The sequence below is a fragment of the Mesocricetus auratus genome, unplaced genomic scaffold (assembly GCF_017639785.1).
Source record: "Mesocricetus auratus isolate SY011 unplaced genomic scaffold, BCM_Maur_2.0 Super-Scaffold_100676, whole genome shotgun sequence".
Classification (NCBI taxonomy): Eukaryota; Metazoa; Chordata; class Mammalia; order Rodentia; family Cricetidae; genus Mesocricetus; species Mesocricetus auratus.
In genome coordinates, this window is record NW_024429266.1 from 58,091,763 (window position 1) to 58,232,019 (window position 140,257).

Here is a 140,257-nt window from a genome sequence, read left to right on the forward strand (position 1 = left end):
CAGGGCTGCTCCTCCTGGCCTGCCGTGTGAAGCCAAGCAGGGCCTCTAGCTGTCATCTTAGTCAGGTGAATCTGTCAGCCAACGAGCTCCGGGCCTGTCTTGCCTCTCCTCTCCTGTAGTGGGGTGGGGCTGGCAGAGGAAATCACCAGGTGTGGCCGGGGGAAAGTCCCACCAACATTCTAGAGAAACATGGAATTTCCTGGTTTTAACCACGTATCCAGCTACCTCCTCAGAGCTGACCAGAGCAACACGGACCCCTTCCCACTTCCCAGGATATTTGGGGCACTGGGCTATGCCTGAGAAGGTGGCAAATCATGGGCAAATTACTAAAGATGTGTAGGACTTGATGCCATCAAATGTGGCCTGAATGCCATTCTCCAGTCTCCCCGAGTTTACCAGATAATACGTTCCCTGCTGTCCATGTAGCCTAAAGCCCACCTTCAGGCTGTGGTCAGAAAGCTGCCCGGGGGGGGGGGGGGGTTTGGACAGGCTTTGCTGTAAGGCCAGTCAAAGCAGAGACTGTGACCTGGGTGTATGCTTGTTCTTGCAGTTTCTAAGGAAGGCCAGTCCTGTCCAGGTTCTGGGAGAGGCCAAGCACAGGTCCTGGGACTTTATAGGCAGTTTTCAACTTGGCTAACTTGTTCAACCTCTTTAGTTGACCTCAAACAGAGCCCTGAATTTCCATGCCAGAGATGTCAGCACAGCACTCAGTGGCCTGTCACAGAGGCCCCAGTCTCAGTCCCTGCTTCTTTGTGGCTCAGATGATGGTCCTAACAGCATCCTCCTTCCCTTTTCTGATGCGGGGTGGAGGCCTGTGTGGCAGCGGCTGAGCTGCCTGTCTCTTTAAGAGAGAGAGAGGAAGGGAGGGGAAGAGGTGGGGAGAGGGAGAGAAGTCAATCAGGAAGTGTGACTTAACTGAGAGCCTGAGCTCTGCTGTCCTGGGTACCCACTGCTCTGAGAGAGGCAAGAAAGAAACCTCAGGCCCAGGGCTAGCTTTGCTGCATGTGGATGCTGGAGGCCCATGACTACCAGGATGTTCTAGGCACTGCCCACGATTGACTTCAAGGCCTGAAATCCCTGGGGATGCCACCCAGTCCCACAAGTCTGCATTCCCCTGCAGCTGAGCTAGGAGATGGGGTGAGTGCACCGCAGCCAGCGGCTGAAGAGGAGCATGGCATGGGGGGGGGTCAGGTGGACAGCTTCAAGGAAACAGCTGAATCCCCCCTCCCTATGTCTTTCTTGTGTCTACCGGGAACCTGGTGATGTCCTGCACTCCCTCTGAAATAAACACTCTCAGAGGCCAGGCCAGGGGCAGGGAGGATTATGGCCCTGGGGAGAGCCACCATTGGCCAACAAGGTTCCCCCCTTGGGTTCTGCTTCCCAACATGCTGACACAAAGCTGGGGTTCAGCTTTGGGTGCCCCTACTGACCTCTGCTTGGGATCTCTTCCCTGAGACCCAAAATAGTGAGGAGAGGCTTCCAGAACATCTGGAAAGCAGCCGTAGGGAAGGTGACAACGGAAAGGGCTTAAAAGGCTGAGACTGGTGGCCTTTGATGGGGCTGAGAATCAAACGGCACCAAGGGGGCCTCTCATCCGCCCACCCTTCTCTTCCGGTGTAGCTCAGCTCCTGAACTTGCCCCAGACAGAAAGCATAACACACACTCGCCAGGGAGAGTCTGCCTGATTCTGGGCCACTCTGAGTGCAAGTAAGTAAGTACGTCTGCCACAGAAGAGCCCCAAGGAGGATGGGAGTCTGTGAGCAGGCTGGTGTTGACTCACTACACATTCTGGGAGACAAGAATGCAGAGGTGATCCAGATGTGCCAGAGTCCAGAACTGTGTGGCCCACCTGGAACTCTCTTCTGTGCGTCTCGCTGCCCATCTGCCCGATTTCACCTGTGCTTTGCCCTAACACCAGGGTTTGGTTGAGAACCAGCCTAGGTAGAGTTATGAAGGTGATACAGTCCGGTGCTCCCAGCTCCCAAGGCTAGGACCTTGACCTCCATTTCAGTACACCTTGCCTGAGCCTCACATTAGGCTGACTCCACCACATGGAGAACCGTGGGCAACTCATTCCCTTTGCCTTCAGAAGGTCTCGCCTTACTTTTGCATAATGCCAACGTGAGTGTGTTGTCTGACACTCGGGTGTGACTACTGATCTCTTCCAGTGGCTTCTGGCTCAAAAGCTCATGTTCTCCAGAGTTTGCATCTTTAAATCAGACTCCCAGCTGGGACCTAGCTCACTCAGTCTGTAGAGTGCTTGCCCTAGCACGCATGAAGCTGTGGGTTCGATCCCGGGACAGCACCTACCTAGTTTAACAGGGAATGACGGTACACAAGTACAATTCAAGCATTTGGGAGGTAGATGCAGAAGTTCAAGACCCTCTTCAGTACCACTGAAGGTACCTGGGCTGGCTACTCTGTCTTTAAAAAAAAATAGAGAGAGAGTGGGCTCAAAATTGAGCCATCTGGTTTGAGACCCAGTGAGATGCTGGAGCAGGAAGAGGCCCTGCCTAAAGCAACTTTATTTCAAAACATTGAAGGGGTGGTGGCCTTTCTTGTGCTCCTGCCCCTGGGCATCCCAAAAGGCTGGCTCTGGCCCTATTTTGCACATAGACAGTGAATGTAACTTCTCAGGCTATACCAGTTGCGGCTATACTTTGTGGAACCAGTTGCTTTAGAGGAACCAAGTTTTTGGAGGGAACAGGATGAGAGCAAAGATGGGGAGCAGAGCTGTGGACAGTTTCAGATCTTCCCCAGACCTCTTGAGGCTGTGTGTGTGTGTGTGTGTGTGTGTGTGTGTGTGTGTGTGTGTGTGTGTGTGTGTGTGTGTGTGTGTATGTGTGTGTGATGGTCTTAAATCCTCCATCACTTACTCCTCCCTTCTCTCCCTCTGATCCTTTCTCCTTGGCTGTCTCTCCTTCTGGAAAAGCACTGGCCAAGGTCTGGCTGCCTACTGGGCAGCTATTAGCTCCCAGCAGTAGGAAGTTAGGGGCCATACAAGCAGAGGAGGGGTGGCGGTAGGGGCTCCGGGCTCGTGTTGCAATCCTGGAGATTTGTGGCAGTGTGACTGGCTCTGCCTGACCCTGGCTGACCCAGGGCCCTTCCTCCCGCACTGTGTCTGCTTCCTGGGACAATCCCAGGCCTGGATGCCAAAACTCTGAGTCCCCAGTTCCCAGAAGAGGTGATACAGAAAGGTTTGTCCCCCTAGACTGGCCTACCTCTGAAGGGTGCTGGAAGGGATCTGGGGCACAGGGCAGAAAGAAGTCCCCATGGGTATAACAGATGCAAGCTTGGGACCCAGTCTTGTTTCTTTGGAAGGAAGTTACCTAACCTTCGTTTACCACCATTTCCCCAGCTCCCTTGCCTATGCCATGGCCACATGGAGTCAGGCACAGGACCTTGGGGCCCCCACACGGTTGGTTGTTTTGTTTTCCCAGGTGGGAAGTAGCCAAGCCTGGGAGATGCAGAGTACAGCTAATTACCTATGGCACACTGATGACCTGCTAGGGCAGGGGGCCACTGCCAGTGTGTACAAGGCCCGAAACAAGGTAATAGCCCTAGAACTAGCCCTCCATTGGGCATTAAGACGCTATGTAGCTGTGTACGGGCCCCAGGGCTCTGTTCTGTCTACCCTGATGAGAAAGGGCTCATAGGTTTGGGCTGATGTGTGGGCTGCTGGAAAAAAAATGCCTTGGAATGGCACCTCTGTCCGAGACATGTTGGGACTAGAGGACAAGGCAAAGGGAAGGTGACAGTGAGTGGGATCTAGGAACAGCAGGGCTGGGAGGCCGGGCCTGTCTGGGTTTGTCCTACAGTGGCTGCTGTGTCACAGTACACTCCGTGCTCAGGAACTCAAGGCGGGGTAGTCCTTACCTATGGCAGAATGAGCAGTACCAAGTCAACCCTTGTGGGATATCAAGTGTGTTACCTCCAAGGGCTTCTCCAGCACCCTGAGTAGGGGAAGGGGTTGCAGCTGTGAACCCATCCAGCCACCCCCTACCCCCACGCCCCATCTCCGTCCACCCCCATCTCCTCTGGGGCTGGGAAGAGGCTAAAGAGAGGGGAAGGTGGCAGGTCCCTGGCAGGGGTGGGACCACTGTGGTCCCTGTGTTGATCCCACACCCTGTGCCCACACACACACCAGAAATCTGGGGAGGTGGTTGCTGTAAAGGTCTTCAACTCAGCCAGCTACCGGCGGCCCCCCGAGGTGCAAGTGAGGGAGTTTGAGGTGCTGCGGAAGCTGGATCACCAGAATGTCGTCAAGCTGTTCGCTGTGGAGGAAACGGTGGGTCCTCAGCTTGGTCAGCAAAGGATGCTCTTGATCTTGGCCTTCGTGGTCTAGGGATGGGCAAGTCAGGCTCATTGGCGGTCCAGAGACACGGGTGTGTGTGGAGGGGCTTGATAAGGGAGCCCAAGGGTGTGGAATCAGTGCCTCATCAGGGAGGGTTTCTCTGGAAAGGTAGCCTTGGGTTCCTGTGTCTGGGATGGGTTTGACGAACAGCAAGCAGGCCAGGCAAGAAGCTGCACCTAATGAATGAGGGCACTAGGAAAGCAACCTCCCGCCCGGGCGGAAGTGGGAAGTACCCTCCTCCCCACGCTTCCTTCTGTCCCGTGCACAGGGAGGCGGCCGGCAGAAGGTGATAGTGATGGAGTACTGCTCCAGCGGGAGCCTGCTGAGTGTGCTGGAAGACCCTGAGAACACATTCGGGCTCCCTGAGGAGGAGTTCCTGGTGGTCCTACGCTGTGTGGGTGAGCCATACCCCGCCCCCAGGCCTAGGCCCTCCACACCACCAGCAAAGTCCAGGATGAGTGTGGTGTTCTGAAACAGGCAGCCCAGTGGGCCTGAGGCAAAGGGATGGGCCAGAAGGACCCACGGGACTGATTCAGCTCCAAGCTGTAGGAAGAGAATTCTAAAAAGATTGTTTGCCGGTGTTGAAGGTAGCATCATTTGCAATAGTCAACAGACAAGACAGCCTATCAGAGTTAGGTACCTGCAGGCGGTGGAGTATGCTATACAGGGCAGGGAATTCTAACTCTCAAGGCAGTGTGGATGGAACTGAAGAGCACTGTGCTTGGGGATCAGCCAGCCATGCAAAGGCAACACCACACTTCAGACTAGGGCACAGCTCCCTGGGGGAGTCGAGCTGCGGGAGACAGAGGCAGATGCCGTGCAGGGCTGCAAATGTCCAGCAGGGAATGCAGTTAGATAGGTGTGGACTCCCCTGGGGAGGGGGAGAAGGTGATGTTTGCATGACCATGTCAAAGTGCTTAAAGCCACCAAGCTGTGTGCTTAAAAACAGTTCAATTGAAGGGCCTGGTTGGTTACTCCCTGCACCGGGGAAGCTGAGGCAGGCTGATCAGGAATTCCAGGGTAGCCTGGGCTACGCAGTGAAACATATCCAAAACCAAAAATTTTCAACGATAAACTTTGTGAGGTATATTCTACCACAAATACATAATAAGATGGAGAAGGTGTGCCCTGGGCTCTCCACAAAGTCCAAATGAGTTATATTATGATGTCTTTGGGACCCCTTCCTTTTATTTATTCAAGGAAAATAGATTAATGTGTATGCGTGTTTTGCCTACGTGAACGTGTGTGCACCGTGTGCGTGCCTGGTACCCTCGGAGGTCAGAAGAGGGTTTCAGATCTCCTGGACCTGGAGCTACAGATGCTGTGAGGCACACAGTGTGGGCGCTGGGAACTGAGCTCGGGTCCTCAGGAGAGTGGCAAGTTCTCTTAGCTGAGCCTTCTCTCTACCCCACTTAAAAGGGATTACATGAGTTTTCCTTTATGTGTATGCGTGTTTTGCCCGCACATGTCTGTGCATCGCATGTGTGACTGGTGCCTGCAGAGGCCAGAGGAGGGTGTTGGATCTCCTGGAGCTGGAGTTCTAGTTGTGTGCTGGGAATTGAACCAGGGTCATCTGAAAGACCAGTCAGTGCTCTTAACCGATGATGCATTTCTCCAGCCCCTTCTCAGTCCTGTGGGCCTCTCTGTTCTGCGGTTTTCCCTGTGCCCCTGAGTTCCCGGTGTGTGGCAGCTCCCTGCCTATTTAGATGCAAGCACAGACTCATCATCAGGACAAACCTCAGACGTTAGACTGAGCGGTCCCTAGCTGAGCCAAGCTAGTAGAGCTCTGTGTGTCTGCAGTGGCTGGCATGAACCACCTGCGGGAGAACGGCATCGTCCACCGGGACATCAAGCCTGGGAACATCATGCGCCTGGTCGGGGAGGAGGGGCAGAGCATCTATAAGCTGTCTGACTTCGGGGCCGCTCGGAAGCTGGACGATGAGGAGAAGTTTGTCTCTGTCTATGGCACAGAGGAATACCTGGTAAGTGACGTGCTGGGGACCCTCTGCCCCAAGCTGATGGCCCCTTGCTTGGTGTCTCCCTAAGAGTCCCCTACTCTCTGCCTTTCTCCCACAGCACCCTGACATGTATGAGCGGGCCGTGCTTCGCAAACCCCAGCAAAAGGCGTTTGGGGTGACTGTGGATCTCTGGAGTATTGGGGTGACCCTGTACCATGCAGCCACCGGTAGTCTGCCCTTCATCCCCTTTGGTGGGCCCCGGCGCAACAAGGAGATCATGTACGGTGGGCTATGGGGCAGGGAATGAAGGGGACAGGCCCTGGATTCTTCCTGGCAGATAACTGGCCCTTCCCCCACTGGGTCCTTGACTCTTCCGAGCCACTGCTAATCAGACTAGAAGTGCAGCCTTGCTCGCCTGGCTTGGTAGAGAACACCCATACCCCTTCATGTTAGTTCAGCGTTCCCTCTAACCCTGGCCCGTTCATACCCCACCACATCTCCACGAAGGCTCCAGGAGGCTTACAACGTTACAGAGCCTGCTGGGGTGAAGTTGGGGCTGGTACCCAGGCCCAGGGTCTTCCTAGTGTCTCTCACTGACTGATAGGCGGAGCTCAAAGCAGGGACTGCCAGGATGTACTGCCCACAACAAAGGAGACGTAGTTGCGTCAAACCACCGAAATGAGGGGCCCCGCAATACAAGGATGTTACTGATGCTGTGTAGGAAAAAAGGACAAGTCTTGGGACAAGTTCCCAAGGTTCTAGCTAGAGGGCAGTTGGGGAAACATCTGCTGGACCTAGTGTCAAGGGTTCATTACACATAAATACTGGGAAAGAAAAGCAGAAGTTTACATTGCTGTAGGTAGTGGGCAGTTGAGAGGAGAGGGCTTTGGGGTTGCAGGGAAGCCCAGCAGAAGGGATTGTGACAGCGCTGGTGGCAGCTCATGGTCTGCAGAGGTATAGAGAAGCCGAGCTCGAAAGGCCTTGGAGGTCAGAGGTGCTGGGGTCTGAGTCACGCCTCAGCATATGCTCAGGGATATGAAATGGTTCTTGGTTGGTTTCCTCGGAGCTTCTCTTCCTTTCTCCAAGATCTTGTAATGCATGGAAGACATCTCAGAGTGTTTCTCTTATCAGTGTGTCATCGGGAAGGTTGGTGCTTGTACCCTTGGTCCTGGGGCAAGCTGTATAGAACCAACGTGAGGGTTAGGGACAAGGGGGATGTGCTGTAAGGGAAGGATAGACTGGGGGAGGAGTCAAAAGAGCGAGGAGACCATGTTTGACACCGTGCTCAGCATGGCACAGATGTGGAGGTGGCCGGACTTGGTATAGCCATGGTGGCAGTGAGGGGGCCTCCGCTACAGCAAGCAGCTTGACTGGGCAGAGGTGAGCTCACAGGTAGAGCCAGGATGCCCCAATTTCACCTTCCAGCCTGCCTCACATGGCTGGGTGACACGGCCTGTGCTGTGTGCGGAGTTTGTTGTGTCTGAACGTGTGGCGGATGAGAGGGAAAGTGTGACAGATGGGCGGCGGGGAGGTGTGGTTCTAGTGGCCTGATTCTCCCCCACTGCAGGTACAGAATCACCACAGAGAAGCCAAGCGGGGCCATTTCAGGGACTCAGAGGCAGGAAAACGGGCCCCTGGAGTGGAGCTATAGCCTCCCCATCACCTGCAGACTGTCCATGTAAGTGAGAAGGGCAGACTCTGGAATCTAAGCGGGGCTCACGTCTCTCTGTTAAGTCAGGACTTCCAGGCTATCTATGAACAGAGCACCGGGGCCCTCCACTTCTCTGTAGCCTGGGAAGTTCCATTCGGATGCTGGGCCCTAGCTCTGACAGTTTTCGTGTTTTGCGTGTGTGTAGGGGGCTGCAGAACCAGTTGGTGCCCATCCTGGCCAACATCCTGGAGGCAGAGCAGGCTAAGTGCTGGGGCTTCGACCAGTTCTTTGCAGAGACCAGCGACATCCTGCAGCGAATTGTCATCCATGTCTTCTCCCTGCCCCAGGCGGTCCTGCACCATGTCTACATCCATGCCCACAACACGTGAGTGCCAACAGCAGAGAAAGGGACTAAGACCACCCCCACCCCCGCCTGTCTAAGCAGCAGTGTGGGTCCAGGGAAGCCTCTCCCAAAACACATTTGGAAAAAGGACTATTTCCACCAAGTTCAAGTCAAGCAGACCTCCCTTTTGCGTCCTACATTCCGTACTCTTTATGGTGCTATCCCGGCTTACCAGTCTCAGGGGTGGGCACTGCATTTCCTGGGTTCAGGACTTGTTTTTCACAGAACCCTGCCACTCACTGAATTCTGGGTCTTTGCTGTTGGAGACAGGACCTTCTGTGTGGCCCAGCTGACCTCTAGCTCTATGCTCGCTCCTCATCCCTCCAAGAGCTGGGATTGCTGGCATGTGCCCCAAACACCAGGGTCACTGTATGGGATCAGGAGAATTGCAATGAGGGTACAGCTGGATTGGACACAGAGGCAGAGGCTTAGGCGTCGGAACCTCTGGGTCCACTTCGCATTCTGCATGAGCTCTGCCTTTGGCCTCTCTGATGAAAAAGCTACCCCCGCCCCCGAGCCCTACCCCCCCAAAGCTGAGCCCTCCCCACGGTGCGTCCCGACACCTCCCTCCTCCCGTGTGTCTAGGATTGCCATCTTCTTGGAGGCTGTGTATGAGCAGACCAACGTGCCCCCGAAACACCAGGAGTACCTCTTTGAGGGCCACCCTTGTGTCCTTGAGTCGAGCCTCTCAGTGCAGCACATCGCCCCCACAACTGCCAGCAGCCCCCTGGTTCTGTTCAGCATGGCCAGCGACACCCCCAAGGGCCTGACCTTCAGGGACCGTGAGTAGGGCCATCTGGGCCGAATCTTTTATACCTGAGACACTCGCCTCCAGAACGCTTAGATTTACAACCCAGGGCATGGCCCGTTTTCTTAGTAAGTGTTTCCCTGTCCCACACGGTAGAAGCGAATCGAGCTGTCATGTGACTTGAGCTGGTGACTAGACTTTCCTGGCTTTCCCCAGGTCCTCCAACAGAGATGGGGCACTTGGAGCCCTTATGGCCTCAACAGTCTTTGTGATTGGTGGGGATACTTTGGGTAGCTGGGACTGCTGGAGAGAAGGGCAGGTGGGCCAAGACCCATAGCTTTTTTCTTTCATTAATTTCTAGAAATATTCCCTCTCGTTTGGATTATGCTTAGTCCTCCTATGAGTGAGGGAGGGGGCTTTAAACTTGCAAGAGAATAGAGTCTAGTAGCGGGTCTACTGGCTGGAGAGGCAGGGCCTTGAGCTCTAGGGTGTAGTTCTCAAAGATGACCACACGATGGCAGTAAAGACCCGGGATGTCGAAGACCCGCTGGGTCAAAAGGCCACCGAAAGAGTTGGGAAGCTTTAGATGGGAGAATAGCAGTGAGGGGTGACTGGGAGCTGGGAACGAGGAAAGATGGCCTCAGGGCTGACCCAGTCCATAGAAGCAGACCCCTCAGACAGGATCTTTGTCTGCAGCTGCTCTGGACGTCCCAAAGTTCGTCCCCAAGGTGGACCTACAGTCAGATTACAACACCGCTAAGGTGAGGGGCAGCCCGCAGGCGGCAGGCGGGGGTTTGACACAGGGGAAGGCCAGGCCTGGCCTGCCCATCTGTGTGTTTCAGGGCGTGCTGGGCGCTGGCTACCAGGCCCTGTGGCTGGCGCGGGTCCTGCTGGATGGGCAAGCCTTGATGCTCCGAGGGTTACACTGGGTCCTGTGAGTACTGTGGTGGGTGGAGGGGGCCAGAGCACACCCGTCCCGACCCCCTCTGTCCCTGCCTAAGGCCATGCGCCCTGGTCACGGTGTCTCACACAGGGAGATACTTCACAGCATGTGCCAGCAGACCCTGGAGGTCACGCAGACAGCCCTCCTCTTCCTCAGCAGTGGCCTGGGCATTGAAAGGTGGGTGTTCCACCTAGGCCAGCTGTGGCCCCTCAGCTGCCCTCTCTGCTCCTCACCCCTGCGATGAGTCGGCCTTCCCCCAGCCAGAGTTCCCACCTCCTGTGGCCTTCGCGCTCTCATCCCGGCCTTGGACGCCTAGCTTCCCAGTTAGTGCCCAGCCTCCTCGGCTTAGTCCTTCCTCCTTCTGGGAGAGACCCTCGTGGGCTGCAGGGCAGTCCCTTACCTCGGGAAGGGCAGCCTCTGACCCCCAAAAGGGTAGTATCTTCTCGTGCCCCAGGAAGAGCAGCCCCCCTACACCAGGTAGGGCCGGAACTCACCAGGGCTTTGAATGATTGAAACACTCATTCTATGCCAAGCCCCAGTGACGGAAATCCAGACTGCCTCAGCCTCCACAGCTTCACTCCTGTTTCCCCAGGGTCTCCCACTCTGGGGCTTCTGAGGAGGAAAAGGTCCGGGAGGGAAGGAGGAAGCTACGCTAGTGAAGGGGGGTGGAGAGAGAGAAAACAAAGGCAGCCCCGCCGGCCAGCGTGCTGTTGAGAAGCACACATAGCCTGAACCCCGAAAGGTGGAGGACAAGGTGCCGGGAGATGGGCAGCCCAGGGAAGCCTTGCCACCGAGCGGTGACAACGTTTCTGAAGCCCCCCCCCCCACGCCCAGCCGCAATAACCTGAGCCTTTCCCTTGGAAGTGCAGGGAGTTTCCCAGGGTGGGCTGGATCTCTGTATGAGCCCAGGGCCAGCAGAGACTGGTGACCGATGGCAGGGTGGGGGCTGGGGATAAAGAGAAGAAGGGTGTTTCCAGATGACGGGACTGGAGCCCATTGTGGCTGAGTCCCTTTGGATGGTGACTCAGGGTGGAAGCCCTCGGAGCATTCCTGTTGGACGTCCTCTGGCTAGTCTCCTGCAGGGCACAAAGTGGGATCTAAGGGTGGGTGCAGCCTCTGCCCCACAGAAGGACCTGCGATGCCCTGGTGCAGTCCGTCCTTCCTTGGCACATGCCAACGGCTCTCCCGGGATAGGGAGCCAAGGCACCAAGGTTTGGGGCTCAGAAAACCTAAGTTGGTGGGAATGGAAGGGAGTGAAGTCCGGGAGAGAGGTGGACAGGGAAGGCATGGAGGCCCGGAAGGTCCCTTTAGAGAAACGTTGGTACCAAGAAGACGGACCACAGTGACCATTTGTGGGTTCTCAGTCTGGGCAGAGATGTATGCAGGAAGGTGTCGGGCATCTGTCTGCCCCTTGCCCTAGACTGATAGGTTGTAGGTGACAGGTGTTGGCTAACCAGATTTTCCACTCTGGCTCCAAAGTTCTTTGACCAGGAGCGTCAGGTGTGTGTTGGAGAGCGGAGAGCAGAGGGGCCCACATAGAGCCAGAGGCCAGGTGTGATCTCTTTCCTGACTTGCAGGGGACCACAGGCCATCAGTACCTTTCCCTTCCCGGGCCTCTGCCAATATCTGAAGCCTCCCAGTCGAGCGCTTTGCAATCCCGGACATGCTCAGACCTGCAGGTTCTGTTAAGGGCTGGTAGCAGAGTATTAGCTCCTTCCCCCCTGCCCATCCTGTGCTTCCTTGGCAAGGCGGCCTTCCTGGCTTTTGTCCTGAAGGTCTCTGGCTGGAGGAATAGCTAGACATCAGGACATCAGCTGAGGTTTCCCCCCTCCCCAGTCCCTAACAATATACATTTACTCCTCGACAAGTCAGCGGTCACACACGGGATAACTGCTGTGTACTGAATGAACCCTGCAGGGCCCTGGAGCTCTCTAGTGGGTAAAGCATACAGCACCCCCCCACCCCCGCCGCCCGCCTTCGTGGGGCCTTGGTTGACTCCTGAGACTCTCTGGTCACCTCCTCCAACCTTCCGTGACTCATTCTGCGACCCATGCAAAAAGATGCAGCCTGCTCTCTTCATTGTTAGCATGTAAAGACTAATACAGCTGACCATGGTGGCATATGTCTTTAATCCCAGCACTTAGGAGACAGAGGCAGCAGCATCTCTGTGAGTTCGAGGTCAGCTTGGTCTATATAACAGACAAGTTCCAGGACAGCCAGGACTTCGTAGAAAGACCCTACCGAGAGAGAGAGAGACAGAGAGAGAGACAGAGAGAGAGAGAGACAGAGAGAGAGAGACAGAGAGAGAGACAGAAAGACAGAGAGACAGAGAGACAGACAGAGACAGAGAGACACAGAGAGAGAGAGAATATGCTAATGTCTGTAATGTCTGAGAAAAGGGAAGTAGACACTAGGTCCCACCCCTAGCCAAAAGCTCTTTGCGATTGATACCTGCCAGCAAAGCGAAAATCGGTTTTCTGCAATGGAGTAGCACCGGGTACAGCCACCACTCCCCAGCGGGCTCCAAATAGTTGGTCAACACGAAATGACCTCTATGGTTGTTGTCTTTGTGTTATGGGGGGATATGACTATTTTTCACTTTGTTTTAACATTTGTCTTATTGGTTGTTTGTTTGTTTTTTTTTGTTTGTTTCTGTGTTGTTGTCTTTTAAGAGGGAAAAAGAACATGGAGTTGAATGGGTAGGGCTATAGGGAAGATCTGATTTGGGGGAGGGGACAAATATGATTAAATATGTTGTATGAGAAAAATTTAAAAAGAGTATTGCTGGTAGGAGAAAGTCAGTCGCTGGTCACCACACTGCACGTCTGTGTCCCTCCACCATTCTCTGAGACTGTAACTGTCACCAGCAGGCTGTTCTCAGTTGGTGGGTCCCCTGCCATCACCGTATTCCCACCCTCTGTACCCATCGTCATAACTGTCCTTCGGTTTCTTTTTACAGCTTGTTTTGTCCAAACTGGGAACCAGGCCAGGGCCACATTTTGTTTCTGGTAGTTTTGTTCCTTGAGGCTTTTGTTTTGTTTTGTTTTTTTTTTAGTTCTTCTCCTCCTTTGCTTTCCTGCCACTGGCTTATTGGAGGCTCTGGGTCATTGTCCCACCCACAGGCTCATAGAACTTGTTCTCGTTGTCATTTGACGTCTTCTTCCTCCCAGGCATCTTTGGTACGTTAGGGGTTCCTCGGACTGTTGGAGTCAAGTTAAACATTTTGTGTTAGGACACACCACAGACCGTGTGTGATACTATCTGTGCACACACCACAGGTAGTGGTCCTGTGATTCCTTTACTATGTAGGTGCATTTTTCCTGCAAAAGAACCAGGGCAGCGCAACTTTGTCACTTTGCAAATGTCCACCTTTTGATCATTCTTAGTGGAGTTCAGTGTCAATCACTTCACTGGGATGCTAATATCCCAAGTCCTGGACTACTATGGGACGGTGCCCTCACATTAATGTGCTATTGGTTCTCAAGAAATACAATTTCTACTTGGAAGAATTTCATTCTATTTAGTTGTAGAACTTTCTAGCAAGGAGTCTACAAATAGCTACCTTTGCACTGTAGACTTGTGCGTTGAGGGAGTTTCAGTCTATTTCGACTTTTATTCTTTGCAGTGTCCAACAGTAACATCACAACCTTGGTGTGCTGGGTAGGGCCCACGTCAGTTGGTTCCCTCTGTCTCAAACTCTAAACTCCCTCTGAAAGCCAACAAGACTTTCACAAAGAGGCTGTGCCCAGTGTGTGGGTTCAGAGCCCTCTGTCCCTTCACCTGCCTCCTGAGCCCTATCATGGCCTTACCCTCACTTCCCTCTAGGCTCAGCAGTGGGGCTGGGATGCCCGACTTCCAGGAACTAAAGGAGGCCATGGAGCTGAGGTCCAGGCTGCAGACTGTGAGTGAGCCAGGGGCAGAGCTTTATAGGAATAAGAGGTGGGGTTTGGGGGTCCTGCAGCTTGCCCAGCATAGCCCTGAGTTCAGGACCCCACAGAAGTCTCTCTTTTGGCCCCACAGTTTTCAGAGGTCCTCTCTAGATGTTCCCATAATGTCACAGAAATCCAAGTGAGCCTGAGCTGCCTGGGCAGAGAGTTTCTGAAGAACCAGAATCAGATCCACGATGACAGCCGAAGGTCTGTGGGATTTCCTCCGTCTGTGTGATGAGGCTGGGGTCGAGGGTGGGGACTGCAAGTCGGCCCAAAGGCTCAGAAGCTTTCTCGGAGTCAGCCTGATTGCTGCTCTCTTCTGGGGAATCCAGGGAAGAGCCAGGCCCTCCCTGAGACCAGCCCCAGGAGTGAGGCCCTGGGTCCAGCCCTGACTGGGAGCTTGAATAACAAGGGTGGGGCCACAGCAGGTGCGGGAGATCTCAGCTTCATTTCTGGGTGTGTCTGTTCTCCATCAAACACCAGTGCCGCTGATGCCTGTCGTGATGGGAGGGCTCACTCTGTGAGGTTCCTTTCCTAAGTCACAACCCATAAATGACAGGTGGGCTTCAGATCAGAGTCACCCGCCTCCAAAGCTTACAACTGAAAGGAGTCTACAGCCTGGGGTGTATCATGGTGGCAGAACACTCCAGGTTCAACTTCCAGCACCACATGATAGATAGATAGGTAGATAGATAGATAGATAGATAGATAGATAGATAGATAGATAGATAGATAGATAGATGATAGATAAATCATATAGGCTTAAAACCTGTGGGGGGAAAGCCAGGCAGTGGTGGCACACACCTTTAATTCTAGCACCTGGGAGGCAGAGGCAAGAGAATCTCTGTGAGATGGAGGCCGGCCTGGTCTACAGGAGAGTTCCAGAACAGTCAGGACTAGAGAAACCCTGCTTCCAAAAATTTATTATTTTGTGTGTATGGGTTTTGTTGCATGAGCACGACATACATGCAGTGCCACCTGAGGCCAGAAGAGGGCATCAGTTCACCTGGGACTGGAGCTGTAGATGGTTGTGAGTCATGGGTCGGGTGCAGGAATCAAACCCAGGTCCTGTGTGAGAGCAAGTACTCTGAACCACTCACCGGTCTTTCCAGCTCCCAGGCTGCAGCTTTTAAAGAATCCTATTACTGTTTTCACAAACTTAAAAATGCCGGCCCGCACCTGCAGAATGCAGAGCCTCCCTTGTTCCTCTGCGACCATGGCAGATGCGGTCTCTACAGATCCCGTGTCCCATGTCCTCAATTCTGATTCAAACAGTTTTGAAAATGGCAGGCCTTTCTTAGCTGGTTCCTCACGGAACCTAGTCTAAAATGAATAAAGCTTGCGTGCTGTCTCATCTATGGTGAAGTTTTTTTTCTGAGACAAGGTCTCGCTGTGTAACTGCGGCTGGCCTGGAACTTACTGTGGAGACGTACAGAGACTCACCTGCCTCTGTTTCATGAGTATGTGAGATTGAAGGTGTGCCCAGCTCTCTGGGTGGATTCCACAAACCCTCCGTGTGCACTGAGGTTTCTGGATTCACAAGGAATTCCAAGCTCACAAACGTGAAGCCAGGGCTCTAGACGCCTCTCAGTCAATCTCCTCCCCTCAGGCTGCCCAAGCCCTGGCAAGGAGCTCAGAAGTACCTGAGGTGGTGGTCAGCTAGAAACCTCTGGGAAGGAAGTGGAGCCGAACAGGCCTGAGGGAGAGGAAGCAGGTCCCTGAAGGAAGCAGCTGTATCCAAACCCCAGGTTGACAAGGACCCTTGAAAGGACTCCTCCCATCCCATCCCCCTGCCTCAGGGGGACCACGGGCTCATTACTGCTTTAGGTAGAACTGTTGACTCATTAAGTTCCTCCAACAGAACAGCTATATAAGAATATGGAGAAGGGAAGGAGGGAGAGACAGGGAGAGAGACAGGTCTGGGATAGAGAAGGGGGAGCTTGATCCAAATAAGCTTAAATACGGGCTGGGTTCCCGCGCTCCCAGATCACACCCCACCCTGCTCTGTGGCAGGGAGACGGCTCCCTCCTACCCTACCACTGTGATGTTTGAGTCTTCCTGCTTCCTGCCCACAGCATCCAGAAGATTCAGTGTTGTTTGGACAAGATGCACTTCATCTACAAACAGTTCAAGAAATCTAGGATGAGGCCAGGTGAGCTTTGGAGAGAGCCGACTGCCAGGAGCCCTCCTTCCCGTCTCCCTTCCATCTCCCCAGCTTGGCTGGAGGCTCACTGAGTGTATAATGCTACCCGGAGCCAGGGGGCAGCTGCCTTCAGGCAGGAGAGTCCCTGCCTGCATGTTGCCTGTAGGCTACTGAGAGGCATTGTGCTGTTATGAGAAGATTTTAGCTGTCGTGGATGCAGGATACAGTGAGCAGGAGCTTGGGCAATGTGGAAAGGGGCCTGGGGAAGAACCCCTTACCTTGTCAGGGCACTCTAAGAAGTGTTTTCCCCGTCTGCTGTGTCTTTCGTGTGTGTGTGTGTGTGTGTGTGTGTGTGTGTGTGTGTGATTGCGAGCTCATCTTCTGCATGCATGTATCTTTTTTTCTTTTTTCTTTTTTCTTTTTTTTTTTTTTTTTTTTTGGTTTTTACAAGACAGGGTTTCTCTGTATTGTTTTGGAGGCTGTTGGTCCAGCCTGGCCTCTGCCTACCGAGTGCTGGGATTAAAGGCATATACCACCACCGCCCGGCCAGCATGCATGTATCTTGTGTATGTATGTTTACCTGTTGTAGAGGTCAGACATTCAGGCATTGATACTAAACAGCATCTTCTTCTTCTTCTTCTTCTTCTTCTTCTTCTTCTTCTTCTTCTTCTTCTTCTTCTTCTTCTCCTTCTTCCATTTGCTCTGCACTTTATATTTTGAGGTAGGGTCTCGTATTGAACTTGGAGCTCACCAATTTGTCTAATGTAGCTAACCAGCTTGCTCTGGGAGTCACCTGTCTCCACCTGCCTAGCACTGGGGTCACAAGTGGCCACTGTGCCTGCCCAGAGTTTCCGTGGGCGCTGAGGATCTGAACTCTAGTTTCCGCACTGCACAGTAGCACTTCACTCACAGGCCCATGGCCCCAGCCCCTCCACCGTGTCTTTGGACCACCCAAGGACCCAGTTTGTCTGAGAATGGCGGACCAAAAGAAATTCCCATTAGAGTTCCTGGACTGGGCGATTTTTCATATTATCTTCAAATGCCCACAAAAGACCTTCTGGGTGGAGACAGTGCTTCACAAGGTTGTCTGAATTGGATGAGGGTGGAGTAGGCTTGAACCTGGGGAGGGGTGGGAATGGAGTTAATTGGGGAAGCCTGGGAATAAAAGCCCCAGTTAGCTAGGGAGCTAACATGCCAGAGCTCACTCTCTGACCCCACCCTATCCTGCAAATATTCCCATATCTGCCTCATTGCCTAGTGCTCTTCTGGCCCCAGGATAATCTGTAACACGTATAACACACTATTAGGAGAGCCATAACATCTAGCCATATGTGTAATTTAAGTTTTCTCACAGTCAAATTAAAAAGAAAACACAGGTGAAATTAATTTAGTATATTTTATCTTATTCAATATATCCTAAAGTCATTTTGGCATATACTCAATATAAAACAAACCACTAAAGAGATGTTTTATGCTCCCTTTCAAAATCCCATGTGTATTTTATACTTTATATCTGTCTAGAAGACAAGTGTTCAATAAGTGTGGTAAGTCTTAACAAAATTGTAAAGTTGTTTTTAGCAGGAAAAAAGAGCATTTCACCCTGCTTCAGTTTTAAATTTTACATTTAGTACATTCCATTAAAAATCCAGTCACCTTGGCCACATGTCAGGTGCTCTTTAGCCATCTGTATTCGGTGGTCATCAATGAGGACTTGGGGATCTACAGAATGCGGGCTCTCTCCTTTGGGGCCTTCATCTTCCTCAGAGGGGATGGGGAAGGCAAGCCTTCCTGTCCCTGGGGACAGTGGGACCTGGGGCTCAGCCAAGGTCTGGTACCCAGCTGGCCACTGCTGTGGTTTCAGGAGAGGCAGGAAGGTTGTCTACCTCCATGTCTGGGACTCCGCCAGCCTAACAGCAAAGCTTTAAAGTGGTGCCTTGACATTAGACCAACCCAAGGACTCCATTGTCTTCCGGTTATTTAGTGCTCATAAAACTATGCATGACCAAGTGTGGTGGTGCATGCCTTTGATCCCAGCCTCAAAAGGCTGAGACAGGTAGATATCTGTGAGTTTGAAAACAGTCTGGTGTACACAGTGAGTTCCAGGCCAGCCAGGGCTGTGTAGAGAGACCCTGTCTTAAACACAAAGAAGCAGACAAGCAACAGCAACTCTCCGTTCATCTCAGCTTTCCTTATTTCCTTATTGGGAAACTGAGGCACAGAAAGGCTCACTAGCTCAATTATTCTGGGTCCAGCTTCTTTAACCACCCATTTCACAGCCTCAAGAGTCCCATATTTACTGTATTTTCAGAGTACGTTATTATGAATAGAACAGCTGCCGGCATGATGGAGGGTCGCAGGATGCCATTCTGGAAGACTGCTTGGCACTCTTCAGACACTCTCTGTGACCCACATAGGCTTCCCTGTGTGTACATGAGACACACAACTACCTCTGAAGCAAGTCACTTGTACACAGCTGCCTGCTAGAAGGAGGAAGCGCTGGGATGTGTCAAGTGTCCTGGTCTCCACAAGTGCAGGCTCCTTTACTGGGGTGATGGGATGGGAAAGTGGAAGGGCAAACCCGCATCTTGGGGCTCCCACTGCTCTGGAGACCCATCCCCTCAAAGTCTCGCCTCAGTTCATCAGCTTTCCGGTCTTTGGGTGGTAGCCTAGGTTCAGGCAAGGACACATCTACCAAAGTTGTTTCCTCTGAAAAAAGTTGCTGGGCAGAGAGGAAGAGCTATGAGGTGGTGGCCTACCTGTGAGTAACCCAGGGATGGAGCCAATCAGCTGCCCCCTAGAAAGCATTGTGGCTGCAGGACCGCGGCGGCATCCCATGAGGACCATTCACCCAGCATTCCCACCTGCAGCATTTCCCAGCTCCCAATGTGTACACACACACACACACACACACACACACACACACACACACACTAGACACATGCACACACATGTAGACAAACACAGACACATACACACATGCACGCAACACATGCACACATATACACACATGCAGACACACGCAGACACATACACACATGCACATTCACACACGCGCACACACACATGTGCACACATACACACATGCATGCAACACATGCACACACATATACACATACACACATGCACATTCACATGTATTCACACTTGCGTGTACACACATGCATGCACACGCATGTGCACACATACACACACACACACACATGCCCACCCAGCAGGTCTGCCTTTCTCTGGAGCCCCATAGCATTTCTCCTCAGCTCCTTTGTCCCTAAATCATAGTCATCCAGTCACTATAATGATGTTGTCATAGTTACGTGATACTCCACTTCCTCAGCCCCTCCTGGCTCCCCTAGGCTTGAGATCCCATAAAATAGCCACCACCCTAGGCTGTCTTCATGTGTTTCATTTGCTTTGTTGACTAGTTGAGTGATGACATCATCCCCATCTGTTTCCTTCAGGACTCAGCTACAATGAGGAGCAGATCCACAAGCTGGATAAGTGAGTGGGCTGTTCCCTGGCAGGCAGGTGGGCAGGAGGGCCAGGTCATGGGGTAGAGCAAGTCTTCATTCCAGGCGGGACATACTGCAGCGCTTTGACCCTTGGCTGTGGCGGGGCAAAGGGGATAAAGATCCAAGTCAGGGTGTATATATATGGTCAGGGGAGGGACACGAACAGTTGAGTCAGGCTTCATACAGTCAACCTTGATGTAACTAACTGGCTTTCCTCCCGTTGTGAACAAGTTTGTAGGATTTTCTCTTGAATTATTCTCGCTGACCGACTTCTTTCTGCTCACTGCTTTTGAGCTTGGCCTGGGCCTGCCTGGCTTCTCATCAACACCTTTCCTGGACACCCGCATCTTCCACCAGGCCCCCTGCTCTGGTGGATGGTGGGGGATTTTTCTTTTTTTTACCCCAGATCTATAGTACCTCTGACTCCTGCACTCACACACACGCACACTCACACACGTGCACACTCACATGCACACACGTGCACACACATGCACACTCACCCACACATGCATGCACACACGTACACTCACGCACACGCATACATGCACACTCACCCACACATGCATGCACACTCACCCACACACACACTCACAAGCTTTCCGTAACTGTACATCCTTCCTTCTCCAGGGATCAAGTTGAGAGGGTATGCATTCATGGACCACAATATCGGCCTCCCCTGTCTCCTTATTGGAACATGTGGCTTCCCTGGCCTCTGAGCTCTATGATCTGAGTGTGTGGCCATCCTCTCTTCCCGACAAGCTTCCTTGCTGAGGGCTGAGGGGCTGGTGTTTGTGACAGGTAGTGGTGGAGGGACTCTGTCTGCGTGCAGGTGGCTCTGGCTGCTCACCTCTAGGGCATGGGCTCTCTGTCCTTCCAGGGTGAATTTTAGCCATGTAGCCAAGAGGCTGCTGCAGGTGTTCCAGGAGGAGTGCGTGCAGAAGTATCAGACGTCTCTGGTCACACATGGCAAGCGGATAAGGTAAGCAGCCTGGCCCTTCCTTCCTCCGAGCTCATGGAGCCGGGACTGGGCCAGCCCTTCCAGACCTCAGAGGACCCCCGTCTCTGTGGGACCTGAGTAGGAAAGGTGCTCGTGAGAAGTGAAAAAAGGTGTGGGCCAGGAGGTTTGCTGGGTGACTTCACAAATGTGCCTGCTTGGTTCCACAGCGTTTACACAGCAAATATCACCACCTTTCAGATGAGGTGACCGAGGCTCCAAGAGCTGGTCTCTTCCTAATGCCACACAGCTAATAAATAGCAGACTGGGGACTAGAGCGTGGGTAGCGGTGCCCCTAAAATCTGGGTTTTACGTGCTGTCCCTGTCTGGTGTGGTAGACTCTCCTCTCTAGGGAGAACAGCAGCTTCCCTAGGGAGAAGGAGAAACAGGTGGACTTCAACGGCAGGGAGGCAGGGCCAGGCATCGCCCGCTAGCATGCCCTCTATCACACTATTCTGGAGTTTGGGGCTCCTTTTTCAAGCCCCCATGTTCCCCAGCTGCGTGTTCCTGGGGCCCCTGAGAAGAAAGGACCACTTTCTGTGTGCTGTGAGGCCTTGTCTTGCATTCCTCCCGCCCTCGCATTAGCATACGAAGGCTGGGAGGCCCCAGCACACTGATATGAAGGGCCAGGCAGGTCTTAGATATTGGTTTAAGGCCATTCCTGATGACCCTAGTGTGTATTCTGAACCGAGAACCAGCTGTTGGTTTAATGGGCCTGGGACTCTGTGCAATGGGGAATGTCCCCGCGTGCCCTCTGATTAGAGATTAGAATTTGCAAGTCTTGCCCTTACTTTGTTACGGAAATGGAAGCACATAAATGCTCTAGTGTGGGCTGCTATTCCTCACAGAAGTGTGCCAGCCTGGGCTGTCATCTGTCTCTCATGCCTTACCTGGCTCTATGCTGGCCATAACCACTTAAGTGATCCAGCTACATCCGCATGAGTGTTGATACTGATCCCTGCCCCTGCTCTATTGGGATCCTCTCAGCACAGCAGGTGAGAGACCCCCAGAAGGACAGAGTCACAGGGGGAGCTCGATGCTTAGGACCCCTGGTGAGCTGACACCAACTGGAGAGTCCCAGCAGTGGAGAGCATGGCCCGCTCTGATCTCCATTTCTCTTAAGGCAGGTGCAGAAGGCTCAGAACCACCTACACCTCATTGGCCGATCGGTGACTGCCTGTAGCACAGAAGCCCGGGAAGCCCAAGACAACCTGAGCAAGGTGTGGGCGCTTTGGGGGCACTGGGGGCTGCCGAGGGGAGCAGGCATTTGGATCACTACTGCCAATGGGCAGAGCAGCCTTGGCCAACTCAGAGATGCCCATGAGGGTTGGAGGTCTCTGACCTACAGATGTGCCCTGAGATAAGAACATTGCTAGGGATTTCAGACTGAAAGCCGCGGTGAGCGAGGGCTCCGGCTGCTGGGACATCTCCCGCCGGTTTTGTGCAGCCTGCAGGACCTAGGCTGCTCCTGGGAGGTTGTGTGAGCTCTCCTTGGCCTTCTGAGTCACTTTCGGCCAAGCAGCTGCCCAGCTGTCCACTAGGAATACAGAGTGGGCCCATCTAGGAGAGAGAGCTGCACGTGGATCCCAGCATGTCATGTGGGCAACCTCGGAGACTGTCCAGGAGTGGACTCTATCCCAAATTGTGGCTCAGATTGTGTCATGAGAGGTTTAGGTTAGAGCCAAAGGGGAGCTTGGTGGGCTGAATTATTCAGTTGAGTACAAATGAGGGAAGGCAGTGTCACCAGTAGGACACTCCCAGATGGGAAGGAACTACATGTTGACAATGCTGGATAGTTCCAGGGCCTCTAGGGAGACTGTGGGGGCAGGTGTGTCACCCTTCCTCAGCACGCCCCCTACCCAGCCATGCGTGAGCTGACAGCTCCTTCCTGACTAACGCATGGCTTGCCTTCAGATCCTTGATCGGCTTCTTCTGGACAGAGCACCAGAGCCTCAGACCTCACCACACCCTGTGGCTCCCCATCCAAGTTCTGACCCGGAGGACCTGGTCTGCCAGTGAGTGCTGGAGAGCTGGGGAGGAGGGTGCTGAGGTGAACACTGCGGTCTTCATCTCATGCCGGGCCAGGCCAAAGGCCGCTCCATGGCCTCTGCAAGGGGGGGCTCTGGGACAAGTGACTGGGCCTCAGCCACCCCTTCTTCTTCCCGGGACAGCATGCAGGAACTTTGTGACGATATGAAGCTGTTGGCCTTTGATCTCCAGGAAAACAACCGCCTCATCGAGCGGTGAGCATCTCCTATGTCTGAAGAAGGCTGTGTCCTTCCTGCTGCCAAGGCTTTGAGGGTGGCGGGGGGGGGGGGGAGCATGTGTGCGGCATGCAGGATCCAAGGCACTTGCTGATTCTCTGAACAACCACACAGGAGTGTAAGGCCTCATCCGCAAGTGGGGCGTCGTCTTGAGGAGGTATAGCCTTTGCCTATAGGCTTTGAAGCTAGCTTCAGTACATCAGAATGGGGCTTGGGGCCTGGGCCAAGTTCTGCACTGAATATGGGCACTGTGCCTAAGGCTTCCTTACTTGCCTAAGGAACCTTCCAGGTGTCCTTGGAGTGGATGCCACTGCATGTCTCACCCTGAAACCACAGCACAGACAAACTGACATTTTTGTCCAAAGCCTATGTGTCCCGCCCCATGGGCTCCATCCTTCCCACCTTCTCTCACAGTGCCCAGGCACGTCTCTAGCTAGCACCCCCTCCTGGACGCGTGGGGACCAGCAGCAGGGCCCAGGCACTGGGATGCTAGGCACGATTAAGGCGCACGCCTTTAATCCCAGCACTCGGGAGGCAGAGGCAGGCGGATCTCTGTGAGTTCGAGGCCAGCCTGGACTACCAAGCGAGTTCCAGGACAGCCTCCAAAGCTACAGAGAAACCCTGTCTCGAAAAACCAAAAAAAAAAAAAAAAAAAAAAAAAAGAGTCACAAAGGAAATGTGGGGTGGACATGCGCACCAGGATTGCCGACTGCTCGGATAACTCAGAGCACATTCACAGAGCAGCTCTGCTCTGTAGCAGTCCCGCTTTAGAAAGCATGCTGTTGTTTGCTTGTTTCTTTGTTTGAGACAGGGTCTCTTTATGTAGCCCTGGCTGTTCGGGAACTTGCTCGCTATGTAGGCCCCGCTGGTCTCACACTCACAGAGATCTGCCTGCCTCTGCCTCCCGAATGCTGGGATTAAAGACATGCACTACTATGCCTGGTTTGGTGTGGGGTTTTTGAAACCTCAAAGCCCACCCCCAGTGACACACCTCCTCCGACAAGGCCACACCGTCTAGTCCTCGGATAGTTTCAGCCACTGGAGACTGAGCAAGCGTTCAGACATACGGGCTTCTGGAGCTTTCTCTTTCAGACCACGGCAGCGTGCTCCTGTGGGGTCAGGAAGTAGGGCAACTGGGAGCAGAGCCTGTGGCTTGTCCTTGGGGCTCTGGAGGGTTCCTGGATGGGGGAGGCATCCGCTCCCAGTTCTGCTCCAGCTGGAGGAGACTCCAACCCCCCATCCCGCAGCTTCCATCCTCTTTAGCAGGAAGTTCTAATCTTTAGTGCCCACATAAATCTTTCTTGGGGTGATTTACAGTCTATTTACAAATATCTCAGAACTGTGTTGGAGTGAATTTGCACTTCCTCATTCAGACCTGCAGCCAAAGAGCCCAGGGAACCAATCTGAGCCTCCAAGAGCATCTTCATGTGGCAACAGTGGCGCTTCTAAAAGTACAGGGTCTGGGGATTGCTCCAGAGACCCTGAATGAGGCCTGGGAGAGGGGCCTTTTAAGTTTTTCAGGTGATCCCAACATGCACAGATAAAAACCAGAAAGTGGTATCTGGGGACAAGGGTACCACAGGGGGACAACTGAGGACCTGATGGCTGAGTGTTCCTGAACATTGATGGCCCTGGGGCACCATCTGCAGGCTTCTTCAACAGGTGGGCCAAGTTGACCTGTGCTTTTTCTTACAGGTTACAGAGACTTCCATCAGCGCCAGATGTCTGAGCTCCATGGGGGGCCATTAGCATCAGTCATACAGTACCCCTGCACCATGAGACAGAATACAGGGCAAGGTCTGGCCCCATCTCACCAGCCTACCTCCATCAAGGCCACTGGCCAAAAAGCTAGCATTACTTTGGCTGCCTGTCCTCTTGGGAAGCAGTTGGGACAGGGCTTCCTAGCCATCCTGGAGAGTACGCATAGGAGAACATGCAGCTACCACTGCCTCATCCAGAACTGTTCCTCGTTACCCAGGCCTGGAGGTCTGAACTCAGGAGGGCCTTGGGAAGGGGCTGAGCCCTCCCACTGCTCTGAACTCCCGGGGATCAGCAGGCTCTCAGGGGGTTCTCTGGGGTGCTGGAGTAGAGAACTTAATCGGCAAGACTTCCCATTGCCTGCTACTTCCTGAGTGTCCCCATCCCTGCTCCCAGGCAACCCACAAACTGCCCCTTTGTGCTTTATCTGGAGGAAACTGCGGTTGAGAAGGTGGGTGGTTAAGGCCAGCTGCTGGCGCTTTGGGGACCCTTGGTGCTGAGAAACAGCTGGTCAGTATCTACAACAGGCAGCCGTGCCATCTGGACAGATGGAAAGCAGAGTCCTAAGGAGACAGCAGGCCTACACCTTCGGAAATGGAATAAATGGACCACCTTTTCTCTTTCCCCGATATCATGGAAGGGATGGGAACGCTCCCTCCCAGGTCTGGGTGGGGACCTCTCAGGAGATGCATTGGGAAATGGAACAGAGAGCTCATTTCCTGGTCCCTGCCTTTCCTTCAGCCGGCTCTGGCTTTAGGAATGGATTCAGAGAAGATGGCCTCTCCCTAAGAGATCTCCATTTCCTTCCCCGGTCATTTAGTGGCCACATAAGGAGCCTGGACCTGGGAGAGAAAGTTTGGCTTTTCTTTTCTAAGGCGCCCACCATCTACGCACTTGCCATTCCCCCAATCCTTACCACTGTCCACAATCTACAGTGTCTAAGATGTTTGAGGACCACCATAGGGCTTTCCTTTACTTAGCCTAGAAACTAGAGGGGCACCTGGGTAAAACACTCCAATTTGTGCAAAGTGCTTACAAACTCAGTCTCTCTTGTCCAGCTTTCCTTAAGCCAGTAGGGCAAGGAGAGGCAGGTGGATAGGAAGCCCCACTGTGCACTTTGGAGCATGGAGACAGTCAGTGAAAGTCTCCCCATCCGTGGAGGGTGCTCTCCCTAAATGACCCAGCAGGGCCAGAAGTGGGGAAGGCAGAGTCCTAGATGTGATGTCTGCAGTAAGAGCCACCCAGGGAGAGAAGCCAGAGCCTAACTGCTTAGATCAGTTCTGTTCTGCATGTATGCTCTCTGAGCTGCAGCACCAGGCCACTTGTAGCATGCTCTCCAGGGGTGAATTCAGGCCAGCTTCTGCTCACCAGTGCCCCAACAGGGAAGTCCCACAGTGAGGTTTTTCCTGGCAGCTCAGAACCCACTGTTTGGTGGAGTTCAGTAAAAGAGCCAGGGGATCCCTCAGGGCCAAATGCAGATGTGTGGGAGGTACCAGCCCAGAGTCTGATCTGAGCATGCCCACAAGCTGAGGAACAGCCCCAGAGGCTTCACTCCATGATGGCTGCTGATGTGGTTTCTAGTTCCATTTCAGAAGAGTGTAAGTGGCCACAGCCCAGTTCATCGGGTGGGGTGTGAGAATGCCAGGCTCCTGCCAGGTACTGGAGCTACCAGGGTGACAAGGACACTCTGACTGGCACTAAGGAGCTGGGCTCTGGGGAAGGCAGGCAGATGGCAGAATTTCATCGTCCTTCAGCAGGTGTTGTCATGGGAATGCACAGCTCAGGTGTAGCAGGAGTCACCCTCCTCGCAGGGCAGGGTGGCTAGAGCAGGCTGGGGGCATGTCACTTGGGAGTGGGCGACCCCAAAGTGGAGCCCTCGTGAGCAGGCGAGGGGCTCGGGATGTGTGGGGCAGAGGAAAGCACAGGCCTGTATTTCTGCGTTCCTGAGCAATAGGCTCAAGTAGGAAGTTTGGAAAGGGAGGAGCCAGCCCCAAAGGTCAGAACTGGGCCACGGGCTTTGTTTTAAGGAGCCAGACAGGTTTTTAAGTCAAGTCCAACTGGTATTAAAAGGTACCATTCTTAGTGCCAGCGTGGAGGGCAGAAAGTTGTGGTACAAGTAGACTGGAGATTTCCATAAAGCGTGAGTGTTCCCTGAACTCCCTCAAGTCCTACCCCGATGGCTCTGAGGTCCCTGTGACAGTGGCCACAGGTCTCAGGGGGACTGAGGGGCTCAGATCCTTGCAGACATCTGGGAAGAGGCCCTATTCCATTGAGAAGTATCTGGGCATCCTCTGAGAATGGGCTTGCTCAAGTTATGGTCCTCACTGGGAGAGTGCCGGGCAGTCCCAGTTCCTCAGACTAGAGCCCAGGCAGCCGAGGCTGGGGAGAGGTGGGCCAGAGCTTCCTTCCATGCCTTGGTGCTGTAGGGCTCTGTAGCAAGTCTTCAGATGCCACAGTTTGCTCTTGGAGACTGGTACCTGGGCCCCACCCAGCATCTGGATCCGAGCGGTGGGCGTGGCCCGGGAATCTGCATTGCTGGTGTGCTTCCCCGATGATGACCTGGGAATAGCCCCTGGACTGGACCCCTCACCCTGTTTCTAGGACAGCTGGATCTAGGAGAGCCAGTGTAAGGCAGGATGAACCTCCCTGAAGGCCCGGCCACCCTCCTTCAGTATCTGCCTTTGGCTTTCACATGGCGGCCCCTCTCTTCGGCATGGGCGCATTAGTGGAGAGTCCTTCTGAGACACTTCAGCAACGTCCTTCCTGCTTTAAAGTTAAGCGTTTTGTTGTTTTGAGATGGAGTCTGTACAGCCTGGATCAGACTGAAACTGTGTCGCCAGGCTGTGACAAGACACCATGACCACAGCAACTCTTAAAGGAAAGAACTTAATTCGGGGATTCGGGGGCTTGCTTGCCGGTTCAGAAAGTTAGTCCATTATCATCATCACGGCGGGGAGCGCAGTGGCAAGCACTGTGCTGGTTTACAGCCTTATTCACGGCGGGGGGGGAGCTTTTGAAACCTCCAAGCCTACCCCCAGTGACACACTTCCTCTAACAAGGCCACGCCTCCTCTTACTGGGCCACACCTCCTAATCCTTCACAGTAAACATGTGAGCCTATGGGGGCTGTTCTCACTCAAACCACCATGGTGAGCAACCCTAGTGGGAGAGGTTATAGTCTGTGCCATGGCGACCCAAAGGCACTTTCTGTTCCTAGGCTGACCACGCAGAATAACCGCCATTTAAAGTCCTAGCTTTCCATACCTCCCTCACCAGAGAGAGGGAGGGGAGGCAGGAGAGATGGGGGGGGAGAGAATGAAGGGAGAAGCCGGGATGAAGAGGGAAGGGAGTGGCAAGAAAGGAGAAAGGAAAAGACGCTGGGGGGAGCAGAAACGAGGGCAACAGAGAAACGGAAGGAGGAGACAGTGGTGGGGAGAGTGGGGCTGACCCATGAAGTCACCCAAGTCACTCTGCTTGGTAATCTGCCCTAACCCAGGCTGAGGCTCGCTGCCACCACACCAGGCCCAGGATCTGGCCTAGCCCTGGAATATAAGTGCTGTGGCCTGCAGCCTCGCCTTTGGCTGATGACAAATCTGGAACATCTGAGGTTTTCCAGTGCAGGGGAAAAGCATGTGCGTGCACACAAGCCAGCCTTATCACAAGTTTGGCAGTGCTGTGGGGTGGAAAAACTGCACGTTTGACATGCAGATGTCGTGAAAGTGGTGTCCCAGCCTAGTGGCAACACTTTTCAGGAGCACCCCTACACACACCCTTTGCCTCTAAGCACTTTCAAGGTCAGAGAAAACTCCCTTTCGAGCACTAGCATTTGATGACATGTTTGGTAGAAAGTCAGAACCCCCTATGCACCCCCTGCAAACTGTCCTCTGAGCTCTGCTCACACACAAAATAAGCAAATAATTTTTTTAAAGTCATGCCGGAGAATGGACATGGTGCTTGTCCAGTCCGCAGCCCTGGTCAATCAGAAACGTTGAACACAGCAAATTCACTGCAGTGCCCACCACCTTGGCTGATAATACTGTTTCCCCCATCCCCAAAGGTGTTAGGATGCCTCCACACTTCTTAGAACATCTGTCCACACTCTTCATTTCTACCTAGCTATATTCTGTCTGGCCATTGTCAAAACAGCTTTATTCATCAACCAATGAAAGCAACACATTTGCAGCACACAGAAGGACATCCATTACCACCAATGGTCAGATGGGCCTGGGAACGTTTGGACAAATTCGTATTCACAGAGTTCGCGATGAATGTTTAGGGGTTTGTGTCTGCTGCCCCCTTAGCCTGAAACATTGTTCTTCCTAGACACAGGTTTTTCTCCATTTAGTTAGGTTTAAGTGAATCAAGGAAAGGGCCTTTCTGTCGAACCTAGTGGTTCTCAACCTGTGGGTCACAACCCCCAAAGACTATTGCAAAACCCATATATTTACATTGCATTTCATAACAGTGCAAAATTACAGTTATGAAGTAGCAACAAAATGAGTTTTTTGTTTGTCAAAGCAGAGTTTCTCTGTGTAGGCCTGGCTGTCCTGGAACTTGCTCTGTAGACCAGGCTGGCCTCGAATTCAGAGATCCACCTGCCTCTGCCTTCCGAGTGCTTGGATTAAAGGCGTCTATCACCACCACCAGATACAATGGAAATCATTTTATGGTTGGGAAAACCTCCTCACCTTCTGTCTCCTAAAAGTGCTGTGTTTGTTTTCAAAGCACTAAAGACCCGATATATATTTTGCGCCTGTGTGGGTTTATTGTGTGCCTCTCCCACTAAAACGCAAGCTTGATGAATGTGTGTCTCTCAGTGTCAGTGCCTAGACAAGCACCCAATACACAGCGGAGCTTAGAGGACTATGTGGTGGAAGAGTCTGATTATTGCTGTGTGTCCTTGAGGATCGCAGTGGTTACCAGTGATGGTTGCCCACTACCTCTAGCTCTTTTCCAATGCTGAGTTCACGGCAAGCTTGCACTACTGGCTCTCCTGAATAGGGTGGTCTGTGACTTGTAAATGGATGTGACCAAGACTTTTAAATGCCATTGAGGATCATCAAGGTTTTCTTGATTTCTTTCTAGCACAGGGACTGACCATATTAGATATGGTGTCTGGGATCTGCATGAGTTCCTGTGTGACTCTTGTGCAAGGGCCCTGTCATTCCACATGGGACATGTGGTATGAGCGAGAAAGAAGTCTCCATTGCTTAAATGCAGTGAAATATGGGGCTTATTTGTTACTGCAACATAATGTAACTTGTCCTGACTGGCATACTAATCCTTTGCACATCTGCCAATACCCCCAAAGTTCCCTAAAACCTTCAGAGATTTGGAGCAACATCAAATGCCTCAAAGCCAGACAGAACCAAAGTAACCTCTTCAGAAAACCAGGCCATGCCTGCCCTTTCCTCTTTCTTTCCTGCTAGGGGACTGGAGGGGGGATTGGGAGATAGTCTTGAAATAACTCACTGAAGAGGGGAAACAGAATGTTTTGGGACCACCTCTGAAGTGGCCTCATGTAGGGAGAGATCTTACATACCTGTAGCGCTGGGCATGGTCAGTGCTACAGTACATAAGATCTCTCCCTACAGCCTCACAGACTGTACTCACATTCACCACAATTCCTCCCCTTGGTCAAAAATGAAAAGCAGCATGTTTTCTCTGTTGGAGTGAGTCACAGCTGGGAAAAGCGACCAGCTCTAAGCCAAGATGACCTACTAAGGACAAAAAACCTCCCAGTATATGTTTCAGCAGATGTGGTGAACCTTGCAGCAGTGACCAAGGACATAATAAAAAAAATGCTGCTGCTCAGGCATCCAACACCCAGGTGATGTCCCTCCACAGGAACTAGAGGGGTGTTTTGTCTTCTTCACTTCTTCCCTGGAGAAGGAAGGGAAGGAGGGAGGGAGGGAGGGTAGGAGGGTGGGTGAGTGAAGATGCTCTTTCAGGGTAGGAGGGGACTCGATTGGGAAAGATTGGGGAGGTGAATCCCACACCTACTGAGGTTGGGGGACAGCCACCGCCCTACCCTGACCTCAATGTTTAGTCTCAGGGAGATGAATCTTAAGATAAACTACTTGATAAAGGTTTGGGTGGGTCACATGAAGTTATACTATCTCCACTTCATCTGGCTCCATTCCATTTCCCCATCAGCGCTGGAAGCAGGCACCATTACTCCACCAAATCAGAGCCTCCAGAAAACATAACCAGAGCATCTTCTGGGTAGCCCAACAGCTGGGATGCCTGTACACTGACTGTCCCAGCTGGAAGGCTGCACACCCTACTGTCCCAGCTGAGACCCTACTGTCCCAACCAGCCTCAGTCACACACAGACAACACTGATGCCCACCCACAGGAGCCTTCCCCGTCAGGTCAACCCTAAATGGCACTTGGAAGACCTGGGTGTGGGGAGGACAGAGATGATGGTCGCTGGCAATTATTCATAAATGGTGTTCAGAACTGGCCTAATGCTGCACTTTCTACCAGAACCATGTTACTTACACCACTGTCACCCCGTACTCAAGATGGGTCTCCGTCCTGGCTCTCACCTGGAGCGTAGCACCCGTGAGATGGACAAGTTGCAAACTTTGTGGAGATGGATGCATGACACAGGGTGGAAACAAACAAATATTACACGCAATGCAGGGTTTTACAAGAATCCTGGGAGGTACGTGCAGAAACACTGGAGAGAAGGAATGAGGCTGCAAAGGCAGGTTGTACTTCCCTTTCACACATGCAGAGAAAGTGTCAAGGAACACCCCTGCTGGGTTCTCTCGGTTCCAACCAACCCAACCCAACCCAAAGATCCTGGGGTATGGAACAGAGAAATCCACTTCCTAGAGCAGTAGTTCTGAGTAGACCATCAGAACCTACACTACATGGGAACTTGCTAGAAACACAAAGGTCTCATATCCTAGCCCAGACCCTACTGACACTAGAACTTGGGGTTCAGCCGGCAAACTGTCATTTAACAAGTTCCCTGGGGGTGGCTGGCCTCCAGTCTGAAGCACTGCTGTAGGGAGAGCAGGAGGCAGGTGGAGTAGGAGAGCACTGTGTCCTGCTCGCCGCTGTCCCCACTTTGTAGTACTTCTGTCACTTTTCCCCACTACCCAGGGACCAGTGAATGGAGTGAGGGCCAGAGACCAGGAATTTGCCCTCTGCTACCAACTAGGAAGGGAGGGGACTCTGATTACCACCACCCTGGGGGAGAGGCCTTGGAGCAAGGAAGGCTGGGAATTCCCTGGCCACTGGACTTTTAGGAATTGCCTAAAATTACCTTCAAGGGGAAAAGCGAAAGGGAGGATTCCCCAGCCAGACACTAGGGGGAGACCCATCTCTGGCCTGGAAAGAACCCTGAGGATTAAGGTGTAGATGGATTTATGGACAATTCCAGGTCTGGTTTCAGAATCAACACCCACTGCATACACACACCATACTCCAACCTGAGGATGCTCGGCTCTTTTATAAAGTAGCTGAGTGTGTACAGAGAACCTATGCATTTTCAGTCATGTCTATTTCCCTTGTGACACCGGGTAGCGTATAAGTGTATATAGATCATTGCTATCCGTTATTATTTAATGAATGATACCAAGAAAAAGTGTGTACATGTTCAGTACAGGCATGGTTTTCCCCCAAATATTTCTATCAGTGATTTGTTGAAACTCAAAATGCAGAGTTTTTGGATATGATGTTCTGAGTCTATCCCCAAAGTTGTTTGCTGGTGACTACTATTAATTAAAACAAATCTGTGATTTAAGGGGGAAAGTGTGAGCCCTAAGTCAGAACGACCCCAACTGGAAAGAGCAATGGCGCCTGCATCTACAAAAATAGATTGTAGAGGGCCCCGGGGCCGTTGCCAGCATACGACAGGACACGGGTTCAAAAACCCAAGAGGCCTACAGGCCCACCTGTTCTCTCTCCCTTGAGATGGGGCTGTGGACAGAACCGCTAGTCATTACCACTACTTAATTTTCAAGACCTAGTGCATAAAAAGAATACGCCTGCTCGTTTGTTCAGGAATTAGGTCTTTCAAGATGGTGGCGGCAGAACCTTAAGGAACCTATGGCGCACCCTTGTTGCTGGTGGGAAGCGGACTTCTCCACTCCACTCCCCACCCCCCCACTCAGGTGAACCTTCCACAGCAGGAATAAAGCAGGTGTTTAGGGGATCTGCGTTTCCGCAGCGATTACACCGCAGCTAAGGGGAGGTTTAATTAGGAAGGAAAGCCCCTGCCCTTCCATAGGGCACAGAGAGGTCTCACGATCAACCATCACCAGGGATCACCCAGGATCACCCATCACCCTAACCCCGCTCTTGGGGGGTAGTCAGCCTACGTCGCAGGGGTGCGAAGGGAGAGCCAATCTAGCCCGCTTCCCACGGCCAGCCGGCAGCGTCCGCAGTGCGCCTTCCTGACCCACGCTGGGCTGGGGGGCGGGGAGGGGGCGGCGGCTGAGAGCGGCGGGCCAGCTCCCGCCCCCGGGGCCGCTCCAGGGTTCCCAAGCCCTCCCCTCCCACCTGCGCACCGCCCGGCCGAGGTTTGGGTGACGCCCGGAGGGAACCGGGCAGGGCTAGAGGCGGGGACCCAGAAGTCAGAGCCCACCGCGCCTCGCAAAGCCTCTCTGGCGCCCCGATCTTCACTGCCCAGGTCGCGGGGTCGCCCCTAAAAGCACGCGGCTCAGGCCCGCAGCCACGCGTGTTGCCCTTCCGGCCTCTCCGAGGACCCCGCCCCGCCCCGCCCCGCCCGCGGGCTGCGGGCCCTTTAAAGGCGCGCTCGGCCGGAGCCGCCCCTTCTGTCGGCCAAGCTCCAGAGCTGCGGCCGCCAGCGGGCCTCGACCATGGCGTCCCCGGCCATCGGACAGCGTCCCTACCCGCTTCTCTTAGACCCCGAGCCGCCACGGTATCTGCAGAGCCTGGGTGGCATGGAACCACCGCCGCCCAGCCGGCCACGCCGCTGCATCCCCGCGGCCCTGGTCCCCGCGTCCGGGGCGTCAGAGGGACGCGGCGGCCGGAGGGCTGCCCGGGGAGACCCCGAGCCCACGCCCCGGGACTACCGACCCGCTCGCCCTGTCCGGCCCGGTCTGCAGCAGAGACTGCGGCGGCGGCCCGGGTCGCATCGACCCCGCGACGTGCGGAGCATCTTCGAGCAACCGCAGGATCCCCGCGTCCTAGCCGAGAGAGGCGAGGGGCACCGTTTCGAGGAACTGGCACTGCGGGGCGGCCCGGGCTGGTGTGACCTGTGCGGACGAGAGGTGCTGCGGCAGGCGCTGCGCTGCGCTAGTGAGTGAGGGCAGGGCGGGGCGGGGGAGGCGCGCCGGGTGAGGAAGGGCTGTGAGCCTGGGAGAGGAGACCATAGCCTTTTGTGCCCAACGCGAACTTTAAGAAGGTAACCTTTGGAGACAGCTGCTGTCCATTGCCTGGTAGCCCTGAGTGGCTGCCAGCTAAGCAGGTGTGGTTATGCTCTAAGGTTATGCACCTTCAGACGGTTCCAGCCTTTTCCCCGAAGCATGCAGGCAAGCTTGTTTGCAGGTTGAGATCGATGGTTCGCCACAAGGTCATTCAGTTGTCTTCCACACACCCTCTTCTTCCTTTAGTTGTACATTTTGAGGACTGGGTGGTGATACTGATAGCGAAGTGAGTATTTGACCCGTACTTATTAGAGTTAATGGGGAAGTGGCTTGTTGGTCACCTCTGGCAAAAGCTCAAGCTTTTCCTCTTAGGGGAGCTGTTGGCACGGGAAGCCTGGCTAGGTTTTGAATGGAAACAGGCTGTGAGGTTGGAAGATGCCAAGGTCACCTGCACCTGAGGCCCCTTCTGTCTTCCACACCTGGCTCCCCAGCCCCTTATTCTCTGCTCTACTTCAGTGTTTGGCAGAGTCCTGCCCATTCCTTCTCTTCCCCACCCCCACCCCCGTCGCACCAATCTTCTAGCTCCAAATTACTAAACTCCCTGCTTGGGCATCTCCAGTTGCCAGCCAGGCTTCTCTCAATCCTGACTGAAACACTGGGCACCAGTGTAGAGAGTTTCCGACCGAGGCTGCACTCGAGGCTTACATTACCTCTCTCCAATGGTGAGAATGTGTGTGTTCCTTTACTCTCTGTCCTCCTCAGTAACCCATGCATCTGCTGTCGCGGAGGATGCTCATGTGTTTATGCAGCCACTTTAAACATGTGAAACGCCCAGCACAATGCCAGTCTCCAGCAGTCGTCTGCAAATGGGTTGTGGTCCTAGTCAGATCTTTTGGTAGAACTCCTCCACAGCAGCCTCCCCCGTACTGCATTGCTGGACAGCAGCAGCTAGCCCTGCCACTGTGGCTCTCTCTCAGCTGCTGCCGGGTCTGAGTGGAAGGGGGAGTGGGTACTGTTCTTCCACAGTGAGCACTCCCCGTTCAGGTGTCTGTTCAGGAGAGAGCTGAGCGTTTAGAGTCCTGTGCCTGTGCCGGCTGCTGCACCTTGTAAATGCTTCTAACCTGCTGAAAATCTAGTGCATTACCTTCGGACATGCCGCTGGCGTTTTCTCCCTCCATGTTCCTGGCTGCCTTGCACATGCCACTAACCCTGTACACAGGGAAAGAGGAGGTGCCTTCACTCTCTTGGGTTTACTTATGCTCAAATTCCAGAAGCTGTCTGTGGAAAATATACTTGCTGTAATTCTTGCTTGCATTCAGACTTTGAGGGACCATCCACTCTACACCAAGTTTGTGGTATTCTTCTGGTTAGCATTAATCGTGTGCTGGTGGGCTTCTGTGTGGGGATCTGTGCAGCACTCCATGGCTAAACAAGCAGCTCCGAACCACATTAGAATTGCTTCCCTTGCTCAGTCCCTAAATAGTTTCCAGCAGTTGGAAAGTGGAGAGAGACCACAGGCAAGGCCTCTGAGCTGCAGATTGTTGAGGTTCTTTCGCTTTCTTGGGCTCCTGTGGCCTCGGCATGGCTGGCTTTAAACCAGCCAGAGATGTCTGACCACTACAAAGGCAGGAGAACCAGAGTCAAGAAGCCACCGAAAAGATTCTCTGTTTGTTGTTTTTAATATTTAACTAACTGTGAGTGTTCGGCTGACCAGGAACAAGTTGAGAAATTGTTGGTGTTCAGGCAGACTCAGGCATCTGGTGTCAAGCTGAGGTCGCTCTGGGTCCCCGAGAGAGTTGGTTTGCTTGATTCTCATTTTGAAAAGCCCAGGTCAGAAAAGGAACTTCTAAAAGGTAATCCTGGAACTGGGGAAGTTGGCAAAGCAAGCATGAGGGCCTGAACTTGATCCCCAGAACCCATGTGAAAAAAATAAAGGCAGGCAGGTTTGGTGGCCGGCATGTGCTTGTAATCTCAGTGCTGGGCAGGGGGTGGGAACAGGCAGATTCCTGGGCCTTGCTGGCCAGCCAATCTACCCTACTGCATACACACACACACACACTTCAAATTGGAGCCAAAGTCCTGCCTTTGAATCCCAACTACCACTTAGTCTCTGTGTGACCCCATGAATCCAAGTTGCATTCATTTGTCTTTTAAAAAGTGGGGGTAGTGATCTTATCTACTGCATTATGTTAATGTGAGGGTTCAATGTATTAATCATATACATGTAAGTTAATTATAAAAGTGGTTGGCAGGATACACAATGGACATCTAATTAGATATAATTGTTACTATTGTCTCCTACCACTTCACCCATCTTAATGGTTAGCTGGGGCTCACTGTACCTCCTAAGCCTTGAATACAGTTTTCAAGCTTAGCTTGGCTGTTGAGCTGAAAAGGAGAAGTGGAGAGAAGTCCAGGTATGAAGAGTCCTTCAGAAATGACATCCCTGCCTGGCATCTCAGATGGAAGTCAGCTGTGAGTAAACCACAGTCCCGTGGCTGAGGCTGGTGTACCTGCCTTAGGGGTCTCTTTCCGAGTAGCACTTTCCACCAGCAGAGTGCCATGCCTGGTTTCTGTAAGTGGTGGTTGGAAATGGACGCTTGTCTACACTCTTAAGTCTCAGGGGGCTGTGGGGCTGTGGTCAACATCTTCCTGTTCAGGATGCTGATGCTGGGTGGGAGCCTGGTTGGCAAATGGGCTTTCAATAAGGGAAGCGTTAGAGAATTGCCTTGGCTATCTTAAGTTTAGTCCCATTTCAAGATCTGTAGCAGCGCTGGTTAACACTGGGTTTGCCAAGAGGAGAGTTCAGAGCTAATGCTGACTGTCAGGATTAAGTCTGAGGGCTGCCAAGACTGCTCCTGTGATAAAGTGCTTGTCATGCAAGCCTAAGGACGTGAGTTCAGTCCCCCAGCACTCACATAAAAAGCCTGGCCCTACAGTGCTCACTTGTAGGGGACAAGGGGTAGCTTGCCAACCAGTCAGTCTAGCTGTATTGATAAACTCCAGGCTCAATGAGGGACCCCATCTAAAAAATATGACCTCTGGCTTCCAAACACACCCACAACAAATGTGTAACACAGGCTTACACAAAATCAAATTTGTCAGACGGAGAAGGAAGTCCAATGGGCTTGTTGCAAATACACACAGAGGATAACAGTGGAAGTTGAGAGGTGTCTGGACCCCATTGCTTTGTTGTTTTTGGTGAGGTGGTAATGGTTAGGCACTAGCTCCAGCACTCCCAGAGAAGTCAGCAGCAAATTACCCGGGAATTTCTCCAGCTGCCTCTTGCCCTTTCTTGTGTAGAAGGTACGCACATAAAGATGGCCCTCTGCCATTGTCTCGTTTGAGTGGGTGTGTGAACCATCCTGGGCCAGGGAATGGCCTGGCAGTTGGGGAAACCAAGTCTAATTGTCAGCCAGGGAGGAGAGACTTGGGTGGAAGCTGTTGACACATGGGTGCCCAGGTTGGCTCCAGGAAAGGGTCTCTTGGAAAGGTTAGTTGTTCAGAGCCGTGAGTATAAGGTGATTAAAATGATGGGCTTGGAAAAAAAAAAGGGTCTCCCGGGCTTAGCCCCCTCCCTAATCTCCTCCTCCAGTGGTAGACTCTGATTACAGAGTGAGGACCTCATGTTTGCTGCCAGATGCCTAGGGAGGGGCTCCGTGACATTACTCATGAGAGCTGTGAGGGTGCTTGTGTGGTTTCTCTAGTTACTGTTGCTGTATTAATGGCTCGGTTTAATTCTACCCTCTATGGGATTGGAGCCGCCCAGGCGGCGTCTCACTGATTCTACTAGGGGCTCTTTGCAACAAGACTAGGACCCTGACCTTGGCCACCAACCCCTAGGACCCTGACCTTGGCCACCAACCCCATCCCCACCCCGCTGTGACAGACAAGGTCCCCATAGGAAGCATCCTGGCAAGTGCCCTTTGTTGTGCTGGTGGTCCCTGTGCTTACTCTGGGCACTGGGGGGCTGTTTGTGCTGGGATTTATAGCTTGTGTTTTCCTTAGTTTGGACCCATATTTTGTTTAGGAAGCTGGGAGAATTGGGCACGAAAAATGATGTTTTTGTTGTTAAAGATGACCAGGAAACACCCAGTTTTCTCTCCCGGCTCTGATTAAAGTCTTAGGAAAGGCCTTTTTGGCGTGTGTGTTAAAAGACAGGGAAGGGGCAGCAGTGGTACTCTGTGCCCTGCAGTCTCACATCCCTAGTTTTCCTTTCTTCTCTTCCCATTTTCTCAAAGGATGAAAGTGAAGGGATTAAATGTGGGCCAATTCCAGCCCCCATCCATCAGAGCATGGGATTTTATGATTATGGAGTATGGGGGCTTGAATTCCAGGTATAGTCAAAAATGATTAATGCCACTTGTCTACAGCCTAATTAGACTTGGTAATGAATGTGTGCGTGTGTTTGTCTGCCGAAGCTGCGAGTTATTAGATGGCAGGGAATTGATGAGGTCTGGGGCTGGGATCTTTCCCTTTCTCCAAGCTCACTCTTGACTCAGCCAGTGCCAAGCTTGGCAGGAAAGCCCTGAGTGGCAAGGAAAACAGCCTCAGCCAGCCCGAAGGATTGTGCCTGGCTGGTAGAGTGAATCCCATCCCAGGGAGTCTGCCCTGGTCAGGCTCGGGTCGGGCCAGCGGAGGTCTGGGAACGCACGCAGGACAGTTCACATGCCACACTGAAGAGCCTCATTTCCAGGCTTGCTGCCACACTCACCCCAAAATAACCTCATGAGACTGGAATGCGGGGTGTTTCTGCCATGCATTCACCTGCCTGGGGCTTTCTTGGCCAACCTGCTTACAGGGACCTCTCAGCTAGAGCTCATTGTGACAGGCCCTCAAGGCTTTGAGGTCATCTTAGGCCCTCAACCATGTTTCCCCACTTTGGACCCAGTGCCCAGCACCGCTGTCATATGCAGGCACCAGGCATGGCAAGGGGGCATGTGTGTCCTACCCCCTCCCAGGGGTCTCTCTGGTTCTCCGTACTCACCCCTCAGTTTCCCATAGAGGGCGGCTGCTTGCTTCTCTTGCCCTGCCTGGGGTATTATTAAGGCTGGTGATGGACCTGTAAACCCTTCCTGTTCGCATTCCAGAGATGGCGGGGCCAGTGTTCCTTGGAGGGTGAGTAGTTGTGGATGTGCAAGGCGTGTAAACACCCTGGCCCTTCTGTTCTTGTTCCTGGATTTAGTCAGTGCCAGGTGCCTCTTCCCAGCTGACAGATCCTGGTCTGTGTGACTGCAGGCTGCCTCTGCCCTCCCTGAGGTCTGAGCCTCCCGCAGGGGTCTGTTTCAGCCACTGGGTCAGGAAGTGCTGGCGGCAGCTGACTCTGCAAAGGCTAGCCCTGGCTGAGGAGATGGTTTTGTATTTAGTCATATTCGGGTTTTTTCCAGGCTTGCTGGCAAGCTTCTCTCCCCATGTTCTCATTAGGAGCTCAAGGTTGAGAGGGGAGCACAGCCAGACTTGGGACTTTGGGGAGAAGAGGAAGAGGCGAGGCGATGATGTTTGGTTCGGTGCAGGCTACTTTTCCTGGGGGCACTGGGTTAGTGGAATAAAGTCTGTGCTGGGAGTAGTCCTGTGAACCTCACCCCAAGGTCAAGGATTTCTTACACAGAACCCTACCAGCCTATGATAGGTGGATCTTCTCTGACACACACACTATGCTGAGGAGACATGGGCAGGACCTGGTGAACCTCAAGACCCTCTTTGTGGTGTGTTCACTGGCTGAAGTGGCCAACATGTCTGTGCTGGGCCTGTTCTAGCCTGCTGTGGTTCCTGAAGTAGAGGAAGTTCATGAGACACTTCCACTGGGAAATCTGAAGTTGTATCTTCTTACACTTTAGTGAGGGGGAAGAAGAGAGTGCATTGAGGTGCCTCTCGGGACCATGGCACATACTCGGTGTGGAATTATGGATTGTGACTGAGGGATCTGGGTGACCACGTGTTCTCTTCAGGATGTTCCTGCCTGTATCCATGCCTTGACTCAGGAAGAGCACAAGGTGGCATTGCACGGAGGGCTTGTCAGAGGGTGGTGATCAGTATTTAGACGATGCCTTCCTATGTGTCATTGGACAGGTGTATGGTGGCTAAGTATGACACTCGCCTGTGATCTTAAGAGGCTAGGTCATATTTTCTCTTTGGCAGAAGACCTCTGTGCCATTTTCTGCCACCCCAGACTCCGTTTTCTGAATAGATGCATTTCCAGGTCTTCATGACTGTTGGCTGGAGAAAAATGAAAGCTTGGGGCTGGAGAGATGACTCAGTATGTAAAGTACATGCTCTGCTAGCATGATCAGAGTGAATCCCTAGAGCCACATAAAAAGCTGGGCATGGGGGCACACATTTGTGAAGAAAAGGGAATGAAAACTGATCTTACAGGGAGAGACCTTGATAAAACAGGCTCATAAAAGGCAGGTCTAAAAGTAGAACTCTGTTGTTTGTGGTTTTTCAAAAAGTCTTTCAAAGGGTTGGGGAGACAAGACCTTGAATTAGATGGATCCTTACCACTGAGACAGTGACACTGCCATGCACACCCAGAAGTCAAGAGCCCTGTGAAAGGACAGCTTAGATCTTTTCAGGGTTGTCTGCTGCATGCTGGCCCTGGGACAATGTCATCACTGAATTTGCTGAACTGTGATGTATGTTGTTCTGTGAACCCGTGAAAATGGAAATAAATACTCACCTGTCATAGAGACAGTGGCTGAGAAGTTCAGAACGGAGAGGACTTGAACCGCACTTGGCTATGTCTGAAGCGTTTTTGTGTTCAGCCTGCATTGGGCCCTGCATTCTGTTGTGAGGTGGACAGGACTGAGACCTAACTGTGGCGGTCACAGATGAAGAGTGGATTCTATAGGATGATCCAGAATCTAACTCTGCCTTCTGAACAAGCATCATTGGCCACATAGTTTATTAAGTTTCCCTAAGTCTTTTTGTCAGTGAATGCTCAAGTGTCCAAAACACTATTACTAGCAATAGCTACAGGGGGTTAAAAAAAAGGAGGGTGAACCATGTGCAAGCTGCAGTTCCCATCAGTGCCTGGCAGTTGAGTTGGCTGTACACAGCCTGCCTTCCCTTTCAGTTTCTAAGCTGGTCTTTATCAAGTGCAAATCCTAAGATCTGTAAATCCCGGAGTAGAAGAAATGTGTGTCTTTCCACTCTCAGCACACCTGTGGAGATAGGTGTGTTCATGGAGTGCATGTGAACATACATAGACATGTGTGTGTGGGGTGGGTATGAACACACATAGACATGTGTGTGGGGTGGGTATGAACACACATAGACATGTGTGTGGGGTGGGTATGAACACACATAGACATGTGTGTGGGGTGAGTATGAACACACATAGACATGTGTGTGGGGTGGATATGAACACACATAGACATGGGCATGGGGTGAGTATGAACACACATAGACATGGGCATGGGGTGAGTATGAACACACATAGACATGGGCGTGGGGTGAGTATGAACACACATAGACATGTGTGTGGGGTGGGTATGAACACACATAGACATGTGTGTGGGGTGGGTATGAACACACATAGACATGTATGTGGAGGTGGGTATAGACACACATAGGCACGTGTGTGGGATAGATATTGACATGCAGCCACATTTTTGGTGTGTTGTAACTGTCAGAGTTCATGACACAGACCAGCCAACACCAAAGTGAGATTAAGCAAACAGAATCCTAGGGGAGACAGCCGAGGCAGAGGAGGGCTGGATAAAGACTGGAAAGTCAACCAGGTCTGCGATGCAGACTTCTGGCTTGAACCCCAGGCAGCGGGTCTGCTGCCTGCTTTCCTCATTCACTTAGACATGTTTTCCATCCAAGAAGAGGCTGGAGGTTTGGTGGTTTCTGTTGTAATAATTATGTCCTCTCTCCAACAGTGGAAAGTATTAAAAAGTCAGAAAGTTTAGCCACAGATCCCTGCTGTAACTGGAGAGCTCAGGGTGCTCCCATGGAATGTCCGCACTAGTGAGGAGTGTTTTGAAAGCAATGACTTTTTATGTAAGTAGGTGTTTGAGGGGTGGCTGTCTCCTACCCCAAACCGTAAGACAGCGAAGGCTGTTGCTTCAGTTCTGCTCACCCTTGGCTGGACTGTCTTTTCAGCACTGAGAGATCCTCAGCCCAAGCCTGGACATCAAGGGCAGCAAGCGGTCGTCATGGACAACCCCCTGCTACAGGTGGTGTACCTCCGGGCTGTAGAGTCCCATCCCAAAGGATCAGAGATGAAGATTCTAGAGTGCACCACTTGTGTGGGCCCCAGATTTCATCCTGAACACCGAAACCAGTAAAACAAAACCCTCAGACAAAACAAAACTCTGTGCTGAGAAAAGAGAAGTGAAGCCGGCCCATCCTAGCGCCAAGTGGGAAGGACGGCCCCTGTTATGCATATTAAAACTTTCCCAGCCTCGGGTGCCCTTCTTTCCTAGGGCAGTCTTGGGAATGCTGTCCTCACCTCTGCTGGTCTAAGCCAGTTCCTAGACGCTCTGGGCAGGGGCTCAGAGCACCAGAGGGCCTCAGCACCACCTCTTACTTGACAGTTCCAAGTGTCATCTCAGAGCTTGGACTCACAGTCCTTTTCTGGTACAGAGGCTGCTTGATGAGCTAACAGGCCACGAACACAGACTAGGGAAACCCCAGTCTTCCTGAGGAAATGTATGAGAGAAAAGGTCAGCATCCAGGCCTGAGGAAGATGGCCCTCCACGTGTCATATTAGAGGAAGTCTTAGTACACACCATCCCAATACTGGCTCTGGCTAAACTCCCCAGTTGTTTCCAAGATAGCTCTTAAAACAGTTTCCCAAACATCACCAAGAGTCACCTCTCTTTTCAGCTGTATAGAATGATTTTTGCCCACACGTGACGGATATATTTAGCCCCTTCCACATATCTGTGTACAGCAGCACTCGATGGTATCTCAGGACAGCAAAAGGGCGGCCCTTCCCCACAAGCTGAAGCCCTGACAGGCGCTGGATTTAAGGAGCCCCAACTGAAGGGGTGCTTATTGCATGCTGTGCTTTCCTTTTAAGGATGGAGGAAGACACATTGTCCTGAAAATATATAAAATTGTTGAATTTTGTGCGTTCTTCCTCAAGTCATACAAAAATGACAAAAGAACAGAATGAGGCAGGCTTCAGGAGAGAGAACACAGACTCCCAGACCAAAACACAAAATGAGCATAAGACCATGAGGAGACATAAGACAAGGATTGTTTGTTTGTTCTAGCCAACTAGCTCAAAATCTGTGAAACAAAAATTCTTGGAGTTAATAAAGATTAACTTCAGAACCCATGAATGCTCCTCAAATATTCTACTGCTGAGCCACACTCCTCCTGGCCCCTGTGAGACAGGATCTTGCTTAATCGCCCAGGCTGGCCTTCAACTTGGGTCCTCCTGCCCCAGCCCTGAGTAGCTGGGATTACAGGCATGCGGCATCGTGTTTCTCTGTTAAATGACGATTTGCAACTACGTGCTGCCATCACTTCTGTACCAAGTATGGAGACACCAGGACATGAGGGTTGGACTTCCGTGAGGAAGGTAGGTTCACAGTCAATGTTTCTCCTTTGAGTGGGTCAGAGATATGGCCTTTGGCCTATGGTATTCTGTTTGACTTTGGGGGAGTTAGAGCACAAAGAGGTTGAGCAGGACTTGATGGCTGCTTGGAACTCTGTAGGGGACATCTGGAGTCCAGTGCCTGCCACCAGGACTAGCACAAGGTGACCACAACGATTCTACCAGTTTTCTGAAGTTCGTGTTCTCTGACTGTCTGACAAGTCCTCTTTCACTGGATCCAGCTGGGGAGGCCTGAGGGTGGGTCCGGTGGCCTTCCCAGAAGGCTGCTGCCACCCTGCTACCAGCTCCTGGCTTGGCCTGGACAGCAAGCAGGGTCTTCAGACACTCTTCCGTGAGGCTGGCTACTTTGGGGTCAGAGTCAGGGATAGCCTGTCAACCCCATTTTTAGGCCAAGGAGACATTTCTATCCTTAAATGGGAGACCATTATTTTCTCCTTTGTTCCCCACCCCCTGTAGCCCACAGGATCACATCTTTCTGCCTGTCTTCCCAGGTCTCTGGTCTAAGATAAATGGTCTGACCTCCTCAAAGCCGCATGGCTCTCTCACAGCCCCCTCGCCGCTCTGCTGAGTGATATGAATTCAGCAATATGAATTAGCTTTGGGTTGTCCCTCAGGAGCCCGATATTCAGCTGGTAAAGCATTATTAACCCACCACCCCCAAAGCAATCCATTAATGAGCTCCCAGGCTGGGCACGTGGTGTGAGGTAACGGATGACTTTGGTCGTTGGTTGGAACTTTGAAGACATTGATTTTTCAGACTCACAGGCATGAGTGAGAAGTGAGGCTGGAGCAGACTTTCCTGCAGCCTGTTTGGTGGGGGCACTTTTATCTTATCTAGCTAAAAGCCCAGGAATAGAAAGTTTTCCATTGGAGGAGGTGGCAGGGACAGGATCTCGGCAGAGGAGGAGGAGGAGACATCCATGAGGTCTCAGGTACCTATTCTGGTCACAGGAAGCCTAGAGCTCTCCACAGGGCCAGTGACTCCCTCTCTTGGCGCCGTCCCTTGACGCCAGACCTAGAGAAGAGCTATTGATCGGCAGACATCTTAGAATGAGGGAGGGCCCAGACGAGGAGGTGGTGGCTGCCTGCTTCAGCACAGTGGCTGTGTGTCTCCAGCGGCTCTTCCAAAGGCTCCCGAGGAGCCCGGAGCTGTCAGAAAAGCTCCATACCCCACAGAGGCTCTGCGGCAAAGCCCTGGCTCATGGTAGGTCTTTGCCCCCATGTCTGGAGATGCTCCAGTCCAGAGGGAAATGGCTATTCGGGTTCCCAGGTCTCTACCCAGTGGCTTTTCTCATGGGAAAGGAATGTGGTACCTCCGAGGGCTTCTGTCTTCCATTCTGCCTATCTTGTAGCTTGTAGGGCACCAGACTTAGTGAAGCCCAGTGAAGACCTGGTAGTAACAGTGGTTCCTGGGCAGAGCTCCCCACCAGGAGCACAGTTAGTGAAAGTACCAGTGGCGTGCAGGGCTGGAAGCTGCCCAGGGGAACCTTCTGGGAGAAGCCTTCCCTCAGGCAGTGACTGGTCCCTACTTTCCTTCCCTGATCACAAATTAGTTGAGAATAGTCCTTAGCTGGGAAACGACAGCGGGCAGAGGGAGGAGTGGATGGCAGAGGAGCAGGAGAGACAATAGCAATGACCCTGTTATCACTGCCCCTTTGCTCATCCTCTCCTATTTCCTGGGGCCAGCGAAGGCTCTGGTAGTGGTGGCACAGGGACTGGGGAGGATCTGAGGCATTGCGTTCTAGCCAGGCTCTTTCCACTGGATGGTGGTTTTCTCCAGCTCTTAAACTGTCCTGGTATTGTCTGCAGAAAAACAAAAACATTTGTATCTAGTTTTACTATCTTTCACTCGCTCCAGACCCCTGTATGGAGGGAATGCAGAAGAATTAGTCTTTTGCCGACAGACCAGAGAAGGAAGGAAGGACCTTGTCAAAGGCCCTTGTAGCCAGGGCTGGAACCCTCTGCCTCTGGATTCTGAGCATTTCAGTGGCTTAACTGTTTCTTTCGGTGGTTGGAAGGCAGTGGAGTGCATTGTCTTTCCCCGGGGCTCCGTGCCCCATCTCTCTGTATTTCCCAATACATTCAGAAATAAGTAGAGATCCCATGTAGTTATAACACATCTTAGAGATGTAACTAAAATCAAGTGTCATATCTGAACCAAAATTTTAGAATCAAAATTTTTAAATGATCTTGACCATGACAGATAATTTTTCTGGTTAAGCTTTTACCTTTTGAGAAATGGGAAATTTATCCTTGTCAACAGCCAAATATATACTCTGTACTAAGAAAAAAAATGACTACTGGGTTTTTTGATTTCATTGAGCATGCTCTCTCTTTATCTCTCTTATACACACACACACACACACACATACACACTTCCTCGTTCCTTTGCTATTCAGTCTAGTGGATTATTGACTGAATAAAAATCATGCAGGTCTATGATGGCAGCATGAAGTTCAGGGCCAATGCTACACCCACAGCACACTGGCTTGTCAGGATTTCCACTAGACTTGCAAGAGGAGGGGAGCAGGAGGGGTGCCTAACAATGTGGGAGTTGTGGACTTGTGGGCTATCTCTGCCTTCTTCACGGGACTTCACAGGCAACTGGGCTGTGGCGTTAAAGAAAGCAGCTAAGGACTCAGGTGGACTTGAACTTCCTGGCTGGCAGGCCTTTCTGTCTCAAGTGACTTTCCCGAGCTTCCGTTTTTCCAGGCGAGGCCCCTCCTTTGACACTTCTGTCTCTGGTGCACTCTGGTGCTCTCAGACAGGCACTCCAGATCAGCCTCCAACATGGCTGCCTGCTCTCCTTCGCACACAGGCCAGAGTGGACGTCCGTGTGGGAAGGCTCAGCATTTGAAGGTTGCCCGGGTAGTAGAGGGACACAAAACAGAGCATCTTCTCTAGAAACATCTCTGTCCCTGAGTTAACCACACCAGCAAACCAACAGGCAGAGCTGGGCAGGCCCATGGTGCAGCTCCAGGAGCTGAGCAAGCATGTCACCGTGCAGCAAATCTGTCGTTTGAATGACTACGGGGTGGGTGGGACCAGAGAGGAGCAGGCCTGGTGTCTGCAGAAGCTTCTGGCTACAGTGATGCGGCTTGCAAGGGAGCTTTTGCAAGGGAGACATCATTTATTTACTTTGCTTTTTACTGCAGAAGCCTGCTGTGCCCTCTGGCAATCTGTGCTTTGGGTGTCTGAAAGGAACATAAAAGCAGGCATGGAGAAAACAGTTGGCTATAGTAGCTTGGTTGTCCCACAAAGGCCTGGCTCTGGCTGCTTCTGGCCACCAGCGACCCTCTGGCTCTCGGGCCAGGCGTACAAGTGCACATGTGTCTCTGTGTACACTCATACCTGCACATCTGTACCTGTTTCCTTTGGCATCCTGCAGTCTACGCAGACAAGACAAGATTCCTTTCGAATCAAGCTGACTTGGCTGAGGTCATTGGGTCACTACCAAAAACGTACTCCAGGTTACCAGGGGGCTGGCCTCTCTTTGTTCCCTCTCAGAAATAGTGTCTGCTCTAGATGAGAAGACAAAGCAGAACAAAATGGCTTCTCCCCCTTTTCTGTCCATGCCCCTCACTCCTGAGCCCATGTGCTTCTCTCTCAGCTCCCTGGGTGACCCCTCTGACTTCCTGTGGGGCACAGGGATGGTGGTGAGGGTCCAGAACTAGGTGAGCCTCTGCTCTTTGTCTCACACCTGGAGTAGAGTGACACATGCTAGACAGAGCAGGGGAGGCCCTGGGAGGGGCCGGGGCTGAGAGAGCATCTAGGGCAGAGGTTCTCAACCTTCCTAATGCTGTGACCCTTTAATACAGTTCCTCATGTTGCGGTGCCTCCAATCTAAAGTATTCTCATTGCTACTTCATAACTGTAATTTTACTACTGTTAGGAATCATAATGGAAATATCTGTTTTCTGATGGTCTTAGGCGACCCCTATGAAATGGTCATTCGACTCCCAGGTTGGAGCCCAGTTTGCCACCAACTGGTTGAGAACCACTCAAGTGACTCCACGCTGGCTTTAGAGTCCATACACTCGTCCCTTTTTGCTCAGGTCTTTAAACTTGTCTACTGTAGTTCAAAATATTTTCTTTTCAAGGTGCTCTGGTAACTGGATCTCTCCTCTTTGTGTGACAATCCAAGCAGGATGTGTCTGTATTGAATTCTTTCTTTTGTTCTCTCTCTCTATGAGACCTTTTCATACGCTTCTTCCTGTTACACAGGATCTTTGGATGTCACCGGTCGCCTCCTGCAACAGTCTTGGTCTGTAGGAGGCTGTCGGTAAATACATGCATGCATACGGAGGAAGGACGGTTAGAAGGTAGGCAGATTGGAAACACAGAGACAGAACTGCATAGAAGGGTTTACTATTCCTTCTGAGCACGTGTGTCCTGATGGCTGCACTCTGAAACTGCCTTGTTCAGAAACCATCCTGTGTCGTTGCCCTTTTCTCTGCGTGACCACACTATAAACACAAGGCGGACCTTCAGGCGTGGTGTGGTATCCTGATGACCAGTCTCCATCTTCATGAGTGCATGATAAATAAGATCCATTCGTCTTGCTCACCAAGACACTGCCCCACCCCGCCTCCATGGACATGGTCTCTTCCCTCCCAGAACCCACTGCTTCTTACCATGCAGCGGGGCCTGCAAACTCCCTTGCTTGTCCGCACTCCATCACCACGTCTAATCCCCTCTGTCAGCTACAGTGTACTTGACGAGGTCATGGTGCCTCAACATAAAGAGGCCAGGGAGTAGGGGCTTGTCTTTTTAAGGTGCACAATGTACCATTAGGAAACATTGCATGTGAGAAATATAAGTACACTCCGCACTTACAGTCAATTAAGAGATTAAGTAAAGTTGAAAGTAGTTTAGCAACTGTGAGAGGACTGACTCGATTATGAATTGATTTACCTGCCCTACTTTAGTCTGTGAATTGAGCCCAGGAAGCTACCACTGAGCCAAAGCTAAACCTAACTTTAGACAACTTGTGAGCATTATAGTTGAATCTGTGTAAATGTTAGAAATGTTGAAATTGCCCAAAAAATACAGAAAAATACAGAAGACTATCAGGGGATGGGAGAGAGAGTGTTAGCATTTTCCTAATAGTTAGAGCTGTCTGCAGTAGAAGCCCGAGCCACTGAAAAATTATTCTACTCTACTAAATTTGCTTATAATTGCACACACAGAAGACAGGAGGCATGCTTCGGGGTAGAACACTCTCAAATAGCAAAGGCGCATAGAACTGGAATGTGGACAAGGTGACCTGTGGTCCCTCTGTCCCGAGTCACTGACACATGGATGCCCCTGAGTCCCTCCTCCTTTCTGCACCCTCTGTCTCAACTGTGAGCTGAGTGGTGTCCCCTTTAACCCACCCTAACCACCCCCCTCTCCGGCCTGGCCTGATGTTGTGCCTGTCCTCGGTTGGTGGTGTCAGTCTGGGGACATGTAGTTAGGGTGGTGACAGTTGATGAATGTGCGGGCTGAGGGGCACGCCCACCCACACCCGTTCACCCACAAGCACTCACACCCACCCACATGGGGCGAGACCATGCCTCTACATGCCTGCCTGGGAAGCCAGCTTCTGCCAGGTCAACAATGTGTATCTGGGACAAAGGTACGGGAGACACATCCGCATGCCTGGGAATGTGACAGAGGTTCACCGTGGGGAGTTAGTGCCTGAGATGTCAAATGTAGAGGCCAGTGTCCCAGGGAATACTGGTATCTGTTTTTTTTATATTTTTTTGAGGCAAGGCCTTGCTATATAGCCAAGGCTGGATGGATCACCATGTAGCCCAGGGCTGGCCTCCACTCATCGCCCTCCTGCCAAGTGCTGGATTATAGGCTTACACCACCACAGTTGGCCCAGATATCTGTTTTAATATCTGCTGAGCAACATCTCAGGACATCTTTCACCTTTTTTCATGCAAAAAGGTTCCTTAAGAAAGAGTACATGCCAACCTTACCCAGCTCCACCCTAGCAAAATGGGGTCACTGGCAGACAGTGGTGACCGTAGTCTTAGAGAGTAGGCCTTGTGCCCCAGTTCTCACAGGCTCCCTGACTGTACCCCACTTCCCCAGCACATTCGCTCCTGAAGCTTCACCTACAAAACCTGCTTCCACAAAGTCCAGCACCGTTTTTCACAGCGACTGAGCAGCAGAGTCAGACAGGGGCATGCTCAGGTGCAGTATCTCTCAGAGACAGCTGTTCTTCAGTCCGCTGCTTCACTATAGTACCAGTCTTTTCTGTTACTTCCTGACCCCCGACATGTGTGTGTATGCATGTATGTATGTATGTATGTGTGGAGTGTGTGTATGTGTACATGTGTGTGCACACATGCGTGTGTGTGTGTGTGTGTGTGTGTGTGTGTGTGTATGTGTGTGTGTGTGTGTGTGTTCCTCTCCCGTGTTTGGGGTGTACAATGGACTTGTTGGGGGGTGGTGTGCCTTCTGTACACAGAAGGCTAGGGCCTCAGGCGCCTCCTGGAAAGGCTGAAAGGCAGGTGCCCCAAACTGGCTGTCTGACCTGGGAGTAGGAAGCTTCCATTCCATCCTTCTGTTGCTGGTCTCTTCAGGATTTTAACCAGGAGGCCGTGTTGGGTTTTGGCTGTGGCTGCAGACCCCCAGGCCTAGTCACTGCAGGGCATCTGCCGCCCCACTCATCCGGAAGACGGGTTCTTCCATCCATCTGCCCCGCTCCTTCGGACCAGCCACAGGCAGAAGTGGCAGTTAGTGTACCCTAAATGAGTGGCAGACTTATTGAATGGCTCTGACCTCAATTCAGCAGAAGAGGACCTGAAAATCAAGAAACCTTGGCTAGAGCTGGGCATGGTAATGCATGCCTGTGGTGTCAGCCCTAGGAGGCTGCAGCAGGAGGACTGTGTATGTGAGTTCAGGCCCAGCATGGACTACTTACAGGAATATATAGAGCTCTTGACTAGAGTTAATTGCATACTGGATCAACAAAAATCTGGATATACAGCTTTCCACCAAGCTGAAAACATCTGCTGCTTATTGGGCACCTACTAAGTGTTAGGTGCCATTGGATGCTTTATCTAAACTTTCTCTAATTTTTCAGAAAATTTTCCCACAAGAAAGCTATTATTCCAATTTTCAGACAAAGAAATTAAGACTAAATGAACTCTAAATTTAACTAAGAGGAGCTGTTCAGACATCTCAGATCCAGGCAGGCTCCAAGTTCAAATTCTGACCCAAAATGATGCCAGTTATATCCACTTCCTAGCACCAAGGGCCTCCGGCTGATCCTTGGCTGACGAGTGGTTGCACTGGTGTCACTCTGTAAGGTAGCTGGTGCTAGGAGCCCCCCTCCATCCTGATGCCACCAGGAGCAGAGTGCAGAGGGTACTTCCTGCTCCAGCAGAAGAAAAGCACTCCTGACCTTCAACACTGTAACCCTCCCCCGGCCCCCGCCCTCCCCATTCAGGACAAGTCCTTCCCTTGGCCTCCAGGAGGAGGGGATAAGGACAGAGTGGGAATGCTGCTCTGAGGTGCAGGTTATTGCATGACCTTCAGGACCAATGCAAAGCAGCCGTGCATGATGGAGCTCCACGCTCCAGCCGCTGCCTGCGGGCAGTGAGGCTGCCAGCTGGAGTAGAGAATGAGCAAAGGAACTGAAAACCATGCCTGCACAAAATCCTGCACATAGATACATGTGCAGCTTTACTTAGAATTCTTAAAACTTGGAGGCAACCAAGATGTTCTCCAGCAGGTGGAAAACAAGCATGGCCCATCCAGACAATGGGGGGCTAATTAAGCGATGGACTTGCCATACCATGAAACCAGAGGACATGCATCTCACTCGGTGGAAAGGCCAATCTGATAGGGCTACGTATTATATGATACCCAATTTTGTGATATTCTGACAACGACATGAGTGTTAAAAAGATTAGGGGATGGGTAAATAAATAGTCGGAGCACAGAATTTTAGGACAGGGAGAGTACTTGGCTATAATCATGAATGCACATTCAGATCCGCAGAATTAACAGCACTGAGTGAATCCAATGTAAGCCATGGCGAGAAGAGCAAATGTACGTTCATTGGCTGTAACAAGTGCACCCTGTGGTGGGGGTGTTCATAATAAGGAGGCTATGCCTATGCAGGGGAGGGGTCACAAAGAAACCATACTCCCCACTTCGTTTTTACCACAAACCTACAACTGCTCCAAGACAACCTACTTTTGAAAATATGCATTGAAGGATATATTGTACAGGCACAGTATGGACTGTGTAAGATTGTATAGAAGTACTATCTGGAAGCATATAGTGGTACCAACCATTATCACAATGTGGCCACCGGATTTTCCCTTTTTCACAGCGTCCTAGTTAGGGTTACTTTTGTGGGGGTCTCTGCAAACGCCACAGCCAGCACAGTAACAATTCACATGAGGCAAGAAGATCCAGTTCAACACGACTCAGTAGCTGGTTCAAACTTCTAGAGTCTGACCCCAGGCAGTATAGTGTAGGCATAGTCAAGTATAGCACAATTTGAAAAAAAAGTTTCCTGGTGCAACAATACCCTGTGCACTATGAGGCGTAATTACATCAAAACTCTTCTCAAAGTACGTGCCATTTCTTCCCTGGAGATGGGTTCTAGAGACAGGCTACCTGTGTTATCCTGACAGCCTAGTGGGAGGATCCTGTGTGGTCTCAGTCATACAGTTAGCATAGAGGTCATTTGGGTTCTTGACTGCTTTCAGTCCTGGTTGTGGGAACTGGGGGAAGCCCCTGGCCACACAGGTAATACAGAGGCCACCTGAACTATTAGGTGTCTCTAGTCCTGGTTATGGGAGCTTAGTAAAGCCTGGCCCTCCAGATAGCACAAATCACCAGGCTATTAGCCATCTCCATTCACAGCCTTCTGGGAGGAAAATCAATTAATATGTCTTTTCCCTCGAAAAGACAACCCTGCGTGTTAAACATTCCTGGTTTCCCTGGTGCTTTCTGTGGGCACAAGGGCCTTGATGCTCCTAGCAACGGTTGCTATGATAAAACACCATGACCAAAAGTAAAGCGGGGAGGAAGAGGTTTATTGGTATACTTCTGTATCATTGTCCATCACTGAAGGAAGTCAGGACAGGAACTCAAACAGGGCAGGAACCTAGAGGCAGGAGCTGATGGAGAGGCCACGGAGGGGAGCTGTTTACAGGCTTGCTCTCCTTGGCCTGCTCAGTCTGCTTTCTTATAGAACCCAGGACCAGGGCACCATCCATGATCGGTCAACAAAAACAAAAATTCCCTACAGGCCTGCCTATAGCCCAATCTTGTAGAGGCAGTCTCTTAATTGAGGCTCCCTCCTCTCTCCTAGCTTGTATCAAGTTGACATAAAACTAGTCAGCACACACTGTCTAGTTCCCATTAGTAAAAACTATATATCCATTGCAAACAACACAAACAACTTAAGACACTCTAAAGAGAGGACAGACACCTGGAATCCCATCCCTTAGGCCTTCCTTGCAGACACATCTCTGCATGTACAGAAGTATGCATGCAATTTATATAATTAGGGTCATGAAACATGACCTGTTCCTCTTTTGTTGACCAGTGTTGAGCTGCAACGTAAATGACAGCCACGTTGCAGTCCACGTAGAAGTAGGTCACGACCATGGTGAGTCAGCTGCAGATGGATGTCTCTGGCATTTTGTGGTGATAAAGAGCCACGTGATGAACATCTTAGATCTATGTAGGTAGTCCCACCCCTAGGAGGAATCCCCGAAGGGAGCTGGTATCTCACATACCAATAGAATGCTCCTTCACATTTCTACACCTGTTTTGTGAAATACATTTCCTGGGGAGACGCAACATAGTCTACTCACTCCAGAAAGGGAACCCATGACAGGCCAAAGTGACGATGACACCAGAGGCCAGCTTGGTGACCATTGAGTTTTTATTTGCTAGTAAGAATATGGGTGAGGGGTCACTTTAACAGGACCAGGGATGATTCAAAGGTAGCTGCTCCACTGAAAAGCCTACCCAGGACAGGTGACAACTTAGGAAAGCTGTGTCCTTAAGCTCTGTACAGGCTCAGCTTGCCGGCAGCTGGACAGATGGGAGACTCTCCTGTCTGCCACAGAGGTTGCTCAGCCTCCTGCCCTGGAAGTGACCTGCATCTATAACCCTGGGGAAGGGAGTCCTGCTAAATCTTGCAAGTTTCAGCTTTCCCAGACATGCGTCCCCGAGTCTCATGGGCACCCCAGCCGCCCGCCTGGAGGGAGAGTTTGAGTTAGAAGGAAACTACCACACAACCACGCCATCCCTGCAATCGGGAATATGATCGACTTTCTTTTCCAAACCTAGAGCAGAATTTTAGAAAATCAAGTGTTGGGGGGTGAGAGATTAAAAAAGAAGGGAAGTCCCAGGGAAGCAGAGGTACCTCATCTGTTGTCTCCCCTCTGAGTAGCTGAGACCTGGGCATCTTGCCTAGACTGGGGGTGGGGGACCAGCAGGGACTCTGAGGAGGCGTCAGGACCTGTTGCTTCAGGCCTCAGTAGAGGTCTGGAGGTTGGCAACACTGATGGGATGTGTACAGACAGGCTTTGCGATGCTAGATGCCATGGTCGCTGGCCAGACTGCACTTGAGCTTTAGCTTGCTAATGAGAATAGCTAGTATTTCTCAAGCGTCAGTGTGTGTCAGCGGTGCACTAGTCGCATCCGGTCTCACTGAATTCAGCCACACTAAGAGGCAGGGACTACCACCACTTCTATTTAACAGGTTCGGAGGCTGAGGCATGCAGGAGTCAGCATGCTAAGCCTAGGGTCTTAATCAGCACAATACTTCAGGCTCTCCACTGTGGCTAAAAGCCAGGTACCACTCCTCCCTCTGCTGGCACAACCAGTTTATGTAAGACTCTTTTGAAGTGTTCTGGTGAATGGGCTTTACCAGTGTCAGGAGGCGATTTTGGAGTGCAGCCCTGAGGACTTACAGGGGAGAGGGCTGTAGCCACAGAGCGAGCATTCCTGTCTGTTACAGGGCTGAAGGAGCGTGGGTAGTTGAACAAGGTAGAGACTATGGGTGAGGTCAGGGGCTGGCTGCAGTGATGGAAGGGGCCTGGGCTAGGTGGGGAGCAGAGTGTTTTGGGGTCTGCCTGGTCTGAGAACTGTCATAGCTGGTTCAGCCCAGAGGTTCCAGCACAAAGAAACCAAGTGAAAGACTGAAAACAGATTGTCTGAAAGGCCCAGATAGCCACCCCGACTCATCCTAAGAACTGGAACAACCCTCACTCCATGGAGATCTGTAAACTGCAGTTCCCAGTGCCCATTATCTCTTCCTCTTTCCCTGTAGAGCCTGATACAGTATTTTACAACTAAATGTCCCTTGCATGTCTGTCTCGAAAGTAGCTGGCAGATTGTTGGTAAGGCTAGATTGCTCACCCACACTTTGGTAGGGTGGAAAGGAAGCCCACACTGCAGAGTGGAGGAAAGAGTAGCAGGGGAGGGATTAGAACTCCCATCTAATCCTCAGGATGGCTCCGGGAACTGCCTATTGTGATTCCCACTTTATAGTTGGGACTGCTGTGCAGACAAGTTCAGCAGCTCAGGCACTATCACAGAGCTAGCGGAGGAGAGACTAGTGACCAGGCCATCCACAGAGTCTCTTCTGTCCCCACTGGGCCACAGTATAAGCCAGGGCGGGCTTGTCCTGAAAAAGCAGAGGAGGAAGTAGGGGGCAGTGCTGTTGACCTTGCAGAAGGCCGAGGATGCCTGAATGTTGGCAGTGGCTCACCATTGACTGGGGACTACGAGGAGCCAGTGGGTCCTGTGACCTTAGGGGCCTGCCTGTCCCTCACTCCATGTCTCTGTCTGGGCAGGAGGAGCTGAGGGTTAAAGAGGGAATGCTGTATTGCTTGGGTATCTTAAAGATGGCTCCTTTGCTAAAGGAATTCTTCTCAATGCAACACATCTAATTCAGAAAACTGAGGCACTGGGGTTTCGCCATTACACAGCAGAATGCGTGTAAGCCTTGTGTGTGTAAACGCTTTGCATATTTGTATTTGAGAACTGGGGTGGGGCACAAACTAACTTCGGCAGCCGTGGGGATTAAGAGGACACTCGGCAGCTTCTGCGTTTTGGGATAATTGTCTCTTGGCATACAATTCCCACTGCTGGTTTTCCCTCCTCGAGGTTCAATTCGTAGATGGAATGCTATTGCTACACACAGGTTGTCATGGCATCTGAGCCTGACTATTGTTTGATATGGAAACTGTGGGTCAAAGCTAAGAGCAGGGCCACTGCTCTTGGGGTAAATAGGTAACCCCAGCCTCAGCCCAGTCCTCCATGGCCCCTGGACTTCCAGTCAGCTGCTGATCTCTGGAGCTGGTATCCATGGGAACCTCCATCTGTTTGGACTCAAGTGTCTGTTTTCCAGTGTGACCTGGGGTCTGTATCAGGGTTGATCTGTACTTTCTGCCAAATGGCCTGACTTCCAGGACCTCCGAATGGGGCCCTCTGTGGAAACAGGGCCATTGTAGATATAATTAGTTAGGACGAGGTCCTCCTGGAGTAGGGTGGGTATCAAGGGCCAGCAGAGTCCAGCAGCAAGTGGGCCCCTGATTCAGTCTGGCCAGGATTCTTTTAAAGAAGACAGAATCACAAGGAGAAGGTCCTGAGAAGATACCGTTGGAGGTGTACAGAGAGAAGCCACCAAATGTGTGACTGTTTCTGAAACCCCAGAAGCTTAGAAAAGGCCGGGAAAATCGCTGTTCAGACTTCAGCAGGAACCAGCCCCTGTGAACTATTGAGGAGTCCCATCAACTCCTGTTGTAGGCAGTGGTGAGCATGCAGAGATGAGAGAGAACCTTGAGTCCAGGCTCTTCCTTCTACTGCCTGGGTTCTGGGAATGGCATTCAGGTCGTCAAGCCAGTGCCTTCTGCCCACTGAGCCATCTTTCTAGCCAGGAGGATTACTCTTGCATAGATGGCAATACTAATATCAAGAAATTCCAGAAATGGGGCTGGAGAGATGGCTCAGCAGTTAAGAGCATTGTCTGCTCTTCCAGGGGACCAATTCCCAGAGGTTCAGTTCCCAGCACCCACATGGCTGCTCACAACTATCTGTAACTCCAGTTCCAGGAGGTCTGACACCTTCACACCAATGTACATAAAATAAAGTTAAATTATTTTCAAAAGGTCAAAAAGAAAAGAAGTGTGAGCACATCCGTGTTTATTGCTGCTCTGTTCACAGTAGCCAGGTAATGGGATGGACCCAGATGCTCATCAACAGATGGTGGGGGTAATCTGCACACAAGGGGTTATTCAGCTTTAAGGATGAACAAAATGATGCCATTTATAAGAAAATGGATGGTGCGCACGCCTTTAGTCCCACCACTTGGGAGGCAAAGGCAGGCAGATCTCTGAGTTCTGAGTTTGAGGCCAGCCTGGCCTACAGAGTGAGTTCCAGGACAGCCAGGGCCACATAGAGAAACCCTGCCTGGAAAAACAAACAAACAAACAAAAAGATGGAATGGAAATCATGCCAAGTGAAGAAAGTCACTTAAACAAATGTCATGTTTTCTCTTGTGGTGGAATTCAGATCTCAGAGACAGGGAGGAAAGAAGTGAGATTCTCTAGAGGGGCAAGAAGACAGAGCATGATGTGCATGTGTGAAAATGCTACAATAAAACCAAATGTGTACAATCCATATAGCCTAATTAGCATGCCATAAACTCTTGCTAGGCCTGGGGAATGTCGCTCCCTAATCTTTTGTTGCCTCTTGGTGGTGAGCTATTCAGTGATGGCAGGCCCCAGCCCCTGTGTTCCCTGTAAGGTGGGCATCTGAGCTGACTGCACTCTCCTTTCTTTCCATGCCTTGTGGGTTTCTTTGTGCCAAGCTTGCCTTAGCTTCCCTAGCTTACAGGTCCAAATCAGCTTCTTAGATCTGTGCAGAGAGGGCCCTGGCTTTCAGCTGTCTTGTGAATTATTATCCTCACTGCCCCCTGGTTCCTGAGAGTCATGTCTTTTTGTTTATCTGCTTCAAAACAAGGTTTCTCTGTGTAGCCCTAGCTGTCCTAGAACTTGCTCTATAGACTAGGCTGGCCTCAAATTCATAACTCAGAGATCCACCTGCCTCTGCCTCCCAAGTGCTGGAATCAAAGGTATGTGGCACCACATCTAGCTGAGAGTCCTATCTGACTTTTACTTCAAGTACAGAGTTTGTGTCAGTCTGGGACTTGCACATGAATGCCTCAACAGAGATGGTGGCATCTACATGGCCCAGTTACACCCAGGATCTGTCTTCCCGTGTCCAAAATGAACACCAGATGAAGGTTTTAGAATATAGCCTTAGAGGACTGACTTTATGCATTATAACTTCTGTTGTGTTTGTTTTTTGCTTGTTTTGCTTTTTCCCCCAACTTGACAAAAAGCCCAGGTGATTTGGGAAGAATGAACTTCAACTGAGAAAAATTCCTCCATCAGATTGGCTGGTGGACAACTCTGTAGACCACCAAGGCCAGGGACTGGGTAGCAGTGGTGAGCTGCCTTGAGAGAGGAGATCTGTGGAGTTGACTCCAGGTGTCCCCTGGGACATGGCCCAGGTTTGAGGACATGGAGCATTGTCCCGCTCAAGACCCACCCCAACCCTGCAGGACATTGTTTCTATGTGTGCTGGTGGCAGAGGGACTCAGATGTCATCAGTGTCTGGAAGCCCTGGGCTTGGCATTCCCAGGGGCTGGGAAGTATGAAGATGTAGTCCAGGCTACAGTCATGACTACAAGAAAGTCATTAATGGTCATGTGCATTTCTCGTTTTTCTTTTGTTGTTGTTTTGTTGTGACAGGGCCTTCCATGTGACTGGTTGGTCTGGAACCCGCTATATGGACCACGCTGGCCTTAAACTCTGCTCTCTGAGTGCCAGGATCAAAGGTGTGTGCCACCACACACTTTTCTAAAACTAAAACCTGCTCTTGGAGTCTTCCATCCCAACCTTGTCTAGTTCAGTGTCAGAACTATAAAAAAGACCTTTCTGAGGTTTTGGGGTGTGTATGTCAAAGAAGAGAGCCCTGGAAGTCAAGAGACCAACACAGGTGCATGGACAGAAGGAATGTGGTAACTATGCCAGGCACTTCAACGGGAAGAGAGGAAACCCTGAGCTCTCTGGAGGCCTTCCGCCTGTGGAGGTGGTGGCTCTCGCCTGCCTTGGAGCTGGCCAAGCTTCTAGCCCACCCTCCTCTTTGTGTGCCCTAAACAGTCCCAACTTCATGGGCTCTGCTCTCAATGTTACATTATCAGAAAGTCCTGGCCTTTCTGGATGCTGTGGGTGAACTTGGCCCACATGGCCTTCTATGCCCTTTACCTACTGAGTGTGAGCTGTCTCCAGTGAGCTGGGTGTCAGCCACTGAAGCCCCATCACACCTGTGGGACCCTAAAGGTACATGGTTTTAGCTTAGAGGACTGACCTTACCCGTTATAACTTCTGTTGTGTTTTGGGTTTTTGTTTGTTTTGCTTTCTTCCTCCAACTTGGAAAAAAAGCCCAGGTCATTTGGGAAGAATGAACTTCAACTGAGAAAAATGCCTCCATCAGATTGGCTGGTGGGCAACTCAGTTTTCTTGATGGATAATTGATGTGGGAGAGCCTAGCCCGTTATGAGTGGTGCCACCTCAGGGCAGGTGGGCCTGGGTTGTATCGGAACGCAAGCCAAGTAAGCCATGGAGAGTGTCTTAGTTAGTGTTCTGTTGAGTAAGCCATGGAGAGTGTCTTAGTTAGTGTTCTGTTGAGTAAGCCATGGAGAGTGTCTTAGTTAGTGTTCTGTTGAGTAAGCCATGGAGAGTGTCTTAGTTAGTGTTCTGTTGAGTAAGCCATGGAGAGTGTCTTAGTTAGTGTTCTGTTGAGTAAGCCATGGAGAGTGTCTTAGTTAGTGTTCTGTTGAGTAAGCCATGGAGAGTGTCTTAGTTAGTGTTCTGTTGAGTAAGCCATGGAGAGTGTCTTAGTTAGTGTTCTGTTGAGTAAGCCATGGAGAGTGTCTTAGTTAGTGTTCTGTTGAGTAAGCCATGGAGAGTGTCTTAGTTAGTGTTCTGTTGCTGTGAAGAGTCACCATGACCAAGACAACTCTTGTAAAGGAAACCATTTAACTGGGAGCTTGCTTACAGATGCAGAGGGTGAGTCCATGATCATCATGGCAGGAAGTATGGCGGCATGCTGGCTGGCGTGGTGGTAGCTGAGAGCTCTACATCCTGATCCACAGGCAGCAGGCAGAGAGAGGGACACTGGGCCAAGTATGGGCTTTTGAAACCTCAAAGACCACTCCCAGTGACACACCTCCTCCGAGGCCACGCCCTCTAATCCTGGCAAATAGTTCACCACCTGGAGACTGAGCACACAAATGTGCGCGTTTATGGGGGCCATTCTCATTCATTCATGCAGGTAGCAAGCGGGTAGGCCGTGCTCCTCTGTGACTTCTGCTCCAGTTCCTGCCTCCAGGTTCCTGCTCTGACTTTAAGCTGTAAACTAAAACAAACTCTTTCCTCCCCAAGTTGCTTTCCGTGTTGGTGTTTAATCACATCGGTAGAAAACAAACAAGGTGACTCAAGGCTGAAGAAGGGGCTGCTGGGGGCTTTACCTCATGGCTGAAGGATATGAACACGGATGGCCTCTAACTGCCACCCCAGAAAGATGGATGGGGAGTTAGACCAGGGAGGAAAGAGGATGGAGAGTTCTGGAATCTCTGTGTCCCTGTGTCTGTCAGGGTCCTTGAACAAGGACTGGTGTCTGGAAGGACTGGTGTCTGGGAAGACTTAAGGAGGCAGCTGGGAATCACGTTCAGGAACTCCTCAGCGGAGTGGAAAGAAACCAGCTGCCTCTGGACCCCAAGATAGGGCGTGCCGCTTGGCAGCTTAGAGAAAAAGAGACCAAACATGACAAATTTTGAAGTTTGTTACCTGGAAGGGCTTCTCAAGGTTCCTGAGCCATTGTCAACCAAAAGTGGTCTTCTAACTTCCAGATTATCCATGCAAGCCCAGGCATTGAAGTCCCTGCTGCTCTGGCTTACCTCAGGCACAGTCAGGGAAGCCAGCACATGGAAGGCTATGCTCTGACTGAGCGGCGGCACCTCCAGGACAAGGAAGGGACCACAGCTGACCCAGCAGTCACCTGTGAAAGCCATGATGCCTACTGAGCACTGGCGTTCGTTTCTTCTGTTTCTTACCCTTTCTTCCCCAGCCCCTCCCCTGCTGTCCTTTTCCCCTCTTATCCCCTGACTGAATCTTTTCGTCTCCTGGCCCCTTTGACTTCCCTTCCCTTTTGCCAAGGAGACTCCAGACGAAGACCCTGAGAAACAGCAGCCTATGGTCTGCCACTCATGATCTGTATCCAGGTGACTCACTTTCAGCCTCTGGGAGTCCCCTGGCTTTAAGGGAGTCCTAGGTGAAAGTCTAAATGTTCTCTTCGCTTCTGGACATTAAGTCTCCATTTCCATGGCAGAGAGCCACCTCTGGAGTGTGCTTCTCTGGCAGTTTGGGATATCATCAGCAGACTGTTCTAATGGGCTTAAGTGAACCAAGCCAGCACTGCTGATCTAGACAGGGCTAGAGAGAGATGCTTGCGATGATTCTGCCTTTGGAAGACTTTAATTCTTCCTGACATGCCTTCTTACGCCTGTGTAAACATCTTTACATCACAGGCCGGGGGAGAAACCTGTGTTTTATATACTGACAAATTGAGGCCCTCCCCAGGACATGTGGCCTCTGATTAGCGATATGACTGGGAAGAATGGGGGGTACCAGTTTATAGCTAGATGGTCTGACTGAGGAAATCGCTGAAGACTCCGGTCACACCAGATAATGCAGGTGGGAGCAGTTTGCACAGGTGTGAAGCGCTTGCTGTCTCTCTTCCCTATATCACAGAGCTCAGGCATCACCCTCACACAGTCCCCCCGTCCCCCGCTCCTCTGTTTCACCGCTCTTCCCATCAGAGCCGAGCAGCGTCTAGTTTCCCTAGGTGGAGGGTAACTCCCGTCCACTGATGTCGAGCTGACCCCTGGTCCCTTTGGTTCTCTCCTTCAGACTGTAAATTCACCTGCCACCCAGAGTGCCGCAGCCTGATCCAGCTGGACTGCAGACAGAAGGAGGGCCCTGCCCTGGATAGACGCTCTCCAGAAAGCACTCTTACCCCGACCTTCAACCAGGTAAGCAGGGGCGCCCACGGGCCAGGCTGGAGAGCAGCCCCTGGGGGTGGCATGATTCCATATATACAGGCTGTTCTCTGTCCAGACGGAGCCTCAGACACACCCTTCCACGGGGGTCTGGGGAAAGAGACTGGGAGAAGTCTGCTCTGCAGCTTTCTCCATGCAGTCTGTTTGGCCCAGGGCTCTGATCCAGGTATGGGTGGGAGCAAGGTGAGTCCATGAGAAGTTTCTAGAAGATCTGAATGGCCCTGATGGGCCTGAAGTCCTACACATCATCTTGCCTTTAAATCGTAGATCATTCCAAAGTCTCAGACCAACCTTCAAAGGTTCTGGGCAAGTGTTCTTTCTCTGCCTGAAGCAACGGGAGCATGGTGTCCTCAGCGGCTCAGGATTCTGAGTTCTGCAAAGCACATGAACGGCAGTGCATCTGGACTGTAATGTTTGGGGTTCGGGGTGCAGACAGAGGACAACGTGTATTGGTTATTGTGTTAAACATTTATGGATTATCTAATATGTACCAAGTGCTGCTAAGGGTGGGCATAATAAATGGTAACATCAAAGCGTCCCCAGAGAGCTTACATTCTGGTTGGGGATTGTAATGGACTGACTAGTGTATTCCAGGACATGTCTGTAGTATCAGTCTGGTGTTTTGGGCACACAGTGTAATTGTTCCTGCTAAGAGAAAAAAAATTAAGGAAGGCTTCCCCAAGGAAGTGACATTTGACATGGGCCTTTTCCTGCAGGTTAAAGAAGTGTGTCCTAGGATATTGCCCATTTATTACTTTAATAAGGTTTTAAGTGTCCAATATACCCCAGGTGCAGGAACATGGGGGACTTAGTGATACAGTTAAGAAAAATGAGCCGGGCGGTGGTGGCACACGCCTTTAATCCCAGCACTCGGGAGGCAGAGGCAGGCGGATCTCTGTGATTCGAGGCTGGGCTGGACCAACAGCCTCAAAAACAATACAGAGAAACCCTGTCTCATAAAAACCAAAAAAAAAAGAAAGAAAGAAAGAAAGAAAGAAAGAAAGAAAGAAAGAAAGAAAGAAAACAAGTGTGATATGTACTTTTACAAGGATAATATCAAACTGGCCCTAAATTGTGCATTGAAAAATTTGACACCCCCTCTTCAGTCTTTGGAATCATGGCTGCTCTAGAGTAACCTACAACCAGGTCTCTGAGCACAGCCTGGCCCACCCATGACTCGGGAAGCCCCGATGAGCGATGTTTCTGTCTTGTGTTTTTCTTTGCTGGCAGTGGAACCTGTAGCCTGCGAGCCCAGTGCTTTGAGTGAGCTCCACCCTAGGCAGCCAGTTAATGAACACACTCTTAAAAGACTGGGGGGTCAGATAGCACACATCCCTGGAAGCATATCTGACCGTCTGTTTTGTCCAGTTTCCCTTTCTCTGTGGGACTGGCTGGCCTCTTCTTGCTCCCAACCCTACCTACACACTCCACCCTGGAGCCCCGTTCCCCACTACTGGATCTGCTTCTTGGGGTCTCTCCATGCCTCCCTCTAGAGCAGCAGGCTGCAGAAGGAAGTGACTTGTCCCCTCCCCCAAGACATCTGGCCGTATCTGGAGTTGGTTTGGGTTGTCGGCTGGGCGGTGCTCCTGGGACCCAGTGCATAGAGGCCAGGGGTTCTGCTAAGGACTCTGCATGTTGCAGTATGACCAACAGCTGCTTCCAAATGTCAGCGGCTCTGAGGTGGCAAAGCCTTTAGGCTGTGGACAGAGGCTCGGAAAGGCACTGGCGTGTTGCACACAGTCTCTTTCTTAGAATGCTGGCACGTCAGACAACAGAGCTCTGCCCTCCTTGCCTCCTCTCAGGAAGAGGCATCCTAGAGCCCTCTGGCTAACTGAATCAGAGCTGTCTGTCACAGAAACAGGCCTGCAACATCACAGAGCTGTAAGAAAGCCGCACAGTGCTAGTGGCCCCAGGCAGCAAACAGCTGGTGTGGGTCCAGGTTGCTGGAGTGTTGCGGCATGTACCTTGGACAGGCTTGACCCTAGTAGCCTTCAGTAGAGTACCCCACCAAAGTGGGGAAAGCCAGGCCCTGATCCGGGTGTCTGCCCGCCCCCCCCCCCCCCCCCACACACATACCAGGAAGCCTGTTCATGCTGGTTTCTGGCTTGGCTTGGATTCTGTTACATTGGAAGACGGTGTGGCTTTCCTTCCTTCACCTGGCTGTTGTTGCCTGGCTGAACTAACCTCTTTCCATCTTCCTGGGGATTTATTGAGGCAGAGATCTGGGCCTGAGGTGAGGGCCCATGTCTATTGTGAGGTCTTACCCTGGTGACACTCTCCTTTTTGCTGTTTAAGGGAAAGAAGAGCATAGATTTTCAAGGGAAGTAGTCTTATATGAATGTTCATGTATCCTCTTTGTATAAGCATTTGTACTGTGTGTGTGTGTGTGTGTGTGTGTGTGGCACTGGGGATCGAACCTGGAGCCTTGTGCTCTCACGTGAGGCATTCACGATCCACCACTGAGCTGCAACCCCCCCAGCCCTTCTTGCATTTTTCAAAATGAGTGAGATCATCCTAAATATAGGATTTGACCTTCACCTTGAAAACAATAATGGCCAATTTCTGGCTGTCTCAGCAGAGCAAGGAAGAAAAGTAGGCAAATGTGGGAGGGGCAGGATGGCTCAGAGCCTGGGCTGCAAACTGGGTCCCGAGGCCATGGAGTCCCTACCCCCCCCCGAGGAAGGCGCTGATAGCTGCTTGCTTTTGCTAGCCAGAAGACCAGTGGTTGCGCCTCCTTCCTCGGCCATCCTGAGGCCTGATGCTTTCCCTCGGGTACCCTCCCTGGGTTCAGACACGCCTCCTGCAGGCCTACCCAGGTCCTGGCTTCAGCTTCAGCCTGTTTGCCAGCGAATGCCGTGGCTGTTAGCCGAGGGGCAGCACAAAAGGCTGGGACAGCTGTGGTTCTTTCCTTTGGGGGCATCCCGAGGTTGTTTATATTTCCGGTGGCTTTAAAAGTGCTCTCACGATGTCACCCCCAGTGGCTCCCCAGTGAAGGAGCCCAGCCCCTCATTCTTCTGTGAAAGCCCAGCTCAAGAGCTGACGCTGCGCTTGGCTACCCTCTGATTTTCATTCTACTGTGCTCTCTGGGACCAGACAGCTCTGGCCCTCCGGCTGCTGACACACTTTTCTTGACTGTGGAATGTGCAGATTATAAGAGAGGAGCCAAAGCAGCCCCCTGTCACTCAAACTCCATTCCCCAGAGCCCGTATTTCCTTCCACCCAATAGACTTCCGAGTCTCCTGCTAAGGCCAGCCCCTCCCGTGGCAGTTCCTGGTGCTCTCTCGGCATGACCACGCTTGGGGTCACCCTAGCCTTATTCCACAGGGCTTCTGATTCAGTTCTCTTTGTATTCAAGCATTCTAAACATTCATTTCTATCATTGCGGGGTGCACACACGCATCACGGACACATATGTGCACACGTGGAACCCAGGGATCAACTTTGGGTGTTGTTTTCAGCTGTCTGTCTGTTTTTTGAGACCGTCTTTCCCTGGAACCTGAAGCTCACCGATTACTCCAGGCTGGCAGTGAGCTCCAAGGTTCCACATCCCTAGTGCTGAGATCACCACGGCACCCAGCTTTACACATGGTTTTGGGGATCAACCCTTTGCAGTGGGTGAAAGTCCGCTCACCCATCTGACAATCAAAACGACGTCCCCATACGGCCAGATGTCCTAAGACAGGGGACAGATGACTTCATTCTGAGACCTGCTGCTCTAGAGGAAGGTATAGAGAGAACCTGAGCAGTGGACCCAAGATGGAAGCCACAACTCAGGTCCCCATGCTCGTGCGGCCATTGCCATTGTTTATGGCATTCATACCAACTGAGCCACCTCTCCACGAGCACATGGATTCATCTTATTGACCCTGAGGTCTCAGTCATTGTGCCTCTGTGTAAGTGACCCTGTCCCATTCACCCATCAGACAAAAGACTTTCAATGCTCCAGAGTGGGTGGACCTGGCCTTTCAAGCCAGAAGGTCTGTTTCCTTCCTACCCACATCCCCACTGACAGATACCCCACCATTGTCAGTCCTCGGTTAAGCTCCACAGCAGCTGAGAACTGACTCCATTTAAGAAGTTCTGGATCTCCTGACTCCTAGCCTTGAACTACCGCCCACAGCACACTGTCTCCGGTCCAGAAAGTACCACTGTCTGTGTTGAACCTAGAACCACCACACGGGGGAGCCAGAGAGGTGAAGAAAAGCGTCTGAAAGAACAAAGGCTAATTTTTGCTTTATTTGGTTTTTGAAGTTATGTTTTAGACTTTTCATATACTATATTTTCATTATATTCTTTGGCCTCCTCCAAGCTTAACAAGTGCATGTACCGCATAAGGCCCTGGCTCCATTACAAAGAATCCGAGTGGATTTGCTCATTTCAGTTCAGAGTTCCACATTCCTGGGGTTTGACACAGCGCTGGTGATGAGCCTAGGGTCTTCAGCATGCTAGACAAGGGCTCTGTCACTGAGCTATATGCCAAGCCCTTGGTTTAATTGTTTGTTTATGAGACAGGGTCTCGATATGGAGTTCCATTAACCAGGAACTCATAAGCCTCCTGCCTCAGCCTCCCCAGTCCTGGAATTACCAGCTGTGGTATCTTACCCAGCTGTATGTCTGTTTTGAAGCTCCATTGTTGGTGTATACAGTTTTAGGATTATATGTCCTTATAATCAGCCCCCTTATCACTGTGAAGTAGCTGTCTATATCCCTGGTAACATTCTATGGGCTGATATTAGCATAGTTACTGACTTTTTTTTGTTTTTTGAGGTGCTGGGAATTGAACTTAGGGCCTCACACATAGCAGGCAAAGTGCTTTACCACTGAGCTAATATTCCCAGCCTTGTACTTTCATTGAATTACTATAAGCTCACTATGTCTTTTCCTTTTCTTTTTAGCTATTTACCTTTTGTGCGTGCGTGCTTGCGTGTGTCTGTGAGGTTTGTGTGTGTGGTACATGAGCTTGAGTGTCTGGGTCCACACTCGTGTGTGGAGGCCAGAGCAGGGTGTTAGGCAGCGCCCTCTATCACTCTCTACCTGGTCGATGAGAGACCTTGTCTGTCTCTGAACCTGGCTGGCCAGGCAGTTCTCGGATACGCCCGTCTCCTCCCTTTAATGTTGGCTTACAGGTATGCACATGCCTGGCTTTCTATGATCCTCCCGGGGAGTCAGCCTCCCTTCCTCGTGCTTCCAGGGCAAGTGTCCTTACCCACCAAGCCCTCTGTTCAACACTTGCATTGTTCAGCAATAGGGACGTGGGCTGAGAAAAGGGATTTGTTGGTTTGTAAGGGTCAGGGCTGTGCCGACACAGGCTTTGATGGTATAGTTTGCTAACATTCCTGGCTTGCATGGTGTGTTCGATGAGTTCGTTCCTTCAGCTCCCATGTCTGAAAAAGTCCTTGTTTCCCCTGTGCTTTTTAGCTCATCCCTGAGTTGGAAGGCTTTCCCTTTTGTTACTTTAGCAGCCCAATGCTCCTGTGTTCTCTTGCGTGGTTTCCAAGTGTGTCCAGGGGCATCTGTATATGACACATCCTCCCCCACGCTGTGCGCAGTTCTCGTTATTGTGCCTGATAATCTGAGTACAGCGATCCTTTTGTCGATGCTTGTTTTTGCTTGTGCTTTCATCCACTTTCTTGGCTGTGTGGACCAATTCTCTCTACCCCACTCTGTCTGCATTTGGCATACCCTGTGCCGTGGCTTCTTTGTTGATTCACTACTACTTCTAGAACCAAAAAGTGCTACCCAATGTGGTGATATATTATTTATGATTATTGAAACTTGCCTGAGGTTTCAGAGAGCAAAGTCAGCCTCAAGCTATAGAGATCAGGCAGTGGTGATACACACTTTTAATCCCAGCAGCTAGGAGGTGGTGGTACACACCTTTAATCCTAGGACTCAGGATTTAAGAGATCTCTGTGAGTCCAAGGCCACCCAGATCTATACAAGATTGATCCATTCATAAAGAGAAACGGCTCACACAAAGATGATCTCAGCAGCTGGGATCACGCGCCTTTAATCCCAGCACTAGAGGGGTATGAAAGATAGGAGCAGGGTCTTCAGTAGTCAGCTCATTCTCCAGCCACAGTGAGGACGGGAAGACATTGAAGACTCAGGATTCTCCAGCCACACTGAGGAGAGGCTTCAGTCTGGGGTTTGGTGGAGCCAGGATCACCTTTCAGTCTGAGGTAGAGTAAGAGCTAGTGACCAACCAGCTGCTTTGCTTTTCTGATCTTCAGCTTGTAGCTTGAACCCCAGTTATCTGTCTCTGGGTCTTTTATTTATTGTGCAACAACTTAATCTGTCAACAATTCACCTGCACCAGAGAACCTCCCTGCATGGGAGCTTCCCAAAGCTGATTTGTCGTGCACAGGGTGAGCTCATTTCTGCTATGGCAGAGCCTGATACCCCCAAAACAGGGAAGTGCCCAGGAGCCTGCCTCGAAAGGACAGAACTCCAGTTCTAGTTCCCTGAAAGCTGGGGAGCCCTGGAGGTGTTCCTCTGTGCTCCTCGCAGCCCAGTGAACAATGGGCTTCTTAGGGGCACAACATTCCTGAAGCTCTGACCTTCCTTTCTATCGGTGGTACCATGAGAGTTGTCATCTCACCGTAGAAGGTCGTCTCACCCCAGATGCTGGAAGATTAGCCTTGTACCTGAGGGGCACCTGAGGGAGAAGGCCACCGAATAGAAATACCTACATTCTTTAGTTTCCCAAAAGGACAACAGAAAGCACAGACCCTAGACCTGACCCCAACCTGATCGAGTTTTGTAGGGTGTCTGCTTCCTGGTGTGGGTAACAGAGTTAATTCAACTCCACTCAGTGTCTATAGGCATCCAGACCCTGTCAGAAATGTTAGCCTGGCAGCCAAGCAAGAGAAGTGTGGTGTGGGCTAGTGTCTCCGAGAAAGTGAATCTCTCATGAGTCTAACCTAAATGGTATACAGATGCTTATCTTGTAAGACAGGAAGTCATCTGTGGAAAAATTGAGCTCTCTGCTTTACACGGCCATGTCTTGCTCAGAAATGCCACCCTAGGGATGGTAGAGACTGACCTTCAGATTCAACCTAAATAAGCCGTCTGGGAAAGGATACTCTGAGGAAGGTGTGGGAGGTGTGGTCATCACTGGGGGACAGGAAGCAGAGGACAGAGGATGTGTGCGCGTACGCACGTGTGTGCATGTGTATGTGAATTACACAGATGTATGCATGCATGTGGTGGCCAGAGGACAACCTCAAGGAGCATCCCTCAAGAGTGCTATCTCCCTTGTTTCTGTGTGTTGGGGTGGTATATGTAGGAGCTTTTGTGGGGAACTCATGCATGCATGTGCATGTGAAGGCCTAGGGTGGGCGTCACATCTCATCCTTGGCCATTTGCTACCCTCATTTCGACAGGAACTCCCACTGATTCAGCTGGACTGACTGACTGACCATCAAGCCCCAGGGATCATCCTGTTTCTGTCTCCCCAGCTCAGGAATCATAGGTGCATGGCATCATCGCTGGCCTCTTATATGGATGTTGGAGATTAAGCGTGGGTCCTTGTGCTTGTGTGCCAAGCCCTTTATTGACTGAGCTATCTCCCCAGCCCCAAGATTTTTAAACAGAGAAAATAACGAAAGTGAAACCACGAGGGGGAAGCAATGGCGTTGGGGAATGCAAACCAAATTTTGCACAGCTGTAATGAGAGCACTTGGTTGTGACTACAAATAACTTGCTGGCCAGGCATGCAATGGAGGGCCTTGAAGGACCTACTCTCGAGTTTTGACTATTATGCCATCAGTGGAGGGAAGATAGTAACGGTAAAGGGGGGTTACCGGGTTTGAAGTCTAAGCCTCAGTTTATGCATCTTTAAGATGGTTTCCTGCAAGGCAGCAAGGATTAAGTGACACCACAAGATGTGTAAGAGCTCAGCAGCTTTGACATGACACATAGCTCATATCGCTCTCCCTAGATGCTACCACAAGAAGCAGGACTCGTCTTTTATGTCCAACCTTTATGTCCAAACTCGATCACCCAGTTATGTAGAAATGGCTGTTAAATGAATGAATGAAAGCACCAGGTGTTGATGTCTGCACGGAAGGTTTTATGATGGAGGGCTTGCTGTGGTTAGAGCTGGGTGTTAGGAGAGTGACTTTGACGATAAGGAGGCAGGGAGTGTGGAGCAGGAAGGGACAGGAACAACGGGAGCTCTCAGAAGGCTGGGTGGTCATTCATGGCCGAAGAACCGAGCAGGTGGAGGGTAGAGCAAGAATGAGCTCGGTTTCAGGCTGGGTAAGAGCGGGGCCACAGTGGTGGCTGGTTCCCTGTCAGCTTGACACAAATCAGAGTCACCGGAGAAGAGGAAACCTCAACTGAGAAAATGCCTCCTTCGGGTTTGCCTACAGGTTAAGCCCGAGGGTCGTTTCCTTCAATAATGACTGCTATGGGAGAGCCCAGCCCACTGTGGGTGGTGCCGCCCCCTGGGCAGGTGGTCCTGGGTTTTATAAAAGGCTGAGCAAAGGGTTGCGGGCAAGCCATTAAGTAGTGTTCCTCCATGATCTATGCTTCAGTTCCTGCTTCTGGGTTCTGTTCTGACTTCTCTCAGCAATGGACTGTAATCTATAAGGCAAAACAAACCCTGTCCTCCCCAAGTTGCTTCTGGCCGTGGTGCTTTATCACAACAGAAGAAAGCCAACTAAGATAAGCGGGCGGGCTGTGTATGCAGAAGGTTGCTGCTTGGGACAAGCAATGTGTCTGTCAAAGGGGATTGAAAACATCGGCATAGATGGGACACTAATGCCTTCCCCAACACACACTGGGAGAGAAGGGACGACTGAAGAAAAACAGTGGAAGGGAAGACAGGAGCCCAGGCAGATGCGGAGAGTGGCTCTAACTTGTCTATGAGGGGGTACAGTTCCAGGCAGTGCCGTAATTATGATAGCAATCATGGGGCTAGCCCACAAGGATACAGAGTGTAGGGTTGGAGGACAGAGTCTGGAGTCAAACCCCACAGGGTTGATTCATCTCCACTATTAACTGGCATGTGTGATGAAATGGCAAGTTATTAAACTGCCTGATTCTCCTCCTCTTCGTAAGACAGATAATGACAGAGTTTCTTCATGTGCTTGTTGGAGGGATGAAGTGAAAAGATGCTCATCGAGTTGTTGCAATATTAGCCAATGTTCATTTCAAAATGTGTATTCGGGGTGGGGTAGCAATCATCCTGGTTTCCCTTAAATAGATCTTCATCCCTGAGACCCCTCAACTGTGCAGAATCTGAGGTCCACAGTTGTTCAAGATGCTTAATCAAGCAGAGTTGGGAATAGGGCAAAAATTCCCTGAGATAGCTCAGAGGTTACTGGCTTCCCTTTCAGAAGATTTCCAGCACCCAAATGGCAGTTCACAGCCATTTCTAATTCCAGTTCCAAAACATCTGAAGCAGTCACCTGACCTCTGCGGGCACCAGGCTCGCAGGTGGTACACAGACACATGCAGGCAAACATGCCAATCCCTGCCTCACAGCATCCCGGCTTTTCTAGAACATGCAGAACCTGTGCGGGATCTGATAAGGGCTCTGGCCTCCTGTCGGGATTCCATGTGAGAAAGGAGAAAAGCTTGAAAGCAAGTCTCTGTCATCTGACACTGAGTCAGGGAAGTGGGCCATTCACCACTCCACCTAGGCTTCCACAACCTGCACAGTGCAGTTAAGGACCTGCACAGCACACGTTGGGTCCAGGCCCTGTTCCTGGCCCCATGGGCAAGACCAGACAGTTCCCATGCTTTGTGGCTTACCCCCTTAGAAGTTTAAAACCTGCCACCCAAGCTCCTCTACGCCCCCTCCCTTCCCAGGGCCAATTGATGTCACCATTTGTTATTCAATGCCATGGTTCCAACTAGATGCTCAAGGCAGCTGGGCTTCCTCCTTTTGAGACGCTAGGCGTCAGTCAGGACTTTTGCCTGCAGAGGCTGCCCAGTTGCTCTGTTGGGTATGATCTTGCAGATTTCTTTGTATCCCCCTGGACTCTGCCTGCCGTCTCTGCTTTGCTAATCCTTACCCCTGGCTTCTTTCTGACTGCTGGCTTCATTCCAAGCCTAGAACCACTCGTAGGTAGGGGTATATGTGAAAGATGATAGTGTGACCAGGAGTCAGGAGGCTGTGAAAGCAATGAGCTGTGATGGAACAAGTTACTTCCATCCTTTTTTTTATTCTTCCCCTGTAAAGTAGGCACAATACCTGCTCCCAAGATCATAGGATGGCCTAAGTGAAGTATGGATATCAAAGGTGCTCTGCAAAGCCCTATTCAGCATCCGTTTCCACGGTGTTTGGAATACCATGGAGCAATACTCCAAGCACACAGCGTCCCTGAGGGAGCCTTCTTCCTCATCTCTGGCATCCCATGTGCTGTGCACAAGAAGGAACTTATGCTCCTTCCTGGGAGGCTCGATCCTGGTGTTGGAAAAGTTATTAGCTATGCTTGAGATCATGCATTTTGAATGCTGTACCGTCATGGTGGCATTGCTGAGCACTGTGGGTGACCCCAAGGAATAGCATGGTCACAGGGGCCTGTGTTTCCTGAGTGTTGGACTGCTCCAATGAACCTGGAGGTTGACTTTATTAAAAACCACAAGGTTTTCTAGCTGGACAAAGAAGGTGGCATGCTCTGATGGCCTGTGGGTTACCAAGAGGCTGCTCTGAGCGTTTGTGTCACCAACATCAGACATGGAAGCTGATACCAGCCTCCTCGGCTTGAACGACTGTCTTGAGAAAACCTTCCTGATTGCTGTGGGCAGAGCCAAGCCCAACCTTCAGTTGCACCCTGGAGAGATCCCTACAACTCCTAGCAAAGTCTCCCCACCCCAATCCCTAGCCTGCTGTCTGCCTTTACTTATCTTCCTTCTAGGAAGGGGGAGCTAGTAGTATTGAAGGTTCTGGGTTGAGGGCACCAGCTGTTATCTACGGGTTTCTCTTTGGGAGGATGGAATGCAGCTAGGCTGTGGCTTTAAAGCCCCCAGACACAGGCAGATTTGGCAAAGGAGAGGGAAGAAGGTTCCTCACAAAGTACCCACCGCTTAAAATGGAGTCTGCAGCTCCATCACTGAGGTGGGGGCCTCTAACCCTTTGCCAGCCTGAGCTCGCCGAGCACTGGACTGTCGCAAACTGTGAGAACAGCCACAGAGACTTGGGTCCCAGCCTCCTCAGCCCCTCTCCAGGCCACCCCTGGGGTCCACAACCATCAGACTCTGTAAACTCGGTTGAGGCTTTTCAAAGTATCAGCATCTGAGGACTGTGCATTCATTTCCGGGGGCTCCAGCTTTGTCTGCATTTAAAGATGGCAGAACGCCCACCAAACAAGCTCATGGTAGCTAATGGATGGTATGTCACAGTGACTCGGAGCAAAGACCCTAGGGTCACAGATCTATTCGCATGACCCTAAGCCTTGGCTTCCTCGACCATGAAATGGAATTACTGGTCCCTATTTAATGGCCTACTGGCTGCCATCACCCAGCACATGCAGTTGTTGCTCAAACAACAGTAGCCCAAACTGCTGTCAGAGCAGCGAGGTCTGCAAGTGGCAGAGGGGTTCATCCTCTGATGACTTGCAAGGATCCAGTCCCAGATAAGAATAGTGTTCCTTCTAGCCCGCCGAGTCATGGGAGAACTAAGTATAGGAATGACCAGATTTGGCAAGGAGCCTCCTTCACCAGACTGTCAGTCTGCTGGCTCTTTGAAGGTGAAGTTCTAAAGATGGAAGGGTGGGTCTGCTCCACCCTGCATCACCTCGCTTGGGACTTGCAAGTGCTTATTAGACCCCTTTTCAAGTGAAAATGTTGCTTCTTCTCCAGGCAGGCCAGTGCTTCTCTAACCACTGACTGACCTAGCTCCTGGGAAGGGGGAAGAAGGGCGGGGTGGAGAGATGGAGCAGATAGGAGAGTAGTCAGGTCGTGGAGGGGTGCACCTTTACTTCAAAGCTGTCACCGTAGCAAGTGAGAACGGCGGCTTCCAGAAGGAGGTGGGAAAGGCAGAGGGAATTGTCTCCCTCTGGTCCATCCTGGCTGGTCCCTATCCCCCCACCCCCACCCCTGCATTTCCCACCAGGGGTCCCTGGCACTCAGCTGGGGGTGGGTTGGGGTGGGGTGAATGACAACCAGCAGGGTTTTGGGGAACCTTGCAAGAGGAAGTGGCTTTAGCACTGCAGAGAGCAGTACAGGAAAGGCTCTGGGAGAGGGAGGTGTGGGGAGGCTCGTCAGCACACAGGGGGCGGGGAGCCAGCGGGCGGGCACAGCGCTCAGGACCACAGATGCGGCAGCGGGAGAGAGAGGCGCACGGAACCCGAGCACCAGGCTGTGCCAGCTCCCAGAGCCCCAACGAAGGAAACCCAGGCTGCCCGGCCTGGCCCTCCTGGTAACGGTTGCCTATTAGCACCAGCACCAGAGCACAGAACCTGAGGGGCCCCTCCCACAGACCGATGAGCTCTCAGACGCGGGCGGGGCCCAATGACCGTGGACAGCAGCATGAGCAGTGGGTACTGCAGCCTGGACGAGGAACTGGAAGATTGCTTCTTTACTGCTAAGACCACCTTTTTCAGGAATGTTCAGAGCAAACAGCCTTCAAAGGTAAACCTGATGATTGCAAGCGCCTTCAAGGGAGGAAATAAGTTCCATGGTCTACACAGGAAACCAGCATCCTCTCTCCTCCAGGCAGAGCCATGTGCTAGCAGAGTGGCTTCGGGGGCCTGCACTATTCTGGTTAGCCCTCCTCTCAGGATTTCCTACCCAGGGGCCTTTCAGAATGGCTCCCTAGGATTTGGGGACCTCGCTGGTTCCTGGATGGCTGCATGCTCACCGGTGTCTGAATGGTTAACAGCACCTTCTCTATCTGGTTTCCCTCCTAATTTGAGCTTCCAGCTTGTCTGTGAGCCCAGGCCCTCGGCAGATAAATACAAGTTGAGACTTCCGTGGTGTGTGTGGCTAGAAACCATTTTAAAACCTAGTCTAGCAACTTTGCAGAAGTCCAGAATGCTTTTAGAAAACAGACTAGGCTGCCGTCATCGTACAGTTTTAGCTCCTGAGTAGGCTTGGGTAATCTAAAGGGGCTGTATGTTTTTTAAACATGCTGGCCTTTGGATACCCTGCAAGCTGATCCTCTGGCTATACTCTCCTGGGTGCCACAGAGCCACACTACCGGCCACATGTGTTGGCAGGGGCAAAGTGTGAAATGTGTTGGGCTACTTAGGTAACCAGTTCCCCGGGACAGCAGAGAGGCTACCTCCCAGGTTGGATATTGAAGACGGATGTGAAGGGTTAAGTTTCACAGGTGTGTGGCAAGGTCATCATTAATCCAGTGGTCCTTCACCAATTAGAGTTACCCCCAAATCTTCCCTAAACCCAACCTGGTGCCTCCTCCGTGAATAGTTCATCTTGCTGGCAGGCCCTGAGTTCTAACTTGAGGCAGTGCACTGAGCCATTCCTTGATGAGATGACACCCCAGAACCCAAAGATGGCTTGTGATTTTATGTCAAAGAAAGCAACTAAAACAGATCCATGGGACCAAGTACCTGATTTGGGGGGTGGGAGACAGTAGTTCCTTCTGTGGCTAGGTAGGCCTCAAGCAGAAAAACATCATTGCAGAGGGGAAGTGTCCCACCCTCTCTTGGGGTTCCTGCTTCATTGCGATCCCCTCCCCCAGTCTGGAGCAGTGGCTCACAACTGTGACTACAAGCAGAATTGTGAGAATTGTAGAAAATACTGACAGGGCCTGGGAACCATGAAAAGCTTCCTAGGTCGTTCTGATATGCAACTGATCGTTTATTGCTTTAACAAGTTTTGTTGCTTCCTGGGAAGAAAACGGTTCCTGTTTTTAAAACAGAGTTGAGCTGTTGCCTGGCTTCTCACTACCAGGCTGGTCCCAGAGGGTGAAAGTTTTGCATAACTGGGGTGAGGAAGGGGCATGGCAAAAGCGTCTTTCCACTTGGCCATCGAAAAAGGCAGTTGTCTCTGGTATTCTTGGGGAGAAAAGGAAATATCCTTACAAGAAAATAGCTGGGATGGGACTAAGAAGGAGGGGAATGGCTCTCTTTCTCCATTCTCCCATCTCTCCCTGTGGAGATGGCTCGCTCCGAGCTCAGACATCTTCTCTCTCCATCCCCCCCCCCCCCCCCGCTACTTCCCAGCATTGCTCCAGAAGTGGCTGTCCTTCACTTTGTATCTTGAGTCCATTGCCTCTTGGGTCCTTTGTGTATTTCTCTAGCCTTTTGCTAGTGTCTGTACTCGCAATAAAGACAGGCTCCCCCTCTAAGAAACTCATTTTCTGGAAAACAAGATGCCAGACAGGACAAATAAGGGGTAAGTACTCCAGGGAAGGAAGGGGAGGTGTCCTGACCCAGCTTAGCCTTGAACATTCAGGACTGTAGTCAGGGACAGAGAGCTTTCCTCAGCGTAGGCTAGCCTTTGGCACCCAGATCACCCAGGGCTGGGGTGGAGCAGGGTGCCCTGGCTCTAACGTAGCCCCACTGGCTCTGCAGAGGTGTGTGGGGTGCACTTCCAGCTCAGGGTGTGCCCTCTTAATGGTTACGATCTTTTTCTTGTTGCTGGTGTTTTATCCTGTTCTATTTGTTGTTGTTGTTAGTAAATTTCCCAGCTCCACCTTCTCTCTTGGAGTCACTCTGGAAAAAAATTTCGAGGTAAACTGCCATATCTTGACCCCATTGTGACCCCTAAGCAAATCTTTCTGTCCTGCTCAAAGAGAAATTACATTTGAGCTCGTAGGAGAAATTTTTTCTTGTCTCAAAGAGAAGGAGTGTGCGTGTGTTTCCTTGTCACTCAGAGACTTAGGTCCCCTTGGGAAAGGCCAAGATTCTTCTATAAATAGTCCTGTCAGAACAACCTGTGTCAGCCGCTCAGGGTGCCTGGTATTGTCCCCTGGGACTTGTCCCCAGCTAATCTCAAAGCAGTCCCTCAGGCCTCCCTCCAGCCCCCTTTGATGGGAGACATGAGGGAGCTTCCCCTCTTTACACAGAGAAGGCCTGGAGATAGCAAGGAACGGGCCAGCCCCGGGGCCCACCTGCTCTTTCCTCTGCAGAGATGGCAGCTTCCTGGGGCAATGTGTTATATTTGAATCAGGCTGGGGACCTTTTGAGTCTTGCTAGTCAGTTTCAGAATGCTGAACTGGTACTCTCTGGATAGCTCCCCCTTGACTGTGCACAGTTTGTTTTCTGGGTCATGTGTATCAAATGGGGCTTCTGATGATCTGATGGAAACCCAGCCTGTCTGCAATGTCTGCACACGTTACCCCAGCTAAGATGGTGGAATATCTGCGCATTAACAGATCTAAGGCCCCAGGACTCTGGGACCCCAGCAGGGCATCAAGGTGGGTGCTCTGGGTGGACACAGAGCCTCTTCTTGAACAGTGCCAGATGGGGAGGATGAGGTGAGAGCCGCAGGAAGTCTTCACCAGGCCTTACACCTGTGGCTGGTAAGGTGGATCTTGGACTAATGACCTCAGCCTCCATTTCAAGTCCTCTTCCTGCTCAGTGGCTGACCAGGCCACAGGCTTTGTCTTCTCTGGAAGGACCTAGACAGTCATAAGCTGGATAAGGCATTATAGGCCCTTGTCATTACCTCCGAGGCACCCAGCCGGGGGACCTTAACTCTATGTACAGTGGTAGGTCACTGTAACGTATTGGTTGTTTAACACCGTTTTCAGTGTTTATCCTAAAATGGAAAGACTTTACTAGCTGAAGACCTCCCCTGGTGTTTTCTCTGTGAGTGTAGAGAGCAAGGCTGACTCTATGTGTGAATACGATTATATTTGAGCACACTCTGCTCCCCAACACTGGGCTTTCTTTGGACTGCCTTGAAACCCTTGGATCCTTTTTATTAAGGAAAACACCAGAAGGAAACAGGTTGCAGGGTACTATACAACTCCTGGTTTTATCCCTTCTTTCTTCCATTGCTCCTTGCCTATGACATGGCCTGTGGTGCCCTGGGAATAGCAGGTGGCCCAGAGACCAGTCAGAGAAATGCGCATCTCCCTGCCATGAGCAGCACACACAAGCCTCAGGCACAGTTTCTGCCCCTGACCACCTTGGCATTTGAGAAAACACTAAAAATAAGCTAGCTCCAAACTTGGAGCAATAAAAACAAGATAGGACTCTCAGACGGACCTCTCCCAGAGCTCACACTGCCTAGGACTAACCACAAGTGATCCTTGGTCCTGGTATTTAGGGATGTGGTCTCTGTTCCATCCCTTCAATTTGTTGGCTTTGACCTGTGCCAGCTGTGCTTTTCCCTGAGAAGATGCCAGTCCTGTGAGAGCAGGAATTGTACCCTTCAGGCCACGGCAGCAGCGTGGACTTGGTTACGAAGGTACACTACCTGTTAGCTGTCACCTTTAGTTGCTACATCTTTCATCTTGTGCAATCAGGATGGATTAGGTCTTGTGACAAACTACCCCTGGTTTTTCGTCACTGAGTATAAATAAGTTTATTTCCCTCTACAGAGAATTAAACTGGTAGCAGTCAGGGAACTAGGAGCTCAGGATAACAATGGGAGGCTTTTGTGAACCAGGGATGACAGTGTTTTATTTTTTAAAAAAATAATTTAATACATGAGTACTGTATTTATATAATTTTCATCCCTCCCCATCCCTACTCCAACCCCTCCTGTGATCCCCGTCCCCTCTCAAATTCATGACATCATCTTTGTTGTCACACACACACACATACATACATACATACATACATACATACATACACACACACACACATATGTATGTATGAAACACAGCCTGCTGAGTTAATTTGTGTTCATATGTGTATTTGTTTAGGACTGACCACTTGGGATTGAATAGCCTATGGGGCACTTGTCTGAAGAGGACAGTTTTTCTTTCTCTTAACAACCATTAATTGACTTCTTGCAGGGATGGAGCCTTGTAAGATTTCCCCCATCCCCTTGGCATATCAGTTGGTGTTATAATTGTACAGGTCTTGTTTAGGCAAAACATAATTTTGAGACTTCATGAATGCAACTTCCATGTCACATATACAAGACAATCTCACAGCAAAGGCCTTGGTCTTCTGTTCTTACAGTCTTTCTACCCCTTCTTATGACACTCTCCATCCCTGTTCACAGACATCCTGTCCCTGTCACAGGCTCCTCCTTACTCTCATCACAGCGTACTGTGCTTATTTCAAGACTATGGGGACCTTGTGGCAGTTCTTTGAGACCTTTCTTAGCATCTGAGGTGACAGGATGGTGGGCAGAACAGTCAACTGAGTCCTGCTTCTCACTCCCGGTCACTGACTGAGGCAGCAGCCAAGTCACTCAGCCTCAGGCACAAGCCCTACATCTGTCTAGTCCTTCCCAGCATGCACATCTGTGATGTAAATCAGCCTTCCTTTTGTTTCTGGGAAAGCCTCACCTCTGTTTGTATGGGAATAGCCCCTTCTTACCTCCTGGGCCTGAGAGGGAACCTAGATAGTGAGCCCCCAAGTGTTTCAGTGGTAAGGATTCTGCTAAGGAGAGAGAGGACCTGGATGCTGGGGCGGGGTCCTTTCTTCCAGGACCGCCTTAGCCATCCTGTCTACTCCCGGGCCACTCTTGCTCTGTGTGCGGGCACTTCTCTCCTGGATCTCTCTCTCTGTAAGGTTAGGCTGCTTGTGTTGATTGAGGTGGATGTTTACCAGTTTCTGTTTGTAGAAGTGTAACATCTACCTCCCCATACAGTTTAGGAAGAAAGACTCTGAGCCCTTGTTTCTTCCTGTCAGGTAAAGGGGAGACACTTTTCAGGCCGAGCCAGGGAGGCTACATTCTCCCCTCTTCTCTCAACTTTCCAGGTAACCCAGATCTGTATACGATGTGGCACTGGGAGCCTCCTGTGTGGAAAACCCAAACCTGCCTTCATCTGGGGTCTTGTTTCCTCTTCCTCATGGCTCCGGTTACCCTTATGAGAGCCTGGGGACCTAGTCTGACAGCCCTCAGCCCACAGGCTGAAGAAAGAAGCGGGCAGCCAAGTGCCGTGTGTCCCCGCAGCTGTTCAAGGCCCACGCTGTTCCTCTCCTAGCAAGTGTGAGCATGCTGGGTTGGGACTGGCTTGCCGCTGGAGTCCCTTTGCCTCTGGCCACCTTGGAATATCTGATCTATGTCCTGTTGAGAGCCACAACCCAAGCAGAAGCCTGGTCAAAGGAAAGGAGGCGAATCTGGAGGGCTCAGCATGGGGCTGAGCTATGGGGCTCTGCTTGCTTAGGAGCTAGATTGAAGTATAGAATGAAGAGAAGCTCACAACTTTATGAAAACAATGTAAACCCAGTTAATAGCCTCCAGACTTCCGTGCTCTTGGAATAGTTTTTACTTTCCATTATTTATTTTGCAGTGTGGAGCAAACCTAGGGCGTGTAAGTACTAGGCAGACCCTCTACCAGAACTGACACTTGTGGTTTGATGGTGAAACACACATAAAATTTACCATTTCATCCATTACTAAATGTGCATATAGTTCTGGAGCACAGCATAAGAGATTCACACTGTTGTCCAATTTTCACAGCATTCATTTCTAGAACTTTAGGGGGCTGAACCTAGGACCTTGTGCATGATAAGCAGGTGCCTTACTGCTGGGTCTCCGGCCCCAATCTCCAGAATTTTTTCATTTTCCCAACGGGAACTCCTTACTCTGTAATTACTCTGGGAACTGAGGAGGAGTGACTCTACTCTCTCTTCTTGGGCCCAGCTTATCCCACTAAGCATATATTAACATATATTGCACTGTAGGTATGGTCCACATTTTACACATTTACTCTCCTATCAGCAGACCCTTAGGTTGCTTTTTCCTGTGTGTGGCACTGCTTTCATATGCCAAGTCCCAGTCAAGTCAAGGTCAATGTTTGGACAAATCACCATACTGTCTCCACGGTTCTTTCACCAACTTACATTTACCGTTGAGGTGACTGATCTTGGTTAACCTGGCACGCCTGGAACCCTCACTCAGTTAAGGCTTTGCCTCCATCAGATTGGCCTGTAGACATGGCTGTGGGGCATTTTCTTGATGGCTAATTAATGTTGCCCCCGGAGCAGTGCCATCTCTAGACAGGTGGGTCTGGGCTGATTAAAAAGGCAAACACTAGTCTAGAAGCAAGCCATTGAGCAGTGCCCCTGCCTTGGTTCCCTCAATGATCAATTGTTGCCTGTAAGTCAAAATAAACTCCTTCCTCCCCAGTTGGTTTGGTCAGTGTTTTATCACAGCAACAGACAATAAACTAGGCCAGCTATTTAATACTGGGCATATGCCACATCCAACAGTACATATCTCAGAAACAGCCAATGGGAATTCAATGGAGTTTTGTTGTGATTTTGATGTTTTTCCCTTAATACTTAGTGATACTAGGCATCCTTTCATGTGCTTAATGAACCTTCATGTTTTCCTGAAGAAATGCCTATTCAAGCCCTTTCCATTTTGGGCAGATAGTTCACATTTGTTGAGTTGGAGTTCTTTATATATCTGTGTACCAACCTTCTACCAGTCATTTGCAGTGGATTCTTATGATTTATTTTGCTATGGGGTCTTGCCAACATGAATGAATGGCTCAACGTGGGTGTGTGTACATGTATGCACATGTATACATGCAAATGTGTATGGGGGTGGAGGTCAGGTCAATGGCAGGTGTCTCTCTTGGTTTCTGGCTGGCCAGTGAGAGCTCCAAGGATCACCTGTCTCCACAAGTGCTACAGTTGCATATGGCCTTATATGGGTGCTGGGGATCTGAACTTGGGTCTTCAGGCTCGCACAGTAGGCAAGTTCTAACAGAAGATATTAACATAGTTGTTAGGCTGATAAGATCACAAATTGTAGCTGTCAACGGATTTCTTTGGAAGATAAGACCTGTGACAAAAGTACTTAGGACAGTGAAGCCTGTTAGGGGTCCAGGTTAAATCAAAGAAAGCTCCCCACTGGCCCAGCTTTCTTTTGTCTTGCCAGACAGTAATCACTGCTGTAGCTGGTCCTGTGGCCACAGACTAGCTGAAGTCTGTCAGTTTTCACCTTACTTACAACAAGTGAGGCACTTCGAAGCATGTCTTCTCAATTACTCTGCACAACAAATGGCATGTACAAACTACATTGACACTGACTTTCTGATATTTGCAGAATTGAAAGCAAAGGCCAATCTGTGACATAACATGGTCAGTGTGATCCAGTGGCAAAGTGCAGGTGTTCTGGGTATAGCACCTGTATCACTTGACTCGAGTTATTTTGAGGGGTCAATAATGCCATGAAGCCCCAGAGCAGTGTCTGGAGCTAGGGTTCCCCAGGCCTTCTAGTCATGAACAAGTCAGGTGAGTTGCTCCTGCAGGCGAGAGAGAGAGAGAGAGAGAGAGAGAGAGCGAGAGAGAGCGAGAGAGGAGAGCGAGAGAGAGCGAGAGAGAGAGAGAGAGAGAGAGAGAGAGAGAGAGAGAGAGAGAGAGAGAGAGAGAGAGAGAGGGAGAGGGAGAGGGAGAGAGGAGGGGGGACTGGGACATGCTGGTCCTCTGGGGTCTTCACCAAGATAGCATGATACTGATTAGGGCTGTCTGAAAGTCAGTCATTGATGCCCAGTTGTTCTGAGTCTGTTTGTGTCATAGTATGTGTATTTCTGCCTTCCTTCCTCTGGTGACCTGTGGGTTCTCAGGGATGGGGCCACTCTAGGCTGTATCATCTCCCAAGGTCCCTTTCACAGTCTTCAGCCCAGAGGCATCCCCGTCAGTTCCTGTTGGTGACTACCGCCATTAATCATCTGCTCTGCATTTTTGTCTCAGGGGACTTCGTTCTCTTTCTAGTCTCTCACCCACTTCCTTTATCCTGTGTCTCCACTACCCACTCTAGAGTCACTTGGGTCTCACATGTCTCTGTTTAGACATGGCTGTATGATAGAGTCCCTTCCCATTCTGCTGCAGATGACCTATTGGAGAACACAGTCTAGGAATTTCAGTCCTTTTATTTTGGGAACCATGGGCAGGCAGGTAACAAACATACAGGAATGGATCCTTTTATTGCCATGGGTAGGACAGAGGAACCCCCAGAACATGGGCATTTGGAACTAGGAAGAGACCAATTTTGGAACTAGGAAGGGACGGGACAGTGTGTCTCTCTGGAGAATCCTCTTTGGATCTGGTTGAGGCGATCACAAAGGGACCTGTAGTCTTTACTGTGCTTGTATATTGGTCCTGGCATTTAAACCCAGTCTAGACAGATGGGTGTCTGTCCTTCCCCATCCCCAGGTTCCCATTTAGGGCAAGCGCAACAGAAACCCCAGAGGTTGGGCCTGGAGAGCCTCTGCATGACCTTTTGGTCACAGTACATGCCTGCATCTCTCTCCCTGGCTTGGGCTCGGAGGTTTCCACTCAGGGGCCTGACAGCTGCTGCTGACAGACATGCTGAGAGAGGAAATGGAGACCTGTTTGAGCTTGGCTGAGGCGAGGTCTGGCTGACACAAAGAGAAAGCAGGTGGTGAGCACTGAGGAGCCGAGCAGCAGAGGGGAGGAGGGAGAGCTCTGCTCCCTTTGGACCACGGTTCCTGATGCAAGTCGGATGGACCCAGCTGTCCTCCAGGTCTTCAGCCCCACACCCAGTTCTCTGAAGGAGAGGAGGAAGTAGTGACGAAAACCCTCCCTATCTTGTGTCCAACCTTAGCCTTGTGGTGGGCCTTAGAGTTTGTTTGGTGTCACTTCATGATTCGGCAGATGAGGAAACTGAGACTTTCTGGAGGGGAAGTGGCTTGTCATAGGTCACAGGTCATTTGATGGTATTGTATGCATTCTTATCATCAAGCTGACAAGAAGTAGGCCAGCCCAAGTCTGAAGCCCACATGCTCTTGGCAGTGAACCCTTACGGTGCGGGGAGGAGTGAGGTGCTCTTGGGCTTGGCTGTGTGGGCTCCATGGACAGTGGGCTCTATGCTGGGACTCTTCTCCAGCTGCCTTACCCTCCTGACACCTAATCAGCAGGTATTTTTCTCTGCTACCTCCTTGGAGGGCAACTACATGTTAGCTGAGCCCAGCAGCAGGGAGGGGTACACCTTGAATCCTAGACCCAGGAGGCAGAAGCAGGTGGATTTCTGTGAGTTTGAGGTCAACCTGGCCTACGTAGGGAGTTCCGGGCCAACCAGGACTACCCTGTTTCGATGATGATGATGATGATGACGATGATGATAGAGACAGCAAGCTGAGCACTGGCGAGTGAGTGTGCATTCATCGCTCTGTCCTGATTGCGGATGCAGAACACTCAAACACTCACTGTCTCTCAGGCCCCTGCCACCGTGCATCCCCGCTATGATGGACTATGGCCTTCCCTTTCTTCCTTACATTGCTTTTGTCAGGCTGTTCTATTACAGCATCAGGAAGAAACCACTAAAGCACACACACAGGAAGTACGACTCGGACAGACTGGGTAGAAGTGCATATGCTTCCCTTCACTTGAGAGTTAAAATGCCACATATCTGATACATTCAGGGCCCAGAGGATGGGAGCCTACCATGGGCTGGAATTTTACTAGGCACCATATAAGGAGGAGATGGAAACATGGGAAGAGAGGCGTGTGTATTCTAGGGAGGGAAATTGCACAAGCACCTCTGTGAAGCAAACTACTACCCTTGGGCACATTGCACAAAGCAAGCTTCACTGCTCATAAGTACATTGCACAAAGCAAGTTTTCTTGGGTCACAGCTACCCTCGTTGTCTGGCTGCCTCTGTGTTATAAGGGTGGCCATAAGTCAATGCAACAGACTATGGCCTCCAAAGCCTGTGTTAAGAAAGGAACGAATGAACTATAATGATGTATGGCTAATCTAGAATCAGTGATCAAGGATGGTGAGAAATAAAATTGGTTTAGAGGGAAGGGCTTGGTTTTCCTGGAATGAAAATGATAGCACAGCCCCTGGTTGGGTTTGATGACTTCTAAAACACCTTTGAGCCCACTGTCTCACTTCCCTTGACTTTTACATCAGTCCTGAGTAATAAAGGATTTCGATCCCAAATTTATAGAAGCAGACAAGATTTACAGGTTCTCTGATTCTCTCAAAATTGGGAATGGGGCCGGGCGTTGGTGGCACACGCCTTTAATCCCAGCACTCGGGAGGCAGAGGCAGGCGGATCTCTGTGAGTTCGAGGCCAGGCTGGACCGACAGCCTCCAAAACAGAGAAACCCTGTCTCGTAAAACCAAAAAAAAAAAAAAAAAAATTGGGACTGGGGAGTCAAAAGCCAATACTCGCTGTCCATCCCTGGCTGTTTACCCCGCCCTACGATGTGCTGAGCAGGAACAAGGCTCTGGGATACCACGATGGACAAGACAGGCAATGGTCACTAAACTTGCAGAATGCAGACTACGTTTAAGTTCAAGGCCCACCACAGCTCCTTAGAGAAGTGGGGAGCCCAGTCCCCTGCAGTCAGGGAGGGCCCAGCGAGGGCCCTTGAGCAAGTGTTCATTGTTTTCTCTGTGCCCAGTGCTGATGGGCACAGAAGAAATGAAATCATATGGCCTGGTTGAGAAGGAGCTTCCATCCAGGAGAGGGGGAGGCGGCACTGCTAGGTTCCTGGAGGTGGGTGGAAGCAGGATTGGAGATAAAGTCCAGAAGGCATGGCTCTCCATGAGCTTAGCTGTAGTCTGGCTGTAGGTGGGTGCAGTGATGGTAACTGTCTTCATGAGCTTAGCTGTAGTCTGGCTGTAGGTGGGTGCAGTGATGGTAACTGTCTTCATGACCTTGCTGTGGAGGAGCGCATCCACGCAGAGACAGCACATGGCGGTTGTGATGAGGGAGCGTCACTCGGGCAGCAGTGGTTAGGGAAGCCTTGCCAGGCAAGGGTTAGGGTGAGGGTCAAGGGTTAGGAGCACATGCTGACACATTTCAAAAGAGGGGGAGTGCAGTTTTAGCAGGCCTGAGGTCTGTGTGGTTTTAATCGAGGCAATGCAAGCACTGAGAGTGGACACACACTCCTCTGCCCACTTGTCACTCCGGGAGCTTCCCTGGAGATCTCCTGGGCTGTCCAGGACCTATCTGGGGGTTAAAAGCTGCAGGCCCCGCTCAGCACTGTCCTCTGTAGAGTGGAATAACAAACTGAGGACTTCCTGCTTGTCACTGACTACAAGGTAGAACTGGCCAGTGTGGTGGTGCTTCCTTGAAGATAAATTACAGTCAGGTTTGACTTAGGATAAATCTATTCTGTGCTGGGCTTGTCGAAGGTATTCACTTTATTTGGTTTTGAGATAGAGTTTTGGTAGCTCACTACCAGACCAGGCTGGCCTTGAATGTGCGGTGCTCCTCTGGCCTCGACCTCGGCCTCTCAAGTGCTGGGATTAGAGGTGCACGCCACCACTCCCAGCCCATTGAGGGTATTTTAATAGAGATGGTAGGGAACCATCTGGGGACAGGCACCTGCGCCTCCTCTTAGCACACAGCCTCTTCCTTGGTTGTCATGATCCCCCCACCATGACTTTGAGTTTAGAGTGGTTCCAGCCTTTTGCATGGTTTAGGACAGGAGACAGGCCAGATTTTCAGCAGTCCTCTCTCGACAGGCTCAGTAACTGGAAAAATTACTGAGTTGTTGACTTGTTCACAGTGGATACTGCCTTTAAGTATGGGGGTAACATTCATCTTTTTGCCCCAAAATATTAGCTCTGTAGTGGGATGGAATTGTTTGTTGGGAGGGTCTCTCACAGCTTCTAGACCCTGAAACATATTGAAATCACCTGAGAGATTTCTAAAATCCTTGTTCCTGGGCTACATCCCAGAACATGAAATTAGTACTCTCTGGAGAGAAAGTTCAGGAAACCATATTTCTAGAAAATCCCCAGTGACTCCAATGTGTTCCGAAGTTTTAGAACCCAGAGTCTAGAATCTATGGTGTTTCCCGGGCTGGTGGTGGATTTTGAGCTCTTGGACAGGGCTCACTGATTGGCCTACTTTAAGTGATTCATTCCATCTGTAGGTTAGATCTCGCCTGGCAGGTTCAGTGTGGGCAGCAGCCAGCCTGAACTAGGTGCTGACATTTGATGATGACATTCTATGGGAGCATGGTTCACAGTGTTGCCCACACACAGACTGCTGGCACTGCTAGGTAGATGGAGCTCACCTACACACCTGGAAGGCCAGACCTTCCGATGCCGAGTCAATGGATGCTGTCTTCTGCCTGTCTGGAAGGTACCCATGGTACACACTTGCATCATTTCCCAGGCTTGTGGGAAGGGAAGAGAATAGATGGGTTGATGTAATGAATAAAAGTAGAACAGGAAGAAGAAACCTAAGGCCAAGGCAGCGGTGACTCACTGCGGTCCACAGTGAGGTGTGGAAGCAGGCCTTTGGCAGCCACGACACAGCTGCTTCTTCAGCAAGGAAATGGCTGGAGCTTGACTGAAAACTGAGACCTTCCAAGGGGCTTCTGGAGTTTTATATCGCTTAACGTTTCTTTTGTAGATGAACATGAGAATGTGCTAGGAATAAGTCTGCCCACCTTAGAGACGGCTAGAATGAAGTATAAGACAGTAGCCATAGAGCAGCTTATTCCTAGTGGAAATGGCTGGAGACAAGGCGGAGCCACAGCCAGGTCCACCTGGCCTGTAGCTATGTGCCCAGCTTACAGAGACTGAAAATGGAGAGTCCCAGAAGTGAAAACAAATGAGAGGCTCTAGTCTGAAAGTCCCCAGATTAATGAGTCAACAGTAAATGAAGGCAGCCTGTGAGGCTCACGTGCCTTATTCATCACAAGCAAACAGGAGATGTCCCAGCAACTGTTTCCCTTGGACACTCTTCAAGGCCTAATTCAGAGAGCTGAGGCCATCCTGGCAGCCCCTACATCTTACCACCTGTCTCCCACTTCATATGTAGAAGTCCCTCCTTGCCAGCTTCCCAGATGATGAAGAGCCACTGGGATCCCTAGAGCTGGCCATACCGATCAGGCCAGCTTAGATGCGTGTTCTACAGGTTGGGTCTGGGTTTACCAGCTGTCCATCCCAAGCCTGCAGTGTTAAAATCCAGTGACCATTACTGGTGTGGTGGGGAGCTGAGCCCTGCAGCACAAAGACTGCCCTAGAGTGACCACGTGGCCACTTGAGAACTCCAGGCTTAGAGGGACTTCATTCTCATTTGCATTTGGCCACTCACTAGCAGAGTGGGACACAGGCACGTGGGGGTGGGGAGAGAATAACGCAGGTGGTATGTCAGAGAAGGCATCGGAAGCAGCTGACACACTGATGCTGCCTTCAGGGGCTCTGGGTGAATAGGGAGCAGACTATGGAAAGAGCCTGCGATGAAGAGTGTTGCCTTATCTCTGTGGAGAGCTGGGAAGGTGGCGCCCTCCAGACCCAGCAGTGCTCACTCCTCTTGGCAGTTTCCTGTGCTCTGTGGGCTTGGAGAGTGGGAGGGTGCATTGGCATGCTGGCAGTGCGATGAAACCCTGCAAATGGGTGTGTTGAAGGGGAAGGTAACGGGCGAGCTCTGGTGGTGGTGGTGGCAGTGTGATGTGGGACCCGTTGTAAAATTCCCCAAACCAAACCCAAGAGCAGGTGTCAGATGATGTCAAAGCCATCTCTCTCTGGGTACCAGAGGTGACTAAACTGGTCCTAAGTCTGCTGGTTTTCTAAGATCAGGATAATTTGGGGAGAATTTTCACCAACCAGCTCCTATAATCAAAGGGCAGCATGAAGAAAAACTGGGAAGTGACAAAGAACATGAGAGACATCCAGAGAACTGACTGAAAAAGAGCTGTGTAGACCTCAGAATCCACCATGTACCATACTGAGGGATATGGACTTCCATTCTAACTTTGTTCGTCTGTGTTCCTAGGTCGGGAAGGGGAAATCCCGGGACTATAGGAGGAAAAGAACAAAACATGGTGATGCAGGGAGAACATAGCAGGACACATGTGGGATTTCTGGTTTGTTCTGCACATGTGGATAAGGGTGTTAGGCAAGTTGGTAAATGCCTTAGTCTAGGTGTTCTCACCTGGAAACTGGGTGTAACGAATCATCATGCAAGGAGATGCTGAGTATTTAGTGTAGTACTTAGGTGCCCAGTAAACGCTGACCATCCCTAGTAGAGGGACTACAGCCCCCTGTCCCTGCCACTCATTCACTTGACAAACGTATCTTCACCTGCTATGAGCAAAGCTCGTGAGCTCTGAACTGGAGGGCAGTGTCCTTGCTTTCTGGTTCTAAGCCATCATCTTCTGCTGACATGTATTCCCACTGCTGCAGCTTTATCATGACTTCTCTGAGACAAATAGGCCATGGCCATGGCTTTGTATCTTTCCATCCATGAGCATCTTTTCCATAGCAAACCACGATCATATGACATTCTACCTACTCAGCAAGTTCATAGCCACTGCTCAAATGTGGGGCACACTGACACTGGTTTCCCAGCCAGTCTGGGGGAGGTATGAGTCCCATTTCAAAGGCGGTGAAGCCTGAGGCTGACATTTGAATAGCTGGCCTCTTGCTGCTCTTAGGCTGGCACTTATTTCTTCTCTGGGGAGGCATTTGGGAGGTATGCTTACTGCCCTTCGTATCCTGAGAGCCGGTGTACACACTGCCCTTCTCTGTCTGCTCCAGAGTGTCTGTAAGGCGGTGGAGGAGACACAGCACCCACCCACACTCCAGGAGATCAGGCAGAAGATTGACAGCTACAACAGCAGGGAGAAGCATTGCCTGGGCATGAAGTTGGTAAGCAGGGCCTGTGCACCCCTATCCAGCACCCCGCCTGTCCCCCACCCCCACCTCTCTGCCTGGCTGTCCACTCTGCCTGGGCATGAAGGTGGTAAGCAAGGCCTGTCCCTCCCTATCCAGAATCGCTTCTGTCCCCTCTCCCCACAGAAGATTCTCTTCTTTGTCCAGGCCCAGCTTTCTGTGGCCTCCGGGACCCTGAGAAATAGATTAGGTTTTAGAATAGACTCCAGATACAATCTCTGTTCCATTCACGCTCTGGCCACTTTGGGAAAGTTTAACCTCCCCTTACGTCAGTGTAAGAGATCTTCAGGGGATTAAAGACAGTGATGAAGGCTTTGGGGCTTGGTCCCCAGGAAGCCCTTTGCCAGGGGAATTTTCCAAGAGTAGTGGAGTGTGTACTGGCAAGCACCCTGACTTGCACAGGGTCAGAAAGATTATCTCTAAGGGGCGATGTTATAAGAACCCCGCCCCCTGCTGGAGACTGGCAGCAACTGGCTCTTTGGGGCTTTCAAAAGTTACACCAGAGCCACAGAAAAGGTCAACTTTAGTCTGGAGTTTGTTGGGCTAGACTCTACCTCTAAGGACCTCAATGCCCTTTCCTAGTTCTGAGGTAGAGAGATGCCTGCAAACTCTGCCTGTTAGAGTCTGTTAGAGTGTAAAGGCAATTGGCACCTGTCTGGTAGAGGGTTTGGACCAGCCAGCCTAAACTTCCTGTGAAGGAAGTCACAGCAGCCCCACCAATCCTCTCTGGTAACTGGGCTCCAGCCCTCCAGCCCTTGAGGAGAGGGGAGCATCCTACCTCCAGCACCTCTGGTTGGCAGACTCAGGAGGGAACTCCACCTGCTGGCTGGAATGGCCCCATCAGGGCTTCCGTAGCTCACAAGCTTGAGTGGCAGGTAGAATCACACAAGATGTCCTTCCCACTTGTAGAGTGAAGATGGCACCTACACGGGTTTCATCAAAGTGCATTTGAAACTGCGGCGGCCAGTGACGGTACCTGCTGGGATCCGGCCCCAGTCTATCTACGATGCCATTAAGGAGGTGAACCCCGCCGCCACCACAGATAAGCGGACATCCTTCTACCTGCCACTTGATGCCATCAAGCAGCTGCATATCAGCAGCACCACCACTGTCAGCGAGGTCATTCAGGGACTGCTCAAGAAATTCATGGTTGTGGACAACCCACAGAAGTTTGCACTCTTTAAGAGGATACACCAAGATGGACAAGGTATGACGAGCATTCCCAACCTCTCCCCAGTCTGCCAGTGCCCACACTGTTATTAAACCCACTGTGAGCCCTGGATGGGGTGTGTGGGCTTCCAGGCAGCGGGGCTACAGCCATCTACATGGTGTTAGGATCCATGGGAGAGCCAAGCATGGGATCTGGGCAGGAAAACAAGCAGAGAGCCTCATCAGGCAGCTCACGCCTACCACTGTCCATCTCCGTGCTCAGAAAAGACATGGTCTGGGTTCTGGGCTCCTCATCTTTATGAGGAGTCTGCCCATTGCCCCGCTTGCTTTGGAAGATGATATAAATGGAGGCAGGGCCTCGTGAATGCCAGGCAGGAATGGAAGGCCCTGCCTCTGAGCTACCAGTCTTGGCAGGTTCACACCCATTCCTGTTATCTGCCCCAACCTGGGCATTTCCAAGCCCAGGCCCGCCCTTTTCCTCTCTGTTGAGAGGGACACCCGAGCCTTCACTCTGTTTGCAGTGCTCTTCCAGAAACTCTCCATTGCTGACTGCCCTCTCTACCTGCGTCTGCTCGCTGGACCGGACACTGACATACTCAGCTTTGTGCTTAAGGAGAATGAAACCGGAGAGGTAGAGGTACGTCTGGACCCTTTGCAAAAACCAGCCCTAGGTGGGGAAAGATGAGTGCTGCTGTCCTACCTGCTAGAGAGCCGTGGTGAGGGCTGGGCCACACGCAGTGTTAACCCAGGATTCTCAGTGGAGCACAGCAAGTTATAACCTGCGTGCTGCAATGCCTGTACAAAGGATTTTACTCACTTCGCTTGCGAAAATGGGACTGGGGGTGTGTACTGGGGGGGGGCGTTACATGCTGAGAAACTGTATTTGGACCCAGGCTGGTCTTGACTCAGGATAGTCTAAGGCCCAGCAATTTCCAACTGGGTTTTACTCGGCATAGACAGTTTTGAACCATTCTCTCTCCTAAAATGACTTCCTTTCTACAAGGGAGGACTAACAAATGTCGGTCCCCTGGCAAAAACGGGGTAAAAATCAGGCAGTAATCTTCCAAGCCCAGGATACTTGGGATGTGCTCTTCATGGAGTGACAGAGAGGAGGGTCTAAGTATTTATCACATTGTTCAGTGGAGGTTGAACATGAACAGGATTGTTTTTTGAGGTGTGTGTGTGGGGGGGGGTGAGTCAATAGAGATCTGGAGGCTCTGCCCTCATTTCAACCAGAGCAACTCAGTGTGGGAGTCTACAGCTGAGCCTGTTAGAAGGGAGCCGGGGAAGCCTGTGAGCTCTGCTGGCCTGTGTGCTAGGGAGAGCTGGCATCCAGCTCTGTCCACACTGCTGCTACTGGCTCCAGTGTGGTTTCCTTACCTTCTCTCCATGGAGTATGGGGATTAAAGCAGACATACCATAAATGCTGCCTTGTACGCAGAGCTTGGAGTTTCATCCCTTTCTCGCCTGGCCAGCTAGAGCCGACTGAGAGGTGTCAGGGCACACATGGAACACTGGTTCACGAGGAGCTGGGCAACAGGGTGGAGTTTGGTGCCTGACATCCACAGCTAGTGAGGTCATCCTGCCTCTGGAGGCCACAGCCAGCACCAAAGTGAGGAAGACCTCAGTTGCTGCTGACTTTTCTGTAGAAGTGGCGGATGCAGGGCCAGCATTTGGCTGTTTGTGGCTGATGTGGCCACCATACATAGTACAGGTGCCATCCATGGCACCTGCATGTCCAAACCGTGTGGGGCTGGCTCACTGATGTAGACTGGAGACAACGCAGGGCCCTTGGGTCATGTCAACTTCCAACCATTTCCCCTTGTTTCTTCCTCCTCCTCCCTGCCTCACAGTGGGATGCCTTTTCCATTCCTGAACTCCAGAACTTCTTAACTATCCTGGAAAAAGAGGAGCAGGACAAAATCCACCAAGTGCAGAAGAAGTACACCACATTCCGGCAGAAACTGGAGGCGGCGCTGCGGGAGTCCCAAGGGAAGCCTGGGTAGCCGCCTCCTTCCCGTCCTCTCAGTGCCCTCGGTCATTTATTATTTTGCAACAGACATTCTCAAGATGCCTCTGGGTCCACCTGTGCCTGCCCAGCAACTAACAGATGTGGCACAAAGTCTCTTCCACAAAGTGTCTGTGCAGGGCTCGATTCCTGCCAACCCACCGCGCCATGACTCTGGAGATTCCACCTGGATCAGAACTTGTGGGATGAACAGTGTTTCCCCTGCTCAATCTGCTGGCCTTTCACAAACCAAATAGTTGCCTCTGGGCACCAAACTCCAATCAATCACACCGGCCGGCAAAGAGGGAGGAAAGGTTTTAGAGCCCCGTCTTCTTTCTCTGGATTTAATTTTTCAGTTCTCCTTTGCCACCCATAGTATCTTTATTTGTGGGTCCAATGTGGCATACTCATTCAGCTAAGTCCTTGAAAGCAGAAATGCTTATGAAAGGACTGTCCTCCTTGCCCCCAGGTGCCTCCTCTTCGCTAGGACTAGACACTCGGGTTAGCCTGAGATTTCCAGAGGCTACAGCCCGACCAGGCCCTGTCTCTGTCACCCCAGGGGCCGAGCACATGCAAACCCAAAGGCATATACTTACAGTTACGTGGTATTTCAGCATGTCTTTGTCCTGTTTGTTATGTCAAAATTTGAATTTGATATTGTCATCCTCATGGGTTTCTACCAGCCACTTAACAATTTTAGTTTCCTGCCGAGTGGCCAGAAAGTATTGCAGAGAAGCTCATCCAAGCTGTCTACAACCTGCCTGCCACTAGGAAGTGGTGGTGCCTGGACCACTCAGCCTACCTCGGCATCTATCCACTCCAGCTGTTGCCTGAGTAGTAGCCTTGATCACTGACAGTGGTGGGGTCCTTTCTGTTGCAAAGCATGCTCTGTGACCTGGCCTGCCCGGTGACTCCAGTGCCTTTTTGTTCTCAGAGAGAAGAGCAGGGCATGTTTGTGGAAAGCTCTCCTGCTGGCTTGCCGCTGGCAGGAAGCCGACAATGATGTAGACGATGGTGTAGAGAGAAGGACAGGGGACTCCTCAGAGCACAGGGCGACGATCACACACCTCTTTGCCATCAAGCTTCCTGATCAGACACTGACTTGAAGATGTGATATTATTAGGCCACAATGACAGCATCAAATTATAACTCCAGCTCTGACTAGTTCAGACTGAACATAAATTAGCCAGGACTGCAAAGACACTCAATGGAGAGGGATTAGAACCTGTCTTTTCAAAGAAGGCCAGTGTTCCAATCTAGCCTCAGAAGAGACCACTTGCTTGTTACCCCTGCCCCTCCACACCCCTCGGGTTGTTTCAGGCCCAAGCTTCTTCATGTAGCCTCCAAAGCTCCCTCCCCAGCTCAGGCTAGTCCACACTGCTCCTGTCCCAGAGGAATGCCATTCAGTCTTCAGAGCTGCCAAAGCTACACGAGCTAGCAACTCTGAGGCTGTGCATGCCAGCGACCCTGGCTGTCCGCCACCTCACGCTCGGTCTCATCACTTCCTTCCCTCCTGCGGATACAGGGACAGCGGAAGTCATCCCTTCACCCTGCATGTCTGTAGCACTAGGAGAAGGCATGGCTCCTGCTGCAAACACTGTGAATGCTGCTGAGAACCTCCCTCCATGGATGGCTGTTTTATTTTTAAGAAAAAAAAGTCATGTATATATACAAATACATATATATATGTGTGTGTATTCACATAGAGGCATATAGCTATATATAAAGAAAAGGTGTTTATTCAGAAAATTATGGTAAAATTCAGACTTTAAGCACAGTTGGACTCAGGACCTCTACTGAAGTTGAGCTTCTGGGAAGGGTCAAGTTCCTTCAGTCCCAGAGCTGGGTGTAACTGCTGGTAGTGCCTTCTATGGTTGTATTGTTCTGTGGGTGTTGTTTTGAGAATATTTTCTTTGTAAATGTCTTTCTTATATGTTTTTTAATGAGTAATAAAATCTTACTGCAAAAACAATTCACTGGAAACATCGTCACTGAACTTCACATCTTATGAGAACTGAGCTGGTGCGTGGTACTGAGCAGCAGTAGGGACATTTCTTGGCAGAGTCCAGTTTTCTTCTGTTAAGCTGGGAATAACGGCTACTATCCAGATGCTTGAGAACACTGTCCAAACACAGAGCACTGCCTCTGCTGCATCTCCCTAGTTCTGGGGAGGGGAGGGACTAACAGCAGCACACATGTCAAGTTGGAAATGAGCAGGGGTTTTCTGGCTACAAAGGTAAGCAATAACTCTGTTTGTTCTGGAATTACTTAAAACTAAGATGCTAATGTGTTACTGATTATTTTAGCCACAAGAGGGCTGAACTGGTACCAGGCAGCCCTCATTTTGGCACCCTCTGATTTCTAGCAAAGAAGTGTCTTTGAATTGACGGAAGAAGGCACATAAGGTAACTAGAGAAACTACCGCCTTCCACTGTTGCTCATGCATGGAGTCTTCAGGCTGCAGGGGCTCCACCACGCTCCACCACGCTCCACCAGTCAATCACAGGCCTGATGAGATGGCTAGTGGATAAAGATGCTTGCTGCTAAGCCTGTCCACCCAATCAGAAGAAAACAGACTCTTGAAGATTTTCTTCTTACCTCTACATGTGTGCTGTGACAAAAGTGCCCCACATTCTCTATGTAGCCTCTGGCTGTCCTGGAACTCACTATGTAGATCAGGCTGCCCTCAGACTCAGATTCACCTGCCTCTGCCTCCTATGTCCTGGGATTAAAGGTATCTGCCACTACACCTACTTACAATAAAACATGTTAAAGTATTAGCTGACAGCCAACCTCTCTGATCATGCATATCTTACACTAGGGTCCGGGCCAGGTGGGTCTGCCTAGTCCCCTACTCCAGACACCATGGCCAGTCCTATCCAGCACACCAGCCTAGTCTGGTCATCCCTGCCACAGACTGCAACCTGCAGGCTACGGCCAGGACACACACATGGCCCACCCACCCAGACTACCTCCTACCACCTGCACAAAAACCAAGTCCAAATGGATCAAAGCCCTAAATGTGAGACCTGAAACCGCTAGAAGAGATACATGCAGTATCCTGCAAAATATAGGTGTAGGAAGGACTTCCTGAATAAGGATTCTATTTGCCCAGAAATTCAGGAAGCCAATCAAGGGAAGAGGATGCCCACAAGATGGGAAGAATCTTTGCCAGATACACATCTGACAAAGCATTAAAATCCAGAATATAAAAAGAATTCACAAAGTCAAAAAAAGCAAACAACCCATTCAGAAAATGGACTAAGGAACCAAAAAGCGATTTCTCAAATAAAAAATGGCTAAGAAATATTTCAAGATATGCTCATTATCCCTAGCATTTAGGGAAATACAAATCAGTATTTATATTTTTTGCCAGTCAAGCTGGCAACAAATACTGGAAAGAATGTGAGGATTGCAAACTGATGCAGCCACTCTGGAAATGCATGTGGAGAACCTTCAAAAGTCCAAACATAAATTAACATGTTGTCCAGCTACACCACTCCCTGGCATATCGCCCAAAAGACTCGACATCCTACTACACAGATACACGCTCAGCCACATTCACTGGTGTTCTGTTCACAACATCTAGGAAATGGAAACAACCTAAGTGTCCTTCGACTGATGGATGGATAAGGAAAACGAGGTCATACACTCTAACACACTACGGAATATAGTTGTAACTATGGAATTAGCTGTAAAGAAAAGTGAAACCATGAAATCTTCAGGTAAATGGACGAACTAGAAAAGATCATAATAATAAGTAGTAACCACACCCAGAAAGACAAACATCACATGTTCTCTCTCACCTGTGGTTCCTAGCTCCAAGTCCTCGGAAGTGAAAACATAACCTGGAGTAACTGCAGAAACCAAAAACCATGAAAGTAAAACTGGACAGGTTGGGAGGCTATTCAAGCTCGACAGGTTGGGAGGCTATTCAAGCTCTACCCAGTTGTGACACCTTTGACCCATAACAACCAGCACAGCAAAATATCCCTAAGGGTATAATAGTGGCACTCTTATCTTGGTGGTAACCCCTGTTTAATATGACTTAAGGCCCACTCAACAAGAGAGAAATCATGTCTGGTACTGAAAACTAGTCAACATGAATGGGGGATCTCATGGGGCCCCACAGCTAGACAAAGAACTATATTAACTAAGGAATGTTTAGAGCAGGAGAACCGTCTTCCACAGGGATGAGCCCGGTAACTGGCTATCCAATACCTGGTGTCAACCCTGAGATCAGACATTCAAGTAGCAGTAAACAAGTAGAGCAGGCTGAATTTATGTATTTGTTATAATACGTATATAGCGCGCGCGCACGCACGCACACACACACACACACACACACACACACACACACACTCACACACGGAAAAAGGGGCCATGAATTTGAGAGGGAGGAAGGGGAGACATAAGAGGAGTTAGAAGAGAAAGATAGGATGCCGGGCATTGGTGGCGCACGCCTTTAATCCCAGCACTCGGGAGGCAGAGGCAGGCGGATCTCTGTGAGTTCGAGGCCAGCCTGGTCTACAAAGTGAGTTCCAGGACAGCCTCCAAAGCTACAGAGAAACCCTGTCTCAAAAAACCAAAAAAAAAAAAAAAAAAAAGAAGAGAAAGATAGGACATAAGTGCCCCCACCATCACCAAAAACAAAAAATTAAGAAAACTCAGCGAATCACTATGTAAATCTGTATCATCTGTCCACCCACGGCATGGGAATGAAGCAGTTTCTGTTTTTCACTGGACTCATTTCACTGTAGCATTAATAATTAATAAATTCAAAGCTCAGAGTCTGACCTTGGTACAGATTATTTGGCTTAGCATATAGAGAGAGACTCCATTCCATGGTCTGACTCTGCTCCACCCTTTTCCACATCTCCATGCCATTCATAAGGGAGACAGGAAGATGATTCAGTGCAAAGGTATCACTATTCCTGGAAAACACACCCCAGCACAGGCCTGGACAGCAAGCACACCACCACAGCAGAGCGCAGGCTGAACCACAATGAAGTACAGATCCTTATAAGCTTTGTGCCTTTGGCAGGGAAGTCATCAATTTCTACGGCACTACCTTCCAAGAGCATGCCAAACAGATGAGCCTGTGAGAATGCAGGACAGTGCTGCATGTCATCTGTATGCATGCAAGGGACATTTGTCTGCTCTGCACATATTCCACGCTTCGTCGTAATAGGATCCTGCTCGAGTTGGCTTCTAGAAGGCACATCCATGTTCAGTACATGTATGCTGACAGAGAGAGGATTAGTGAGATTAAGTAGTTTACTGCCCAGGGAAAAGGCCTGTTCTTGGTTTCACAGCAAGAAGTGGGAGTTGTCACATACATTTTTACACCCACCCCTTTCTTTCCAGGTCTAAAACAGGTGATTTGGTGGACAACAGATGAACAAGTCTCTTTCATCTCAGTTTTTAAAAGGATGAGAAAGGGGAAAAAAGGCAATTCTTTAATGGTAAAAATCCAAGAACTCGCCAGGCGGTGGTGGCGCACGCCTTTAATCCCAGCACTCGGGAGGCAGAGGCAGGCGGATCTCTGTGAGTTCGAGGCCAGCCTGGTCTACAGAGTGAGTTCCAGGACAGCCTCCAAAACAATACAGAGAAACCCTGTCTCAAAAAAAAAAAAAAATCCAAGAACTCTTAAGGAGTTTATAATTGCACAGCTCTTATTCCTACTTACACAGCGAGCCGTAGATACAGACAGGACCTGCACAAACCAAGGTGGAACCATTCCTGGCATCCAGTGACTCCTGTGTAATCAGACGAACACAGATCCTCTTCCTGAGATCTCGGAAGACTGACTGAAGAGCCCTTCCGACAACCCAAGCTTCCAACAAGCAGCTGGGGCCAAAGAAGGCCCTTGTTGTCCTAGGCATCACTATATCACAGCTATCAAACTCAGCCATTAGTGGTAGCATGCTGCTCCAGCTGGGGAAGAAACATGGTCACATAGGAACCCACCATCTGTTCTCATTGTTCTTATCTCTACTGGCCTAAATGCTGCTGCTGCTGCTGCTCTGCTTAGAGTTCATTCCTCTTGTTGCTGTGACTGAGGGCACAGGAGAACCAGGCTGTTTGTATGGAACATGAAGGGGCTGGCAGGCCTAGGAGGTTAACTGGGTCACAGGAGCACTAAGTGGGAAGCTGGGGTCTGTCTACCTGGTAGACGGGCTTTAGAAGCAGGAAGGCCCTGCCTGCTGCGCTTCGGATGGGCTGCCCTGCTCTTACACAGGGCATGAACGGAATCACAGAAACCATGTGGACATTCTCACTAAGTGAAGGACACGGGCATTCAGATTTAGATTAGAATAAAAGCTTTCAGTAAAGAATCACAGTTTTTATTTGTAAAAGTTGAAAATACTCGTATCAATTACCAGCTTAGAACCTGGGTTCCCAGGGGATCCACTGCATAAAATGAGTCTGTCACTTCTTGCCAGGTTTGGGGGCCTTTTCTAGGCCTTGGATGTATTTTCCAGGGAGCCGATACTCTTCTACAATCCAAAAAGAAAATCTTCAGCCAAGCCTGGTCTCAAGTCTCTACTGCCCCTCCCTGTATTCCACGTCCCTTAGGCCCTGTAACCTCCAGCCCCTCCCTATCCACTAAGCTTCCAGTGTGCTCATCCCTGCTGTCAAGGATCTGTTTCAATAATTTCCAACGCATGACCCACCTTCTACATCCTACTCAAGCTCACCGGCGTCTGGTGACACCTAGGATGCACCATTTGCCGCACACAGTAGTTGAATGGTGTGTTCTGGTCATTTATACCCTGCTAGCTACCATCTAGATCAGTGGTTCTCAAACTTCCTAAAGCTGTGACCCTTTAATACAATTCCTCAGCCAGGCAGTGGTGGTGCACACCTTTAATCCTGGCACATGGGAGGCAGAGGCAGGCAGATATAAGTTTGAGGTTAGCCTGGTCTACAGAGCAAGTTCCGGGACAGCTTAGGCTACACAGAGAAACCTTGTCTTGAAAAACCAAAATAAAAACAAAAGAATAAAGTTCCTCATGTTGTGGTGATTCCTAACCATAAAATTATTTCCATTGCTATTTCATAACTGTAATTTTGCTAGCTATAAATTGTAATGTAAATCTGTGTTTTCCGATAGTCTTAGGCAACCCCTGTGAAAGGGTCGTTCTCCCCCACGTGGCCGCAGTTTTGGAAGTTAATTGCTGTGAATTGTCACAGACCATGAGTTAACTCTACTTACTGAGCACGTGCAATGTGCCAGTCTTTTGAGTGTGACACAGGCATGGGAAAAGCAAGATCTACTTCAAGTTCTAGTTTGCAGAGGGTTCAGCAGACATTAGAGAAAAAAATTAGCCAAGCTCCAGACACTAACCAGACACATCGACACAGTTGAGAAGCACTAATGCTAGTAGTTTTTACCATGGTCAAAGGGAAATGGGCATTCCCCCCGAGCTGTACCAGTGAACCGGTACAGACCAGGGATACAGGAAGGCACACAAGACAAGGGACAGCCAGGTAAAGCAGGCAGATGTCAAGTTCCCAGTGTGTGGGGGAACAGGAGGAAACCGGCGGGGGTGGTGGAATCAGTATGGCAGGGAGCGAGGGAGAGGCTGCAGGACAAACGGGCAGGCTAGGAAGGGCTTATTCCTGAAGGCATGGATGAGACAAAAGACCTTCTAGGGGAATGATGGGATTGTTTAGAAAGGTAAGCCAGGCAGAATGTGCGGGAGGGCTTAAGTGAAGGACAAAGAGAGGCTAGAGACCCAGAGAGAATCAAAGCAACTTGGCTCTAAAGAATTAAAGATTCAGAGCCCAGCTACAGTACTCAGAGTCAGGTGAACTCCCGGCAAAGTACTGAGTCTCTCTGTTCCCCATCTGCAAAACAGGCGGCAACAGTCCTGCGGCAGTTATAGCCAAGGAGACACCCTCCCACAGCCCAGCTGCACGCCAGGCACAGCTGGGCACTCACAAAAGGATTTCTAGAAAGGGTACTCAAGAGGAAAAGCTAGCAGTATGTACGATGGAGAGAGCAGTGAGCCTGGAAAGGGCCTAAGGTCAGGTTCAAACTCTGGCTCCATCTCCTGCTTACTGCTATAGACTGAAGCATGTGTACATGAGAACACACAGACTTGCTCCTTGACGGGGTTATGTCCCCTTATATTAGGAGTCGAAAATGTGCTAAACTGAGGGGCTGGAGAGATAGCTTGGCAGTTAGAATGTTTGCCAGAGGATCCAGTTTTCAATTCCCAGAATCCACATGGCAGCTCACAACCACAGCTCACACCTACAACTCTAGTTTCAGAGGATCTGATGCCCTCTTCTGAGGGCACCAGAACACACATAGTGCACAGACATACATGCAGGCAGAAACACCCATATCCATATAATTCTTTTAATTATTAAAAGAGAGAGAAAATATGGGAAGTTGAAAAGGCTAACATGGAGAACACCTTGGCTATGTCCTTCTGGTTGTGCCCCACCTTGGTTCACGTGACTGACGGGGAGGAGCTCTTGCTACTACTTAGCATCTCAACAGACTGTCTAGCCAACGCTAGTTCTGGAAGAGTTCATACTTCAAAATGTGCAGTACATTTTCTCTGGGATGTACCATCTCTGCACCACTGTAGACAGTGTAGACACAGGTATGATAACTAGACTCCAGTGAGTCAGCGGCAAGACCTTCGCCAAGTCAGCCCAAAGGGTTTTCTCAGAAGGGATACTCACCAAGCAATAGCTGGCCAAGGTGGTGGATCTGGTTTCCCTGGATCTGCACCTGTAGACTGTCTTTGGCCCCAGGGGCAGGAAAGACGATGGTGCTGGCCTGGCATCGCAGCTGGAGAGTAGCAGCCACTGAGCATGGGTCGAGACCATAGGTCTCCAAGTTCCGGACCAAAGTCACCTGCAGACGGGAGTGATGGTGGGTGTTCATTCACGGCGTGCTCTCTCCTCTGAAGGGCCTTTCGGCAGACACCTCACCCATGTTCCCTGACAGTTCTCTATCGCTATAACCCTGACGTCTCTCTGCCCATTCCATCCATGTTCATAGATACTCCATCCTCTATAACATTTAACTTAAGGGTTTTTAGCCATGGAGAATTTAAAACATAAATAAAAGTGCAATAACATGGTGCCAAACATGGTGATATACACCTTTAATCCTAGCACTCAGGAGGTAGAGGCAGATGAATCTCTGTGAGCTAGAGTTGAGGTCAACCTGGTCTACATATAGCAAACTCTTGGTCAGCCACGGCTACATAATGAGACCCAGTCTCAAAACAAAACACCAAAAAAGCACAAGAGTGTAATGGACTCCTACATATCCAATTTCAATAGCTGTCAATTTACAGGCCATCTGGGTTTATGGCTCCTAGATTACTTTTCAGCAAATCCTTGTACTTCAGATCATTTCATATATAAATATTACAGTATTTGTCTCCAAAGATTAAGGACTCTGTTTTCTTTTCTTTAAGACAGGGTCTCAACTATGTCTCTCTGGTTGGCTTCAAACTCTCTAGGTAGACCAAGCTGGCCTCTAACTCACAGAGATCCGCCTGCCTCTGTTTCCTGAATGCTGGGATTAGAGGCGTGCGCCACCAGGCCCTGCCAGATAAGGACTGTCTTAAACCTAACAGCAGAAGCAGCAGGGGGCATGGCTCAGTGGGCAAAGGGGCTTGCTGCTCAACCCTGCCAGCTGGAGTTCAGTGCCTGCGACCACAAAAGGCAGATGGAGAACCAACGCCACAAGGTTGACCCCTGAGCTCCATACATGCACTGTAGCATGCATGCCCCCCAACCCCAATGATGACGAAGGTAATGATAATAAAATACTTTGTACCTGACAACAGTTCTTTAAATCACACAGCTAGTCAAAAGCATGGCACTTTTCCATTATTAGCAACAAAAATGAAAAGAATGTGACTTCAGGACAAAAAGGAAAGCGTTAAAGCTTTGTTTTTTTTTTTAAATCACAATCAGGGCTGGAGATGGCTCAATGGTTAACAGCACTTGCTGCTCTTTCAAAGAAGCTTAAGTTTAATTTCCTGTACCTACAGGACAGCTCAAAACCCTCTAGCTCCAATTCCCTGGGAAATCTAACGCCCTCTTCTAGACTCTATGGGAACTGCATAATGTGATATCCAGTCATACATGCAGATGAAAACCTAATACACACGAAACAGAAATAAATAAATCCCTTTTTAAAGTTATAGAAATCACAATCCAGGGCTGGAGAGATGGCTCAGTGGTTAAGAATATTGACTGTTCCTCCAGAGGACTCAGGTTCAGCTCCTAACACCTATATGGCAGCTCCCAACTGTCTTGTAACTCCACTCTTAGGGGATCTGACGCCCTCTTCTGGCATCCACAAGCACCATACATGACACACAGATGTGCATGAGGCAAAACACCCACAACACACAAAATTAGAAATAAGCATGTAAGCCGGGCGTTGGTGGCGCACGCCTTTAATCCCAGCACTCGGGAGGCAGAGGCAGGCGGATCTCTGTGAGTTCGAGACCAGCCTGGACTACCAAGCGAGTTCCAGGACAGCCTCCAAAGCCACAGAGAAACCCTGTCTCGAAAAACCAAAAAAAAAAAAAAAAAAAAAAGAAATAAACATGTAAAATTACAGTCCTCCTCTTGTTGCTCTTCAACAACTACTCTAGTTCACAACTACAGATGATGAAGGACCACTGTCATGTGGCCTGGAGGGACTGCTCTCCACAGTGCCTTTAAAAAACCTCTATGCTCACAAGGACTGCAGACACAGTCTCATACTCAGTGAGGCTCTAGAGGTCACATTACGAAGTCAGTTTCCTCCCTGAGACCCTGGTTGTATCTCCCCACAAGAGGTCACAAAAATCTTTGCTTGCACACCTCCAGGAAATAACTCATTTCAGGCAACACCTACTTCACCTTTGGATGGTCTATTACTAATAACAGATTTGTGCTTAATATACACAAAAGGGTTTGGTATACTATCTGGCATGGAACTGTTGCTGAGTAAGGTTACCGTGACTGGTTCTCATTTAGGCACTGCTAGTCCCATTTGGTCACTGAGGTTCAGGGCAGGTATTACCTCCATTCCTCACAGAAGGAAACTGAGGCACTAGGAAGTTCAGTAGGTGCGCAAGGTCATGAGATGAGAAAGGGCCGCACCAAACCCTGGGCCCAGAACCACACACTCTGCACAGCTCTGCCTTGAGCCCATGCCTGTGTGTTCTCATGGCTTCTCCCAGTCTTTCTCCTCACACATGCAGAACAAGGCCACTCCTTTCCCAGAGAACAGTGTTCTATAAATTTGAAGGCAGTTATAATTTGTTCCCTACGACTTTGTGTTGCCAAGCTAAATAGCTCCTTCAGCAAATTTTTACAAGTTATTTTTCATTGACCAAGGCCCAAGAGGTAGATTGTGTAAGCGATGAAGGTCTTTAAAGTAGTACCAAGGAAAAAGTCAAACTAAAATATTCTTCACTTCTGAAACAAGTTCTAGCAAGTTTCTTAGTACAAAATGCCAGAGGGCAGGCGGGAGGGAGTGCTTAATGATACCCCACACCCAGGGCCAGTGCAGGCACACAGCATGGGCCATCCAATCCAAAAGCTTCCCATCACAGCAGGAAACTAGAACTTAGCAGGGAAACTAAGAGACCATCCCCAAACACTGGGTCTTTTTTGGGTGGTGGAAGGGATGGAGCCCAGGGCCTTAGCACAGGCAAAGCAAATGCTCTGCCCTGAGTCACAGTCAATGCTCCTGTATTTTTAAGTTACCTTTTTATTATGAGCCTTCTTTGCAAGGGTGATGTCAATTGGACAGAGTTTCCCTTTCTTCAGAATGGGTTCCTGTCCAGGAAACGTCACTTGGTAGGCAGGCTGCATATTTTGCAAACACCTAAAATGAGAGTTCCAGTTATAAGCAGATCTCTCTGCACCCTGCTACCATGAGCAATGAGTGAGAGTTTTTTGAGGCCCTTATTTGTAATCGGGCTGCAGTTAGAAGAACTGAGATCACCTGGGGAGCTGAACCACACGCAATGAACTCAGTGCCTCAAAGATCCCCAAAGTATAGCCAAGGTTGACACCCACTGATTCAGAGAAGGGAACAGTGATTGAGTGCCTGGAAATTCTCCACTTGCTAGGCTTCCTGGGAGTCTGCTGCCTGCCTTGTGGAGGTTACTGCCTGACTTAAAATACCCCTTACCAGTTTCCTGCCTCCAAGAGCTGTGTCACGTGGCTCACATGTTCCAGTAATGCACTTTTTACTTGGTCTTTTTTGTGCATGAAGTGACTGCATGCATGTTTGTGTGTGCTCGTGTGGATGGGTGCAGGCACCTGCAGGGCGTGTGAGGTGTGGCGAAGTCGAAGAACAGCCTCGGGAGGCTCTTCAGCCCCCGCCCTCTCTGAACACGACCCCTTTGTTGTTAACCGCCGCACACAAGCTTATCTGACCCACGAGCTTCCAGGGATTCTTGTGTCGTCTCCATCCCCTCAGAGGATGACTGCAGGTGTGCCTGGGTCACCTGGCTTCCGAGGACTCAGACTCAGGCACTCAGGCTTGTAAGATAAAGGCGGCAGTGCAGGAAAGCTGGAAGTGATCGTCAGTCCCTATTACCTGGTCAGGAGACAGTCCCATGGCAGCTTCATGACCACGTGCTGTTCGTTTTTCTCTAAGATGCAGTCACATAAGATAGGATCCAGTTTCACCACACTAAAGGGAAAAAAGAAGCATTAAGGCAACGTAAGACTCAACCTTTCCAAAGTGACAGCGTCCATCACCTGTGCACTCTATGACACCCAGGATTGTTGGGCAGTAAAGTCCACTGATAGGAGGGCACAGAGGAGACGCAAATGGTGGGAGAAGTGCGGGAAGGAGCAACCAGGATTCTTGGCTCAGTTCCGCTATGTGACCATATCTTTCAAGGCTTAATTTCAGTCGGAAGGCCAGCAAGGAAGGAAGGATATAAACACTAAACGATACAGTCATTATAACGTGTACTCGGACTAAGCTGTTACATATAATTAAAGTGGAACTCAGGGCTGGAGGTGGGGTGGTAGAGTGTACACCCAGCTTTCTAGAAGCCACAATAAATAATAATTAAAATAAATAAACAAAACCTTTTTAAAAAGTGGAGCACTATATTCGTGTGTAGGTCACTGATCATGAGGATGTCTAGGAAAGGAAAACATTAGTGCAACTCTTATCTGTTAGCATGCCACCTGTGCCCATTTATAAGAAAAATCATACCAAAAAACCACAATAACTGTGATTAAGTATTTTCTCAAGGTTGCATTTTTCCTGACAATAGCATATGCACTTGAACATCAGTGCTGGAAATGTGGGAGATGTGTGCATTCAGCTCATGGTCCATGCGGACAGCATGTAATCAACCTGAGGTTTGTCAATGCTGGGCTGGCCTATTTCTAAGCTGCTGCAATCCTTATTCTCCATTCCAGAATCCTTCCCATCCTCTGTTTTTAAAGTTACTACATTCATCTATCTCTGTGTCTCTCTGTGTGTGTCTGTAAGTGTGCAATGCTAAGTGTGCATGTGAACGGATTGCAGCAGTCCGTTCTCTCTATACCATGTGGATCCTGAGGGTTGAACTCAACAGTCAGGCTTTTCCTTTATTTACTGAACTATCCTGCCAGTCCGTTTCCTGCATCCTTTAATGTCTGTCTGCTAGAAATGAAGACCTGACAAGACGGACTCCATTCTTGGTGCCCACTTACTTTCTGTTGTCTGCATCCACCAGGTTGTTCTTCTTGGCATAGTCAATGATGATCCTGCGGACCTCACTGCCCTCAAGCGTGCTCCCCCTCCTAGGAGAAGAGAGAAGTAACCAGAGGTCGGGTCAAGCTGTACCTGGGGTCCAACTGTAAACATTCACTTCCTGCTGGCAGGGCTCTTTCCCTGGCTCTCGCCTTTCTCCTCTTCCTGAGGGAGGCAATCAGGGCTACATGATGTGCAGCTGCAGACGGAGAGGCCTACTCTCTCATTTACCTAAAACAAAGGCTAGCCCCAGGGAGGGAGGTGTGACACTGAATTTAGAAGAAGGAAGACGGGCAGAGCAGATTTGCCAGTCACAGGAAAACACTACTCAGGATGACGGGGAAAGTACAGGTAGACACCATGTAGGCAGGAAAGGGCTGCTCTCCAAAACTCACTTGTGGCCAGACTCCTGGAAGAGCTGGGTCATGCTGGCTGGGATACAGTAGAGGGATTTTATATCTGGAGGGTGATAGGGCTGTTCCCTGCTACCCTCCTGGACATTCTGGGAGGTCAGGGAAGGCTCGGGGATGACAAAAGATGTGATCCTAAAATCCAGCAGAAGAGAAAAAGCACATGTTACACCAGTGCCTTGGTGGTCCCCAATCTGTGGCCCAGGTCCCAAGACCAACTGAGCTGCAGTGACAGGTCCCACACTTACCTCGGATGCCTCCAGTCCACAGCCACAATGCTCTCCACTCCTTTGCTCAGTTCCCTGACCTGGACAATCTGCTCCTGCTGCATCTGCTGCAGGAACTTTGAGAGCTGGGGAGAGAAGTCAGTACAGATGTATGAGGTTTCTAGCCTGGCAGATCCCGCAGCCCTTCTAAAGAAACACACAGACGCTATATTAGTATAAAGCTGTTGGCTGGTGACTCGGCCTTCTTATTCTTAACCCATAACTACTAATCAATGTATTTCCACATGCAACTCGTTTGCTTGCTACATCACAACTGCTCAACGTCTCTGCAATGAAAAGAGTAATTTCCTGTTTGTCCCTGCTTAGTCTCTTTTTGCCCAGCTAGTTCATACAGGGACTTCACTGACTCCACACATGGGATTCCTAGGCCTGGTGAGGTGGGGACTGAAGCACTATGATTTGGTTTTTGCTGCCAATCGACTAAGAACCAAAAGACCACACACATTTCTGTAAGTTAGAGAGCAAGAAGCGACTAGAGGGCCAGAGAGACGGCTCCATGGTCAAGAGTGCACCCTGGGGCTGAAGAGACAGCTGAGAGCCTGAGAGCTCACACTGTTCTTGCGGAGGACCCGAGTTTGATTCACAACTGCAATGTAACTCCAGCTCCAGGGGCATCAGGCCTCTTCTGGCACCAGCACTCATGCATATACACATAATTAAAACTAGAGTTAATTTTAAAAAAGAAGTTGCTAAACTGATAAAGTCTGTTAATTCTAATCAGATAGAAAGGGACCAAACAGGAAAGAGAAGTGGGTGCCTTGACCCAAGGAGAGTTTCATTACTTCCAATTATACCTAGAATCAAAAGGCTTATTAGTTCTAGCTTGAGTCCTGTCTCCCATGTATCCCTACATGACTCTGTATAGACATGCAAAGAAGGGGCAGGCTCTTACCTTCTTATAGCTTGACTTCTTTATGTCCAGTTGCTGTCCTTCAGGGCTAGCACAGAAAAAAAGGCACGTTAAACTAAAGTGAGTTTTGGTGTCCACCTGACATGAGTGACCTTTTCCTCAGCTGTCTTTCCTACTCCACAGTCAAAGAGTAGCCACCACTCTGAAGTTCTCTGCCCAGCTGTGGTATCAGAGACAGACACGGAGTATGGCCTACTCTGAGCCAGGACATTCCAATAGCACTTTTGTGGCACTGGGGGTCTATCTGTGGTGTCTAATATAGCAACCACTAGTCACCCATGCGGCTAGGAAAGACCTGAAATGTACCAGCTGAGACTGTGAGACTGGGGACTGAATTTTAACTTTAATTTAAATTGGCCACATGTGATTAGTGACTACTGTAACAGGACATAGCTTTATTCGAGTTCTCTCAAACCAGAGTCTCCTGTGGCCTTAGAAGCTCCATTTCCAAGTGAACCTTACCAACAGCAGCTCACACTGAGGGAGCCAGGTCTATACCAGAGTTCAGCAAACTGCACTCTGGAGCCTAACTCACCCAGCCACACCCATCACACCAGTGCACAATGGCCCAGAACCTAAAACAGAGGCCACATGGCCTGGAAATACTAAATGATTTACTATCTGGCTCTTTGAAGTCTACTGATGCATGCCCTAAAGCAGTTTTAGGGTAGTTAGGGACAGAGGTTCCTAATCAAAATTATGACTCCTCCCTCTCCTCAGGAACTTAATATCATCTCTCAAAACCTGGCATTCAATAGCAGTGTGGCTATCAGGGGGACTGTCCTAGAACCCACTCCAATCTAATGCCTGCCCCCTAAAAAAGTTCCAGAACCCTGTTTCCCAGCCACTTGCAACTCGGTAGGAGCAAGACAAATTACCAAGGACCCCAATGCCACAGTTGCCTTGGGTGCCTTAAGGCCATGTGTAGACAGGAAGAAATTGGATTAATTACCACTTTTAAAACACAGCAAGTCTCAGGAACAGCACACTGCCCTCTTGAGGCAGAGCAGGCTGTGTGTATATATGCATATAGGGGTAGTCCTGTTCTCTCTTTTTTTAGGACAGATTCTCACTGCAACCCAGGCTGATCTGGAACTCACTCAACAACCTATACTAGCCTTGGATTCACTGCTATTCTCTTACCTCAGCCTCTTAAGTGTTGGGATTACAGGCATGAGCCACAGTACCAGGCTATGAGGTATGCAGGAAAGACCCTGCTCTTTCAGTATTAACAAGTGGCTGGTATACTCCAGGCTGTGCAACTTTACAGTCATCCTAGAGGTAATAGAAATCTGGGCTCAACTACTTGCAATTGGCTTTGGTTAACTATGCTAAGGAGGTAGCAGCTGAACCTTGATGGTTCCGCCTTCAAAGTCAACACTCCCTTTTCTAGTGGCTGCATTCTCAATGGGGTGGGCTTTCACCCTATTCTCCTCCAGGCACAACTCTTCCTAAGTGCAAGGGTGAAACAGTACAGGAAACTTCTTGACAAAGGCTGTTCAGGGACTCTTGCAGCGTATGCCATGTACTTGACTCATGAGCGACACCTTGGCAGAAACAGGAGTCAGAAAATCTTGGGACTTTTAACCTTAGAATCCTTTCCCTGGATAAAACTGAAGGTTTTAAAGCCAAGAATCTAACCTACATGCCAGATCAACTTTCTGTTCTGCCCTTCCCACAGCGTATCACTCAACCAGCCCCCCCCACCCAAGCAGTGCCTTCCGTACCAGCAGGAGAACATGTGACTGCCAAGGAGAGTGCTGGTGAGCAGAGGGAGGTCAGCTCTTTTGACTCGACTCTTCAAGGCATGCAGGAAGCACTGGTGTAGCAGCTCATCCATTTGCTCTGCAAGGAAAAGAAAACCACACCCTCCCTGAGGCCCCCACTTTGCCTAAGCACTGCAAACTTGCCACCCCTCCCTCATCACCTTAGCTCAAATGGAGCCCATTTGAGGCACCAACACTCCCAGGCTACACTTTTTAAAAAGTGTGTGTGTGTGTGTGTGTGTGCGTGCTCACATACGATAGCATGTGTGGAAGTCTGAGAACAGGTTTCAGGAGTCAGTTCTCTCCTTTCACCATGGCTTGTTCCCGGGATTGAACTCAGGTGGTCAGGTTGCACAACAAGCGCTTTCACCTGGTGCCCCGTCTCACCGGCCCTGATGCCTGGTGCCCCGTCTCACGGGCTCCTGTTGTCTGTCCAGCCACCTCACTGACCCCCAATTGCCTGTTGCTCCATCTCATTGACCCCTTCCAGACTCTTGAACACTAACCCTGTAAGGGTTAGCCCCACAGGAAGGACCAAATCCACAGTGCCGCCAAGCCAAGAACATTCATTCAGCGAAGTAAGAACCAGAAACCCTAGAGACTCACACCTGGAAACTATGTGACACACAGACAGGCACCCAGGGACATGACTTATATAAGAAGGCATACCGAACTATGACTCCAAATATAGGTTCTGGGTTTCTCTCCCAGAGCACCAATGCAGTCTAATCTGAAGGACAGGTGTGGGCTTTCCGTTCCCAAAACCACACCTTGAAGCAGCTTGCCGTCCAAGGAGTCCTGGCTCTGGGCTCCGGAGCTGGTGTCTTCAGAGGCTTCTGGGTGATGAACCTTCCTATTCTCCTCCTCTCCCTCCAGGGTCAGGCAGCTCAGGTTTCCTTGCAGACCAAGGTCCACCTTCTCTTCATTGCTATCTGTGGGATTCACTGCCAAGGGTGCAATGGCAGGTGGAGAAGACTTGTCTCCAGATTTCCTGGAAAAATCTGATGTCAGAAACACCAAGGAGTAGCCAGGATACTCACCCACCCTGGTAAGGGGAGAGTATGTCAGGTGTTTAAAGACAGTAGAGCCAGCAGGCAGGGGTATTCAGGACATCCAAGTTATGTACACTCAACTCTATTCAATTATTCTGGGCCCAGAAGAGTTGCATCAGCTTTGTCATCTATAAAATGAACTGTTGTTCATTTCATCCCTATCTCAAGGAAATGATTGCTTATATTATTATTAATAGACAGCCTGAGACTGAGACTAAAGGAAAAGCATAAAAGATAAAAGAAAATACAAAGAATGAATACACACAGTAGGCTATAACACCTGGCTACAGAACTAGGCTTGGGGGCATATGCCTACAACCCTAGCCCTTAGGAAGCTCAGACCCGGGGATTTCAAGTTCTAGGTCAGCCTGAACTACATAATGGGACCCCCATCTCAACTTTCCCCTATCCCTAACTCATCCCCCACAGAAAACCTAGTTCCACTGCTTTTAAGAAAAACACTGTTTACCATCTGGGGAAAGCAACATTAGCCAGACAAAGAGCAGGTATGTGGATCTGAAGTGGCTTGTTATAGCCAGAGTGTGTGTTCCAGACACGATACTGGAATAACAAAGCCAGCTATCCTGCTGTCTGACAACTGATCTGGAGTCAGAAACACTTGTCCCAGAACCAAATGGTGTCTAAAATTGACAAAGTCATACTAACTAGTACTATATATACATCACCACAGTGAAGGGCAGGGCAAACAGTTCCTAAGTCTAGAGCAACTGTTTGGGACAACTCCAGGCCTAGAAAATAACCAAAGCTGCCTATAATTTCTTGCCTGGACAAGAAAAATGAATTCTCGCACAGCTGGCAAGCGGGTGGAAGCCCGGGGCCCACAAGTCGCACGAGAGTGTGCCTAGACCAATACTTGCACCTCTGAATCTCAGGCTCAGGTTCTTTCCGTCCACCCACCAACCCCACCCCCATTCCCTGTAAACGGAAGAAACAATGCACCTACCACAAGTGGTCCTGATAAGTGTGGAGCACAGAGAAGCCCTTCCCCTTCAGGCCTGACGACAGCATCTGAGCTGTGGACATGGCAGCCACTCCGATTGCTACAGGAGCTCTGGGGAGGAAGCCAGAGATGAAGTCAGGCAGTCTCCTTGCTGAACTGTTCACACAATGACTCCTGGTTCCTTATTAGAAGCAGCAGTAAGAGCTTGGGAAACTCTTCAACAGTAAAGTACTTGCCTAGCATGCATGAGGCCCTGAAATCAAAAAAAGCAGCAGCATTGATGGCTCAACAGCTGTAAACACACTAACAGTCATCTGACTGTGGGTTTGAGATAGGCAGACTCTGTATGAAACTATGTTTCCATAAAGTTGCTAAAATATAGATAACACGCAGTTGATGGGACTGTGAAGACGACGAGACAAAGGCAAGAGAACATCACATACAGAAGAGGCCAGAAGAAGGGACAGCTAAGTGCAATGTGGTTTCCTAGACTGGATCCTTGAATGGAAAAAGGCACTCAAAACAAAAAAGTCCTGCAGAGATACAAATAAAGCTTGAGTGTGCTCACAGCATTGCCCAGTGTGGGACAACAGTCCTTAGCTGTGAGAACTAGAATGTTTACAGATGTGGCCACTGAGAATGCTGGGAATCATGGTGTGTGTCAGGACTCTACACCACCTCTTACATTCTTCTATAAAATCTAAAGTTATCTATAAAGTGATTTTCAAAAATTAAGCATAGCAAACATCTTATGCCCAGATTCACAGGCTCCCCACAGGCTCAGGGACAACATACACCAAAGGGCCCACTATCTGCTTCTTTCAGAGGAACCTATTTTTTTCTTTTCAGACCTTGGTCCATGAGTTTTGGAGGCTGCCATTTTCCTCCATCTCCCTTGTGCCTCTGTTCCTCTGAGCCACACCCCCACACCCCCCCCACACACAGTCAAAAGACACAGCTGACGTAGTACCTGTTCCCCACCAACGTAATGGCACAGAGGTCACCTTGCTGTACCTGAGGCAGACCAGTAGGGGGCACTACTACCCCTGGCAGCATCAAATCTGTAGCAAATAAAAACATAACAGCTTACTCAATGGTTCCACTTTATTTCCATGCTATATTTTATCATATACCCATCCACCTGACAAAGGACTCACAAACAGAAGCACTAGGTTCTAGTCGCTAAAGTTCCCTATTGATTTAAAGTACAGCATGGGGCAACTCACAAACTTGCTTTCATTTTACTTATAAAAGGCTTAAAACAGAATCAGATGTCCAGGGAACTCAGGGATCAGCTAAGTGGAAGAAATAACTAACACACACACACACACACACACAAAAGAGTAGCCTTATTAACGTGGCTGATTTCAAGCCATAGCCACAACATAGAAAAATTCTCTTACCTGCTCCCCTGACCAGTTTATCGAGAACCAGAGGCCATGTTGTAAAGGCTGGCAGTAGATCAGGATGTGACCACAGTGTGTACACTGTATCAAAAGAGACCCAGGAAACACTTAGCAAACACTGCCCACCACAGATCCAGAAAAGCCTGACACCATGCTCACTTTAATCAGAATTCCGAAAGGGAATCAAAAACATCCCAGCTCAAGGTTACAGAGGTTAAAGAGGTTTGCCAGGGAGACTTCCTTCAGGATGAAAGCTGAGACCTGCTGACGCCTGGTTACAATAGAGACTTGGAGGCACCTACTGCTGCTTCCGGATTGCCAGTAGAAAATGGCCACAGTGAATGAAAATTCGGGGCAGAAACCAAAGAGGCTTTGAAGCATGACTTCAGAAGCAACTGAGACCCCAAAACCGAGCCAGTCTGTAAGACATTTTGAAACTTTCTCATATTTATATTTTGAGTTCCTATTTCCATAATGATTAGCATAAAACTCCTAGAGGAAAAAAAGTCTCTGTTTGTCTTCAGGTACAGCAGCAAACTGGAGAAAGAGGTAGGAGCGGCCTAAGGAGACTGCGTTGCTCTGCTGCAGCCAAACAACCTTGGAGGAAAAGCCCCAAGTGACAAAGTGTCAGGTGCTATGGAAAAGAGGAGATCTGTGACAAAGGAGAGAGAGAGAGAGAGAGAGACAGAGACAGAGAAGAGACAGAGACACAGAGAGAGACAGAAACAGAGGAAACAGAGACACAGAGAGAGACAGAGAGAGTGAGAGAGACAGAGAAGAGAGAGAGACAGAAACAGAGGAAACAGAGACACACACAGAGAGAGAGAGAGAGAGAGAGAGAGAGAGAGAGAGAGAGAGAGAGAGAGAGAGAGAGAGAGAGAGAGACTGAGACTTAGACCACCAACCAGAACCCAGGAAAACCCACAGTGAAGCAGCCCATGTGAGGTATGTAACTAACACAGCTGGGGTAGCTTCCTTAATCCATCTTACTCCCCAACCTAGGTTTTCACTATTGTGTTAAGAAAAGCCGTTTACAAGTAATTTACAGGATATTTTCTTCACATGCCTTGAAATGTCATCTTTTTCGACACCTCAGCTCTCTCCTAATATTCACGCTCCTTTATTACAGAACTTTGCCATTGTCATTCTTTCTAAGGTTTTGTTTGTTTGCTTTTTATTCCTTTTATGGCAATTTCTGAAAGTAGCGTTGGGAAATTCCGTGCTTATCTTATCTGAAAAGGCAGGTTAACGGTGGAAAACAAAAACAAGTATCAAAACCAAATCAACGAAGTGTAGCAAATATTACTCAAGGTCTGTATTCTAGGCATCTCTATCTTGTTGCCATACCTGTTGGATACAAGTTTTTCTCCAGTTCAAACAGGATGGGGTTACCTCCACTCATGTACACAGTCACTGTGTCCCCTTTGTGAGCATACAGCTTCATCACGTTTAGCTCCTCCTTCCCAGGTATCAACTCAGAGGTCTGATCTGTTCCAAGTGTGGGAAATGCAGCGGTCACATCGGCCCGAAGTTTTCTCCTGCACAAAGCACACTGGCACCGTGAACTCTAGCTTCCTGATGGGCATTAACAAATACTGAAATTCAGAACGACTATAAAAAGTGCTGAAGAAAGGCTGCCTGGTTTAAGGTGCCCTGTGCTCAGCCTTCCAAAATCCCCATTGTCTTTCTTATTCATTATCTCGTCTATTTTCACAACTCCGATGCTCAGTGAATAAAGTTAGCCTCACATAGGAGACCCGGCCGTTCTGCCCCACATGCCTTCTCCACCCCTTTCTCAGACTAGCTGACAAATCTGTCAATTTAGGATTGAGAGGCCACGCTGGCACCAAGAAAGCTAGTTCCAAAATTCCCGAGGACGAATCTGTGTCCGTGACACAGACTGGAAAGATAACACCTCTCCCTATCCGCTTTCTTAATGCTTAGCCACCTCACTCCAGCGCCAGGAGGAAGCAGTAAGAACCCCCCCCCCACCCCCGCTTCCCGCGATACTTTCAGTTTTCGTTACCCCATCTGCGTTTTCCCGTGGGCTCAAACTCCGTGGAGCGGAGGGCGCCTGTATCCCCTCATTTTACATCTTCCACAACATCTAGTCTGAGCCCAGAACACACCGACTAAACTTTATTTCTTGTCCAAAAACACCATCTGGGAGATAAAAGATAACCCCACACCTCATGCCTAAAATGTTTCTGCCGTCCCCGCTTGGCTCCCTGGGGTCTCCTCTCCACGTGCACCCCTAGATGTGTAGGGGCCTCTCTAAGTGAAGCAAAAGTATTTTCTCCCTCACCTGTCCGACCCCTTGATGGCCGTGTTGGACTTGACCCGAAAGGCCTTAGCGAACATGTCTACTAGGGTAGCCCAGGAAAGACAAGAAGAACACAGACTCCAGGAACGGTCAGCAAAACGAGGGTGTGGCAGCTCCCCAGCCCTCAACCCTGGAGGCAGCCATGCTGAGGACCCGGCGCCAAAACGCAGCCGACTAGGAACCTGAGCGCATAGCTTTGCAGCCCTAGCAGTGGGGGCCCTAGTTCCGGAACTGACGCAGCACCGGGCAGGGCGGGGCTGGCTCCGGAACTTCCGCTCCCGGGCTTGCTCTGCCGTACGGAGAGTCATAAGCAACTGTGAGCTAAAACAAACCCTTTCTTCCCTAAGTTGCTTTTGCCAGAGTATTTTAACCATACTAACAAAAGCGAAGCTAGAACACCTTCACAGCAGTGCTATGGCCATTTGCTGTCCCCAACCCCTTCATTAAGTCAGGGAGAGTTATTAACTTGTCTAGCTAGACTCACACAGTTACCTTATTAAGTCTGTGGGTGATGCTTCCTAAGCACTAGGATAAATGGTGGTGTCACCATAAAAACCCATCCACAGGGATAGGGGTGTGTTTAATTATCCCATATTTTTCATTAAAAAACAGCCCCAGATAAATAAAATTTCCAAATGTAAAAACTACACGCCGGAAGTTGAAGAGATGGTTCATCAGTTAAGAGCACTGGCTGCTCTTTCAGAGGTCCTGAGTTCAATTCCCAGAAACCACATGGTGGCTCACAACCACCTGTAGATGTGGTGCCCTCTTCTGGCCTGCAGGAATACGTGCAGGCAAAACACTGTATACATAACAAATAAACAAATCTAAAAGAAACCTACATGCCACAAAACTAAATATGTTCTTGCCATATGACCACCCCATAATTTCTGTTCCAGAGGATCCAATGCCCCTTTCTGACCTCTAGAGGCACTGCTTGCAAATACACACGCAAGCAGAACATCCACACACATAAAAGTAGGAGAGGAGCCGATCTGAATAGGCTTATACCTATAAAATGTAAGTAACAAGTGACATATTGAAAGGGGCATCACCGTGGAAACAGTAAAAAAAGAAGAGTAGCTGCTAGAGTTTGTAAGAAGGCAGACATCTGAGGACAGGTGTTATACTGTACATTTGGTACATAGACACTGTAATATGCAAAGAAACGAACCAGTTCTTACTTCAAATCCTATTCAAATAAAACAGACATTAGAGCTAAATCGAAAATATAAACCATAAAACTACCTTTTATTTTGTGAGTGTGTGTGTGTGTGTGTGTTTTGCCTACATGTATTCATGAGCACCACGTGCACAATGCCTGCATCGGACAGAAGAGGGCGCCACATTCCCTGGAAGTGGAGTTACCAGTGGATGGAAGCCACCATGCTGGGAATTGAACTTGGGTCCTTTGCAAGAGTAGTCAGTGCTCTTAGCTGCTGAATCATCTCCCCAGACACTCATAAAACTTCTTCAGAAAATGAGAAAATCAGCCAGACATGATGCATACCTTTAATCCCAGCATTTGGGAGACAGCTTTAAGGCCCTGATCTACATAACAAATTCCACCAAGGATACATAGTAGGACAAGACAGGTGTGTGCGTGTGCCTCTATGTGTGTGTAGTGTGTGTGTAGAGAGAGAAGGAGAGAACATCTTTATGATTCTGTTTAGCCAAATCTTCATATATAGGACCAAACAACATAATACAAAAAAAAATGGTGATCATTTGGGTTTCAGAAAAGTTAACATATTTTCCTCTTCATAAAATAGGTTTAAGATCTTGATAATTGCTAAGAGAATAAACTTTAGCCGGGTAGTGGTGGCATATGCCTTTAATCCCAACACTGGGGAGGCATAGGCAGGTGGATCTCTGTGAGTTCAAGACCAACGTGGTCTGCAAGAGCTAGTTCCAGAACAGCCGCCAAGGCCACAGAGAATAAATAAGAGAATAAATAGAGAATAAACTTTGTTTTCCGTAAAAATAAATAAATCAATAAAAATAAAAAATTATTTGAAATTGTGTATGCACTAGTCAGCTTAATATAACCATTTTATACAGGTAAAACAACTAGTAGCACACAAGACATATGTATGATTTTATAATGTCAATTAAAAAGAGAAAGAATGTTTAGTATTAAAGACATGTTAAAATAATGGAAAGAAGCTGGGTGGTGGTGGCACACACCTTTAATCCCAGCGCTCAGGAGGCAGAGGCAGGTGGATCTCTGTGAGTTCGAGACCAAGCCTGGTCTACCGAGTGAGTTCCAGGACAGGCTCCAAAACAATACAGAGAAACCCTGTCTCAAAAAAAAACAAAAATAAAATAAAATAAATGGAAAGATAAATCATAGATTGAGAAACTGTACTGTTCTGGGTTACAGAAAAGCTATAGAAGAGAGACCAAAAAATTCAGGAGAAACCATAAAGCAAATAATTTGGCAAACTTTTTTTAAATTTATTTATTACATAGATAGTGTTCTAACTACATGCCAGAAGAGGGCACCAGATAGAATTGTAGATGGTTGTGAGCCACCATGTGGTTGCTGGGAATTGAACTCAGGACCCCTGGAAGAGCAGTCAGTGCTCTTAACCTCTGAGCCATCTCTCCAACCCTTGGCAAACTTTTATAAATGGACAAAGACCAAATTAAAAATACAAATAAATGATGTTGTCATTGAAGGTCTTGTAGACACTGGTGCAATTATCATTGGTATCTATAATACACACATACACACACACACACACACACACACTGAGTTTCAGTCCTGCCCGGTCCTGCAGCCATTCAGTCCCAAATAAACACACAGAGGCTTATATTAACTATAAACTATTTGGCCAATGACTCAGGCTTCTTATTGGCTAGCTCTCTCTTAATTATTGACCCATAACTATTAATCTGTGTATCTCCATGTGCCCTTATCTTACCAGAGAATGTCCAGGCATTCTACCTTCCTGGTAGCTACATGCATCTCCCCCTTGACTCACTCTTTTAGAATTCTCCTAGTCTGGTAGCCCCACCTATACTTCCTGCCTGGCTACATCCTGCCTGTCCATTGGCTGAAATAGCTTTATTCATCAACCAATAAGAAAAACATATATTCATAGCATTCAGAAGGACAACCCCCTTCAAGAGTAGTTTGGTCTATTGATGTCACATTTTCAACAGGATAAAATTTCATTAATCTTCCCAAATGTTTGTTTTTGCTGTTCGCTACAGACATATAATGCAAATGGTTTTTTAATAGTCCCAGTCCAATTAAAGATTAAAGCTGGCTTTGGAGTGTAAGTGTGTCTCTCTCCTTCTCTAAACCAAAGCATGTTTGTTAAAGTAAAATCCAAAATCTCTGTCTCATCTCAGAAGACCCACCTGATATGGGACAGAAGAAAAACAACAGGGACTATTTTATTGTCACTAATCTCATAATCCTTTGGTTTTTATTTTGATTCTTTAATAGCTTTTCTTAAGATATGTTATCTCAAATTTATAAGATTACTATATATATATATTTTTAAACTTTTTGTCATGATATTAATGGTCATACAGAGTACTAATTCTAGAAAAAAGACTTCATCTAACTTCATGTGCATGAATGTCTATCAGGAAACTAGGAATTAAATTATTGTACTCTCCATGTACACATAATGAATTATAGTCCTTTAACCTCTTTGAAATCTGCTTCATATAACATTTAAAATGTTTACATTTTCTTCAGTGAACCAAGACCATGCCTGACAATGACATTTGAAGTCTCCAACAAGAGGATGAGGCCCCACAACAATTCCACCAGGACTATGATAACACCACTAAGCTGAAAAACACCACCTAAAGATTGGCTTTGGACTACAAACTGCTCAGGACAAATTTCGAGGTGGCTGGCTGAGGTGGTCCAGCCTCACAGACTACTCTAGCCAGGATTTGAGTCAAGCTCTGCACTTTCCCACCACACAGAGACTGAACAACAAATGATATAGCTACCTCTCCCAGGACTTGACAATTAACCCAAATTTTTCTTTTCAGGATCCCCTAAAGATGCCATTGCCCCCTTTGAATCTCTGTGAGCCATGCCTGCGTGACCTCCTGAGGTAGACCGTTAGAGGGGTGTCTAAGAGCCATTAAAATCTGAGGAGTAGCCTTGTTGGTTGCCCATTGTCATCTGATGTGCTATAGGAGACATTTGAGGAGGATTAATATTAATAGTATTATGCCCCCCATTACTGCACATGTGACGATTCAGGAGGGATGGAGGAATCTCTTAAAGTTAAACTTGTCTCAAAAGTCATAGGAGGTACCCACATCATACTGAGATGGGAAATGTATTCTTGTAGGAGAACAGAATAGTTGAGAAACTTTCCCAACCAGGTGCCCTTTATATAACGGGCAAGTTGTGTCCTGCCCTGGGAGATATTAGACACTCAGTAAGGGGTTAGGCAAATCGATCTGAAGTGAGGGTAGCATGCCAGCAAGGCCCTGCCATGGATAAGTGCTACTTCTTCCGTGAGCAAATCCACGTGTTGTTGCAAAACGTGTACAGCCTGGTGTATAAGAGAGGCACACATCACCTATGCGGGGGGGGGCTGTGGAAGAGCTGGGTCCCTGACCCATTGCTGTTTCTCAGTGGTTGGCTGCACATCTTGGGTGGGGACCCATATGGGTGTTGTTGAGCTCTGTGGGAAAACACAAGCGTATCCTCTCCCCTGAGTAAGCATCTGGGCAGGCGGTTGCCACTGGAGGGTGACAGGGTCCCTCCTAACCAGAGGCAGTGGTGTGCAGCAGAGTAGGAATGCCCAGTGTTTATAAGCAGGGCTGAGGCCCAGTTCATCAAAGATAAAAAAATTCAGGTGGAATAAGGCCTGGGTTAGGGCCAGATAGGGGTTTCTGTTTGGCCTCAAGCGAAGCAGACTTGGCCAGGATATCCTTGCGTGTTCTACGGGTTCTCTCCACAATGGCCTGGCCTTGAGGGTTGTAGGGGATGCCAAAGGTACGGCTTATCCTCCAGGAACTGAGGAACTTGTTGAGTTGTTGGGAAGCATAAGCAGGGTCATTATCATTCTTTATAGCCCTGACACTCCAATTTGAGGTCCTTAATAACATGGGCGGTCTATCTCCCTGAGAGAGTCACAGCATATATGAAGGAGGAGCAGGTATCCATGACATGAACATAGCAGAGACTACCAAATGGGGGCAGGGTGGTGAGTGACATCCATTTGCCAGATTGCATTGGGCAGGATCCCTCCGGGGTTCATGCCCCCCTTAAAGAGGGGACCCAGGGGAACTAGAGGAACACAGGCAGCACAGGATTAATTGTTTATAATGAGAAGTGGCATGCATGCCTTAAGGGCAAGGCAGAAGGCTATTTAAAGTTTTGAGGTGATTTTTTTGTAGATCTGAGAACATTTGGTGCATCCACATTAATGGGCCTGATTGCCAAAAGACTCCCAAAATACCTGTGGTAGTCCAAAATGTGATTGTCAGGAGAGGTCTATGAGGCTTGTATCTAAGGAGGTGACAATTAGGAGGGAGGCAACCCTAGGAAGGGGGTTCTTTGGCCTCGAGTGTGAGCTTGATCCTTGCTGAGGCGCAGGTAGGGCCCCCAAGAAGAGAAAACAAGGAACATAGCTCTTACTCCATAATGGACAAAAACGGCTTAAGCCAATTAATAGAGCCAGGGAGTTGTTGGAGCTCTGCCGAGGTGTATTGGTCCTTGGATGTCAGGCTGAAAGACAAGGGGAGAAATTGTCAGGCTATGGAGAATCCTAGAAAAGCATAGGGAGGAAAAGGCTGGAGCTTTTCAGGGGCCACCTGGAGGTTGATGGAGGTCAAATCTTCTAGGAGGGTCAAGGGCACCTTCTTTAGATACTGAGCATCAGCATGTGCCAGGAGGATGTCATCCATGTAATGGACCAGAAGGACATCCTTGGGAACATTGTGAAATGCCTGGGAAACAGTAGGACTATTTTTCATTTTGGTGCAAGACTGTCCATTGGTATCTTTGGGCCGGTTGCTGCACGTTAGGCTCCCAAACTGTGAAAACAAAGCATCATTTGTCTGCTGGTGCCAGTGGGATCTGGGAAAAACATTCTTCCATATCTAAAACAAGATGTGGTGAGAAGGGGGGTGATGGCACTGGAATGGGGTAGGCCGGCTGTGTAGTACCCTTTTATTTTTCATTTGTTCATTACAGCATGCAGGACCTGGAGTAACGGGTAATGATTGGACCTCTTGTAGACGACAAATACGGGGGTGTTGTGTCTGTCAGTAGAAGGTTCTAGGTGTCCCGGTCTGAGTTGTTCATTGACTAGTTCTTTTTTTTTTTTTTCTTTTTGGTTTCACAAGACAGGGTTTCTCTGTATTGTTTTGGAGGCTGTCGGTCCAGCCTGGCCTCGAACTCACAGAGATCCGCCTGCCTCTGCCTCCTGAGTGCTGGAATTAAAGGCGTGCGCCACCACCGCCCTGACTAGTTCTTTTTTTTTTTTTTTTTTTTTTTTTTTTTTTTGGTTTTTCGAGACAGGGTTTTTCTGTGGCTTCCTGACTAGTTCTTTTAAGGCCATTGGTTTAGGTTCTATTATCCACCCAGATGTCATTATCAGAGAGCCAAGAAAGGGCAATAGAGTCAGGGACCCACTTTCCTAAGGACTCGTGGTGGGCAGTGGCCTTTAGAATTGGGGGTATACCTCTGGATGGTCAGTGGGAAAGGGGTGCCCTGAGAGGCAGAGTTTGTCGTGGATCAGGGTATCATCAAAGAATGCCCTATCATTTGTGGTCAAAACCACACCCATGTCTTCTAGAATATACCTTCCCCAAAAGTTGCAAGGCACATTGGCCACTATGGGAGAGAGGGAACCCTGGTTGCCATCGAGGTCCTTCAGGTGGACAGGCTGGACAGTAGTCCATAAGTCTTGCTGGCCACTCACTCCACTTTGGAGGGGTCAAGCCGAAAGTTCCAATGTAGCAATATGCCCACATTCACACGTGTGCACACGAACACACACATACATGTGTTTAAGGCCATTTAGGGCTGTAGATAGCACTGGCTATAAGGAAAAAATATGAAAAGAAGCAGCACAAAATTTTGGGAAAGGGGTTTGAGACTAGTAAGGTCAACTTAAAGGGCTTAGGAGACAGAAGACCACACAGGACCAAGCATTTGGGCTGGAGAGATAGGTCAGAGGTTAAGAGCACTGGTTGCTCTTCCAGAGGTCCTGAGTTCAATTCCCAGCAACCACATGGTGGCTCACAACCATTTATAATGAGGTCTGGTGGTCTCTTCTGACCTGAAGATATAACATGCAGGCAGAACACTGTATACATAGTAAACAAAACTTTTTAAAAAATCAAGCATTCATAATACTGGAAACACCAAGTCTGAGAGAGTGAGTTTCACAGGTTTTTAATGAATGGTTTATTTTAAGCATTCCAGTTTTGCAATACATGTATCATCATAGGCATCATGGGACATTTTGCTACCAAGAAATTCATAGCAACAAAATGATTCCTAATTGAACTTAACCATCTAACAGCTGCTTTATCACAAATCTAAAACTGAGTGGTCACAGGGGGCATTTTCTACTCTGTCCCTCTGAAAGTGCTGTGGTCATATACTGAATAGCCACTTTTCACTTGTTTTTGTGGTACTGGAAATGAAAGCCTGGGCCTCCTGCATGCTGTGCAGATATTATACTATTGAGCAACATTTCCAAATTCCTCTATTGTTCCCCCTAAGATCCTGGGATAGTTTCATTTAAAAAATTTATTACAGGCTCTTCAGTTTTCCTGAACTGTCTTCAAAAGACAGGCAAACATCTCAGATAACTTAGCTAGTCCATGGTAGGTAATTCTTGTTTTAGCTTTTCAGAGAGAGAGAACAGTGATTTTGAACCAAACTCTTCATTTATTTAAAAAAATATTCTAATTTATTATTCACTAACTTCATAGATGTATCCAATCTATCCTTAGGAAAACATTTTAGATTTATCTTATGTGCATGAGTGTGTTCACCTGTATAGCGGTGTACCTACCACATGTGTGCCTGGTACTCTCGGATGTCAGGAGAGGGCATTGGACCCCTTGGAGCTGGAGTTATGAATTGTTGGGAGCTGCCACGAAGGGGCTGGGAATCAAGCCTGGACCTCTGCAAGAGCAGCCAGTGCTCTTAACCACTGAGCCATCTCTCCAGCCCTATCCACTGAATCTGATTATATTCAACCAAAATTCCTCCTCCCACTTCTCACCCCCTCAAAACTTTATCCTCTCAGCTTCATATCCTTCTTTTACTTACTTTAATATAACATTTATCAAATATACCTTTTACATATTGAAATATGTAAAAAACAAGAAACACTTTATCCTTGGGCAGAAGCCGAAGGATAAGGATTGTATTGCTTCAATTTCTGTATATGTGCTGCTGGAGTGACTGTTGAGCTACACTTAAATGAGGCTTCTCAATAGCGGGGGTCACAGGGCAGTTCTTTGGTGAGGGTGTGGTGGTTGTTACAAAACAGGGTCCTTGGAAGAAATACTGAGAGGTACTTAGGTACTAAGGTCACAGATTCATGAAGTCCAGCACCCACAAGGAGCTCTCCCTCCCTTGACCATGGAAATAACGGGCTAAAGACAAAGGCGGCCTCTGTATCCACTCCCCACCAGGCAGAGCGGGACCGCGCAGCAACTCGTCAGCTTGGCTCGGAAGATGTGTCTTACAGGCAGAAGGGAAGATGCAGTGATTCACAACGAGGTAATTAAACATGTGCAGGCAAGTTCCATTCAACTCTTTCCCACAGTAAAGCAGTCCGAGGTGTTCAAGAGCAAGATGAGCTAGGAGAATTTTGTAGTCCTGGAGCTGGGAGGAGCCTCTTGTTGCCATGGAACTCTGTCCTCAAACAAAAGATTCAAAGAGCACAAATAAAAACCCCCACGGAAGCAAGACTGCAGTGGTTGTGGGTGAAGGGGAGGCAGAAAGAAAAAGCTGTTCAGAAACTTTAAAAGGTCATCATGGAAGACAGCATTCTTATTTTTATCACAGACAGGCTAAAACAACACTGACCATAAGAAAAAGTGTCCCAAAATGGACGGATTCCTAGCTGTCAAGAGAGTGTGAATCTTCACAGAGACGAGAACTGGGACGATGACTTTTAGGAATGCAGAAAGGGCCTTGAGTAGAAATTCCAAGATTTATGAACTTATGCTCTTCGAAATAACTTCCAGCGCACACCAGGTGGCGTGCGCGTCCGACTTGTGGAAGAATCTGGTTTTTCTGATGGAGCCAACACTCACTGTGTTGCAGCCTTGGAAAATCTGATGGGTTCCATGCTCAACACCACAACCACCACCTCGTGTGTGGCTTAACCACCTTCCTTTTCACTCCACTCTAACAGTCGAAATCGGTTTCCCATACTGAACTTTTCAGAAAGGGTGAGGTACGCTTTCTTATATTAAAGACAGAGTTTTCCAACGGGCGCTGCAGATACTTCCAGGCTTGGTTTCACTGCTAGATGAGTACGAAGAAACGCAGCTTCTTGGGCCTCAGTTTCCTCTTATACCAAAACAAAAACAAAAACAAAAACGATCTAAAAGCACTTACCATGAGCAGTATGCCCCCTTGCTCCGCCCTCTCCGCGGCGGTTGCGCAGGCGCGGCGCGGCGTGCGCGGTTGCTAGGCGACGGGACCGCTCCCGCGCGGTCTCCCTACCCGCGGCGCGAGCGGAGCGCGGAGCCGCCGCTTGTAGCGTGGCCGGGAGGTGCGGTGCTGGTGGCGACCGTCCCGGCCAACCGCCGTTGCCGTGCCCGCGGGGCGAGCTCGCGATGGGAGGCGCAGCCCGCGGGCGTGGGAGGAAGGACGCGGCGCTGCCGGGGGCCTGGCTCCCGCCGCAGCAGCGGAGGTAACGGCGCCCGGGTGGGAGCGGGAGGACTCATTGCGGGTCCGGGCTGCCTGTCCATCAGCGCGGGTGAACGGGAAGGGAGGGGGCGGGGGGGAGGCGCAGCCTCGGGAGAGCCGGGGCTGGGAGCACGCCGAGGACCTGTGCACAGGACCCGTGAACCGCGCCCTGTTGCTCCGAGAGACCAGCAGAGCCCGGGGAGCTTGCTCCCCACTCGTCGCCAGGCTTTGTGGGGACCCCCTTTTTCGCACCCAGCGCTGGATGAGGACCCTTTCGGGTTGTTCGCATCTGGTGGTTGCTCTGCAGATGCGGTGCCGGTCCCTGTGGGATTCATATGGTGTTGTGACAGAGGCCAGTCCCATCCAGAAAAAAAAAAATTGGCTTCTGTTATCGAGACATTGTCCGAACGTGAACAGTTCTTAAGATGTTTCTTTTTTTTTTTTTTTTGAGTGTGTGTTTTTTAAGCCCCCTTTTATTCCGTTTAAACTCCAGAACTAATTTTATAAGACAGATCTTAAAAGTCACTGAAATATTAAAAGATATTTTTTAAAGACAATGAAAAATGTTACCTAGTCATGATTGTGTTCGTAGTATATCATTTGAGACGACAGCTTGAAACGGTGATGTGTGCGATCAGGAAACCCATAGCTCGGTAGCAGATAAAATGTATTATTCAAGGCCATCTTGTGGATCCTGCCCATTGTTTGTGTGACTTCACAGTGGTGGATTCATAGTGTAAGAACAGGCTGGATCTGTACTGCTGTAGCATTTTAAACAACCCTCATCTTCCAGGAAATAAAGTGGGAACAGAAGATTCAGTACAGTTTGTAACTTAAAGCATCTGGTTGCTGTTGACTGCCTTTTTCACAAGTTAGGTTAGCTGTCAGTAGGTGTGTAGGGAAATAAGACGGCCCTAAAATGTTTCTTGTTTGTCAGAGAGTGTGGACAAGACCTTTTCTTCCGGTTAACCTGTGAGCCAGTCTAGAGGCGAAGGCAGCACCCGGTTGAGCTGAGATTAGAATTCAAGTCCAGAGACAACAAACACTTCTGTTGTGTTTATTCTCTTCTGATTTCCAGTTTCCTATTTAAATTGACCTTTCTTTTCAAGTACTATGCTAATTGATGGCCCTCATTTTTTTTAAACAACATTCAGGAAGTAAGATTTGTTGCAACTGTTTTATTTACTTATTGCTTTGTTAGAGACAGGGTCTCTTTATTATGTAGCTCTGACTGTCCTGGAACTCACGCTATAGACCAGGCTGGCCTTGAACTCACAAAAAATCCACCTTCCCATTTCCCGAGTGCTAAGGTTAAAGGCATGCACCACCACACCCATCCTGTTGTAACTATTTAAAATTTGAGTCTAGAAACAGTTCCGTTTCTTTGAAAAGAAAAAGGAGCCAAGCGTGATGGTGCAGAGGGTGTAGGCAGGCAGATCTTCGTGAGTTCAAGGCCAGCCTGGTCTACAGAGTGAGTTCCAGGACAGCCAGGGCTTTGTAATTAATTTTTAAAAATGGAAAAGAGGGCTGGAGAGATGGCTCAGGCAGTAAAGGCCAGGCTCCCAACCGAAAATATAAAAATGGAGACGAAAGGTTGAGATCCTTCTGTTCCCTGCACACTTATTTGTGTGCAGTGTCAGAGGGCTGAGAAACAGTTAAGGCCTGGGGTGTTTGGAAACTGCAAGCTCATTTTGTTTAGTTACTGACCGGTTTTATCTGTAACCCAACTAGGTTGGGGGATGGTGTCTATGATACCTTCATGATGATAGATGAAACCAAGTGCCCACCCTGTTCAAACACACTCTGCAATCCTTCTGAGGCACCTCTCTCCAGAAGACTAAACGTAAGTACAGGAAGGAACGCTCTCTTAAGATTGTCTGGAGGAAGAGGAAGGGCTACGTAATCCTCAGGTGCAGTTCTGCATCCCTGGCAACACAGACTTCCTTTTGTTGTGGTAGTTTGTTTCTTTTGTTTTGAGGTTGGTTTTTTTGGGGGGGGTGTTTCTTTCTGTTTTTATAACATATAAAAAAATTTTTTTGGACACAGAGTCTCAGTATGCAGTCCTGCCTGGTCTTGTGTAGATTAGGCTGGATTCAGAGATGTATCTGCCCCTGTCTCCAGAGTGCTGGTATTAAATGGGTGTGCCACTGTGTCTGTTTGGTTTCCTTTGGTTTCTTCTGACTTTTGAAAAACAGTCTTGTGGTTTGAGTTCAGCTTTTTGGAACAGTTTTGAAATCCACCCCTCCCTCATGCTTTTTACTGGGGTAGTTATGACAGGTGTCGGGGGAAGGGGATTCTCTTGTTTAGGTGCTGTTTCTTTTTATAGTAGGTGACATGTGTAGAGGATTACAAATGCTTCTCCTAACAGAAATAACACGGAAAAAAATGTCAGAATTCATAATCGGCTCAGCTTTCCTTTTCGGTCCTGGTCAAACAGTATATGTAAGACGGCTGAGGTTTTTGTTTGTTTTTTACTCATAGATTAAGCTGAAACAATACAGCTTTTTTGTTTGTTTGTTTGGTTGGTTTTTTGAAATACAGTTTCTCTGTTTAGCTTTGGAGCCTGTCCTGGCACTCTCTGTAGACCAGGCTGGCCTCGAACTCACAGAGATCCACCTGTCTCTGCCTTCCAAGTGCTGGGATTAAAGGCGTGTGCTACCACTGCCCTACTACAGCTTGGGTTTTGATGCATTCAGATCTTTAGGAACTCAGACCCTTAGCTTTTGACACTGTTTGGTTTAAGGTAATCATGAAATGATTTCACAGTCCATCTGCATAAGTAGAGTAGGAGAGTCTGGACAAGTCCCAAGGCAAGGAGCCTGTCTGTGACTTGAAAATGTGCTATAATGTGTCATCTAACGATCCTTCTGAGGAGCTCAACTGACTGCTTGGTAATCTTCAGTGTTTGCACTTACCACTTGGCAGTTGCTCCTTTCTTACTTTACTCTGTAATTTGACTTTTAAAATGCTGCTTTTGTTTATTTGTGCATGTTTTGTGGTGTGATGTGTGGTGTGTGCCCTCACATGCAAGCAAATACTAGAGTGCCCATGTGCCTGCATGCATCAGACTTGGTGGCAAGTGCCCTTACCTGCTAAGCCATCTTGTTAGCCTTGTAATTGTTCCTACTTCTTGTGTAGTTTTTCCCACTGTCAAGGCTAATCATATTACAAAGCATGGTCTAACAATATTTGGAAGTCTGGTCACACTATTTTTAAATCTCCTTATGAAGCGCAGTGGAGGTTCTTTCCATCCCTGTGAGTTTATTTCTGTGGTATTTGAACACCTCGGAGAAATCCAGAACACTCTCTGTGGTGACCATCCTGTTTTCTGCCTCTCTCTGCTGCCAGCCAGCATGGTGCTGCATTGAAAACTTCTTGCAACCCGAGCTGGTGTGTTAACATCAGAGGCAAACCTCATTTAACGCTAGTTCAGAGTTGATCCATGCTGATCCTCTATCCAGTATGTCCCTCAGATTACATTTCAGGATCAAATTAATTTCTTACTGTTCAGACTAAGAAATTATGGGGAAACCCCAAGATTTTTAGATTCTAATCCAAAATGTCATTCATTGCAAGGATTTTTGGTTTCTTTTTAACCCCCTTATCCGCTCTTCTTGTGTATGTGATGTGCATATATGCTCTTCTTCATTGGGGCAGGGTCTCTCTGTCAAGAGCACTCAGAAATGACTAGTCTTGCTAGCCAGCTTGCTTGGTCTCTCTGGGGCTCTCTGCCCACCCAGCACTGACATGGTGTCTGAGGCTTTGAACTCTGGCCCACAAGCAAACACTTTAACTTCTACCCTGCTCCCCTCACCCTGTTATTTGCAAACTTTTCTGAGAAAGTGCTTTTGATGCCCTGGGAGCACTTGTCATAATGCCATTATGATTTTATCCAGAGTGCCTGTTAGTCTTCACACAGTGGCCTCAGAGCCTCAGAGGGCCTCCAGGTGCTTTCACATTCTCCTTGTAAACTATAAATTACCCACCTCAAGGTTTTTGTTGGACTGAGTTCTTTGTTTCAGAGATACAAGGTCAGAAGCTACTTGAGGTAGTTTTGTTTTGGCAGTGCTGGGTGGGGATTGAGCCTGGGACCTCATGCATGCTAGGCAAATACTCTACCAACTGAAGTTCATATTATCTTCTGCTTCCAAGTGTAAGTTTTTATATCTGCATTAGATTATTCATTCTGATTTCCCAACAGGATTTTTAGGACTCAACTACTACAGTACATTTTATTTAAACACAATATGCTTTCCACATTAATGGTATACAATGAAGCATTCTTAAGAAATAAAACATGGTATCTCTTGTACTTAATAACATGGTTAACAAAATGTTTGACTGAGTCCATTGTATACCTTTCTGACTATCATGATAGAAATACATAGTGTTTTATAACTGTTAACATCTTATATATGACTACTGTTGTCTCAATTAGTTTCTAGTGCTATGAAGAGACACCATGGCCATGGCAATTCTTATAAGGAAAACATTTCATTGGGGCTGGCTTGCAGTTTCAAGGTTTAGTCTGCTATCGTCATGGCAGCAAGCAGGCAAACATGGTGCTGGAGAGCTAGCTGAGATCAGCAGGCAGCAGGAAGAGAGTGAGTCTGGGCCTGGCTTGAGCATCTGAAACCTCCAAGCCCACCCCCAGTGACACAGCTCCTCCAACAGAGCCACCTCCTAATAGTGCCACTCCCTATGGGCCTGTGAGGTCCATTTTCATTCAAACCACAATAGCTGTAGATGGAGAAAAAAAATAGAAGGAGTGTTTTATAATACACAGAAGACCTTGTATATAATTGACTCATTTCAGGATTTGAGATTTATAAGAAAGGGAAGTTTGGCAAGGAAAGATCTACTTCCTGTGTGGAAAAATCCTGATGGAATTCCCTGTTTGCTGGAGATCTGAACTTTGATAATCTTTAGTGGACTACACCTGAGCTATATACTGTCCTAGACACCACACTTCAAGAAAGACATCCTTGCATCCCAAAGAGAGCGTGAACAGGGAGTGTGAACAGGGTGGTGAGAGAGCCTGGTAGGCTCAGGTGAGGTGGAAGGAGGAAATGAGGGTGGTGTCTGCAGAAGAGTCAGAGGGGGCAAGGGCAGGACAACCCTGTTTACATTTCCAGGGGCTTTCACATGAAACATGGGCATGGCTGGGAAATTCTTGATGGGGAAATAGCCACTTAATTTGCAGAGAGTGCAAGTAAGTAAGGCTCGATGTATGGAAAAACCGGAGCCAGGAGATCCCAGTGGCCTTCTTAGTGTTGTTAAAATAAGTCTGTGGAAGTTAGACCTCTATTAAATACTTGTTCTTGGGAGTGTACTGTGCCTGAGGTCCCTTTCTTTATCACCCACAGAAGTGAAAACCTTGAGAGTCTTCCATTAGGCAGTGGGACCACCTGTCCTACCAGCGTGTTGATGATGACTCCTAGAGAGATATTCCTTTGCATTATTAAGGCACTGATTTTATGTTAAAGTTGAACTATCCCTGGAAAGAGCATAATACATTGAATAGCAAGCAGAAGGTAGGCTTTATGCAAGGGAGAGAGACGGCTAGGTGTTTCCACGCAAAAACTTACTGCTGGGTCCCTCTTTGCTAGATGTTCAGTAGAGGGAGCCTATGAGGAGGAGGAAGCCACCACAGGAAGAAGAGAAGATCAATACAGGAAAAGAAAGAGAGAGGAAATGGGGGCGTAGGCTGTCACATACTGAGAAATTTTACATAGTGGTAGCCGGTGTTTTCAGTGTTTTATAGTTTGCGAGAGTCTTTCATGTTTTGATTATAGTTTGATTCTCACAACGTGCTACAAGTAGGTATTATCCACATTTTATAATACAAGAAACTGAAGTTGTGACAAGTTCAAGTCATGGTCCCAGGTCTCAGAGCTTTAAGCAGTGCAGCCAGGGCCCCAACAAGACCTTTTGACTTATTCTTTGTCTAGCTCAGCCTCACAGATAGATTGAGCTTCTTTGTCTAGCTCAGCCTCACAGATAGATTGAGCTTCTTAAGAGTGTTTTTAGTGTGGGCGTCAAGTAGTGAGCTGCAGACACTCTGATGAGTGTGGGGTGGATGGAAGGAAGGGGGGAGGAACTCACCCCTGGGTTTTCCTTTCTAAAAGTAGGCTGACTGTGGGTTTTATCGCCAAGCCTGAGTTCAGTCCCTGCGAGTTGTGTGGCAGAAGAGAGCTGGCTTCTGGAAGTTGTCTCTGACCTCCATATGTGTGCTGGGGCCCATGCACTAGTGCGGTTCTACAGAGAGAAGAGTGAAGTTGGTTCATATAGGATATAAAAGGATGGGGAGAGTAAAGGAGTGTCAATTCAGAGACCTAAGAGAAGGAAGGTAGCATGTTGACATCACCCTGTCTTGAGCAAAGCTGGCCACATGTAGGATCTGGGGTGGGTGTATTCAGGAAATCCAAGGGTTAATGTAATGCACCTCCAGAGTCTGGTGATTTCTTATTTCCTATGCAGGGCTTTGTTGCCCCCCCCCCCGTGTGTGTATATATAGATGTGAGTGTGGGGTGTGTGTGTGTGTATGTGTGTGAAAATGCCTATGAATGCATTCACCTGTATGCACACACTTTCAGAGACCAGAGGAGAATGTCACTTATCCTGCTCTAACATTCCCCACCATATTCCTTTGAGACAGGGTCTCTCACTGAATCTGGAACTAGTCTGGGTGCCCATCTGTGCCCCTCACAGCACTGGGGTTACAGGCCCATGGGCAACTTTTTGCATGGGCATCTGAAATCAGGTCCTCATTCTTGCATAACAATTGTTCTAACTGCCGAGTCATCTCTCTAGTCCCCTCTTTGGGTTTTCAGACTTCAAAATAAAAGGGACTGACTTGTTTTGATGTTGTTTAGTAGGCCCTTTTGTTTTTCTACTATTTCTAGTGCCACTAACAGTACACGTTTCTCTTTTATAGAATACCACTGAGCCACTGACCAGAGATCACACTCAGCACTTTGTGAATGGGAGTGAAATGAAGGTAGAACAGCTGTTTCAAGAATTTGGCAACAGGAGATCCAACACTCTTCAGTCCGATGGCATCAGCAACTCTGAAAAGTGCTCTCCTCCCGTTTCTCAGGGGAAGAGTTCCGAAAGCCTGAACACGGTGAAATCCAGCAGTTCATCCAAAGTGTCGAAAGTGCTGCCGCTGACTCCCGAGCAAGCTCTAAAGCAGTACAAATACCACCTCACTGCCTATGAGAAGATGGAGATCATCAGTTACCCAGAAATCTACTTTGTGGGTCCAAATGCCAAAAAGCGACAAGGAGTTATTGGTGGTCCTAATAACGGGGGATATGATGATGCAGATGGAGCCTATATCCATGTGCCTCGAGACCATCTGGCTTACCGCTATGAGGTGCTGAAAATTATCGGCAAGGGGAGTTTTGGACAGGTAGCCCGTGTCTACGATCACAAACTTCGACAGTATGTGGCCCTAAAAATGGTACGTAACGAGAAGCGTTTCCACCGCCAGGCAGCTGAGGAGATCCGGATTTTGGAGCATCTTAAAAAGCAAGATAAGACTGGTAGCATGAATGTTATCCACATGCTAGAAAGTTTCACCTTCCGGAACCACGTGTGCATGGCCTTTGAACTGCTAAGCATAGACCTGTATGAACTCATTAAAAAAAACAAGTTTCAGGGTTTCAGCGTCCAGTTGGTTCGCAAGTTTGCCCAATCCATCTTGCAGTCCTTGGACGCTCTTCACAAAAATAAGATCATTCACTGTGACCTGAAGCCAGAAAACATTCTCCTGAAACACCACGGGCGCAGTGCAACCAAGGTTATTGATTTTGGGTCCAGCTGTTTCGAGTATCAGAAGCTTTACACATATATCCAGTCCCGTTTCTACAGGGCCCCAGAAATCATCCTAGGGTGCCGCTACAGCACGCCAATCGACATATGGAGTTTCGGTTGCATCCTTGCAGAACTTTTGACAGGACAGCCTCTGTTCCCTGGAGAGGACGAAGGAGACCAGTTGGCCTGCATGATGGAGTTGCTAGGGATGCCACCGCCAAAACTTCTGGAGCAATCCAAACGTGCCAAGTACTTTATTAACTCCAAGGGCTTTCCTCGGTACTGCTCCGTGACTACTCAGGCAGATGGGAGGGTTGTGCTTCTGGGGGGTCGCTCACGTAGGGGTAAGAAACGAGGCCCCCCAGGCAGCAAAGACTGGGCAACAGCACTGAAAGGGTGTGAAGATTACTTGTTCATAGAGTTTCTGAAAAGATGTCTTCAGTGGGACCCCTCTGCCCGCCTCACCCCAGCTCAAGCGTTAAGACACCCTTGGATTAGCAAGTCTTCACCTAGACCTCTCACCATGGACAAGGTGTCAGGGAAACGGGTAGTTAATCCTACTACTGCTTTCCAGGGACTGAGTTCCAAGCTGCCTCCAGTTGTTGGAATAGCCAGTAAGCTTAAAGCTAACCTAATGTCTGAAACCAGTGGTAGTATACCTCTGTGCAGTGTATTACCAAAGCTGATTAGCTAATGCACAGCTTGGAGATGCATATGTATGTATTTTTAGTTACCTTGAAAACATGCAAATGGAAAAAATGAAGCCCATTCACTGATGGATATGTTTTTGTTAGACTAAACTTTTTTAACAAGGCAGAACATTTTTATATGACTAAAAGAACTCTTCAAGGGCTAATTGTCTAACCAGCTTGTATTGGCCATTAAAGACTTTATAGGTCAAATGCATCTTTGCATTTATTCTTGTCAGAAGTACCTCAACCCATGTATTACTCTCTTGGTTTAAATCCCTTTCTTTAAGATAGAAGATATTCTAAGAATATATGCTATTTCTCACCCTTCATCTCCCTCAGCGTCTATTTTGGAATGTAGTTTGGGGTTGTGTTAGACATGGATGTAGAGCAAAGCTAGAATTCTTACCCCAGCAAGCAATTCTGTGGGCTCATTCTAGGTGGCAAGATTCACTGGAGATTGTCACTGCATAGTGTTTTAGGGTTTTGTCTTCGTTATTTTGCCTCTGACTTATATCCTGGGTACTCAGTGATTACACTTCGTCAAATAATCCTGTGTTACTGCTGTGCTTTGGTAAACCCTCAAAGGCTTGCTTGCCAGCACTGTGGGGAAGTGGTAGGATCTTTAAGAGGTGGGCCTCAGTGTTAGGCGTTGGGTCAGTGTGAACACGCTGTTAAGAGAACCGTGGGGCCCTGGTCTCACCCTCTCCCTCTTTTAACTCCTGGCCATCGGGTGAGTGGCTTTGCTCTGCCATACACTCCATTGGTGATTGGCTATTCCGGGCTTAGGACAGCAGGGCTGGCCGGTCAGCAGACTGAGCCCTCTGGACGGAGTGCCACAGTAAAGCTCTCCCTTAGGTAATGCCATCATCTGCAGTGTGTGCTGCATAGTAAAAGCCAGCTCGCGCATCCCTCCTCTGCCCTCTCAGAAGAAGCTAACTTCATGAACCAAATGACCCAGAGTGTCAATGTCAGCGTCTGCATGAAAACTACAGTCCCTTCCTTGGTTGTCAGTGGCCGGACTACTTGCCGCATTGTCTCAGACTGGATTTCATGAAGGTGGTCGCTGTCAGGTAAGCTTGCCGCAGATTCAATGCCACGTGCACCTCAACGGTCCACATTTTCACTTTGAACTTCACTCCTCCCTGGATGCTTAGTGGACTCTGGTTCTAAGAAGGAAATGATTTGAAGGTCCAGAAATGCGATCATCTGCTTCCCTGCTCATGTTCCATTCAGCAGTCTTCCCCCTTCTCTGAGATTTAGTCAAGTGGCAAAAGCCAGTCGTGCCCGTGACTGCTAGCTATATGGCTCACTGGAAGGGTGCAGAGGGGACAGGAGCTAAGGAACTTACTGCTACTGTTTTTGTGTTAGTTTTGCCATCCTGTCTGTTTCCTTGGCCCCTGGGAACAGATTTATTTGACTCTCATGAGCTCTATGCCTCAGAGCCATGTTTCTCAAACTGTGGGTCATGACCCCTTGGTATAAGGTGTTGACTGACTCTGTCACAGGGGTCACCTAAGACCACCAGAAAACAGATATTTACATCAGGATTCATAACAATGGAATGACCCTTTCATGGAGTTGCCTAAGACCATCAGAAAATACAGATATTTTTATTATAATATAATAATTATTATTTTTGGTTTTTCAAGATAGGGTTTCTCTGTGGCTTTGGAGACTGTCCTGGAACTAGCTCTTGTAGACCAGGCTGGTCTCGAACTCACAGAGATCCGCCTGCCTCTGCCTCCAGAGTGCTGGGATTAAAGGTGTGGGCCACCAACGCCCGGCTACAATTTTTAACAGTAGCAAAATTACAATTATGAAGTAGCAGTGGAAATAATTCTGTGGTGTGTGCGGGGATCACCACAACGTGAGGAATTGTATTAAAGGGCGGCAACATTTAGAAGGCTGAAAACCACTGCCTCAGAGCATAGTATTGCCTCTGCTGTGTCCTGGAGTGACCCAGTTCAGTTTTCGCTTTTCCTGTCACCAAGGCCAGAGACAAGTCGCTCAGACAAGAGACAGTCACTGTAAAGGAAGGAAGTGTTGGTACCTTGGGCACTGGATGGTTTACACTCTCTCTGCTCTACTCCTGGTTTACAGAAGGCAATCCACAACTCCCTGTAACTCCAACTGGCTCCTCTGACTTGCTAGAGAAAGTCAGTCTCCCGTGTTATCTACACCGAGCACATGGTGAGGTCGTTTTGCCTGTTATCAGTGTGGATGACCTGCTCTCCAGAGCAGACCATTGAAAGAGTCACTCACTACCCTAAGTGACACATTGGGTTTTGATGTGTGCTTGCATGAGCAATCTTTGGGCAGCCAGCACCGACAGGGTCTGACGTTTAGAAAGGAAGCTACGGCTGCGGCTGGCCTGTCCCCTTTCTATGTGATGAGTGGACTGTGAACTCATTGCAGTCGGGCTGAGGGAAGGTTATAGAGGGCCCATGCATTATGCAAAGGATAGAAAGCTCTGAAAAGGTGAATGGACCCATTTCTGTCTAAACTTGGCAGCCACCGGCATGACGCACAGCAGAGTCATTGCCTTGGCCAGCCTGCCTCCTGCAGTGACTCAGGTTTGGGGAAGGCAGACTGTTTTTAAACACAGAACTGGCTGTACTGATGAATTTGAGTTTGCAAGTGTTTTCAGAAGCTATTGCTCTGTTCCCAGACCCCTGTCCAGCCACAGCAGTGAGGGGCTGGGTCTTCCATTGCCAGATTGTTCTCTGGCAATTTTTGTTAGTTAAACAGATCAAGTTGGTTGCCTTCCTGTTTTCTAAATGGACAGAAATCAATTCAGTCTCCACATTGCTATCAACACAGTAAAAGGGTTCAGTTGGAATTTGTTTTATTGTTTCTGAAATACTTTTTTTTCTTTTCAAGTGGAAATTAGCCAAGCCACCTACTTGGTGATCTGATTATTTCTCTACAGTATGCATGAGAGCTTCAGATGACATGGGTGTCTTGAACATGTACAGACCATACACGTTCATGTCCCTCCATGACTGGGCTCACTTCTAAATTCAACCACACACCGCGATGTCTTCTTTGGATGATAGGGTAATCAGATAAGAGTCACATGGGGACACTTTATTCTGGTAGGCAAAATCAAGTTGGTAATAATAAAAAGGCTCGAGCTGGGCGTTGGTGGCGCACGCCTTTAATCCCAGCACTTGGGAGGCAGAGGCAGGTGGATCTCTGTGAGTTCGAGACCAGCCTGGTCTACAGAGTGAGTTCCAGGACAGCCTCCAAAACAATACAGAGAAACCCTGTCTCGAAAAACCAAAAAAAAATAAATAAAAAGGCTCGAGCCTTTAATCCCAGCAGTCGGGAGGCAGAGGTAGGCGCATCTCTGAATTTGAGCTTAGCCATTGTGTCATCAGCCCTGCAATTCTTGCCCTGTGTCTCTTATCTATGCCATTAACTCAGATGGTGGAAAGGTGGCGATCGTTCTACAAGGCCCCCATGTGCCTTCTTTCCTCTGGGAATTAGAGATAAGCACACACCCATTCATGTCTTCCTATCCTCAGCTCCCCAGAGGTGAGGGATCTGTAGATGCTGTCCTGACTTGTACACAGAGCAAGTGTAGACAGAGAAGGCAGAGAAAAACCTGAATCCAAGTACAGCGTGAGAAAGAGCCGCAAACTGCAAGTTAAGGAAGAGTTGTCCCTTAGCAGGGACCTGCTTCCTACTTTCCAAGAATACCTTTCCATACCCTCATTTTAACCCATCCCTCTTGAGAATCTCACACTTCCTGGAGTCCAGAGATTTGAAAGGGTTTTCGTTCCCGACCAAATTAGAGGCAACCCTTTCTAGCTGTCTATTGAGTTGCATTTACTAATTTCAAAGCAAAAATTTCTAGTCATAGTGAACTAATTTATGCAAGGCTTAAAAGCTCTGTGGTCTCTGAGGTACCCCTGAGATAAAGCAGTGATTCTCAGCTTGTGGGTCATGACCCCTCCAGGGGTCGAAAGACCCCTTTCCCAGGGGTCATCTATGACCATCTGCCTTTGAGTGATTTATCACTGTGGTCCTCAACCTTCCTAATGCTGCGACCCCTTAATACAGCTCCTCGTACTGTGGTGACCCCCCCAACTGTAAAATAATTTTCATTGCTTCTTCACAACTGTAATTTTGATAATGTTATGAATTGTATTATAAATACCTGATATGCAGGATACCTGACATTTGACCCCCAGTTTGAGAACCACTGGTCTAGATAGAGACAAGCCAATATGCTTCTAGATCACTCACTGCTAAGCCCCATCTGCCTGAGCAGAGAAGACTCAGAATCGTGTTCATTCCCTTTACCGCCACACAGATAGAACGCAGAGAATGCAGAGCCGTAAATGAGGCCAAGTGGCGATCTGTGGCTACTTCACCTCTGAACTCAGTTCAGTGGGAATCACTTTGTTGTCGTAGTATTCTTCCATTGTTCATTTGATCCTGCTGACGGCTTCCGGAAAATGCAGCTTGGAGCGAATGACTCATCGTTGCCTCTGTCCAGGTGTTTTTGTTTTTTATTTGGGGTAGTGGCAGTGGTTGCTTTATTTAAAAATGAACTGCTTTGAGAATGTTCTAGTCTCTCATAGTTCTTTCAAAGTCAACACAACATGGGGCAGGGGAGGGTGTGTGGAGAAGCAGCCGCGCTGAGTTACTGGGGCTGTGTCAGGGACCGTCTCTGGCAAATGCAATGATAAATGCTGGCCAAAGGAATCAGGGAATTAAAAAGGAGCAAAGAAGCCTTGAAGAGACTCAGCCCAGGTCCCTGTTAGTGCTCAGAGCCGCTGTGAAAACGCAGGTTCAGTGTTTGTGGATAACCGGCTCTTGGGGACCCCCGACTTCCACTTCTGTTGGAACCAGCACACGAACCAGGCTTAGTTTGCAGATGAGGGCTGACAAACAGCTTGGGGAACGCAGTTTGTCTGAGACCCTGGCACGAGTTTTTAAAGCCTGCGCATTGAACACATGGCAGGAGAGGGGAACCGGCACCAAGGAGGCTGCAGACAGCTCTGCTTCAGCCTGCTTCTGTGATCCAACAGGCTGATTGGGGGATGAACTGAGAGACTGCTTCCTGCTGCCTTTGAACTGTCCCTCAGCTTTCTTCCTTGTCAGAGCCCAGCCCAGCTGGATGTGGGCCTGTGACTGAATGTGAAAGAAACTAAATGCTTCTAGAGCAGGCATGTTTTAAAGGAATGGTCATCCTTCGATATAACGATTACAATTTACCAAACCTGCATGCTCCCATGGCTTCTTTTTAAAAGAGAGAGAGAGAGAGAGAGAGAGAGTGTGTGTGTGTGTGTGTGAGAGAGAGAGAGAGAGAGAGAGAGAGAGAGAGAGAGAGTGTGTGTGTGTGTGTGTGTGTGTGTATGTCAGGGGGTGTGTGGTGTATGTGGTTTTGTGTGTGTGTATGTGAGACCGCTCACCCGGTGGTACACATTGTGCATGTGGAGATGAGTCTTACCTTCCACATCTTTGAGACAGCCTGTCTTGATACCCCAGGCTCACCCACCCGGGAGCTTCCCTCTCTGCCTTCTGTCTCTCGCTGTCTGGGTGCTGGGATTGCAGATGCTCTACTGCGTCCATCTTTTTATGTGGACTCAAGGGATCAAACGCAGGTTGCCAGGCCAGCATAGCAAATACTTCTATCTGCTGAGCCATCATCCTGTCCCTCCCTTGGCTTCATATACCATCAAAAGCCTCTGAGTAGAAAAGGCAACAAAAATGGTGATGAGGGCCACGGGCATTTCTTATTGTATTTTACTATCTAGGAAGGACTGTGTTAGCGGTAAACCCTGACATGTCAGCAGTGAGACCAAGCTGCAGCAGGAGCCTAGATGTAACTAATTTACCTTAGATTACAGAGGTCACCCAGCTCTGCTTGGCATTGAGCTGGAGGAGCAACTACATACAGTACACTCAGTCTGAATACCATGGAGAATTCCCATCCATCCCTAGGTAAGAACCCTGGCCTAGAGTAAAATCACATCTCTTCTCCTGAAGCAGGCCCGTGCAGGCCTCTGCGGATGGCATTGCCTTTCAGCAGTGACTTGGGAAGCTGCTGGTGTGCTCAAGGAATGAAGTTTCCTTCTGTTCCACCCTGTCAGAGACCCATGACTACGTGGGGCTGGTTCAGAAACCTCAGCCCTGAGATCGCTCCCTGTAGGTTTGAGCAGGTGTCACTCATGGGCCTGATTCTAGAAGATTCCCTTTGCATTGAATTCTCCCCATTTAAGAGTCCATTTCTTCTCTTTGGAAGCCAAAGAAACAGTCTGCTGTAAACACCAGAGACACTTAGGCAAAGTTACTCTGGAGGAGGAAGGTGGCAGCAGTGTTGTGTGGGAACCAAGAGGAACACACTGATCACAGGTACCTCCTTCCCGTCCTGCTAAAAGGCCACAGCCAGGTGCTTCCCATCAGGCCTTCCTCTGCCGGGGTAGCT

General features: G+C 49.5%; 4 protein-coding genes and 1 long non-coding RNA gene across 21 annotated transcripts; 3 read left to right on the forward strand and 2 right to left on the reverse strand.

Moving 5' to 3' along the window:
• The first annotated feature begins 903 nt into the window (after positions 1-903).
• On the forward strand, positions 904-25,273 carry Ikbke (inhibitor of nuclear factor kappa B kinase subunit epsilon). 12 transcript variants are annotated; one of them, XM_021232863.2, is made up of 22 exons: positions 904-1,137; positions 1,621-1,711; positions 3,441-3,551; positions 4,148-4,288; positions 4,623-4,752; positions 6,155-6,336; positions 6,431-6,591; positions 7,880-7,990; positions 8,169-8,348; positions 8,952-9,148; positions 9,811-9,875; positions 9,957-10,048; positions 10,148-10,234; positions 13,883-13,958; positions 14,078-14,193; positions 16,062-16,138; positions 19,585-19,624; positions 20,513-20,614; positions 21,753-21,849; positions 22,544-22,644; positions 22,801-22,872; positions 24,589-25,273. In XM_021232863.2, exons 3-22 carry the CDS (start codon positions 3,465-3,467, stop codon positions 24,620-24,622), a joined length of 2,148 nt encoding a protein of 715 aa, XP_021088522.1. In that variant the 5' UTR covers positions 904-1,137; positions 1,621-1,711; positions 3,441-3,464; the 3' UTR covers positions 24,623-25,273. The 12 variants fall into 12 exon arrangements, 10 of the variants coding, with proteins under 10 accessions (XP_021088522.1, XP_021088521.1, XP_040594088.1 ...); XM_021232862.2 differs by having other exon boundaries at positions 1,621-1,707; XM_040738154.1 differs by lacking the exon at positions 4,148-4,288 and having other exon boundaries at positions 1,621-1,707.
• An 8,156-nt stretch (positions 25,274-33,429) lies between these two features.
• On the forward strand, positions 33,430-94,547 carry Rassf5 (Ras association domain family member 5). Of its 2 annotated transcripts, XM_005079853.4 has the most exons (6): positions 33,430-33,929; positions 61,580-61,701; positions 89,263-89,373; positions 90,307-90,604; positions 91,089-91,204; positions 92,421-94,547. In XM_005079853.4, the coding sequence occupies exons 1-6, from the start codon at positions 33,488-33,490 to the stop codon at positions 92,571-92,573; spliced, it is 1,242 nt and encodes a 413-aa protein (XP_005079910.1). In that variant the 5' UTR covers positions 33,430-33,487; the 3' UTR covers positions 92,574-94,547. The 2 variants fall into 2 exon arrangements, with proteins under 2 accessions (XP_005079910.1, XP_005079911.1); XM_005079854.4 differs by lacking the exons at positions 33,430-33,929; positions 61,580-61,701 and adding an exon at positions 73,988-74,313.
• A 4,353-nt stretch (positions 94,548-98,900) lies between these two features.
• On the reverse strand, positions 98,901-115,671 carry Eif2d (eukaryotic translation initiation factor 2D). Of its 4 annotated transcripts, none has more exons than XM_040738150.1 (15): positions 115,417-115,671; positions 114,504-114,649; positions 113,109-113,192; positions 112,676-112,766; positions 111,709-111,816; positions 110,463-110,683; positions 109,654-109,771; positions 107,909-107,954; positions 106,978-107,081; positions 106,715-106,864; positions 106,280-106,369; positions 105,162-105,257; positions 104,321-104,441; positions 101,279-101,453; positions 98,901-99,075 (listed from the first exon to the last, which is right to left on the reverse strand). In XM_040738150.1, the coding sequence occupies exons 1-15, from the start codon at positions 115,470-115,472 to the stop codon at positions 99,008-99,010; spliced, it is 1,674 nt and encodes a 557-aa protein (XP_040594084.1). In that variant the 5' UTR covers positions 115,473-115,671; the 3' UTR covers positions 98,901-99,007. The 4 variants fall into 4 exon arrangements, with proteins under 4 accessions (XP_040594084.1, XP_005079912.1, XP_021088535.1 ...); XM_005079855.4 differs by having other exon boundaries at positions 114,459-114,649; XM_021232876.2 differs by lacking the exon at positions 115,417-115,671 and adding an exon at positions 114,178-114,343 and having other exon boundaries at positions 114,459-114,598.
• Positions 115,672-122,808: 7,137 nt separating this feature from the next.
• On the reverse strand, positions 122,809-126,093 carry LOC121136908. The gene is made up of 2 exons (XR_005874098.1): positions 125,879-126,093; positions 122,809-124,964 (listed from the first exon to the last, which is right to left on the reverse strand). It is a non-coding gene; the product is annotated as an uncharacterized LOC121136908 (long non-coding RNA).
• Positions 125,117-134,028, forward strand: Dyrk3 (dual specificity tyrosine phosphorylation regulated kinase 3). 2 transcript variants are annotated; one of them, XM_005079858.4, is made up of 3 exons: positions 125,117-125,312; positions 127,040-127,151; positions 132,246-134,028. In XM_005079858.4, exons 1-3 carry the CDS (start codon positions 125,236-125,238, stop codon positions 133,818-133,820), a joined length of 1,764 nt encoding a protein of 587 aa, XP_005079915.1. In that variant the 5' UTR covers positions 125,117-125,235; the 3' UTR covers positions 133,821-134,028. The 2 variants fall into 2 exon arrangements, with proteins under 2 accessions (XP_005079915.1, XP_040594355.1); XM_040738421.1 differs by lacking the exon at positions 127,040-127,151 and having other exon boundaries at positions 125,172-125,312.
• Positions 134,029-140,257: the final 6,229 nt, after the last annotated feature.

What these genes read in the sequence shown, in the direction of transcription:
- Ikbke (XM_005079851.4), top strand. Translation starts at nt 1,084, where the DNA reads ATGCCACCCAGTCCCACAAGTCTGCATTCCCCTGCAGCTGAGCTAGGA. An exon ending in GGTGGTCCTACGCTGTGTGG is followed by an intron (nt 4,753 to 6,154) that starts GTGAGCCATACC and finishes GTGTGTCTGCAG; the next exon opens with TGGCTGGCATGAACCACCTG. An exon ending in ATCCACGATGACAGCCGAAG is followed by an intron (nt 14,194 to 16,061) that starts GTCTGTGGGATT and finishes TCCTGCCCACAG; the next exon opens with CATCCAGAAGATTCAGTGTT.
- Rassf5 (XM_005079853.4), top strand. Translation starts at nt 33,488, where the DNA reads ATGGCGTCCCCGGCCATCGGACAGCGTCCCTACCCGCTTCTCTTAGAC. An exon ending in TTACCCCGACCTTCAACCAG is followed by an intron (nt 61,702 to 89,262) that starts GTAAGCAGGGGC and finishes TGTCTGCTCCAG; the next exon opens with AGTGTCTGTAAGGCGGTGGA. An exon ending in ATTGCCTGGGCATGAAGTTG is followed by an intron (nt 89,374 to 90,306) that starts GTAAGCAGGGCC and finishes TCCCACTTGTAG; the next exon opens with AGTGAAGATGGCACCTACAC.
- Eif2d (XM_005079855.4), bottom strand. Translation starts at nt 115,472, where the DNA reads ATGTTCGCTAAGGCCTTTCGGGTCAAGTCCAACACGGCCATCAAGGGG. An exon ending in ACTTATCAGGACCACTTGTG is followed by an intron (nt 110,684 to 111,708) that starts GTAGGTGCATTG and finishes AGATTTTTCCAG; the next exon opens with GAAATCTGGAGACAAGTCTT. An exon ending in AGTCACATGTTCTCCTGCTG is followed by an intron (nt 107,955 to 109,653) that starts GTACGGAAGGCA and finishes TTTCTGTGCTAG; the next exon opens with CCCTGAAGGACAGCAACTGG.
- Dyrk3 (XM_005079858.4), top strand. Translation starts at nt 125,236, where the DNA reads ATGGGAGGCGCAGCCCGCGGGCGTGGGAGGAAGGACGCGGCGCTGCCG. An exon ending in CTCCCGCCGCAGCAGCGGAG is followed by an intron (nt 125,313 to 127,039) that starts GTAACGGCGCCC and finishes TAACCCAACTAG; the next exon opens with GTTGGGGGATGGTGTCTATG. An exon ending in CTCTCTCCAGAAGACTAAAC is followed by an intron (nt 127,152 to 132,245) that starts GTAAGTACAGGA and finishes TCTCTTTTATAG; the next exon opens with AATACCACTGAGCCACTGAC.